The sequence below is a fragment of the Brienomyrus brachyistius genome, chromosome 4, assembly GCF_023856365.1.
Source record: "Brienomyrus brachyistius isolate T26 chromosome 4, BBRACH_0.4, whole genome shotgun sequence".
NCBI lineage: Eukaryota > Metazoa > Chordata > Actinopteri > Osteoglossiformes > Mormyridae > Brienomyrus > Brienomyrus brachyistius.
Window position 1 is genome coordinate 21,499,930 of NC_064536.1, and position 143,754 is coordinate 21,643,683.

A 143,754-nucleotide genomic window follows, 5' to 3' on the forward strand; every position below is an offset into this window, starting at 1 on the left:
GATGTCTTTGTTGGATGCCATGAATGCTGCATGTGAGGACATCACAGCTGACCATTGCAGGGGATGGGTGCGGCATTCAAGGAGATTTTTTCCACGGTGTGTGGCAATGGAAAACATCAGATGTGATGTTGATGAAAATCTTTGGCCTGACCAACGTGAGCGACAAGATGTCCACCAGGAATAATTTGTTTTTTTTTTCCCCATGAATGTTATTTGTTGTTTTTGTGTATTTGTGGTAATACACAAATATGAAATGTAAAGTGAAATCTTGTTACTCTTGTCAGTTACTTTACATGTACAGTAATACACTTGTATTGTGTATATACACGTGAAGTACAAAAATAAACACTGTACAAATACAAATGTTCATAGATTTTTTCTTTTCTTTTCTACATACTATTGACTTTTCTCAACAAATATGAGATTTTTGTTTAAACCCTTAATTTTCATGGTTGACTGTTGTGGTGAAAAAACAACTAAACATTTTGACCAGTGTGGCTCACACAATGACAAAAATACTTTAGATTTTGGTGGCCTTGGCCAAATTATTGACACAATAACTAGGTTTTGAAGCATGAATTAAATGTTTTGGGTGAGTAACTACATTTTGCAGACATGCTATAAAGTTTTGAAGTTCCTGCAAACAGTTCTGACATTTGCACTCACAGTTTAGAGAATGTTAAGACTGTTTCGAAAAATGTGCCAAAGCAATTGAGAAAAACTGTAATCAAGTTCTAATTTCACCTGACTGTCAATTACTGTCATGAATTTATCAAATGTTCCAAGAAATTCATATATGGTGTTCATGGTATTATGTTCTTGACTAATTTTGACAATTGAACAGACTATTGTGCATATGATGACGTACAGAATGAAGTCATGCTGACATGTTTTGGAGAGAACAACCATTAGATTGAGAATCAACTAATCAGTTTAGATCAACAAGATCTATTTATCTGGAAAATGTGCTAAATGTGAGCTCATTGTGCTAACTGTAGGCTACTTGTATATAACCGTTTGCAAAGATGCACTGAGACACTTGAGACATGTACTAAGACATTTGCAATTTGATGAAATCAATGAGAAATGCCATTCTGTTGTGAACAATTGCAAGGTGGTTTGGAGATTTGTCCATGTTATTTTGAGAATGTCATTTCTGTTTCAAGAAATGGGCCAAACCAATGGAGAAAAACTGTAATACTTTGAAAAGTATAGTTAATTTCTATTTAAATTTTCTATAGAGATTTTTCATCTTATGTAGTAGGATTTATCTCGTATGTTTTTGAAAAATTTATTTTAGAGGAATTTACGGAAGCCATGAAGGGTAAAACACACCAGCAAATATGAAAACACTACTAAATTAGTGGCACTGGTGTCACGATGCTGGTGAAGCACTGGGAAGCACACAGGCAGGCAAGCCGGCAAGGAACAGGCGAGCAGGCAAACTCGGGGAAAACGGGGATTTATTCAAAAGGGATTGGGACAACGGAAGGAACACAGGCACTGACATCTATGAACATCAATGACGGACCAGGAACCAACGCAAGACACGGACTGAAATACACAAGACTGGGCTAACATAATCAGACACAGCTGGGTACGATCAGGGAAGCACACGTAGATAATCAGGGGGCATGGCACACACGAGGATCGTACGAGCCAGGTATGACAGAACCCCCCCCCCAAAGGCATGCTCTCCGGGCGCGCATCAGGGGAGGCAACGGATGAGACGAGACCGGGGAACCAGGACCTGAAAAACAAGAAAAAAAAACCCATTAACGAGAGACAGGGAACAGGACGGACAGACAGAACTGGCACAAGGGCATAAGCTAAGACAGGACCTGACACAAGATAGGAAAGGCGGACAGACAGACCAGGAACGGGGACAGAGAGGGAACAGGTGGAACAAAAGGGCCAGGAGTGAACGGAGGAAATACAGGAGGATGAGGAGCAGGGATGGGAGGAACAAAGGGACGAGGAACGGAGACAGGAGGGACGAGATGGGAGGAGGAGCAAAAAGAGGGAGACTGGCAGGGGAGTAGGGAGAGAAGGAGGGGGAACTAAGGGGAGCCCGAGGGAGCCCCAGTGGGCGACGGGTGGCAGCCGGAGGGGCTGCAGGCGGCCAGGAGGCCGGAGCCGGAGGGGACCTCGGAGGGGCTAAGGAGGCAGGGCGAGGGACCGACGGAGGGGCCGAGGAGGGAGCAGGAGGGAGCACCAGGGAAGGGGACGAGGGAGTTGAAGGGGACACCGGCAAAGGCAAGGAGAGAGGGGGAGCTGCAGAGGACCCGCAGGCGACAGAGGAGCCGCTGCAGGGGAGCCCGCAGGCGACCGATCAGGCACCGGAGTGGGGAGCGAGGCAGGGTGACGAGGCCGTGGAGGGGGACCCGCAGGCGATAGCCGACTTGGAGGGCCAGGACCCACAGGCGCCGACCGAGCCCCAGCACAGGCGAGAGAGGGCGAGCCAGGGGGCCGGGTGGGAGGGACCCCAGCCCTGCGTCTGTGTCCTCTCCCCTTCTTGGACACTGACATTATGACCCTTGGCCGGGGTCGAGCTCGCTGGGGTGAGGATGGAGGAGACAGCAGGGAGGTCCCCAAGTGGTCCCACTCAAGCTCCTCTACCTCAACGGAGGGAGGAGCGGTGGTCAGACTCTCTGGGACCTCCTCAGGGACTGGGGCTGGAAGGACCGGAGCTGGGTCAGGGACAGGAGTGGGGCCAGAAAGAAGAGCCCCCACCTCACTTGAGGTGGAGGGAGCGCCTCGGGCGTGGGCGCGGGAGCTGCAGGCAGAGGGAGCATCTCGGGCGTGGGCGCGGGAGCTGCAGGCAGAGGGAGCGCCTCGGGCATGGGCGCGGGAGCTGCAGGCGGCAGAGGGAGCGCCTGCTCGGGAGCTGCAGGCAGCAGAGGGAGCGCCTGCTCGGGAGCTGCAGGCAGAGAGGGCGCCTGCTCGGGCGCTGGAGCCGCTGGCAGGGTGCTGTAGCTGCTGGCAGGGGCAGTTGCTTGGGCTGCGCAGGCGGCTGCTCGGGCTGCGCAGGTGGCAGTGGAGGCGGCTGCTCGGGCGCTGGAGCCGCAAGCAATGACGAAGGGGGTGCCTCCGGCATCGTTGCTGCAGGCGGCGGGACTGGCAAGTCCTGTGCGAGCAAGACGGGCGTGGCTCCTTTAAGTCTCCGGGGCACACGCGGGATGGCATCCCGCATTGCGCTGGCCCCCTAGTTGGTCAGCCGCTCGGGCCAGAAGCAATACCGCTCGAGGGGCGGTGGCAGCTCAGCGGCGGCCGGCCGCTCTCCCCGGATGGGGGAAGAAGCCTGCGCAAGCAGCTTAGCAGCACTGGTGATGTTAAGGTCGGCCGCGGAGTCCTCCAGTTCCCTGGCTGGGAGGGAAGCGGGGACGATCGCGCACGCCCCCAGAACGATCGTCGGGGCGATCGCGTGCTTCTTTCTTCTCCTCCTCTTAGTCATCATGGCAGTCATAGGGGGCTGCTCCACGTCCGCTGGGACGGACGGCTGGGGAACAACCTCTGCGACGTATGGTTTGCCCAGCTCCAACCTCCGCGTTGTCATTCGCCGAACCAGCTGGTAGAGGTTAGCGGTTAATACAAAGGTCCATGTACATAAAGTGATCATGATTTACAGTTTTGTTCGATTGCTTACGCAATAAAATTAAAAGTAGTACACTATTAGCAAAACCTCACACTCAACAAGCAAAATATCAGCCCATATTTGCACAACTATAAGCACATTGTCAACCTCACACTTGTTGCAAAACTCTCCACACAGTGATTTGCAAAACACTAAACACACTAAACAAACATACATCACACACAAATATCTATCATGAAGTCACTTCCTTGCAATACCAAAGCACTGACTGTCAAATTACCGCACCGTCCAACCAATTGGTTCAACACAGTCATCAGGTGTGCAACCACTTGTTTTCTTAATTGTAGACACACCAATCAGGTGTTTAAGCACTATAAAAAGCAGCAGGTGAGTTCATCGGTCGTCAAGCACAATGGAAAGAGTCAGAGAAAGAGTAAGACGACAAGGAGGACAACGAGGAGGAGGACGAGAAGGAGGAGGAGGAAGGGGAGGAAGAGGAATCAACAGAGGAAGAGGAAGAGATGGAGACCATGCTGGAGGTAGAAGAAGAGGAAGACGAAGACAAGAAGGTGCTCAAAGAGGACCGAATCTGACAAATGAGATCCGCGCAACACTGGTTGACCACGTTGTCAACCACGGCCTGATGCTGACGGAGGCTGGACTGCGAGTACAGCCAAATCTAAGCCGATACACAGTGGCAAGTGTGATAAGAACATTTCGGCTGGAAAATAGGTATTGTACAAATATCACCATATCAAGAACATCTGCACGGTTTCAGTAACTGCTTTTTCAGTACTGTATTCTATGCAGTATCAGCACTTCTGTTACCTTGTCCTCTGAATATACCGTACCATTGTTTACTGTTTTTTTTCTAGATAGGATTGAGGGTCAGGAACGACAAGGGGGAAGGTTCTATGTTCACAGAACAGCAAGAGAGGGAGATAGTAAACATGGTTTTGGCCAACAATGCTATAACACTCAAACAGCTCCAAGCTAACATTGCCAATAACCATGCCAGTTTCAACGATATCCATCAGGTCTCAATATCAACACTTGCACGCATCCTAAAAAAAACCATATTCAAATGAAGCAAATTTATCGAGTGCCTTTCGAGCGCAATTCTGAAAGGGTGAAACAACTGAGGCATGATTATGCAGAGGTATGTATTCACTTTAGCAGTGTGATCTTGCATACCGTCTCATAATCTTTTACTGTACTGTAATATGTATACTACATCGACACTGAACTACACAATTTTGCCTGACACTGTTCTTCATGTAGTTTTACGAATGGATGGAAAGGAGATCCAGCATGAGTTCATTTACGTAGATGAGGCTGGGTTCAACCTGACGAGAACACGAAGGAGGGGAAGAAACGTCATTGGCCACAGGGCTATAGTCAATGTCCCAGGGCAACGTGGGGGAAATATAACACTCTGTGCAGCCATTACACAGAATGGGCTCCTCCACCGCCATGCCCATATGGGCCCTTACAACACAGCACTCATACTTACATTCTTGGACCAGTTGCACAACATAACAGCAGCAAATCAAATCGATCATATGCAATACATTGTTGTCTGGGACAATGTGTCTTTCCACCGCTCTGCTCTGGTTCAGAACTGGTTTCAGCAACATCCACATTTCACCGTCCTATATCTTCCACCATACTCTCCATTCCTCAACCCTATAGAAGAGTTTTTCTCAGCATGGCGGTGGAAGGTATATGATCACCGTCTCCAGGCTGAGGTACCCCTCCTCCAAGCCATGGAGGAGGTCTGTGACCAGATGGAGGTAGCAGCAATACAAGGATGGATTCGTCATTCAAGACGTTTCTTCCCAAGGTGTCTAGCTAATGACAACATTGCCTGCGATGTTGATGAAATTCTCTGGCCAGATCCAGCTAGGCGAAGAGACAATGTCTAGTGTTTTTCTTTGTTACAGTAAACTGACAGTACAGTACGTAAAGTGACATGTTGTTATAGTTCTATGAATCTCCATGTCAACATTTTGGGCATGTTGAGAAATAAATGAGTTTCTTCAGTGTGCAACATTGGTCTTGTGTAGTGTTTGGTGGATTTACATATTTGTACTTTGTTGATGGTAGCCTACTCTAATCATAGGAAAGTAGAAGTGCTAAAAGTGTTTTAGGTTTATCACAGCAGAGTGTAACTCGTGCAAACAGAGTATGGTAAATGTGAAACGTGTGTTTCTTATGGTAAAAAAGTGTGGTTTTTAAACATAAGTGTATAGTTTTTACAAGAGTATTTAATTATGCAAAGGATCTGTAGTGTTTTGCTAATTGGGTGTGTGGTTGTGCTAATTGTGTGTACTGTTTTGAATACACGGGCCCTGTTTTGAAAATTGTGCGTAAGCAATCCAAAAAAACTGTAATAACTTGTTACCTTTACAGCTGATTCAGGATTAAAACAAGGTCACTGGCTTCATATGTCAACCTTAATCCAGTGAGTTTATATCTTTTGGTCCGAGCGAAGCCTGTTTATATTCCTTGAGCTTCACCATCACATTTATCGGAATGACTGTAAAGCACCTACAATAAATATCTGTCTAACTTTACCAATACAATTTTGCTTAACGTACTAGTGGTGTAAGCAGACCATAATTTATCCGTGATATCGTTGTAACGCTGCTGTTTCTGTTTATATGTATAAGTAGATATAAATTGGAAATCACTCTTGAATAATAACAGACTATAACTGCAGCCAAACACTGCATTTGCTTTACAAGTTACTGAATTACTGGAAAGAAACTGTTGCGTTAGCTGAGAACTGTTGTGAAAGCCAAGATCCTAAAGATAGCAACAGTTGTGTTTCCTCAGCAAATATACCTTGTGAACAGAAGCATTATAGCATTGATACTTTATTGATCCCTCTGTGGGGAAATTGTCTTTACGCCTCCCTCAGCTTGCTCCATGTAGAGTAAGCTGTCCACGAAGGGCTGCCACCCGCAATGGCGCCCAGGGAGCTGGGGGTTACAGGCCTTGCTCAAGGACCCACAGGCTGAGGCTGGGTTTGAACCTGTGACCTGCTGATTACAAGCACACAGGCTTAGCCCACTGCACCACACGCTGCCCCAGTGTGTTACGACTGGACTTCTTCACCACATACAGTACAAAACACTGATTGGGCCCCCTCTCCCCTCCCCCCTCCTGCACGCGTGTATGTTGACATAAAACATCCTGAAATATGTAGTCTAACAAAACGCAGTTTAAAGAAGGTAGCCTACCTGGGGAAATTGCAAACAAACAGATTAAAAGGTGTAAGTAATATATTCTAGCTGTCAAGAGCTTCGGAGAAATTATATCAGTGTAACTTTATGTGTATTTACTATAGGGGAGGGTCCTCTTTTTGCTGAGGGGAGGCCCCGGGCCCAGGGGCGGTGGCCCCGCCCACCCCACCTATAGCTCCTCCCCTGCAGTATATATACCAGCGCTCTCTCCTGCTGCTACAGCCTGCCTGGTTAAGCATAACAGGAGAAGAAACTATCTCAGCTTCTCAGATCTGACTCTGACGGCAAGCCCACCGGCCTCCATCATGGTAATGTAGTGTAGTGTAAATAAAAAAAGACTGTATTTGATATTCCCAAAATGTTTAATAATGCGCAAAATTTTATCAGCTGTTATGATCACTCGGCGGGCAGGAAGGCAGCGAAGCCTTGGAGTCAGGAATGGGGGTTTTATTCATCTAAAAGACAGGGCAGGGTACAGCATGATAGACAACATCAATGACAGACCTGGGGAAACTGACTTGAATGCAGACTGAAATACACAAGACAAGCCAAAAATAACAGGAAACAGATGAGCACAATCGGAGAAGCACACATGGATGATCAGGGGACGTGGCCACACGAGGACTGGACACACAGGTCATGACATCAGCCTTTAGGTCTAGGGGTCAATTTCTTTTTGGGAGCATCAGATAAAGTTTGTGTGGATTCTTCCTTTTTTACATTTACCTTTAGCTTTGTCCTGCACCTGATTCCAGCTTGGCTTGGATCTGCACACCTTCAATAGTTTTTATAAGTAACATAAGGTAATCTTTTCTTTTTTCCTTTCTCTCGGCTGCTGGTCTGTGATTGTGCTCATTCATGTTTTGTTACCTGTTTAGGTGCATACAGGTGTGCTGACTGGACTCCTCCTGCTCTCCCTGTTCTCCTCTGTACTATCAGTGCAAAAGGTGGATCTGAACACTCTCCATAGAATCATCCGAGTCTTTGAGACCAGGTAAGCGAGTGGGACTCCCATCGTAGTTTAAGTTATTTGTCAGAGTAAACAACTATAAATATTTGTAGCAAATCTTCTTAAATATTAGTAGTTATGCCTCAAGGTTGGTCAAAAGTATGATGAAGAAGCAGTTGTCATGACCATGACCAGCCTGTCATAATGATTGCATGTGAATTCAGCAGGAACAGGAAAATCCTGACTGGCACAAAGACACATGGTATTTGTGCACTTTGTCAAGCTTGGAATGAGCAGCATCAGTAACATCAGGGCTTCAGTTATCTTGTTTTCACTCTTTGTTTCTCCAAGATTTGTACAGACTCCAGGTCACCAGTATGCCGTGGCCATCAACGTCCCGGCAGGACAGTGTGGGGCCGGTTTCAATGAGAACAACTTCCTTAGCAGTGAGGAGGCAAACAAGGTCAAGAATGACCTCAATGACGATACAAAGAGACTTTACACGGGAAGACAGATGGTCGCTGCCAAACCAAAGGGCCGTGGCTCCAATGCCATCCACTCAGAGCGTATCTTGCTCATGTGTGAGGATAGCAGCCAAGCTGTCACTCCTATGCAAAACCTGCTGAACACAGGGGACAGAAATGGCTGTGTGGTGTTCTACACCTACAACTCTCCATGTCTGGACTACTGCCTGAACCAAGTAAATGATAACAACCTAAAGAACTGGGAGAAGGTCCAGAAAGAGAAAGGAAAAATGAATGTCCCCCCCGCTGTGGAGAAGTGCATCCTGAACTCTCTCAGTATACTGACCAACCACCCCGGTCCCAAGGCCTTTGTGTTCAGTCAGGTCTATGACAAAGACACAAAAAATACCGAGCTGTTGGCCCCTGCCCTGAAGGAGGTTGCAGAGAAGGTCCCCCTCTACAAATGTAACACCAACTCCTGTATCGAGTGCCTGGATAACAATAACAACTTCAACAGTCAATGCCTGTCCTAAGTGAGACACATTGCAGTCATGTCCAAATGGATATTCATATTTTTTCTTTCCATGAATACTAATGATTTCAGTCTTTGTAACTTGATTTACTGACATATTTTAATACTCTTTACTACTGTTAATTATGCACTTGTGATTTGAAATCATTTAATAAATATCACAGCAACAATTACAGAGGTCTGTCTGTGTTGGAAGAAAATAGCTGAATGTTTGGATATGTGTGTGTTTGTGTGTGGAGATAAAAATCTTTTGGACAGAAGAGAAAAAGTATAGAGAAAGCAAAAAACTGAAAAGGAATTTAGAAAACCAGGAGTGAGTAAAAACTTTACAATTGGGCCTCCCAATCAGCAGATGGCAGGACTGAGAGCCTGAGATCTTCCTCATCATGACTCCGCAGGGAGGAGCTCAGTCACACACACACACACACACACACACACACACACACACACGTAGGGTATACCTATCCTTATGGGGCCCGCTGATTCACTTCTATGGGAAAAATGCTAACGCTAACTATGACAACCTTAACCCCCACCCTGCCCTAACCATAACCATAAGTAACCAAGCAAAATACAAGAGTTTCTGCATTTTTCGTTTTTTCATAGCAGTCACCGCTCTCTCTCTCTCTCACACACACATACACACACAACCACTGTCCTCTTTAAAGACTCCATATAGGAACATGCTAACTGACAAAAACAGATACAGTCAGTAATATGAACAGAACAACAGCCTGGGCAGTTTGGATGCCATCATGTGTTCAAGCTGTTTTCTGTCAGGAGACTAAGGAGTGGCTGGCTTATCATTACTCTACAGTACAGCACACAGCCACCAAATACCCTGAAACCAAATACAAACTATTTATACCATCAACCTCATATTAAGTAGCAGAGGAGAATCAGGTCTGTCAGATTCAAAATTCAAGAACTTTATTGTCATCACACACATGTTCGCACATGCCGTGGAGCGAAATTAAGTGCTCAGGTCACGGATAAGACACAAAACTAGCCACACACACTTTTAAATTTAAAGATGAAAATGAAATATAAAGGCATAGAAGTATAAAGTATGGATTATAAATCAACAGTATGTACAGTGCGCAGAAGCAGACATAGATGCAACATAAATGGACCCAGGAAATTTACTATATAATAGTAATAACTTAGTTACTGTGTTATAATGAGAATTGCACACATGGGCTTATTACACGTGTTAAATATCACTACAGTAGGTGGTGATAATTAAAGTACTATGTAATGGGGAACACTGCACATATGAATGTATTGCACATGTTATATGTTATATGTCTCTTTGGAATACTGGAGGGTTATAGTCTATTTGTCCTTTTTCTGATGGAGATGGGGGAGGGGGATCTGTGCGGAGGCTGAAGGGGAGGGGGGCAGAGTTCAGCAGTTTTACAGTATCTGGAAAGTCTGGTGTCTACAAAGTCTGATGGTCCTAATTTTGATGCTTCTCAGCCTCCTGCCTGAAGGGAGAGGAAGAAACAAATTGTGCGCTGGGTGGGTGGGGGGTCCCTCATGATGCAGGAAGCCCTTCTCTTGCACCTGGGGGTGTAAATGTCAGTGGTGGTGGGTAAGCTGCTCCCCACCTCCCTCTGAGCTGTCTTCACCACCTTGTGCAGTCCTGCGTTTCTGCAGCCGTGCAGCCAGCATGCCATACTGTGATGCAGAAAGAGTGAATGCTCTCCACCGCACACCTGTAAAAAGAGTTCATGACTGAACGCCCAGCTCCCCTCAGCTTCCTGAGGAAACAGAGGCGTTTATGGGCTTTCCTGATAAGTGACGATGTATTTATAGTCCAAGTGAGGTCCCTGTTGAGGTGTATACCCAGGTACTTGAAGCTGGAGACCACCTCCACAGGTGCTCCTCCGCAATGCAGGGCGGGGGGGGGGGGGTGTCTGCTCTTCCTGAAATCCACATTACTTCCTTAGTTTTCTTTATGTAGCCAGTGCAATTAATCACACAGACAAACATAAATAATTCGTTGTTCTTTATTTGCTGGATGCTGGATGATGGATAAGTTTTACCGTGCGGTACAATGACTACATTACACGGGTGCAGATCAGCTTTCCCCAGCAGCAAATACTCGAAACAAAATAAATCGAACTTTTCTTTTTTTACCGTGTGTAAAATACGGCAGTGGACTAGAACTGCAAAAGGAAATACAAAAACACATACAACCGTTAGTCTTGAATACTAAGATATACACTCTTTTAACACAAAAATGAGCAATAGCGCTCTTTTTAACTTACATCTCAGTATCTCGCGTCTCTCCACTTACGGTCCGCTCCATTCAGAACGGCTTACATGAAAGCCCCAGGCTATTCATACCCCGTTCATGGATGACATACACGCAATGAAACAAAAAAACTACGCTTTAATATAAATTAATAAAACACATTTACATTGCATTCCGCTTTACTAATACACAGATACAAACCGGACTATCACTAATCCCCTCTAAGACACATAAAACATTATTTTTAACATTACATTTCAATATCGAGGGAAATGTACATTTACTCTGCGCGGATCACGCCGGCCCCGTTCCCCACGTGCTCCATGGCCACGCTTTCTCCAAAAAGGGCGGTGGTATAAAAAAAAAAAAAAAAAGACCTCCGGGGCGGTTCTCAACCCGGACAAGGCTACCACCTTAAAGGGAGAGAGTACACCTTTTCCGAAACGAAAACAAAGTCTGTCCCCTCCCTCCCCTCAAACCAATGACAACACACAAAACAAAAACTACTTTCCCACCCGGTTACATTTATGTTGATGCAGAGGTTATTTTTCCTGCACCAGCACTCCAAGTGCTCCACCTCCTGTCTGTTTGCGGATTCATCATCATTCCTGTTGCATCCCACCACTGCAGTATCATCCGCAAACTTCACGATCTGGCAGCTGTGATGTTTAGCTGAACAGTCGTATGTCAGTAAGGTGAACAGGAGGGGGCTCAGCACACAGCCCTGGGGGGAGCCGGTACTGAGGGTAATGGTGGAGGAGGAGAGGTCATGGATTTTAACATGCTGTGGTCAGTCCAAGTTTCCTCATCAGGGTCTGGGGGACTACTGTGTTAAATGCAGATGTGACGTCCACAAACAGAAGGCAGACATACGAGTCCTGGCTCTCTAGATGGGTGAGAGCCATGGGAACCAGTGCAGAGTTGGCGTCATCAGTGGATCCATTCCTGCGATAGGCGTACAGATGTAGGTCCGCAGTGATATCGATGGAGCTCTTAATGTGGGCCATAACCAGTCTCTCGAGGCACTTCATGACAATCGGGGTGAGAGCAATCAGCCGATAGTCACTGTGCGCTCTGTGTCAATCTGTGCACTTGAAGCAGTCTTGCAGCATGGGGTCAGCGCCACACGGCCACACAGTCACACAGTCACATTTCTCTGTAATGGTTTGCTGTGCTTAGCCAGGGGACGATAGGCTGGAACCATCATTACGGGAATATGGCCGGAAAGACCGAGATGGGGGCGGGGAATGGATCTGTATCCAGCTCGTTAGTTTGTTTAAATACCGTCCAAGATGTTATTTCCCCGTGTTGGTATGGTGACATGTTGGTAAAAGTTCGGCAGAGTAACTGTCAAATCTACATGGTTGAGGTTGCCCGCTACCACATAGAATGCCTCCGGATGCTTGTTTTGGAGTGAGCTGATGATGTCATTAAGCTCGCTCAAAGCCTCTAACGAGCATTAGCGTCCGGCAGCATGTAAACTGCTGTGATGAATACTGCAGCGAGCTCGCGAGGTAAATAATGTGGCCGGCATTTCACAGTGAGACGTCCAATCGCCTCGGAGCAGTGTTTGCTCACCATAGAACAGTTAATGCACCAAGCATTGTTTATGTCCACCCCCGTGAGTCTTCCTCGAGTGCGATCTGCTCAGAAGTTGCAGTCCGCCGATCTGGAAAGCTGAACCCGGCTTGTTGTCTTTCAGCCACGTTTCCGTAAGGCAGGGTACCGCACAGTTCCTCATCTCACGGGAAGCTCCCAGCCTCAGATGAATTAGATCCATCTTGTTTTCCAGAGAACGGACGTTGGCTAAGAAGAGTGACGGTATCGGTGGTCTGCTAGCCTTTAGCTTAGCTAGCAGGCCGCCCCATTTACCCCTCTTTTGTTTCCAAGCGCGTTGCTTCCGCTTAGCTTCTAGCCGCAGCACTCTACCTCGCCAGTCCAATGTTCTCAGAAGTCGCAATCTGCCCAACATAGACATGACTAAAGGGGGAACAGTCGTGGTATCTCCACCCCTGATATCCATGAGGTCGACTGAACTGTAAGTCAGGTGCTTGTTCGTTCAAGAAACAGAAATACTAGTTAAATCGGGCTTAATTCTGGGAGCTGGAGAAGCCGCTGCACCGTGATGCGTGATCTTGTATCTTTGATCAAGGCCAGACTCCTTACTAGCTCCCAACAGTGCCCTCCAGTGGGCAACAACAAGTTTGCTAAAGTTCACCCAGTTTCAGATGTGTTTTTTTTCCATATCAGTAGAGAGCTTTATTTGAGTCACATTGCTTAGTTCATCAGCTTTATCGATACCAAGACGAAAATTACAAAGACATCCGCTAAAGTTATATTACAGAGTGTGAGCAAGTGTCAGCATCCATCCATTTTCCAAACCGCTTATCCAACTGGGTCACAGGGGGTCCAGAGCCTATCCCAGAAGCAATGGGCACAACCCAGGATGGGGGGCCAGCCCATTGCAGGGCACACTCACACATCATTCACTCACACATGCACTCCTGCGGGGAATTTAGTAACTCCAATTAGCCTCAGCGTGTTTTTGGACTGAGGGAATGAAGTGATGAAGTTTGTGCTCACACACACTCAAAATAAATGTTGATTTAAACTAATCCACTTAATTCTCAGGTACATCTATGTGCTGGACACATCATTCTGCATTTATGTCTTACTGGGACACTGGGATCTTTGCATATACATACGTGACCCTTGATCAGATTAGTAACATGGCTTGAAAGATGCAGGAGGGAAATGAACAGAGTACTGTACCCGGATGAAACCCCACGACGACATGGCGAGAACATGCAAACATCGCACAGATGTGACCCAAGTGAAGACTCGAACCCGGGTCCCAGAAGTGTGAGGCAACAGTGCTAACCACTGTACCACCATGCCGCCCCAAGCGTTAGCATGTGAAGCACAAACAGTCACCCTATGTAAGTGTATAAAACAGCTGGGTGTTTGTTCATGTAGATACACAGCGAGAGTCAGATTAGTCTGCACTTATCCAAATTACATCTACACATGCTTAATATGGCCTTTGTGTTCATTTCCCTCCTGCATCTTTCAAGCCATGTTACTAATTTGATCAAGGGTCAAGTATGTATATGCAAAGATCCCAGTGTCCCATTAGCATCCCAGTGTGTAAGACATAAATGCAGAAGGATGTGTCCAGCACATAGATGTACCTGAGAATTAAGTGGATTAGTTTCAATCAACATTTATTTTGAGTGTGTGTGTGTGAGCACAAACTTCATCACTGCCTACAAATATTCGCCACCTAACCTGAGAAAGCATACTGAGGTACCTAAACATATGTGTAATTTCAGATAAACATTTTAAATGAAGTTGCTTATTGAGTTTCTTTGAATACTAAAGTGTTGGCTATAATAGGTGAATGCTTTGACAAATCGAAAAGCCAACAAAAAACTTGTGTGGGGCTTAGTCTGAAGGGCGCTAGTGCCAAAGTTCATGAAAATTGGACAAAATTTGTCACCTGTGAAGATTTTAAGAGACTTTTCGACAAAATCCAAAATGTTGGAAAACCCAATATGGTGGAAATTGAAGTCAAGGGATCTGTTTAGCTAATCTTGAGCCAAGGAATCCAAAGGTACCTCGTTTTTGAAAATCGGGCATGGTTGAAAAGTTACGTGTATAAACGCACCTCTACATTTCACATTCAAGGTGCAAACATGAAACTTGGTGAAAAGACTGTCCTCAATCAGTGTGCCAAGTTTCAAAACTTTGTACCATACAGATTTATGGGCTTCAGTAGACACCCTAGTCAGAAGAGGAAGCTTCTTGGGTCCCAGTAAAAATAAGAAAAGGTAGAAACACAATGGGGTGCCTGATTGGCTTCGCTGCTTGGCCCCTCATTGCTGATCTGTCACTTTGTGGATCTGCAGTTGATGGATGCAGTAAAAATGTATGAATGATGTTTACTATTCATTTTATTATAACGGCAACATTTTATATTCAGGTTCTGGATCTTGTAATTTCTTTTCCTTAACTCCCACTTGAAATGAAAACACACACAGTCAGTGTTTTATCGTCTAGGAGTCGTGATTGTTCTCTTGGTTTAAGACGGTACTCTGTGTGTGTGTGACCACATAAAGCATATGGACAAACGTATTGGGATAGCTGGCTGTTACAACTACGGGAACTATTATGACATCCATCCATCCATTTTCCAAACCGCTTATTCTACTGGGTCGTGGGGGGTCCGGAGCCTATCCCGGAAGTAATGGGTACGAGGCAGGGAACAATTCAGGATAGTGGGCCAGCCCATTGCAGGGAACACTCACACACCATTCACACACACATGCACTCCTACGGGCAATTTAGTAACTCCAATTAGCCTCAGCATGTCTTTGGACTGTGGTGGCAAACCGGAGTACCAAGAGGAAACCCCACGACGACATGGGGAGAACATGCAAACCCCAGACACATGTAACCCAGGCGGAGACTCGAACCCGGGTCCCAGAGGTGTGAGGCAACACTGCTAACCACTGCACCACTATGCCACCCCCTATTATGACATCCTATTGTAAATTCATAGGCATCAATATGGAGTTGGTTGCCCCTTTGCAGTCTTCTGGTGATGGCTTTCCACAAGATTTCCACAGTGTCTCTGCAAATTTTTGCCCATTCATCCAAAACAACATCTGTGAGGTACTGATGTTGGTCATGAAGGCCTGACTTGCAATCTCCATTCTATTTCTGTTCAAAGATAAACAAATCACTATTTTATCTAAACATAATTTAAAAACGGTAATAGGTGTCATGCCCTGCTCGTGCCCCTCCTAGAGCCGACACCTTATCGTGGTGGAGGGGTTTGCGTGTTCCAGTGATCTCAGGAGCTATGTTGTCTGGGGCTTTATGCCCCTGGTAGGGTCACCCAAGGCAAACAGGTCCTGGGTGAGGAACCAGACGAAGTGTGGCTCAGAAGATTCCTATGAAGGACAAGATTTTGGACACACGATTTCCCTTGCCCGGACACGGGTCACTGGGGTTCCCCCCTGGAGCCAGGCCTGGGGGTGGGGCTCGAGGGCGAGCGCCTGGTGGCCAGGCCTACACTCATGGGGCCTGGTCGGGCACAGCCCGAACAAGGCACGTGGGTCCCCCCTCCAATGGGCTCACCACCCATGGGAGGGGCCATAGGGGTCAGGTGCGATGCAAGCTGGGCGGCAGCCAAAGGCGGGGACCTTGGCGGTCCGATTCTCGGCTGCAGAAGCTAGCTCAAGGGACATGGAATGTCACCTCTCTGATGGGGAAGGAGCCTGAGCTGGTGCGCGAGGTTGCGAAGTTCCGGCTAGATATAGTCGGACTCACCTCGACGCACGGCTTGGGCTCTGGAACCAGTCTCCTTGAGGGGGGTTGGACCCTTTTCCACTCTGGAGTTGCCCACGGGGAGAGGCGCCGAGCGGGGGTGGGCATACTTATTGCCCCCTGGCTGGGTGCCTGTACGTTGGGGTTTACCGCAGTGGACGAGAGGGTAGCCTCCCTTCGCCTTCGGGTGGGGGGACGGGTCCTGACTGTTGTTTGCGCTTATGGTGCCTGTCGCGGCGGCAATCCTCGAACCCGCTGGTGGACACCAGTGGTGAGGGATGCCGTCAAGCTGAAGAATGAGTCCTACCGGGCCTTTTTGGCCTGTGGGACTCCAGACGCAGCTGACGGCTACCGGCAGGCCAAGCGGGATGCGGCTTTGGCGGTTGCTGAGGCAAAAACTCGGATGTGGGAGGAGTTTGGCGAGGCCATGGAAAAGGTTCTGGTCTACCATCCGGCGGCTCAGAGCGGGGAAGCGGAGCAACATCAACACTGTTTATGGTGGGGATGGTGCGCTGCTGACCTCGACTCGGGACGTTCTGGGTCGGTGGAGGGAATACTTCGAAGACCTTCTCAATCCCACCGACACGCCTTCCGTAATGGAAGCAGGGTGTGGGGACTTGGGGGTGGACTCGCCTATCTCTGGGGCGGAGGTCGCTGAGGTGGTTAAAAAGCTCCTCGGTGGCCGGGCCCCGGGGGTGGATGAGATCCGCCCGGAGTTCCTCAAGGCTCTGGATGTTGCGGGGCTGTCCTGGTTGACACGCATCTGCGGCATCGCGTGGACATCGGGGGCAGTGCCTCTGGACTGGCAGACCGGGGTGGTGGTCCCCCTCTTTAAGAAGGGGGACCGGAGGGTGTGCTCCAACTATAGGGGGATCACACTCATCAGCCTCCCTGGTAAGGTCTATTCGGGGGTCCTGGAGAGGAGGGTCCGCCGGATTGTTGAACCTCAGATTCAGGAGGAGCAGTGTGGTTTTCGCCCTGGCCATGGAACAGTGGACCAGCTCTATACTCTCAGCAGGGTTTTGGAGGGCTCATGGGAGTTTGCCCGACCAGTCTACATGTGTTTTGTGGACTTGGAGAAGGCATTCTACCGTGTCCCTCGGGGAGTCCTGTGTGGGGTGCTCCGGGAGTATGGGGTACCGGGCTTCCTTTTAAGGGCGTTTCGGTCCCTGTATGACCGGTGCCAGAGCCTGGTCCGCATGGGCGGCAATAAGTCGGACTCGTTTCCAGTGAGGGTTGGACTCCGTCAGGGCTGCCCTTTGTCACCGATTCTGTTCATAGTTTTTATGGACAGAATTTCTAGGCGCAGCCAGGGCGTTGAGGGTGTCCGGTTTGGTGGCCTCAGGATTAGGTCTCTGCTTTTTGCAGATGATGTGGTTCTGTTGGCCTCATCGGACCGTGACCTTCGACTCTGATTGGGACGGTTCGCAGCCGAGTGTGAAGTGGCTGGGATGAGGATCAGCACCTCCAAATCCGAGACCATGGTTCTCAGCCGGAAAAGGGTAGAATGCTCTCTCTGGGTTGGGGATGGGGTCCTCCCCCAAGTGGAGGAGTTTAAGTATCTCGGGGTCTTGTTCACGAGTGGGGGAACAATGGAGCGGGAGATCGACAGGCGGATCGGTGCAGCGTCAGCAGTGATGCGGGTGCTGCATCGGTCTGTCATGGTGAAGAGAGCTGAGCCAAAAGGCGAAGCTCTCGATTTACCAGTCGATCTACGTTCCTACCCTCACCTATGGTCATGAGCTATGGGTAGTGACCGAAAGAACGAGATCGCGGGTACAAGCGGCCGAAATGAGTTTCCTCCGCAGGGTGGCTGGGCTCTCCCTTAGAGATAGGGTGAGGAGCTCAGTCATTCGGGAGGGACTCAGAGTAGAGCCGCTGCTCCTCCGCATCGAGAGGAGCCAGATGAGGTGGCTCGGGCATCTGATTAGGATGCCTCCTGGACGCCTCCCTGGTGAGGTGTTCTGGGCATGTCCCACTGGGAGGAGGCCCCGGGGAAGACCCAGGACACGCTGGAGAGACTATGTCTCTCGGCTGGCCTGGGAACGCCTTGGGGTCCCCCCAGAGGAGCTGGATGAAGTGGCCGGGGAGAGGGAAGTCTGGGTCTCCCTGCTGAGACTGCTGCCCCCGCGACCCGACCCCGGATTCAGCGGTAGATGATGGATAGATGGATGGCCCTTCTCGTGCCGATCCTCCTGTGTGCCACGCCCCCCTCACTACCTCGTGTGGAATCCCGATGTCTTCAGCTGTCTCTAGTCTTGTTAATAGCTGTTGTGTATTTAAGTCCACGCAGGGACGGATTATGGGTTGTGTGGGTCCCTGGCCAAAACGTTCGCGAGGGTTGTGATGTTGTGTGGTGATCTTGTGGTCCTGCTTGTTTCCCTTATTTAAACCTGTATTTACCTGATTACTGGAGTCCTGTTCCTTCGAACTTGGTCCTTGCCCCGCTGACTCATGACAGAAGGTATGTCACGTTCCTTTACATTTTTTCTCATTTAGTTTTGGAACCAGTATTTATAGTTGTCTTTTAATTATAGTTTGCATGTCATTTTCGTATCTTATTTAATTTTAGTTAATAGAATTTTTTCACAAATATAACCCAGTCTTGTGTACTGCAAGTATGGTTAGTTTTATTTAAATGATTATTTATTCTTATGACATCCATGTCACACTTGGCTTTTAAGAACAGCTTTGCCTGGTGTGTTGGCAGATGGTCCTGCACTATGTTGTGTGTACCACAGTGCGCACATGAAGTATGAATCAGCCCTGAATGGTGCTTGTCATAATGAAAGCAGATAAGAGGGCATTCAAAACACAATTTTCCAATATTGAGGTCGGAAAAAAAAAATCTAAGTTATGTCCATATATTGTGTGATAAGTCCAACATAATTATCGTGACAAGCCTAATGGGTGGAGGGGGGGCTTCTCAGTGGCAGGGACAGGGAGACTGGTCAAAACTGAACGCATGAATGCAGCCAATTACAGGAACATCCTTGAAGAAAACCTCTTCCATAGTGCATGTAAGCTTAGACTGGGGCAGCATTTCACCTTTCTACATGACAATGACTGAAAACAAAACTGGCTTGCTGAGGAGTCCTGCATGTCCTTGGGTGACCCAGCCAGAGCCTGAACTGCTATCAAACAGCTGTGGAGAGACCTGAAGATGGCCGTTCACAGAAACTCACGATCCACTCTGATGGAGCTGGAGAGGATCTGCTATGAAGAACTGGATAAACTGCCAAAATCCAGAAATGCAAAGGGTGTACAGACATATCCAAGAAGATCTGCAGTGGTCATTGCTGCCAAAGGGGCTTCTATGAAGCATTAAATGAAAAGTCTGAATATTTTTGTGACTAAGGGATTTCAGGTTTTGATTTTTAATGAATTAACAAAATCTATATAAACATAATTTGACTTTATCATTATGTGTTAGTCAGTAAAGATTGATGGAAAAAAATGGTAATTACATCCATTCAAAATTAAATCCCACGAAATTAAACACAGTAAAAGTGTAAAAAGTAAAGAGGTCTAAAACTTTCTGAATCCACAATATATGAACATAGACATCTGTTTGAAAACTCTGATTCTCCTATTATCTCCTATTACCAGATGCTTCAACTGACACTGAATGCATCGTATGTTTCTGGGCGAATCGTGAAACGCTCTTCTGAATTACGATTTTCATACAGATGCTACATACTACATCCCTATTGAACCACCTGAACAAGACACTAACCTAATTGGACGTCACAGGGTGATGGAATTCAGACGGCGGTAGAGATTTGGCATGACCATTGTATACGGTTAATGGGGTAGATGTGTAACGTTTTAGTGACAGTGACTAGCTACAGCAGTGGTTTGAAATGACACATTACGACCTACACTGTAACATATAAGCTTGTTCGGTCTATGCAGTTGATTGCATTATTTTAAGAGCAATGCATTCTAAACACTCAGTCCATGCTACTAATAACACTAAGATTTACACCATATCTATTGTTTAGGCATATTTGCTCGTTTACAGAATTGTTCAGAATTGTTCTGAAATAGGCGAAAAAGCAGAAGTATATGTATTTCTTCTTAAACTCATTGGGTCATTCCTACGAACTCATTACCGCAACAATTCCCTCTATTTTTCAAAATTAGTTTGACGACAGACTCACATTATATTATCATTTGAAATGTCGATTTTGTTTCTGTTGTAGTTAATTTGTTGCAAAACAATAAAAGAGATCAAACTACATCACATTATACTAAATGACTGTGTTACAGGTACCGTACAGGGGCACCAAGATAAGTTCCTGAAATACAGGAGAGAAATGCTGAGGCAGGGCAAGAGCGTGTCGATGCTTCCGAGTTTTCTGCAGTTATGTTTATTAAACACTCTTTTCAGCAAATCCATATCATCTTTCATGGCAGGTTTACATACAATGCATGTTCAATGTTTTTTAGCATAAGGATAATTGTTACGAAAGCAAAGCATGGTGCAGGGAGAAAAAATGAGGTGACGATCCACTGGCCAGCTATAAGGGGGTTTATTACTCAAACTAAAACACTGGGTAAAACTAGGAAGGAAAAGAACCATGAGGTGTCAAAAAGCAAAATATGGAAAAGAAAGACTAACTAAAAGAAATGTCAAGGGAACACATGGAGCAAGAACTGGCAGGGAACAAAATACAAAAATTATACAATACAGGGTAACGTGTAATATTCTAACATCACCGAGGGGTTTACAGGTTGCCGCACGCTCAGCTCATTGAGCCATGCAGCAGTCAGGGGAGCTGGGGAAACACAAAAAGGGCTTGGACAACAGGGAGGACAGAATGGCCAGCGACACCTGCTGGCCAAACAGGGAGAAGACATTAACAAAATTGGGATAAACAGATGCTGACCCAATAGATAATATCCCTTTCCAAGGTTAATACAAATACACCTGGATCACACTGCATAACATACATATTCACATTTCCATATTATGGTCTATTCTATGCCATCTGTCATAAATCATATAAAAACTATGGCATAATTTACCAATTATTGTTTCGAATACATATATGAACTTCTGCCATTGGTACCGGACACTGACTGTCTGATGTTACAGGCAAACCTCACACACTGTAAGTTTATAAGTATTAATTCAACACTGTACTGCAAGGAATGCTCATAATTAATAACAATTCTACACTGTTGGAATTTCAAGTTTCTCATTAACATATCAAACACTGTCCGTTTCCATATAAACTCACAAGGTATAAATAGTTTTGCAATAGTTTTACTTTGGGCGCGAAAGTGTGTGTACTGAGCTAGTCAGTAAACATGAATAATAGCTCATACAACCAGGGGTGGGGGGGGGCATTGGGACAATTCCAGGGGGAACTGAGTGACAGCTCGTGCCCATAGCTTCCAGAATAGGCTCTGGACGCCCTGTGACCCAGAAGGATAAGTGGTTTGGAAAATGGTTGGAGGTTAAGGCAGAAAAAATAAAGCCCCCACACACATATTTCCTAACTGCACATTTTGCTGACTGAAAGAATCAAACCTAGACTTGGGTTTAGTTAAACGTTAAGTCAGGTTTAATTATAATTGAAATGTTTAGATGCATACAGGTATTTTCTGGTCAGTACAAAGCCAAACACAACACCACAGTCTCTGTGTGTGCGGAGTTTGCATGTTCTGCCCGTGTCTGTATGGCTGTTCTCCAGATAAACTGGTACCTGTAAATTTTGCACAGTGTGTGATGATGTGTAAGTGGCTGTTCTGTGATGCACTGGCTTCCCGTCCAGGGTGTCCGCAGCGCTGGAGGACACACCTTGGCTTTAACTGTGCACTGATTCTGGAATCACTGCCTGCTTCTGTCTTTATAACCCCAGATGGTGCAATTTTAGGGGTCACTGGGGTAAAATGAAGGTCCATTCTGTATATGACAGAGCCAAGATCCCTCAGCAAACAGTTCTCTGCCAATAGTTATGTTTTCTAGCATTAATTACTTAGTTAATTTTTGAGATACGTTTAACAGCCTGTTAACATACTCAGCACAGTTTGGCTGTACTGTTCCAAAGAAAATGCCCAGGATAGAGGGGCTCAGTGAACGTGGTCTGGACCCTGTGCAGGAGGGTCAATGTGTCAGAGATGCTGTAGAAGGACAGAATTCCTGCCCCGTGATCCAGGTACACTCCTATCCTGGAGGAGGGGGGGTCAGGTAGTGCAGTTTGCACAGTATTGTGTTGGAATGAGTAACTGCAGGCTGAGCAGTACAAACACCAGGACTTGTCATTGCTTCCAAGCCAACTGTCATCATACATTCCTGTCCTGCTGATGCCTTTATATGTGACGGCTATACCAATTGAACGCCCACTCCACTTAACCTCCCAGTAGCAGCGTCCAGTCAGACCTTCTGTACACAGCACTTGGGGGATTAAGTCAAACCTCTCCTGGTGATCAGGATATGACTGTGTCTCTCTCTTCCATGTCACTACTCTGTTCCCCTCAGACAGGTGGAGGTGTCTGTTTGCTGTGTTGGGCTCCAGAGTAAGATGACGGGAATCTGATGGAGGAAAAGATCAGAAAGTGATGGTTTGGTCTCATTCACTCCTTACATTGAACACCTCAAAAACTATATATAATGAAGTATATCCTTTTATGTTCATATGGTTCTGTTCACAAAATGGATGCCTCAGAGAATAACATGATAAGCAAAATAACATTAAACATCAGCAGTCACACTGTAAACAGATTCAAAGGCTCCTGACATAAATGTGAAAGACCAGGAGGCAGCAGGAGAGAGAAAGAGAAGCTTCACATGCAGAAGATGAAACACAATAAAACACAGTAAAACACAATAAAACACACTCCACCTCATACAGGGAGAGAGAAGTGTGTGTGTGAACAGACTCACATTGTAAGAATTCTGCTCTGGTCCTGGGCACTAATACTGGTAGGACGGTGTCTTTGGTAACTAGAAGGAGACAGAGAGAAACAGGGAAGTGAGTTAAAGGAATTTACTTGTGGGAGATGGACGTCACTCATTGTGGAGACACCAGCACTACAGTATTATCATTATGAGGGACAATAACAGGCATTTTAACAAACTGCAAATCATACTACATTAAACACAATACAAATTTTCGGATTCTATAATTTAAAAGAAACATGATTTGTGTGATCTGGGTTTTGCAGCCTGTAAAATGTAGATCTCTTTTAAAGGTTTGCACAAAGATTTTATTTTATTGAAACAGAAACTGACTTGGTCACACAAACATGAGGCTGACTGCACTGCATACTCTCTCTGCACCGTCTATATTAACATGAACAGACTGGAAAATGCACAGTATTTATTTATTAACCTGGGCGATGCAACTCTGCTGTCTTCTTTTCGCAAACATTTTCCAGTTGATCCTTCAGTTCAGAAACCACCTTCCTCACGTTCTCAAAAGAGCAGCGTGGATAGACAGAGATTCTTGGTCCAAATCCAGCTTCGGGGATAACAGGAAGACTCTGCCAACTCTACAGACACACGATAAACTGCTTCATCAACACCAATGTGTATTGTAATCAAATAAATAGAAATATTAACATCTGTCAAATGATAAAGCAAGCTGAATGTATATGACCTTGCATATCTGTTCTAAATTTCTGGTTCTCATATTGTTAAGGTAGCTGTTCTGTTACCTGGAGGAAATGGATGTGATCATCTGTGTGTGAAAGCTGCTTCAGCTCAGAGTGTCTCCTCTTCAGTTCATCGAACTCCTGCTTCAGTCTCTTCATGTCTCCTTTAGCCTGACTCACTGCAGCCTTCGCCTCATCTTTGATCCTCTGTATCACCTCAGAGCGTCTTCTCACAATGGAGTAGATCATCTCAATGAAGATCTTCCCGTTGTCTTCCACAGCTGACTGTGCTGATCTCTGTCGATAGATGACCAGATTAGCCAGAATTTATGACAATCTCCCACTTTTTTCAGCAACTCTTTTTGGAAAAAAGCTTTCAGAATACCGAATCTTATCTTGATAAAGAAAAACAATTTGACAAGAACATACAAGAAGTTAGGCTGATCACTGTTAAAAAGCAGCTGCAGGCAATTGCGTCACAATAAGTAACAAACATTACAATACGCTAATGTATTAGTTTTGGGGGGGGGGGGGGGGGGTAGATAGTCAGCACTAGAAATTCCGCAGCCTTAAATATTAGAGAATGCCAGGCCTGCTAATTGTTTGTCCAACCTCTCGTTCCAACCCTCGTGTGATTCACTCCAGCTGCCTCTTGATTGATCCCTTGTTAATCCTGCTTATAAGTGCTTCCCCGGTTTGTGTGCCTTAGCCTCCCATGTTTCGATCCGCATGAATCCTGTTTGTTTTCAGTTCTGTCAAGTTTCCCTTTCTGTTAATCCTGTAAACCCTGTTTGTTTGCCCTTAGTTTTGCCCCATTGTCCTAAGTTCTGTCTTGTACCGTGACAATAGCACATTAATGCAAATCCACCATTTCAAAGATCAATGAACTTTTAATTCTTCATAATATTGGAAAAAATGTGTTATTTATAATTATCGTTTAGTTGGCATTTATTGTCCTATCTTATTTTATTTCAGCTTATGGAAATGTTTTCATTAACAAATATAACCCTGTCTTATGTACACAGTACATGGTTAGTTTTAGTAAAAACTTTTATTCTTACAAAATCCAAACCATACTTCATAGACGAGATTCTCTTGGGGGTGCACTGGCGCTAGAAGTATGAAGAGTCCGAACCACGGCCAGTCGGCCATTGTGTTGTATGCACTGGGGTATCCATGCTTTCACATCAAGTATGAATCAGCCCTGAGTAGCGCTTGTAACACAGACAGCAGATGAGAGGGCAGAAGCAGGGCAACTGGCTAAAATGTTGGAGACATTCATTCTTATGTAAACACAATTTGTTAATATCAAGGTCAAATAAAGTTAGCAAGGCCATATTAACATCCAGCTGTTGATAAAATATCACCCCTTACCAGTGTGGGGTTTTGACACAACCAATACATCACAGTCATCTCTAGGCCTATCACAATAATTATGTTATTGACTTATCACACAATATATGGATCTATTGGATTTAGGTCAGGTGAGCGTGGGGGCCAGTCAATGGTATCAGATCCTTCATCCTCCAGGAACTGCCTACATGCTCTCGCCACATGAGGCTGGGCATTGTCATGCACCAGAAGGAACCCAGGACCCACTGCACAAGGCATATGGTCTGACAGTAGGTTGCCGTAGAGGTCTGTGCGTCCCTCCATGGATATGCCTTCCTAGACCATCACTGACCCATCACCAAACCGGTCATTCTGAACAATGTTACATGCAGCAAAACATTCTCCACAATTTCTCCAGACCTATTAATGCCTGTCACATGTGCTGAGGATGAACCTGCTCTCGTCTATGAAAAGCACAGGGAGCCAGTGGCAGACCAACCAATTCTGGTATTCTATGGTAAATTCCAATCAAGCTCCGCGGTGCCGGGAGCACAGGGCCAATTGGAGGACATCAGGTCCTCAAGCCACCCTCATGAAGTCTGTTTCTGATTGCCGGGTCAGAGATATTCACACCAGTGGCCTGCTGGAGGTCATTTTGTAGGCTCTGGCAGTGCTCATCCTGTTCCTCTTTGCACAAAGGAGCAGATACCAGTCCTGTTGATGGGTTAAGGACCTTCTATGGCCCTGTCCAGCTCTCCTTGAGTATCTGCGTGTCTCCTGGAATCTCCTCTATGCCCTTGAGACTGTGCTGGGAGACACAGCAAACCCTCTGGCAATGGCACGTATTAATGCGCCATCCTGGGGTTGGACTACCTCTGTAGGGTCCAGGTATCACCAGTGACATTGGCCGCAGCCAAATGCAAAACTTGTGAAAAACAGTCAGAAAAGATGAGGAGGGAAAAATGTCAGTGGCCTCCACCTGTTAAACCATTCTTGTTTTGGTTGTCATCACATTGTGGCCCCTCTAGTGCACCTGCTGTTCATTTTATTAACACAAATGCAGCTGAAACTGATTAACAATCCCCTCTACTACTGTATCGTCTGATGGCTGCCATACTCAGTGAGTAGCTGTTGTCTGATGTCACTCCTGATATCAGCATATTATGTGCGTTAGGCTAAGTCATTCTTTGGGGGCTTTTCTGTTGTCTCAGTTTATGCTCTGGCCGTGGTGAGTGACGTTTCGTTGAGGGAAACATTTTACTCGCAACTTCAATCGGTGGTTGAAGGTTGCCCACGAGGTGACACCTCCAAGTCATGGGTGACTTCAGTGCGACCACTGGCACTGACAGGGCTGATTATGAGGATTGTGTCGGTCCCCATGGGTCCAGAGACTGGGATGAAAGTGGCTCCATGTTTCTTGGCTCTGTGAAAGGTCAGAGGCTGCAGGTCACTGGATCCTGGTTCCTACGCCCAGAGCCGCATCATTGGACTTGGTACTCCAATACTGGTGATGGAGCGAAGGAGATCAATCACATCCTTGTGGGCAGACTCTGAAGACTCCTGCACAACTGCAGGGTCTACAGAAGTGCCCAGTATGTGAATTCTGACCACAGACTTGTTGTTGCTACTGTGATGATTCAGCTTAGATCCAGCAGGCTAGATCACCTACTAGGAGAATAAGACTGGACTTAGCCAGACTCCAAGATCAGGCTGTTTCTGATGAGATTGCACACAGTTTGTGCAAGGAACTTGCAGACTTGGGTGTGACTGCTGACTCTAATGTGATGTGGGAGACCTTCCATGATATGACCCTGAAGGTTGCAGAGGGTTGTTTTGCTGTTGACACTGTTCCCAGATGGAGGTGTTTCATCTCGCAGGGCATCCTGGATATTATCGAAAGGAGTCATAGCGTATGACTTAGTGGCAACTCCAGTCTGTACCAAGAACTGAGAAGGATGTGGTCTGTGGTCGAGTGACCCACATCCTGCTTACAGAGGAATCGAAGCATTATGCACATCTGAATCTGCTCCTTGGAGGCTTGCAGTCAGGGCAGGTGAAGGAAGAGTCCTTAGAGAAGACACTGCAGTTGTGACCCGCTGGCCCGGCTACTTTGAGCAGTTGTTTAAAGCTGAACCACCAGCTAGGATGTTGGACATCTCTGGGTCCACGGTTCTTGAAGCTGATCCTCCGATCAACTGTGAATCACCCAATCTCACTGAGATTGCATGGGTGGTGAATCATCTGGGGGGTAGGAAAGATCTGTGGTATCTACTATAGCGTGACCTTCTCCGGGCCGGTGCTAAGGCTGTCATCCTGGCATTACAGGCAATTTTTGCTACCATTTGGGAGTCAGATGTCATCCCAACTGACTGGAAAACAGGATTTGTAGTCCCTATCTATAAAGGGAAAGGTGATCACCTGGATTGAGGCAGCTACAGGGGGATAACATTGTTTTCAGTGCCGGGTAAGGTCCTTGCTAGGGTCATCGTTAACACAATCCATGATCACTTGCTTGCCTGTCAGTGACCGGAGCAGTCTGGTTTTACGCCTAAGAAGCCTACCATGAACTGTATCCATACACTGAGGGCTCTCATTGCACACAAGCCACATATCGGCAGAGGTTCTTTGCAGCCTTTGCTGATTTTCGTAAAGCGTTTGACTCAGTGGATTGACTTGCCCTGTGGGATATCCTGAGCCCTCGCAGGATCCCCCCCCCAATGTTGCTGGACGTCATGGCCGGCCTGTACACTGGTACTGTGAGTGCTGTGCAGAGTGGAGGGAACTAACTTGCATAATTTATCATAAACCACTCAAGTGACCCATCTGTGGAAGAATCTCAATTCAAGACTGAAATGACTCTTACGAGTTATTTTCTCTTCAGGTTCATACTCACTATTATTGAGTCCGCAGCCTCTCTCAGAACTTTCAGGTCCTTTTGTCTCATCTGAATTCTTTGCTGAAATTCCTTCTGCATTTCATCCATTTTTTTCTACCGAAAGGGAAAAATATAACAAAATTAGTTTGTTTCATTAGCTGAGATCATATTCTAAAGTATTTTAATAATCCTGTCCAGCATGGACCCCAGCCATGTGCCCTGGGTAGGCTCCAGGCGCTCCCCATGACCCTGACCTGGATTAACGGTTAGGCGATGGATGGATGGAAATTCTTAAATGATTTAATGACTGTATGTAGTATAAATTGGACAAAGATCTTCTGACTCATGATCCCAGTAATATCATCATTTAAAAACTGCATTTTGTATGTACTCTGGTTATCTTCATCTAATATTACAATTTCTTCAGTGATCTGAAACGTGTAAGTGTGAGAAATATGCATAAAAATAAGAAATCAAAAATACCTTTTCACAGCACTATAAGCAGTGGTCAGTTCCCATGTCTATTTTTTACTTACAGAAACCCATTTATTGGTTCATTTATTATCATAGTTACCAACATCTAGTTGGTGGATAATGATTATGTACAATAGAAAGTGATAGTTAACTAAAGGTTATGTTAACACTGAGCTCAGCAACTTCTTGCTTAGTTTGTGGCTAATTAATACATTAAGTAAGAGCTGGTTCATGGTTAATTAAGAGCTTATATTTGTGGGCCCTCAGGTAAAGTGTGACTGTAAATATTTAGTAATGCACATGTCTGTGTGTTTTCTTTTTAATTTTGCTTTACCTCATGAGTCTCAGTCTATGCCTTCAGAGCAGATATACTCACAAACATAAAGACAGAAAAACATTTTATGTGTCTTGTGTGGTAAATGTATTGCATTTATATAGTGCTTTTCTACTCCTAAAAGCACTCAAAGCTCTTTACAATTCATGCCTCACATTCACCCATCCACACGCACATTCATACACCAGTGGCGGAGGCTGCCATGCAAGGCGCCAACCTGCTCACCGGGAGCAATTTGAGGTTCAGTGTCATGCTTATGGACACTTCAAGGGGGTCAGGAGGAACCGGGGCTGAAACCTACAGTACAATCCTCCAGTTGCCAAAAGATAGCACTACCTCCTGTGCCACCATCGTCCCATAAACACTAAACACTTTCTTCCATTCTGTTGTGGAAATGATGTCTGTATTTTTGGAAGTATATAAATTAAGTAATCAGAAATATATATATATATCGCACAGAAGACAATGAATGATCATGATCAATGAGCCATTTGGAGTTGCGCAGGTGAATTGGTTCTCATCCACTATGACACTGGTTCCTGCCAGTTTACCATAACACTAATAGGTTTCGGTTTCGTTTTATCTCGCAGTCGTCTGTATGTAAGAGTGGGAGGAGCTTCCTGCTTCTCAGGCTGCAGTGTTTGTTTACCGTATGGACCCGACTAGCGCCTACAAGCTACTTTCTGTTGCATGTTTCTCTTTTCAGTTTTTCTATTTAATTTTCTATTCAACTTTAAATCGCATTTTAAGTGGGTACCAGTTATTCAGTTTTGCGTCTGTGCATGAATATTTATGGTACTGTACTAACAAAATAACTGCATTACCCACAACAAAAAGGTTTTTTTCAAGCATACTTTGCACAAACGTTTTTATAATTTTAATAAAGACTCTCACCTGTATCTCTGTCCTTTGTGCATCAGCTGATACTGTATCATGGCCATTGTGTTCATACATCGTACACAGATTACAGATACACTGCTGGTCGATACAGCAGTAGACCTCCAGGGGTTTGTCATGCTGGGAACAGAGCTTGTCCTGCAGATGTCCAGTGGCATCAGTCAGCTTGTGCTTCTTAAAAGCTGGAGACCCATAGTGAGGCTGGAGGTGAGTTTCACAGTAAGAGGCCTGACACACCAGGCAGGACTTGGCAGCTTTACGTTTTCTACCAGTACAGGAATCACACTCCACATCTCCAGGTCTAGTATAATGGGCAGTAGCAGTCATTTGTTGTCCAGTATTCTTCAGTTTCTCCACCACTTCAGCCAGTATTGTGTTTCTGGCCAGAACAGGTCTGGGTATGAAGGTCTGTCTGCACTGAGGGCATCTGTAAACTCCAGCATGATCCTCCTGATCCCAGCAGCTCTTAATGCAGTTCATACAGTAATTGTGTCCACAGGCTGTAGTCACTGGATCCTTCAGTAGATCCTGACAGATTGCGCAGGTGAATTGCTTCTGATACACTGTGACACTAGCTTCTGCCATTTTACAACAAACACTGATAGAATTCAGTTTCTTTTTCCCTCACAGTTATCTCTGTGTGAGAGTGGGAGGAGCTTCCTGCTTCTCAGGCTGCAGTAGGTGTGGTTTTGGACTGAGGCCAGACTGAGAAGATCAGACTGGGCAAACACTGCAGATGGAGTTTATGAAAAAAATTGTGCATTATACCAATTATATACCTAACAAACTCAATATTTATTTAGCTTTTTGATTATAACTGCTACTGACATTGCTTTTCTTCAGCAACCAGAGTTTGTTTTTGTACAAACCGGATTCCAAAAAAGTTGGGACACTAAACAAATTGTGAATAAAAACTGAATGCAATGATGTGGAGATGGCAAATGTCAATATCTTATTTGTAATAGAACGTAGATGACAGATCAAAAGTTTAATCCGAGTAAATGTATCATTTCAAAGGAAAAATATGTTGATTCAAAATTTCACGGTGTCAACAAATCCCAAAAAAGTTGGGACAAGTAGCAATAAGAGGCTGGAAAAAGTACATTTGAGCATAACGAGGAGCTGGAAGACCAATTAACACTAAATAGGTCAATTGGCAACATGATTGGGTATAAAAAGAGCTTCTCAGAGTGGCAGTGTCTCTCAGAAGCCAAGATGGGTAAAGGATCACCAATTCCCACAATGTTGCGCAGAAAGATAGTGGAGCAATATCAGAAAGGTGTTACCCAGCGAAAAATTGCAAAGACTTTGCAGTTATTATCATCAACTGTGCACAACATCATCCGAAGAGTCAGAGAATCTGGAACAATCTCTGTGCGTAAGGGTCAAGGGCGTAAAACCATACTGGATGCCCGTGATCTCCGGGCCCTTAAACGACACTGCACCATAAACAGGAATGCTACTGTAAAGGAAATCACAGAATGGGCTCAGGAATACTTCCAGAAACCATTGTCAGTGAACACAATCCACCGTGCCATCCGCCGTTGCCAGATGAAACTCTACAGTGCAAAGAAGAAGCCATTTCTAAGCAAGATCCACAAGCTCAGGCGTTTTCACTGGGCCAGGGATCATTTAAAATGGAGTGTGGCAAAATGGAAGACTGTTCTGTGGTCAGACGAGTCACGATTCGAAGTTCTTTTTGGAAATCTGGCACGCCATGTCATCCGGACCAAAGAGGACAAGGACAACCCAAGTTGTTATCAACGCTCAGTTCAGAAGCCTTCATCTCTGATGGTATGGGGTTGCATGAGTGCGTGTGGCATGGGCATCTTGCATGTCTGGAAAGGCACCATCAATGCAGGAAAATATATTCAGGTTCTAGAACAACTGTTTCAGGGAAGACCCTGCATTTTTCAACAAGATAATGCCAGACCACATTCTGCATCAATCACAACATCATGGCTGCGTAGGAGAAGGATCCGGGTACTGAAATGGCCAGTCTGCAGTCCAGATCTTTCACCTATAGAGAACATTTGGCGCATCATAAAGAGGAAGGTACAACAAAAAAGGCCAAAGATGATTGAACAGTTAGAGGCCTGTATTAGACAAGAATGGGAGAGCATTCCTATTTCTAAACGTGAGAAACTGGTCTCCTCGGTCCCCAGACGTCTGTTGAGTGTTGTAAGAAGAAGGGGAGATGCCACACAGTGGTGAAAATGGCCTTGTCCCAACTTTTTTGGGATTTGTTGACACCGTGAAATTTTGAATCAACATATTTTTCCCTTAAAATGATACATTTTCTCAGTTTGAACTTTTGTTCCGTAATTTATGTTCTATTCTGAATAAAATATTAGAACTTGGCACCTCCACATCACTGCATTCAGTTTTTATTCACGATTTGTATAGTGTCCCAACTTTTTTGGAATCCGGTTTGTACATACAAATTAGGTTGAAGACAGAAAGGTAGAATATTTACATTAAGAATGAATCTGTCCATTTATATAAATACATACATAACCAGATTTATTTATATTTCCATTTATGATATGACAAAACATCAACATCAATGACAGACCTGGGGAAACAGACTTGAACGCAGACTAAATACAGGACATGACATAAGACTAATGGAAAACAGCTGGGCACAATCGGGGAAGCGCACATGATCGATCGGGGGGCGTGGCACACACGAGGGCTGGACGATCGGGGCAGGACAAACGTATTCGCGTTTATGTTTCTCATACGCTATTAAATTCAACATAATTATAAGTGTTTTGCTCTTGATTTTCATTTGCATTCAATGTCAGGTACATCACGTTGCTGTGTTAAATGGTAGTCAGCAGAAATATTCGTACCTGGTGACATCAAGCGCCATTCCAACAGTCTCAAACCCAACAATTTGGCTTTTGTTTTTGACAGAACCAAATCTCTGACCAGATTGTTTAATTCTAACTGTGTTACTGTATGAGATGTGGATCACCGGATGAGCACGGTTCAAAATCCGGATCAATGTCCCTGCCAGTTCCCTGCATTGCAGTTCATCTGGCTCATCTAAGGTACATTCCTCTGGTGGTTTCGGAATTGAAAGACTGTGGTCATGTGGCATGGGTCTCATTGCTGAAGGCAGATTAGGGTATTCAATTGACTACTTACATTTACATTTACAGTATTTGGCAGATGCCCTTAGCCAGAGCGACTTACATAAGTGCTTTAAGACGCTGCGATGAATTTTTCCAATACTAGCTCAATAAGGACCCAAGCTATGAATACCATCTATCCGAACACTGTTGAGAAAGTGCAACAATTTTTTATTTTTTTTTTGTATACTTACACACACACACGGAAAAGAGCTGAGTAAGAATACAGAGTACTACTTCAGGTATTTCTGAAAAAGGAAAGTTTTGAGTTGTCGCTTGAAGTCCGCTGTTCTGACATCAAGGGGGAGTTCATTCTACCAACTAGGTGCCAGGACAGAGAAGAGCCGAGATGTGTGTCGTCCTTGTGCCTTGAGGGGTGGTGGGACCAGTCTAGCAGTGCTGGAGGATCGGAGAGATCGGGGCGCAGTACGGGGTGTGATGAGGTCTTTTAGATAGGATGATTCCAGACCATTTTTGGCTTTGTATGCGAGCATCAGTGTTTTGAATTTGATGCGGGCGGCTACAGGAAGCCAGTGGAGAGAGCGTAGCAAAGGAGTGGTGTGGGAGAACTTGGGAAGGTTGAAAACCAGTCGAGCAGCTGCATTCTGAATCAATTGGAGGGGACAGATGGCACGCTGTGGTAAACCCGCTAGAAGCGAGTTGCAGTAGTCCAGGCGTGAGATGACAAGGGACTGGACGAGTATCTGGGTAGCCTGAGTGGAAAGAAATGGACGTATCCTCCTGATGTTAAAGAGGAGAAACCAACAAGAGCGAGAAAGACTGGCGATATGTGAGGAAAAGGACAACCGATCATCCATGGTAACTCCAAGGTTGCGAGCAGAACCTGAAGGACGGATCAGGGAGTTGTCAAAGGAGATCACAAGGTCCTGGAAGGGGGATGAGTCAGCCGGGATGTAAAGCAGTTCGGTCTTACTAGTGTTGAGTTTTAGCTGGTGAGCGGTCATCCAAGATGATATGTCGGCCAAGCATGCAGAGATCTTAGTGGAGACATGAGTGTCTGAGGGAGGGAAGGAGAGGATGAGTTGAGTGTCATCGGCATAGCAGTGGTAGGAGAAGCCATGTGAGCATATAACCTCTCCAAGAGGTTTAGTATAGAGGGAGAATAAGAGAGGGCCAAGAACCGAGCCCTGAGGGACACCGGTGAAAAGACAACGTGGGGTAGATGTGGATCCATTCCATGTCACTTGCTATGTTCGGCCTTCTAGGTAGGAAGCAAGCCAGTGCCATGCCAAGCCACCAATGCCAAGACTCTTAAGGATGGACAGAAGAGTCTTGTGGTTGACCGTGTCAAATGCTGCTGATAGGTCAAGAAGGATGAGGACAGATGACAGTTTTGCTGATCTGGCAGCATGTAGCTTCTCAGTGACTGCTAAGAGGGCACTCTCTGTAGAGTGAGCTGCTTTGAAGCCAGACTGATTAGGATCCTGGAGGTTGCTCTGAGAGAGATAGAGAGAAAGCTGGTTGTAGACTGTACGTTCGAGGATTTTTGAAAGGAAGGAAAGAAGCGATACTGGTCGGTAGTTGCAAGTGTCTGAGGGATTTAGAGTGGGTTTTTTTAAGATGGGAATGACCCTGGCTATTTTGAATGCTGTTGGTACATGACCGGAAGTTATGGAGCCATTAATGATAGTGGCGATGAAGGGGAGAAGGTCTAGAGAGATTGTCTGAAGCAATGCGGAGGGGATTGGATCAAGTGGGCAGGTGGTAGGATTGGAAGATGAGATGACTTTCATGATCTCTTCTGCCGTAAGACCAGAAAACTGGGCCAGTGAGGGGGGAGGGAAATCCTTAGTGTGTAGTGTAATGGATGAGGAGGGAGAGAATGTCTGACAGATTCTGTCAATATTCTCAGCAAAGAAATTGGCAAAATCTTCAGCAGTCAGGGAGGAGGGAGCAGAAGGTGGTGGAGGGTTGAGTAGTGATGAAAAGATGTTATGGAGTTTGCGAGGATCTCGTGAGGATAATTCTAGTTTTTCTTTGTAAAAGGTAGTTTTAGCTGCAGTCACGTCTGAAGAGAAGTTGGATAGCAGAGTACGGTAGAAAGACAGATCTACAGTTTAGATTTCTTCCACGTCCTCTCTGCTACCCGCAATTCTCTTCGGTTGGTGTGTAATGCAGCTGAAAGCCAAGGAGCAGGGCGAGTTTTCCTGGGTTTGGAAGACAGCGGGCAGAGTTTGTCCAAGGATGTGGAAAGTGAGGAGATGAGAGTATCAGTTGCAGACTCCAGTGCCAGGGAGGAAAAGGAATCAAGGTCAGGAAGGTAAGACAGGGTGCAGGAAGCAACAGAAGAAGGGGAGACAGAGTGGAGGTTTGGTCGAGTGGGCAAGAAATGTTGAAAACCGGGATTGGGCAAGACGGGTAGGGCAATGGTAAAGGATACAAAGTGGTGATCAGAAATATGTAGAGGAGTAGAAGTGATGTCAGTAGCTGGAGAGGGATGGCTGAAAACCAGGTCGAGGACATTACCTCCTTTGTGTGTGGGAGAGCAGTTGTTGGATGTTAGAGAGAAGGAGTCGAGAAAAGGGAGACGACCAGAAGAGAGGAGCTTGTCATGGGGGAGGTTGAAGTCACCAAGGAGAATGAGAGAGGTGTCATCAGTGGGGAAGAGACAGGAGAGTATCGAGTTCCTCTAGAAAGTAGCCTAGGGGGCCAGGACGGCGGTAGACAACAATGATCAGAATATTGAATGGAGAGGAAATAGCAACTCCATGGAATTCAAAGGATAAAATGTTGAGATGAGGCAGAGAGAGGGGTGAGTAGCACCAGTTCCGAGATGGCAATAGACCTGTGCCACCACCCCTGCCAGTCTGGCGAGGAGAGTGAGAGAAAGCATAAGCAGAGGAGAGAGCTGCCGGGGTAGCCGAGTTGTCAGGGGATACCCAGGTCTCAGTCAAAGCCAGAAAGTCAAGAGAGTGGTGTGAAGCAAGGGCGGAAATGAAATCAGCCTTCTTTACAGAAGACTGGCAATTCCAGAGACCACCCAACACGCTTCGCTGGGACTGGGGTGTTATGGGAGGGTAGACAAGATTACTGGGTGTGCGGCGCCTGGATGTTGGGTGAGATCTTCTAGATCTAAAAGATAAGTGAACTGGGATAGGTCTAAGGCACATGTCTACAGTGACGGTGTGAGAGAAAGAGGATTGGATAGAGTAGGAAAGAAAGGAATAGAAGTAGTAGTAACAACTAGACTGTTTGCCTTTATCCGCCACAGACATGCGGGGAGACCGAAACTACACTTGATTGCCAGAAACTACACACAACAACAACAGTTTCAACCAAGTCCGAGACAGAAAGTAAACAGAGTCCTACCTTACTAGCAGAGAAGAAATCCAAAAACAGAGCTTGAAGCACACTTGTTTTTGGCAAACCAGTAACAGTCCGTCACATGGTCTGTTCTTACCATATCATGGGGACAGCAAACGACATTGTCTTTCGAGTGCCTCTGAGGCAGGGTCTCAGACAGACAGCACATGTCGCACAACAAATGTGAGGCGCCCATTACTTGTCTTGATCACTGATCTTACAGCTGTACAGATGGTATGCTTTCTTCACAAGAGCAGTCATTGTGAGGATGTGAGCATCTGTGAGGCGCAAGCGTATATTCGCAACAAATATAGCAGAATGACAATTCTGCTATAGACCTGTTGAGACCTATCGACTGACACCAATCGTCCTGCAAATGTCTATAGCATCTACCTAACTTGTTACATTGATACTGAAGCAATGCAATATTCTGAAACAATACATATACATTTTCAGTTCTATATTAACCCAATGAGCAGCATCTGTGTATGCAAGCCACTTTTATAGCCTGCTGAGGCAGTGTAAAGCTGGCTCCAGCCTGTGCAGACATGCCCAGGCCGCAATCTTCCACAGAACAGTTTCCAACCTGGCCTGATTCCATTCTCATCTAATTTTCATGATCAGCAGCCAAAAATCTATAAGGAATACCCAACATTTTTCAACAAGCAAAAACTTTGTTGTGCAGTGTGATTTGTTCATGATTTGTAGTTCAGTAGTAACTGAGTTACTACTAAATATCAGAGCATGTGAGCAGAGCGTGAGCGAGGAACAGGCGGAATTTGGTCAGAGCGTGGAGCGTTTTTTTATATAAGGATGGAGCGGTCGCTCTTTCTCGCTCCAATTTCACTCCGATACTGCTCACACTACGACTCTGAGGCGTGCCCAAACCCAGAATTCTTTTGTACAATTATCAAGGCTGTTACACAAATTGGCCGAGATGGAATTCACAAAGTATTTCACAAAGGAAACTGATAGGCCATACAAGTGTACTATTCTTATCAAATGTATAGCTGACAATAATGAAGAGCAAGAACAACAATGTGGTGAAACTGTTTCAATGAGTAAAGATTCACATTGGAATCTAAAAAGACACCTTTCTCAGAAACATGAGAGTGTGCAACGCGAACACGCAGAGGCCAGAGCAAAATGTGAGTAAGTTTTATATGGTTTTAGCATATCACATCTATAAAGTAAATAAAAGTATAAAGGCCTATAAAGTAAATATTGGTAATCAAATAAATTAGTTTTGTCATTCAAAGCAGGTTTAATTGTCACGCAGGGAGGAGACAGACCCCGAAATGCGGAGGTAAATTCCTTTATTTCTGTGATCGGGTAGTACAGAAATCAAGGGGAACGTGCTAAATCATGGTTGAGGGGCAGGCGAGAGTCAAGATCCGTGATGATCAGTCCGGAACAGGTGGACGAGACGGGGAACCGGGGAGGGAGGAGAAGAGCCAACAAAGGATCAGGAAAGGCAGGGAAGGACAGCAGGGTATACATATGGGTCCAACAAAGAGACGAGGCAGGCACAGAGGGTGGGGAAAGCGGGGAAGGCAGACGGGAAATCAGGCAGGACACAGTAGGCAAGACGAACCGGACGACAAGCAGGAAGACAATACACAGAAAGATTGCTTGGTATGGCGCATTACTAGAATGGCAACAATACTTCGCACTGCCTGCCAGGTGGAGTGTAGTTAAGTAGCTGGCTGATCATGTGGTGATTAACAGCTGGTGCTCTGCCTCGCCCGCGTGAGCGTGACAGTGCCCCCTCCCCCCTTAACGTCCACCTCTGTGGCGCCGGCTTGGAGGGGTGAGCAGCGTGAAAGTCCAAGACGAGAGAGGGGTCGAGGACGTCCGAAGCGGGCACCCAAGACCGTTCCTCTGGCCCGAATTCCTCCCAATCGACCAGGTATTGCAGGCACCTGGCCCGACGCCAGGAGTCGAGAAGGGCACAAACCGTGTATGCAGGAGAACCATCGGACAGCGTCGTCGAGAGAAGAGGTGTCATCGTCGACGAGGGATGGGAGGAGCTGTAACGGACAGGTTTCAAGAAGGAAACATGGAAAGTAGGACACATATGTTACAGGCTGGGGAGCAGAAGGCGGTAAGAAGAAGACCCGACTCTGCGAAGGATGCAGAAAGCCCCAATGTACCGAGCGGAGAGCTTACGACACAAGACTAATCTTAGGTTCTGAGTGGAAAGCTGGACACTCTGCCCTACCCTGTAGGTGGGACCCAGCTGCCGGCGCCGATCCGCTTGGGCTTTGACACGAGTTGAGTGCGTAAGAAGGGCCCGGCGAGCTAGGCGACAGACTCTCTGGACATCCTGAAACCAACCCTCAATCCGTGGGACGTTTCCGGGGGGGAGTCCCAGGCGAATAGGTGAGGTTGGTACACTAGCACACACTGGAAGGGAGAGAGGTCTGTTACTGGACTCACCCGAGTGTTGATTGTGTATTCTGCCCAGAGGAGGTGAGTAGCCCAGTCCGCCAGTTGACCACGGCACGGGAGTCAGAGGGCTCTGGAGACCTCTTAATTCGTCCATTCCGCCAAACCATTGGATTGCGGATGGTATGCTGAGGTCAGGCTGAGAGTGATATTGAGTTTACCACAGAAGGCATGGAAAACCTGGGATGTGAACTGAGGTTCTCAGTCAGGCATGATCTCCTCCGGGAGGCCATAGTACCAGAACACCCAGGTAAGGAGAAGGTCGGCCAGATCCATTGATGTTGGAAGCTTGGGGAGAGCTATTAACCCACACATTTTGGAAAAGCAGTCCACAACAGTGAGGATGACGGTGTTACCTTTGGAACATGGTAGATCCATGGCCAGGTGGGACCACGGACAAGTCGGGATCGAATGTAAAAGACCCACAGGAGCTTAATGGGAGGCCTTTAATTGGGTGCATTCTGGGCAGGAGGCAACATACTCCTCCATATCCTTCTGCCATCTTAGCCACCAGTAGCGTTGCGCCACCAGTGATAGGGTTGCGGAGGTCCCTGGGTGGCCAGAACTGCAAGATGTATGGATCCATTAGAGCAGAGCGGGACAATGTACCGGGGGTACGTATAATCGGCCTGGTGACCAATCATTCAGGAGAGTTTCCTCGAGGGACCAGGAAATGGTGGCGGCGAAACAGCATGGGGAAAGAACGGGTGCACCCGAGTTGTCGAATGTGGAGGGATCATGTTGGCAAGAGAGGGCATCGGTCTTTCCATTCTTGGAACCGGGGAGGTAGGTCACCGTGAAATGAAAGCGAGAGAAAAACATAGACCAACGTGCTTGTCGAGGGTTCAGGCGTTTAGCTGTCTATCTGGAGGTATTGCAGGTTCCGGTGGTCAGTAAAGACTTGAAAGGAGTGTTTGGCTCCCTCTAGTCAGTGATGCCACTCCCCAAAGGCCAACTTCATGACTAGGAGCTCCCGATCGCCAACGTCATAGTTCTGTTCTGTCGGGGAAAGTTTTTGAAAAATAGGCATACGGGTGACGATGGTCGGTTACCGGGTTGCGTTGTATTAGGATACCTTCTACTCTCGCCTCAGATGCATCCATCTCCAGCTCAAATGGGTCTTCGGGCCGAGGCTGTTGAAAGACGGGGGCAGAGCAGTAGGTCTCTTCCGTTCGGCCTGGGTAAGCGGAGATCTCCCGAGTTGCATGGGCTCTGGGGATTCGGCAGGGGTGATGTCAGTCAGTTCCAGGAGTCGGGTTCGTCGGTGTGAAAGGTTGCGGAGCGGACGCTGTTTAGTGGGAGTGGATTTGGCCAAAAAAATCAGGGTCAGCGTGAGAATAAGAAAAATAGTTTTAATTTTTAGGGGAAAAAAGAATCACACAATAAGGATCCATTGTCCCAATTCCTAAAGATTAAAAACAACGGTCAAAAACTTCCTAATTACAGCAAGGTTGGGTAATCTCTTAAATGCAGAGAACAAAATCACCCCATTCCCAGAGCCTCTGTGCTCATACACCATAAAAAAAAGACTCTCCCCCCACGACTAAACAGCAAACATATATCCGGCGGCCAGCACCATTTACAAACAACGGGGAACACATAACAATCAATTAACTCCTAAACAAACAAAGAGACTCTGAGACACCCGCCCAACTTCTCAACTCTGCAAGTAAACAGATTTCCTTAATGGATGAAAACCCAATCCATCCCTATGTCACCTGAGAAAGGACAATACAGAGGTGGCTTGATCAGGGCCTCCTCTGTCTCCCCCCCTGGCCATAACCCACACGGGCTAGGCCAATTAGGCCCGGAACCAAAGAAATATTCCCTCGTTTCTGCCCGGCACCCTTTAGCTGCTGGCCAGAGCAAACAACCCAAAGACCAAACAATCGACACGGATGGCACTCCCCTCGTGCACAAATACCCCCTTGCGCTCAGGTTTGCGCCCCTACCTAAGCACAATAAACAGGTATGTATATGCACGAAAGTCTGTGTGTGCCTCCTGTATCGGTCTCCTCAAAGGGCTTCCCTGTGCGGTCGCTCCATGACCGTCACACACCCCCCCACCTCTGGTCTCACGCTGGCAGGCGGGAGAGGAAGTCAGCCGTAGCATTGCTCCGCCCCGGGATGTAGTTGATGGTGAAGCGATACGGCTGCATGGACAGGTACCAGCGGGTAATCCGTGCATTGGAGTCCCGCATGCGGTCCATCCATTGCAGCGGCCGATGATCTGTCTCCAGGAGGAACTCGCGGCCCAGGAGGTAGTATCTGAAGGTGTCAAGGGCCCATTTCACCGCCAGGCACTCCTTCTCGACTGTTGAGTATCGCACCTCCCTCGGATACAGTTTACGGCTGATGTACGCCACTGGATGCCTCTGGTCTGGTTCACCCTGGAGAAGCACTGCACCTATACCTGTATCAGAAGCATCAGTCTGCAACACAAATTGTTCTTTAAAATTAGGACAATACAATACCGGCTCATCACACAGCGCATGCTGTATGTCCTCAAAAGCGTTCCTGGCATCTTCAGACCACTGCACCTGGACTGGACAATTCTTACGTGTCAACTCTGTAAGGGCAGCTGCCCTAACAGAAAAATTGGGCACAAATCTTCTATACCATCCAGCCATGCCCAGAAACGACCGCACTTGAGTCTTAGTCTGTGGAAAGGGGCACCTCTGAATAGCCTCAAGCTTCTGCACCTGTGGCTTGATGATCCCCCCACCAATCACATAGCCCAGGTACTCGGCCTCCCTCTTGGCAATGGCACACTTAGCAGGGTTGATGGTAAGACCTGCAGCTGCAATCCTGCCCAAAACATCCTTCACATGGTGGACATGATCTTCCCACGATGCACTGTACACGATGATGTCATCGAGATACGCCGCCGCGTAGCCATTTGTGCCGGCCAACACCTGGTCCATTAATCTCTGAAAGGTTGCGGGAGCTCCATGCAACCCAAATGGCATTTTAGAAAAATGGAAAAGACCCCAGGGGGTCCGAAAAGCAGTTAGTTTCTTGGAAGGGTCACTAAGGGGTACCTGCCAATAACCTTTCGCAAGGTCCAAGGTGGTTACCCAATTGGCATGTCCTAGAGAGTCAATGAGGTCATCAATTCTAGGAGTGGGATATGAATCAAATTTAGAAACCGAATTTAGATACCTGAAGTCAACGCAAAACCGGAGGGTCCCATCTTTCTTGGGTACCAACACTATCGGACTACACCACTCACTCTTCGATCTTTCAATGATGCCCATGGCCAGCATCTGGTCAACCTCCTTCCTCAATCCAGCAAGGAGCCGTTCAGGGATGCGGTAGCTCATGCGTCGAGGTACGGCGCTCTCACATAGGGTGATATGGTGAGTTACTAGCGTGGTATGCCCTGGCTGCTCCTTGAACAGGCCCAGGCCACAAAGACCGTTGATGTCACTTTGCTGAGCCGGGGAGAGATGGCTGAGGTCAAGGGTGCCCCCCGTTGGTAAAGGTAGGTACTGCTCCTCCACCTCATCCTCCTCTGGCACTCGTCGGATCAAAAGTACCTCAGCACCTGAACCTGGTCGTTCCCGCCACTCTTTCAGGAGGTTGATGTGCAAGACCCGTCTGGGGTGCTTTTGCCCTGGCTTAGCAACCTCATAGGTTGTAGACCCCAGCTTCCGAGTGACCTCAAAAGGGCCTTGCCATTTCGCCAACAATTTGCTGGAGTCACTTGGCAACATCACCAGCACTTTGTCACCTTCTACAAAACTCCGAACACGGGCTCTCTGGTCATAATAATACTTTTGACACAGCTGTGCCTGTTCGAGGTTCTGTTGTGCCAGCTCCGCCATACTCTTCAGCCTTTCCCTCATCTGCAACACATATGAGAGGATGTTCTTTGGCTGTGGCAGATCTTCCTCTTGCATCCAGATCTCTTTTAATAATGCCAGGGGTCCCCGCACATCCCGGCCATACAACAACTCAAAAGGTGAAAATCCCGTCGAAGCCTGCGGGACCTCCCGGTATGCAAAGAGAAGATAGGGGAGCCAGTTGTCCCAATCTGCTCCGGTTTCACTAACAAACTTCCGTAACATCTGCTTGAGGGTCTGGTTAAACCGTTCAGTCAGACCATCGGTCTGTGGATGATAGGGTGTAGTCCGTATACCCTTTATCCCTAACAATCCATAAGCCTGCTTAAGGAGCTTGGACATAAAGTTGGACCCTTGATCTGTAATTATAGCCCTAGGAAACCCCACCCTTGAAAACAATTGCACAAGACAAGTGGCTACTGTCCTAGCCTTCACTGTTTTCAAAGCAAAAACCTCAGGGTACCTAGTGGCATAATCTGTGATGACCAACATAAATCTGTTTCCAGCTCTACTGCGCTCAAGGGGGCCTACCACATCCATCCCCAACTGCTCAAAAGGTGTCCCTACTACCGGCAGAGGCTCTAAGGGGACCTTTGGGGCACACCTACTGGCAGTTTTCTGGCATTCGGGACATGTTTTACAGAACTCAGCAATATCTTTGGCCATATTTGGCCAATAAAAATAGCGGCTGACTCGGGAAACTGTCTTCTGTCTGCCTAAATGGCCTGCCCAGGGAATCGAATGGCCTAAGTCAAGGACTACCCCCCTAACTTCCTGAGGCACTACCATCCTTGCCTCTGCACCTCCCACTTTAAACAACACACCATTCTTAATGGCAAACCTCTGTCTGGAAGTCTCTCCTCCATTACCACTGAGTTGCTCTGCCTGAGCCTGCTGATATAATGGGCCAATATCTGCGTCTTGTTGCTGCATTAAGCTCATATCCGGAGGGATCTCTAAAGGAACCTCCAACATTTCGGGGCAAACCTCTCCTTGACCCTGAGCCGCCCCAAATTGAAACTTCTCCTGTCTCCTCTGTCTTTTTGTCTTCCTGGACTTCCCAGGCTGAGCTTCAATGTCTGCATTCTGAAAAGGCAATACAGGAAGCGGTACTTCTTCCTCCCTCTTTTTAGCCATAGCCCTCGTCACTGTCATGTTACACTCACCACTCCCAGGTACTAAATCAAGCAGCAATGGGAAGTCCTGTCCCAAAATCATCTGATATGGCAGGTTATCCACCACCCCAACCTCCAGTAAGTAAGTCTGTCTAAAAACCTGCACATACACCCTGGCAGTTGGATGCATTCTCTCTTCCCCATGAACACACTTCAATTGGGTCATCACAGAGTAGTTCCTTAACTGGATTGGGACCAAATCAGAAGACACTAAAGACTGCATACTACCAGTATCGACCAGTGCCTTAACCTCCCGCCCATTCAGGACTACAACATGACAATGGAGAGCTACAGGCTTCTTAGGGGAACTAAGCCCAGGCACGGTACATATACAAGATTGGTTGGCTGGATTATTTGGACATTTTGGTTTTATATGACCCTCCTGCCCACACTGATAACACACCAAAGGTTTAGAGCCACTAGTCCTCAATACAGGGCTCTGTTTGACCGGACCACCCCTATCAGCCACAGACTTACCCCCACTGCTGATCTTCATCAAAGGCGGAGACAGCCGGGTGGCCCTATTGGAGATGGACCTGTTGGAATCTCTGTCCCGTCTCCACCGAGCACATGACCAAGACTGGGCCTTCCGTCGGGCAGCCACAAAGACATCTGCCAGCGCAGCAGCCTCAGAAGCAGATGCAGGGTTACGCTCCCTAATCCACACCTGGAGTTCTGGAGAGACCAAACGCAGGAACTGTTCTAAAATGATAGTCTCTCCAATCTCCTCTTTGGTGTGGTGTTGTGGTTGGACCCATCTCTGGTACAGGTCCCGCAGCCGGACATACAGCTCCTTTGGGGTCTCTTCTTCGCCCACCTCTGCTCCACGGAACTGCAGTCGGTAAGTCTCCTGGTTGATATCATATTTTGCCAAGATAGCCTCCTTCAATAGTGCATAACTAAGGGCGTCATCCTGGTCCATACTGACATAAGCAGCCCTAGCCTTGCCCGTCAGGAGGGGCGCCAGTCTAACTGCCCAGTCAGTTGTTGGCCACTGACACGCCACCGCGATTCGCTCAAACGTCACTAAATAATGTTCTACATCATCAGTCTCACCCAATCGTTGCAGTCTAGGTTCCCTCTCTATCTGAGTTCTAATTTGGCTACTCGTCTGAGGTGCACTAACCAATGGTGCTGGATGACGTCCCATGGCTGACGTTCTCTCTGGTGGCTCACGTCCACCAGCAGCATTAGCAGCAACCCCAGGATCTGGTGCGGTTCTGACGTGTACCTCCCGCTGTAGGAGGCTAAACTGATGTTGCAACGTCTTCCACCGGGTCTCCTGACGTGCTGCTTCTTGTTCCCACTGAACATCTCGTGCCTGCTGCCATACCATATGGCTACGGAGCATGTCCTGCAGCTGCTGAAGAGAGGAATCTTCAGCCACGCTAGCCATCACAGGCTCAATACCATCCTCCTCTTCCCCTCCAATGGCCATGGTCTCCTGCGGGCCAGATTTCTTCTCTGTGGAGGCACCTTTCTTTGGCGCCATCGCCTCCACCCCAGAAGGCCAATCGATGACAGCGCAGGAAAGAAAAAAAAAAAAAAATACAGCAGAAAATACTGATGCAAAAAAAAAGAAAACTCACTCACTACTGCCTCCTCATGGCATCCCACTTCTGACACCAGTGTGAAAGGTTGCGGAGCGGACGCTGTTTAGTGGGAGTGGATTTGGCCAAAAAAATCAGGGTCAGCGTGAGAATAAGAAAAATAGTTTTAATTTTTAGGGGAAAAAAGAATCACACAATAAGGATCCATTGTCCCAATTCCTAAAGATTAAAAACAACGGTCAAAAACTTCCTAATTACAGCAAGGTTGGGTAATCTCTTAAATGCAGAGAACAAAATCACCCCATTCCCAGAGCCTCTGTGCTCATACACCATAAAAAAAAGACTCTCCCCCCACGACTAAACAGCAAACATATATCCGGCGGCCAGCACCATTTACAAACAACGGGGAACACATAACAATCAATTAACTCCTAAACAAACAAAGAGACTCTGAGACACCCGCCCAACTTCTCAACTCTGCAAGTAAACAGATTTCCTTAATGGATGAAAACCCAATCCATCCCTATGTCACCTGAGAAAGGACAATACAGAGGTGGCTTGATCAGGGCCTCCTCTGTCTCCCCCCCTGGCCATAACCCACACGGGCTAGGCCAATTAGGCCCGGAACCAAAGAAATATTCCCTCGTTTCTGCCCGGCACCCTTTAGCTGCTGGCCAGAGCAAACAACCCAAAGACCAAACAATCGACACGGATGGCACTCCCCTCGTGCACAAATACCCCCTTGCGCTCAGGTTTGCGCCCCTACCTAAGCACAATAAACAGGTATGTATATGCACGAAAGTCTGTGTGTGCCTCCTGTATCGGTCTCCTCAAAGGGCTTCCCTGTGCGGTCGCTCCATGACCGTCACAGTCGGCGACAATGTTCGTGCATGTTGTTATCCAGAGTGACGGACAATTATATATAGTCCTCAAAGGACAAACCTATTCCGTGAGAGAAGAGTTTGTCCGGCACTTCCAGGGTAAGCACTCGACGGTACAGGATATAGAGGCAGTCTTCCGGCCAGCGCAGTCCTGCGGCGAGAGTACGAAGAAGTCCGCAATGGTCCTTGTCCCTTGTTTACTAGCCGTTCAACCAGACTGCTCCCTACGGTGGGATGATCGAACAGCTCCTTAAATGCCTTTTAGAAATCTCGTGCTGATTTGAGCAAGGGGCTGTCATCTGTCCATAAGGCTGTCGCCCAATCGCGGGCTTGCCCATTTCAGCAGCGAGATACCAAACCTGATGCATGCAGTTTCCTCCTGGAATCGCTTAGGGAGTTCCTCTATATAGAGTCCACATTGCATTGGGAAAGCTTCACATTGGTCAGGATTACCATCATACTTGTCGGGAAATGCAACAGGAACCGGGAGAGCTGAGCGGGGCGGAGACTCAGGAAGCCGAGACTGACTTGCCTTCTGCTTGAGGAGTTGCGACACCAGGGAGGTAAGGTTATCCCCCTGTTGTTGAAGGTGTTGGTTCTCCGCAGGGTCAATCTTGTCGCGCCAAAGTATTCTGTCACCTCGGCCGAGCAGACCCCAAAATGCAGAGGTAAATTCCTTTATTCCTGTGATCAGGTAGTATATAAACCAAGGGGAACGTACTAAATCGTGGTCGAGGGGCAGACGAGAGTAGAGAACCATGATGATCAGTTCGGAACAGGTGGACAAGACAGGGAGAGAGGTGGAGAGCCGATGAGGGAGCAGGAAAGGCAGGGAAGGACAGCAGGGTATACACACAGGTCCAACAGGCAGACAAGGCAGGCACGGAGGGTGGGGCAAGCGGGGAAGGCAGACGGGCAATCAGGCAGGACACAGTAGGCAAGACGAACCGGACAACAAGCAGGAAGACAATACACAGAAAGATTACTTGGTATGGCGCATTACTAGAATGGCAACAATACTTCACACTGCCTATCAATTGGAGTGTTGTTAAGTAGCTGGCCGATCGTGTGGTGATTGACAGCTGGTGCTCCGCCCCGCCCGTGTTGAACAGAGCGGCTTAGCGCAAATTAGAACGGAGGAGCAGGTGTGAGGCAACAGTGCTAAGCACTGCACCACCATGCCTCCCCAGCATTTATCAAAAGATAATACTTTTTCTGAGCTCTCACCCTCATCTACAAAATGTGTAATTGAGAACTGGGTTTATTGAGGAAATATTGTGATTGTTAATGGAACACTATTGCATGGTAACTCGGCTGCTATTAATTAATCTCAGGTGTATGTCTATGATATTGAATTTCATATATTTAACAGAATTATATGTATATTATGAAGTGTTTCATTAGATATTAGTAAGTTGCTTGTTGTTATTGTGTGTATATTAATTGAGGTGACACTATGCATAAGTGGATTGTGGATTGTTTAATGGTGTCTCAATAAACAGTTACTTCCTCACCGTAGGGGTGTTTTTCGTACATGGATTACTCGTTTAGCTGGATGTAATTGTTGACGATTTGGCATGATCCTGGATCTGTCGGGTTTTTGAAACTCTTGCTGGATGTGTTGTCATAGCAGCACATCCAAATCCTCAAATCTGCTCGGAGCAGGTTAGTTCTGTGATTAAGTTCACACACTTAATCAGTGTCCGTGCATGGAAATCCGTTCAGTCATGATGGCCTCACCATTCATGGATGAGCGACCAATTGTAATCAGTGCACAAATAAAAAGAAGGGAATTTCACATTGAGAGGGCTTTGCACGATCGGCAAGATACTTTATTGTTGCCGGATGATATTCTTTTCGAAAGATAACGCTTGAGCCGATATGGAATATTATATCTTACAGATTTATTAGCTCCGTATAGTAAAAGTCCAAATGGGTGAAGTCGGGCTCTCACAGCCACACAGACAGTGTGCATTGCCATGAGGTATTTTTTGTATACTGTAGACGATGCAGAAAAAATGTCAAAGAGTACAGTTTGCCAGGCAATTCGCAAAGTCTGTTTGGGCCTGAAATATTTCCTTTGGGTTTTCATTTATTTATCCGGACACCTGCGAGTGCAGGCAATTAAAGAGGCGTTTTATGCCATTGCAGGTAATGTATACACGATAAAAGTACAGTTCTGTAAAAAATTTAAAAATCACACTAATATTCTCATTACTCAGAATTTCCAAAGGTTTTATCTGCCTTCTTCTTCTTCAGCTGGGCATGATTGGGGAAGAACACGTGGATAATCAGGGGGCGTGGCACTCACGAGGATCGGACGAGCTGGGCATGACAGAACCCCCCCCAAAGGCGCGCACTCCGGATGCGCCTCAGGGGAGGCGATGGACGATACAAGACAAGAACAAGACCATTACCGGGGCACAGGGAACAGACCTGACACACAAAACAGGCACAGGGGCAAAAGCCATGACAGGACCTGACACAAAACAGGGAATGCCGATAGACAGATAAGGAAAGGCGACACGGAGGGAACAGGTGGGACGAAAGGGCCAGGAGTGAATGGAGGGAACACAGGGGGATGAGGAGCAGAGACAGGAAGAACAAATGGACGAGGAACAAATATAGGAGGGACAAAGACGGGAGACCAAGGAGGAAAGTATGGGGGACTAAGGGGAGTCCGAGGGAGCCACGGCGGGCGACGGGCAGCAGCCGGAGGGGCCACAGGTGATCGGGAGGCCGGAGCAAGAAGGGACCTTGGAGGGGCAGAGGAGGCAGGGCGAGGGACAGGCGAAGGGGACGAGGACGAAATCAGAGGGGGCACCAGGGGAATTGATGAGGGAGCTGAAAGGGACACCGGTGAAGGCAAGGAGGGAGGGGGAGCCGCAGCAGGCGATGGCAAGGCCACTGCCGGCCAAGGCAACGTCCCCCAACGCGCTGGAGTGGGGGGACCCGCAGGCAATGGAGGAGCCACAGCGGGGAAACCCGCAGGCACTCGACGAGGCGTTGGAGGCCTCAGGACTAAGGCAGGACAATGAGGCTTCGAAGGGGGACCCGCAGGCGCCCCCCGAGCCCCAGCCAAGGTGAGCATAGGCGAACTGGGTGGGACCCCAGTGCTGCCTCTGTGTCCTCTCCCCTTACGGGACACAGACATGCGGGGTATGGGCCGAGGTCGACCTTGCCGGGGCGAGGGCAGAGGAGTCACTAGGGAGATCCCCGAGGGGTCCCATTCGAGCTCCTCCTCCTCCAAGGAGGAAGGAGCGGTGGTCGGGTTGTCCGGGACCTCCTTGGGGACTGGAGCTGGGGGTCAGGGACTGGGACAGGAGTCACAGGCGTGGATGGGGCTGCGAGCAGAGGCTGAGTAGCCTCGGGCGGAGCTGCGGGCGGAGGCAGAGGGGCCTTGGGCAGAGCTGTGGGCGGAGGCAGAGGGGCCTCGGGCAGAGCTGTGGGCGGAGGCAGAGGGGCCTCGGGCGGAGCTGGATTCGGCTGCTTGGGCGGTGCTGCAGGCGCAGCGGGTGTAGCTGGGACCTCCAGCTCAGGCGGTGCAGCAGGGGGCGCCGACTCGGGAGTAACAGGGGGAGGGGCTCCCCGTAACTGGAGAAGCCACCTCAGGCACTCTGCTAACCTCACCACGTCACTTTGAGGAGATGCGGGAGAGAACGCGGCGAAGTCTCGCTGCAGCTCTGTGGCAAGCTGGACCGGCTCTGGGGAGTTCTGTGTGGCTGGCTCTTCCATCATCCTCCAGTAAAGTCCCTGGTGGGTGAAGAACTGATTGGCAAGCCTCTGGGCAGAACTCACTGTAGTCCGTTCGGGCTCTACCCTCGCTAAATCGAATGGTTCCTCCCGATCTTCAACGGAGTCAGAAGCGACGGAGGTCTGCGGAGGACTGTCTGCGGAGGTCAGGCCGTTTCCGAAGCGATGGACGGCGGCTCTGCCACTCTCTCGCAGTGCAGTGCGACCAGCTGAGCTCTCCTCTCAGACACTCACTGCACCAGAAGCCAGAGGTTTTCGCGCACAACCTCCGCTAAATGCACGTCTTCAGTAAGGGACATTCCCTCCAGGATGTCCCTGCTGCGGCAGGCTGATATTCTAGCCTCCGGGTCCTCTCGGACCTCCAGCTGGGCCAGCCAGTAAAGGACGATATTCACTAGACCGACACAGACATCATCGGCCAGCGGGGGTACCTTCTCACGGAGACTTGTCATTCTGTCAGGTGCGGGTTTGGATGGGCAAGCAGAAAGCGGGTAAAGACGAGGCAAGCAGGCAGGATCTTCAGGATTTCAGGGTTTATTTGGGAAAGGGAGAGACAGGGCAGATGGTGACAAACTAAGATTAACTAACATTCACTAACATTAATGACAAATCTGGGGAAAACGGACTCAGACGCAGACTAAATACAATAGACAACCCGAAAACAACAGGAATCAGCTGGGCATGATTGGGGAAGCACACGTGGATAATCAGGGGGCGTGGCACACACGAGGATCGGACAAGCCGGGCATGACACACATATTCATATATATATATGAATGAAATGTCATGTTTACCAGTTTGAAGTATATTTTTGTACTTGACTTTAACTTGTTCCCATGTCCTGCATAATTGTGCATGTATTTGATCTGTAATTATGACAATAAAAGAATAATGAAACATTGGAAACAAACGAGAGTTTTAGAGATTGCTGTGCTGAGATCATTGTGTGGGGGGTTGTGGTGTTGCCTGGGCGCTCCACTTACTTATTGGGGTAGGGACACTGAACTGTGGAATCCTGGTAATAAATGCGTATTTGTATACGTCTGTTGTGAGCTGTTTCATATATCTGGTGCCCAGTTGAGCCGAGTCACGATCGTGCATAATTGTGAAAAGTTACCCCTCTTACACATTTCCTTTAGTACATATTGAATCTTTGAATTCATCATACCCCTGTAATAAAAGGTCCTGCTTGGACTGCGTGAAAAATTGCACCTTGTCTTTTGACATTTTGTGGAAGCCAATGAGAGACTTGCCGATAAAGTTTTCTAGACTCGATATATATGGCTTTTTCAAGCAGCGCGGGCGATGATCCAGCTAGACTGATCTACTACACAGCTGCGTTTGAAAAACGACTTTAACTCATGCAAGATGAGGCATCTGATCTCAGATAATTTATGCAACGTACAGAAAATACCCCCATGTCTGTATTTTCTCCCAGGTCAGTAGAGTGAATCTCTACTTTTGATTGGAAGTAATTAGAGTTTTTTTTTTTTTTAGATCTTTTAGGGAATGACTACTTCCATAAGGTTACGTTCACACTGCCAGCCACATCATTCAATTCCAATTTTTTGCTCAGATCAGATTTGTCTATCTTGATGGTTCACATTCATAACTACAAGTGACCTGTATCTGACTGCAATGTGAACGCATCGGTCCTCCGAAACGTCACGCATGCGCCCATTGATACGTTTTTACATGGGTCAACTGCGACACCAACAACAAAAAACGTCAAATCTGTTTGACGACTCATGGCATTAAAAATGGAGGCGTTAGTAGTTCACGCATGTATCGCACTTTGCTCTGGAGGACGACAAACAGTGAATCAGCAGTACATGAGCAGATCGAAAAGGATAAAAAAGTTTTTCTGTTTTCGCAGTTATTGCTGGAACTGCTGCACCAAGAGATGTGTGGGTATGAGCCTGCCGGTGCAGGCTGATGATGTCAGTGCATGCGTATAAGCAAAAGGCCACATGAATTCCGATCTGAGCATTCACATTCAGGTCGCATGGCTGCGATTCAGATACGTATCCGATTTAGTACCACATATGAAAGTGACACGAATCTGACTTGAAAAGATCAGATTTGCGTGTCCACACAGCCCTGAAAAGATCAGATCTGTGTCACATTAAGGCAAAAAATCCGATTTGAGTCACTTCAGCATGGCAGTGAGAATGTAGCCTAATAAGCTTTCCAACTAAGTTGGGGCAGTGTGTGGTTCAGTGGGCTAAACCTGTGTACTTGTAATCAAAAAGTCACCACTTCAAACCCAGCCTCAGCACACCTGTGGGTCCTGGAGCAAGGCTTTTAACCCCCAGCTGCCATATTGGATTTTAAACTAGTTAAAATTTTATGCCTCTCCTGGAGCCGACACCTTATCCTGGTGGAGGGGTTTGCGTGTTTCAGTGATCTCAGGAGCTATGTTGTCTGGGGCTTTATGCCCCTGGTAGGGTCACCCAAGGCAAACAGGTCCTGGGTGAGGAACCAGACGAAGTGCGGCTCAGAAGATTCCTATGAAGGACAAGATTTTGGACACACGATTTCCCTTGCCCGGACGTGGGTCACCGGGGTCCCCCCCTGGAGCCAGGCCTGGGGGTGGGGCTCAAGGGCGAGCACCTGGTGACCAGGCCTACACTCATGGGGCCTGGTCGGGCACAGCCCGAACAAGGCACGTGGGTCCCCCCTCCAATGGGCTCACCACCCATGGGAGGGGCCATAGGGGTCGGGTGCGATGCAAGCTGGGCGGCAGCCAAAGGCGGGGACCTTGGCGGTCCAAACCTCGGCTGCAGAAGCTAGCTCTAGGGACATGGAATGTCACCTCTCTGATGGGGAAGGAGCCTGAGCTGGTGCGCGAGGTTGCGAAGTTCCGGCTAGATATAATCAGACTCACCTCGACGCACGGCTTGGGCTCTGGAACCAGTCTCCTTGAGGGGGGTTGGACCCTTTTCCACTCTGGAGTTGCCCACGGGGAGAGACGCCGAGCGGGAGTGGGCATACTTATTGCCCCCTGGCTGGTTACCTGTATGTTGGGGTTTACCGCAGTGGACGAGAGGGTAGCCTCCCTTCACCTTCGGGTGGGGGGACGGGTCCTGACTGTTGTTTGCGCTTATGCGCCAAACGGCAGTTCAGAATACTCACCCTTTGTGGAGTCCTTGGAAGGGGTGTTGGAAAGCGCTCCTCCTGGGGACTCTCTTGTTCTGCTGGGGGACTTCAATGCTCACGTGGGCAATGACAGTGAGACCTGGAGGGGCGTGATTGGGAGGAACGGCCCCCCCGACCTGAACCCGAGCGGTGCTTTGTTGTTGGACTTCTGTGCTCGTCATGGATTGTCCATAATGAACACCATGTTCAAACATAAGGGTGTCCACATGTGCACTTGGCACCAGGACACCCTAGGCCGCAGTTCGATGATCGACTTTGTAGTCGTGTCGTCGGACTTGCGGCCGCATGTCTTGGACACTCGGGTGAAGAGAGGGGCGGAGCTGTCAACTGATCACTACCTGGTGGTGGGTTGGCTCCGCTGGTGGGGGAGGAAGCCGGCCAGGCCTGGCAGGCCCAAGCATATAGTGAGGGTCTGCTGGGAACGTCTGGCGGAACCCCCTGTCAGGAGGAGTTTCAACTCCTACCTCCGGCAGAACTTCTCCCATATCCCGGGGGAGGCGGGGCACATTGAGTTCGAATGGGCCATGTTCCGTGCCTCCATTGTGGAGGCGGCTGACCGGAGCTGCGGCCGTAAGGTGGTCAGTGCCTGTCGCGGCGGCAATCCTCGAACCCACTGGTGGACACCAGTGGTGAGGGATGCCGTCAAGCTGAGGAAGGAGTCCTACTGGGCCTTTTTGGCCTGTGGGACTCCAGACGCAGCTGACGGCTACCAGCAGGCCAAGCGGGATGCGGCTTTGGCGGTTGCCGAGGCAAAAACTCAGGTGTGGGAGGAGTTTGGCGAGGCCATGGAAAACGATTTCCGGACGGCTTCGAGGAAGTTCTGGTCCACCATCCGGTGGCTCAGGGCGGGGAAGTGGTGCAACATCAACACTGTTTATGGTGGGGATGGTGCGCTGCTGACCTCGACTCGGGACGTTCTGGGTCGGTGGAGGGAATACTTCGAAGACCTTCTCAATCCCACCGGCACGCCTTCCGTAATGGAAGCAGGGTGTAGGGACTTGGGGGTGGACTCGCCTATTTCTGGGGCGGAGGTCGCTGAGGTGGTTAAAAAGCTCCTCGGTGGCCGGGCCCCGGGGGTGGATGAGATCCGCCTGGAGTTCCTCAAGGCTCTGGATGTTGCGGGGCTGTCCTGGTTGACACGCATCTGCGGCATCGCGTGGACATCGGGGGCAGTGCCTCAGGACTGGCAGACCGGGGTGGTGGTCCCCCTCTTTAAGAAGGGGGACCGGAGGGTGTGCTCCAACTATAGGGGGATCACACTCCTCAGCCTCCCTGGTAAGGTCTATTCGGGGGTCCTGGAGAGGAGGATCCGCCGGATTGTGGAACCTCGGATTCAGGAGGAGCAGTGTGGTTTTCGCCCTGGCCGTGGAACAGTGGACCAGCTCTATACTCTCAGCAGGGTTTTGGAGGGTTCATGGGAGTTTGCCCAACCAGTCTACATGTGCTTTGTGGACTTGGAGAGGGCATTCGACCGTGTCCCTCGGGGAGTCCTTTGGGGAGTGCTCCGGGATTATGGGGTACCGGGCTTCCTTTTAAGGGCGGTTCGGTCCCTGTATGACCGGTGCCAGAGCCTGGTCCGCATGGGCGGCAATATGTCGGACTCGTTTCCAGTGAGGGTTGGACTCCGTCAGGGCTGCCCTTTGTCACCGATTCTGTTCATAGTTTTTATGGACAGAATTTCTAGGCGCAGCCAGGGCGTTTAGGGTGTCCGGTTTGGTGGCCTCAGGATTAGGTTTCTGCTTTTTGCAGATGATGTGGTTCTGTTGGCCTCATCGGACCGTGACCGTCGACTCTCATTGGGACGGTTCGCAGCCGAGTGTGAAGCGGCTGGGATGAGGATCAGCACCTCCAAATCCGAGACCATGGTTCTCAGCTGGAAAAGGGTAGAATGCTCTCTCCGGGTTGGGGATGGGGTCCTTCCCCAAGTGGAGGAGTTTAAGTTTCTCGGGGTCATGTTCACGAGTGGGGGAACAATGGAGCGGGAGATCGACAGGCGGATCGGTGCAGCGTCAGCAGTGATGTGGGCTCTGCATCGGTCTGTCATGGTGAAGAGAGAGCTGAGCCAAAAGGCGAACCTCTCGATTTACCAGTCGATCTACGTTCCTACCCTCACCTATGGTCATGAACTATGGGTAGTGACCGAAAGAACGAGATCGCGGGTACAAGTGGCCGAAATGAGTTTCCTCCGCAGGGTGGCTGGGCTCTCCCTTAAAGATAGGGTGAGGAGCTCAGTCATTCGGGAGGGACTCAGAGTAGAGCCGCCGCTGCTCCTCCGCATCGAGAGGAGCCAGATGAGGTGGCTCGGGCATCTGATTAGGATGCCTCCTGGACGCCTCCCTGGTGAAGTGTTCCGGGCATGTCCCACTGGGAGGAGGCCCCGGGGAAGACCCAGGACACGCTGGAGAGACTATGTCTCACGGCTGGCCTGGGAACGCCTCGGGGTCCCCCCAGAGGAGCTGGATGAAGTGGCCGGGGAGAGGGAAGTCTGGGTCTCCCTGCTGAGGACTGCTGCCCCCGCGACCCGACCCCAGATTCAGCGGTAGATGATGGATGGATGGATGGATGGATGGATGGATAAAATTTTATGCCTGATATCAACAGTTGGTATTTTGACTAGTTAAAAGTGAATTCCTGATATCAGAAATAGGCACTTTAGTTCAAACTCCCATTGAAGCTAAAATAAAATTTCTGATGTCAAGAACTGGCATTAACTACTGTAGTTAACACTCAATTTTCGATATCAGTGGCATGCATTTTATCTAAATTCAAATTTCTGACATCAGAAATACACATTATAACTAGTTGCATTCTGAGTATTAATGTGGAAATTGGAAATAAATGTGTGATATCTTCCGGAAATTAAACCTAAAACAGCTTACCATGTTTCAACTGACACTGAATCCATCGTGTTTCTAGGCGATTCATAAAAACGCTGTTTTGAATTCCGATTTTCATACAGATGCTACATACCTGTACTACATCCCCAGTGGAACTGCCTGAACAGGACGCTTACCTGATTGGACATCAGAGAGTGAAGGGATCCGGCAAAAAAGCAGAAGTATATGTATTTGTTCTTAAACTCATTGGGTCATTCCTACGAACTCATTACCGCAACAATTCCCTCTATTTTTCAAAATTAGTTTGACGACAGACTCACATTATATTATCATTTGAAATGTCGATTTTGTTTCTGTTGTAGTTAATTTGTTGCAAAACAATAAAAGAGATCAAACTACATCACATTATACTAAATGACTGTGTTACAGGTACCGTACAGGGGCACCAAGATAAGTTCCTGAAATACAGGAGAGAAATGCTGAGGCAGGGCAAGAGCGTGTCGATGCTTCCGAGTTTTCTGCAGTTATGTTTATTAAACACTCTTTTCAGCAAATCCATATCATCTTTCATGGCAGGTTTACATACAATGCATGTTCAATGTCTTTTAGCATAAGGATAATTGTTACGAAAGCAAAGCATGGTGCAGGGAGAAAAAATGAGGTGACGATCCACTGGCCAGCTATAAGGGGGTTTATTACTCAAACTAAAACACTGGGTAAAACTACGAAGGAAAAGAACCACGAGGTGTCAAAAAGCAAAATATGGAAAAGAAAGACTAACTAAAAGAAATGTCAAGGGAACACATGGAGCAAGAACTGGCAGGGAACAAAATACAAAAATTATACAATACAGGGTAACGTGTAATATTCTAACATCACCGAGGGGTTTACAGGTTGCCGCACGCTCAGCTCATTGAGCCATGCAGCAGTCAGGGGAGCTGGGGAAACACACAAAGGGCTTGGACAACAGGGAGGACAGAATGGCCAGCGACACCTGCTGGCCAAACAGGGAGAAGACATTAACAAAATTGGGATAAACAGATGCTGACCCAATAGATAATATCCCTTTCCAAGGTAAATACAAATACACCTGGATCACACTGCATAACATACATATTCACATTTCCATATTATGGTATATTCTATGCCATCTGTCATAAATCATATAAAAACTATGGCATAATTTACCAATTATTGTTTAGAATACATATATGAACTTCTGCCATTGGTACCGGACACTGACTGTCTGATGTTACAGGCAAAACTCACACACTGTAAGTTTATAAGTATTAATTCAACACTGTACTGCAAGGAATGCTCATAATTAATAACAATTCTACACTGTTGGAATTTCAAGTTTCTCATTAACATATCAAACACTGTCCGTTTCCATATAAACTCACAAGGTATAAATAGTTTTGCAATAGTTTTACTTGGGGCACGAAAGTGTGTGTACTGAGCTAGTCAGTAAACATGAATAATAGCTCATACAACCAGGGGTGGGGGGGGGGGGGCATTGGGACAATTCCAGGGGGAACTGAGTGACAGCTCGTGCCCATAGCTTCCAGAATAGGCTCTGGACGCCCTGTGACCCAGAAGGATAAGTGGTTTGGAAAATGGTTGGAGGTTAAGGCAGAAAAAATAAAGCCCCCACACACATATTTCCTAACTGCACATTTTGCTGACTGAAAGAATCAAACCTAGACTTGGGTTTAGTTAAACGTTAAGTCAGGTTTAATTATAATTGAAATGTTTAGATGCATACAGGTATTTTCTGGTCAGTACAAAGCCAAACACAACACCACAGTCTCTGTGTGTTTGCATGTTCTGCCCGTGTCTGTATGGCTGTTCTCCAGGTAAACTGGTACCTGTAAATTGTCCACAGTGTGTGATGATGTGTGAGTGGCTGCTCTGTGATGGACTGGCTTCCCGTCCAGGGTGTCCCCAGCGCTGGAGGACACACCTTGGCTTTAACTGTGCACTGATTCTGGAATCCCTGCCTGCTTCTGCCTTTATAACCCCAGATGGTGCAATTTTAGGGGTCATTGGGGTAAAATGAAGGTCCATTCTGTATATGACAGAGCCAAGAGCCCTCAGCAAACAGTTCTCTGCCAATAGTTATGTTTTCTAGCATTAATTACTAGTTAATTTTTGAGATACGTTTAACAGCCTGTTAACATACTCAGCACAGTTTGGCTGTACTGTTCCAAAGAAAAAGCCCAGGATAGAGGGGCTCAGTGAATGTGGTATGGACCCTGTGCAGGAGGGTCAAAGTGTCAGAGATGCTGTAGAAGGACAGAGTTCCTGCCCAGTGATCCAGGTACACTCCTATCCTGGAGGAATGGGAGCCATATACTGCAGTTTGCACATTATTGTGCCAGAATGAGTAACTGGAGGCTGAGCAGGACAAACACCAGGACTTGTCATTGTTTCCAAGCCAGCTGTCATCATACATTCCTTTCCTGCTGATTCCTTTGTATGTGACGGCTATACCAATCGAACTCCCGCTCCACTCAACCTCCCAGTAGCAGCGTCCAGTCAGACCCTCTGTACACAGCACTTGGGGGATTGAGTCAAACCTCTGCTGGTGACCAGGATATGACTGTGTCTCTCTCTTCCATGTCACCACTCTGTTCCCCTCAGACAGATGAAGGTTTCTGTTTGCTGTGTTGGGGTCCAGAGTGAGATGACGGGAATCTGATGGAGGAAAAGATCAGAAAGTGATGGTTTGGTCTCATTCACTCCTTATATTGAACTCCTCAAAAACTATATATAATGAAGTATATCCTTTTATGTTCATATGGTTCTAGTCACAAAATGGATGCCTCAGAGAATAACATGATAAGCAAAATAACATTAAACATCAGCAGTCACACTGTAAACAGATTCAAAGGCTCCTGACATAAATGTGAAAGACCAGGAGGCAGCAGGAGAGAGAAAGAGAAGCTTCACATGCAGAAGATGAAACACAATAAAACACAATAAAACACACTCCACCTCATACAGGGAGAGAGAAGCGAGTGTGTGAACAGACTCACAGTGTAAGAATTCTGCTCTGGTCCTGGGCACTAATACTGGTAGGACGGTGTCTTTGGTAACTAGAAGGAGACAGAGAGAAACAGGGATGTGAGTTAAAGGAATTTACTTGTGGGAGATGGACTTCACTCACTGTGGAGACACCAGCAGTAGGGTATTATCATTATGAGGGACAATAACAGGCATTTTCACAAACTGCAAATCATACTACATTAAACACAATAAAATTTTTGGATTCTATAATTTAAAAGAAACATGATTTGTGTGATCTGGGTTTTGCAGCCTATAAAATGTAAATCTCTTTTAAAGGTTTGCACGAAGATTTTATTTTATTGAAACAGAAACTGACTTGGTCACACAAACATGAGGCTGACTGCACTGCATACTCTCTCTGCATGGTCTATATTAACATGAGCAGACTGGAAGATGCACAGTATTTATTTATCAACCTGGGCGATGCAACTCTGCTGTCTTCTTTTCGCAAACATTTTCCAGTTGATCCTTCAGTTCAGAAACCACCTTCCTCACGTTCTCAAAAGAGCAGCGTGGATAGACAGAGATTCTGGGTCCAAATCCAACTTCTGGGACAACAGGAAGACTCTGCCAACTCTACAGACACACAGTAAACTGCTTCATCAACACCAATGTGTATTGTAATCAAATTAATAGAAATATTTACTTCTGTCAAATGATAAAGTAAGCTGAATGTATATGACCTTGCATATCTATTCTAAATTTCTGGTTCCCATATTGTTAAGGTAGCTGTTCTGTTACCTGGAGGAATTGGATGTGATCCTCTGTGTGTGAAAGCTGCTCCAGCTCAGAGTGTCTCCTCTTCAGTTCATCAATCTCCTGCTTCAGTCTCTTCATGTCTCCTTTAGCCTGACTCACTGCAGCCATCGCCTCATCTTTGATCCTCTCTATCACCTCAGAGCGTCTTCTCACAATGGAGTAGATCATCTCAATGAAGATATTCCTGTTGTCTTCCACAGCTGACTGTGCCGATCTCTGTCGATAAATGACCAGATTAGCCAGAATTTATGACAATCTCCCACTTTTTTCAGCAACTCTTTTTGGAAAAAAGCTTTCAGAATACCAAATCTTATCTTTATAAAGAAAAACAACTTGACAAGAACATACAAGAAGTTAGGCTGGTCACTGTTAAAAAGCAGCTGCAGGCAATTGCATCACAATAAGTAACAAACATTACAATACGCTAAAGTATTAGTTTGGGGGGGGGGGGGGGGTAGATAGTCAGCACTAGAAATTCCGCAGCCTTAAATATTAGAGAATGCCAGGCCTGCTAATTGTTTGTCCAACCTCTCGTTCCAGCCCTTGTGTGATTCACTCCAGCTGCCTCTTGATTGATCCCTTGTTAATCCTGCTTATAAGTGCTTCCCCGGTTTGTGTGCCTTAGCCTCCCATGTTTCGATCCGCATTAATCCTGTTTGTTTTCAGTTCTGTCAAGTTTCCCTTTCTGTTAATCCTGTAAACCTTGTTTGTTTGCCCTTAGTTTTGCCCCATTGTCCTTAGTTCTGTCTTGTACCGTGACAATAGCACATTAATGCAAATCCACCATTTCAAAGATCAATGAACTTTTAATTCTTCATAATATTGGAAAAAATGTGTTATTTATAATTATCGTTTAGTTGGCATTTATTGTCCTATCTTATTTTATTTCAGCTTATGGAAATGTTTTCATTAACAAGTATAACCCTGTCTTATGTACACAGTACATGGTTAGTTTTAGTAAAAACTTTTATTCTTACAAAATCCAAACCATACTTCATAAACGAGATTCTCTTGGGGGTGCACTGGCGCTAGAAGTATGAAGAGTCCGAACCACGGCCAGTCGGCCATTGTGTTGTATGCACTGGGGTATCCATGCTTTCACATCAAGTATGAATCAGCCCTGAGTAGCGCTTGTAACACAGACAACAGATGAGAAGGCAGAAGCAGGGCAACTGGCTAAAATGTTGGAGACATTCATTCCTATGTAAACACAATTTGTTAATATCAAGGTCAAATAAAGTTATCAAGGCCATATTAACATCCAGCTGTTGATAAAATATCACCCCTTACCATTGTGGGGTTTTGACACAACCAATACATCACAGTCATCTCTAGGCCTATCACAATAATTATGTTATTGACTTATCACACAATATATGTATCTATTGGATTTAGGTCAGGTGAGTGTAGGGGCCAGTCAATGGCATCAGTTCCTTCATCCTCCAGGAACTGCCTACATGCTCTCGCCACATGAGGCTGGGCATTGTCATGCACCAGAAGGAACCCAGGACCCACTGCACAAGGCATATGGTCTGACAATAGGTTGCCGTAGAGGTCTGTGCGTCCCTCCATGGATATACCTTCCTAGACCATCACTGACCCATCACCAAACCAGTCATTCTGAACAATGTTACATGCAGCAAAACATTCTCCACAATTTCTCCAGACCTATTAATGCCTGTCACATGTGCTGAGGATGAACCTGCTCTCGTCTATGAAAAGCACAGGGAGCCAGTGGCAGACCAACCAATTCTGGTATTCTATGGTAAATTCCAATCAAGCTCCGCGGTGCCGGGAGCACAGGGCCAATTGGAGGACATAAGGTCCTCAAGCCACCCTCATGAAGTCTGTTTCTGATTGCCGGGTCAGAGACATTCACACCAGTGGCCTGCTGGAGGTCATTTTGTAGGCTCTGGCAGTGCTCATCCTGTTCCTCTTTACACAAAGGGGCAGATACCAGTCCTGTTGATGGGTTAAGGACCTTCTATGGCCCTGTCCAGCTCTCCTTGAGTATCTGCGTGTCTCCTGGAATCTCCTCCATGCCCTTGAGACTGTGCTGGGAGACACAGCAAACCCTCTGGCAATGGCACGTATTGATGCGCCATCCTGGGGTTGGACTACCTCTGTAGGGTCCAGGTATCACCAGTGACACTGGCCGCAGCCAAATGCAAAACTAGTGAAAAATAGTCAGAAAAGATGAGGAGGGAAAAATGTCAGTGGCCTCCACCTGTTAAACCATTCTTGTTTTGGTTGTCATCACATTGTGGCCCCTCTAGTGCACCTGCTGTTCATTTTATTAACACAAATGCAGCTGAAACTGATTAACAATCCCCTCTACTACTGTATCGTCTGATGGCTGCCATACTCAGTGAGTAGCTGTTGTCTGATCTCACTCCTGATGTCAGCATATTATGTGCGTTAGGCTAAGGCATTCTTTGGGGGCTTTTCTGTTGTCTCAGTTTATGCTCTGGCCGTGGTGAGTGACGTTTCGTTGAGGGAAACATTTTACTCGCAACTTCAATCGGTGGTTGAAGGTTGCCCACGAGGTGACACCTCCAAGTCATGGGTGACTTCAGTGCGACCACTGGCACTGACAGGGCTGATTATGAGGATTGTGTCGGTCCCCATGGGTCCAGAGACTGGGATGAAAGTGGCTCCATGTTTCTTGGCTCTGTGAAAGGTCAGAGGCTGCAGGTCACTGGATCCTGGTTCCTACGCCCAGAGCCGCATCATTGGACTTGGAACTCCAATACTGGTGATGGAGCGAAGGAGATCAATCACATCCTTGTGGGCAGACTCTGAAGACTCCTGCACAACTGCAGGGTCTACAGAAGTGCCCAGTATGTGAATTCTGACCACAGACTTGTTGTTGCTACTGTGATGATTCAGCTTAGATCCAGCAGGCTAGATCACCTACTAGGAGAATAAGACTGGACTTAGCCAGACTCCAAGATCAGGCTGTTTCTGATGAGTTCGCACACAGTTTGTGCAAGGAACTTGCAGACTTGGGTGTGACTGCTGACTCTAATGTGATGTGGGAGACCTTCCATATGACCCTGAAGGTTGCAGAGGGTTGTTTTGCTGTTGACACTGTTCCCAGATGGAGGTGTTTCATCTCGCAGGGCACCCTGGATATTATCGAAAGGAGTCATAGCATATGACTTAGTCGCAACTCCAGTCTGTACCAAGAACTGAGAAGGATGTGGTCTGTGGTCGAGTGACCCACATCCTGCTTACAGAGGAATTGAAGCATTACGCACATCTGAATCTGTTCCTTGGAGGCTTGCAGTCAGGGCAGGTGAAGGAAGAGTCCTTAGAGAAGACACTTCAGTTGTGACCCGCTGGCCCGGCCACTTTGAGCAGTTGTTTAAAGCTGAACCACCAGCTAGGATGCTGGACATCTCTGGGTCCACGGTTCTTGAAGCTGATCCTCCGATCAGCTGTGAATCACCCAATATCACTGAGATTACATGGGTGGTGAATCAGCTGGGGGGTAGGAAAGATCTGTGGTATCTACTATAGCGTGACCTTCTCCAGGCCGATGCTAAGGCTGTCATCCTGGTATTACAGGAAATTTTTGCTACCATTTGGGAGTCAGATGTCATCCCAACTGACTGGAAAACAGGATTTGTATTCCCTATCTATAAAGGGAAAGGTGATCACCTGGATTGTGGCAACTACAGGGAGATAGCATTGTTTCCAGTGCCGGGTAAGGTCCTTGCTAGGGTCATCGTTAACAGGATCCATGATCACTTGCTTGCCTGTCAGTGACTGGAGCAGTCTGGTTTTACGCCTAAGAAGCCTACCATGAACTGTATCCATACACTGAGGGTTCTCATTGCACACAAGCCACATATCGGCAGTGGTTCTTTGCAGCCTTTGTCGATATTCGTAAAGCGTTTGACTCAGTGGATTGACTTGCCCTGTGGGATATCCTGAGCCTTCGCGGGATCCCCCCCCCCCAGTTTTGCTGGACGTCATGGCCGGCCTGTACACTGGTACTGTGAGTGCTGTGCAGAGTGGAGGGAACTAACTTGTATAATTTACCATAAACCACTCAAGTCACCCATCTGCGGAAGAATTTCAGTTCAAGCCTGAAATGACTTTTACGAGCCAGCTGTTATCTTCTCTTCAGGTTCATACTCACTGTTATTGAGTCCACAGCCTCTATCAGAACTTTCAGGTCCTTTTGTCTCATCTGAATTCTTTGCTGAAATTCCTTCTGCATTTCATCCATTTTTTTCTACCGAAAGAGAAAAAAATTACAAAATTAGTTTTTCATTAGCTGAGATCATACTCTAATGTATTTTAATAATCCTGTCCAGCGTGGACCCCAGCCATGTGCCCTGGGGAGGCTCCAGGCGCTCCCCATGACTCTGACCTGGATTAACGGTTAGGCGATGGATGGATGGAAATTCTTAAATGATTTAATGACTGTATGTAGTATAAATTGGAAAAAGATCTTCTGACTCATCATGCCAGTAATATCATCATTTAAAAACTGCATTTTGTATGTGCTCTGGTTATCTTCATCTAATATTACAATTTCTTCAGTGATCTGAAACATGTAAGTGTGAGAAATATGCATAAAAATAAGAAATCAAAAATACCTTTTCACGGCACTATAAGCAGTGGTAAGTTCTCATGTCTCTTTTTTACTTACATAAAACCCATTTATTGGTTCATTTATTTTCATAGTTACCAATATCTAGTTGGTGGATAATAATTATGTACAATAGAAAGTGATGGTTAACTAAATGTTACGTTAACACTGAGCTCAGAAACTTCTTGCTTAGTTTGTGGCTAATTAATACATTAAGTAAGAGTTGGTTCATGGTTAATTAAGAGCTTATATTTGCAATTTGTAACATTTTATATAAATGGCACAGAAGACAATGAATGGTCATGATCAATGAGCCATTTGGAGTTACGCAGGTGAATTGATTCTCATCCACTATGACACTGGTTCCTGCCAGTTTACCACAACACTGATAAGATTCAGTTTCGTTTTCTCTCGCAGTCGTCTGTGTGTGAGAGTGGGAGGAGCTTCCTGCTTCTCAGGCTGCAGTGTTTATTTACCGTATGGACCCGACTAGCGCCTACAAGCTACTTTCTGTTGCATGTTTCTCTTTTCAGTTTTTCTATTTAATTTTCCAACTTTAAATCGTATTTTAAGTGGCTGCCAGTTATTCAGTTTTGCGTCTGTGCATGAATATTTATGGTACTGTGCTAACAAAATAACTGCATTACCCACAACAAAAAGATTTTTTTAAGCATAGTTTGCATAAAGGTTTTTATAATTTTAATAAACAGTCTCACCTGTATCTCTGTCCTTTGTGCATCAGCTGAGACTGTTTCATGGTCTCTGTGTTCATACATCGTACAGAGATCACAGATACACTGCTGGTCGGTACGGCAGTAGAACTCCAGGGGTTTGTCATGCTGGAAACAGAAATTGTCCTGCAGATGTCCAGTGGCATCAGTCAGCTTGTGCTTCTTAAGAGCTGGAGACCCATAGTGAGGCTGGAGGTGAGATTCACAGTAAGAGACCAGACACACCAGGCAGGACTTGGCAGCTTTGCGTTTTCTCTCAGTACAGACGTCACACTCCACATCTCCAGGTCCAGCATAATGGTCAGTAGGAGTTGCTTGTTGTCCTGTCTTCTTCAGTTTCTCCACCACTTCAGCCAGCATGGTGTTTCTGGCCAGAATAGGTCTGGGTGTGAAGGTCTCTCTGCACTGGGGGCATCTGTAAACTCCATCATGATCCTCCTGATCCCAGCAGCTCTTAATGCAGTTCATACAGTAACTCTGTCCACAGGGAATAGCCACTGGATCCTTCAGCAGGTCCAGACAGATTGCGCAGGTGAATTGGTTCTGATCCACTGTGACACTGGCTTCTGCCATTTTACAACAAACAATGATAGAATTCAGTTTCTTTTTCCCGCACAGACGTCTGTGTGTGAGAGTGGGAGGAGCTTCCTGCTTCTCAGGCTGCAGTAGGTGTGGTTTTGACTGAGTTCAGACTGAGAAGAGCAGACTGGGCAAACACTGCAGAAGGAGTTTATGAAAAAAATTGTGCAATATACCAGTTATATACCTAACAAACTCAATATTTATTTAGCTTTTTGATTCTAACTGCTACTGACATTGCTTTTCTTCAGCAACCAGGGTTTGTTTTTGTACATACAAAATGGGTAGCAGACAGAAAGGTAGAATAGGTACATTAAGAATGAATCTGTCCATTTATATAAATACATCCATAACGAGATTTATTTATATTTCCATTTATGTTATGACAAAACATCAACATTAATTTATCTCAGAAACAATGAAACGCAGGTTGAAATTGTATATAGTGTGTGGATTTTTGTGTGTCTGACTTGTGTATGATCTGGGTGTCACATTGCAGTGGGAGAAGGACGACCCAAATGCAGACTGTCAGCAAGTATAATCCCTTGCGGGGAAGTTCATTGTGGTAAAAACACACCGGCTAGTACACGCAGACAGACAACAATGACTGAACAGGTAACACAGGCCTAAGAGAGGCTAATATACATGACTAACAAAAGAGTAAACGCAAGGCAGCTGTGGCTGGTTAGCGAGAGGGCAAGAACAAGAGGTAAGGCTAACAAGCTCCAGGTGCGGCTCATTAGTACAGTAGCTACATCCAAGGGAAACACAGGGAGCAGACAAGCAAGACAGGGTTGGACGTGACATTTGCAACTTGTATAATGTCAGACAAACATTCTAAATTTGTGGATGTGTGTTTGGCAATTTATATTATTAATGAAGTTTGAGGCCCATGCAAATTATGGAAGCTTCCCAGGAGATAGTAACAGGATCAGTCATACAGGATACAGTAAAAGATTATCGGTGACAAATGATGGGAGACAAAAATGTATTATTATGCTTTTAATTATTTTTGCTGCATCACATAGGGACTCTGAGAAATAGACAGTTAACTCTTTACCAGCAATAATGTTGTCACGACGTCCGTCGTGGTGAAGAGCGGGGAAGCAAGCACGGGGAACAGGACCCGGGTAAATGGAAGGGGTTTTAATGAGGGAAGCACTAAAAAGGCATGCAGACTCTTAGCAACATCAATGACCAGATTGAGGAAACAGACTTGAACGCAGACTAAATACAGGACATGACATAAGACTAATGGAAAACAGCTGGGCACAATCGGGGAAGCACACATGTTCGATCGGGGGGGGCGTGGCACACACGAGGGCTGGACGATCGGGGCAGGACAAACGTATTCGCGTTTATGTTTCTCATATGCTATAAAATTCAACATAATTATGAGTGTTTTGCTCTTGATTTTCATTTGCATTCAATGTCAGGTACATCACGTTGCTGTGTTAAACGGTAGTCAGCAGAAATATTCGTACCTGGTGACATCAAACGCCATTCCAACAGTCTCAAACCTAACAATTTGGCTTTTGTTATTGACAGAACCAAATCGCTGACCAGATTGTTTAATTCTAACTATGTTACTGTATGAGATGTGGATCACCGGGTGAGCACGGTTCAAAATCCGCATTAATGTCCCTGCCAGTTCCCTGCATTGCAGTTTCATCTGGCTTATCTAAGGTACGTTCCTCTGGTGGTTTCGGAATTGGAAGACTGTGGTCATGTGGCACGAGTCTCATTGCTGAAGGCAGATTAGGGTATTCAACTGACTACTTGTTTTTGGCAGAGAAACCAGACACATTAGTCAAACAGAAGTAACAGTCCGTCACATGGTCTGTTCTTACCATATCATCAGGACAGCAAACGACATTGTCTTTCGAGTGCCTCTGAGTCAGGGTCTCAGACACACTTTCAGTTGTATATTCACCCAATGAGCAGCATCTGTGTATGCAAGCCACTTTCATAGTCTGCTGAGGCAGTGTGAAGCTGGCTCCAGCCTGTCTAGGCAAGCCCAGGCCGCAAGCTTCCACAGAACAGTTTCCAACCTGGCCTGATTCCATTCTCATCTAATTTTCATGATCAGCAGCCAAAAATCTATACCCAACAGTGTTCAACAAGCAAAAACTTTGTTGTGCAGTGTGATTTGTTCATGATTTGTAGTTCAGTAGTAACTGAGTTACTACTAAGTATCAGAGCATGTGAGCAGAGCATGAGCGAGGAACAGGCGGAATTTGGTCAGAGCGTGGAGCGGTTTTTTATATAAGGATGGAGCGGTCGCTCTTTTTCGCTCCAATTTCACTCCGATACTGCTCACACTACGACTCTGAGGCGTGCCCAAATTCTTTTGTAAAATTATCAAGGCTGTTACACAAATTGGCCGAGATGGAATTCACAAAGTATTTCACAAAGGAAACTGATAGGTCATACAAGTGTACTATTCTTATCAAATGTATAGATGAGAATAATGAAGAGCAAGAACAACAATGTGGTGAAACTGTTTCAATGAGTAAAGATTCACTTTGGAATCTAAAAAGACACCTTTCTCGTAAACATGAGAGTGTGCTGCGCGAACACGCAGAGGTCAGAGCAAAATGTGAGTAAGTTTTATATGGTGTACCCGAGTTGTCGGATGTGGAGGGATCATGTTGGCAAGAGAGGGCATCGGTCTTTCCATTCTTGGAACCGGGGAGGTATGTCACCGTGAAATGAAAGCGAGAGAAAAACATAGACCAACGTGCTTGTCGAGGGTTCAGACGTTTAGCTGTCTGTCTGGAGGTATTGCAGGTTCCGGTGGTCAGTAAAGACTTGAAAGGGGTGTTTGGCTCCCTCTAGTCAGTGACGCCACTCCCCAAAGGCCAACTTCATGGCCAGGAGCTCCTAATCGCCAACGTCATAGTTCTGTTCTGCCGGGGAGAGTTTTTTTGAAAAACAGGCATGGGGTGACGATGGTCAGTTACCGGGATTCGTTGTATTAGGATACCTTCTACTCTCGCCTCAGACGCATCCATCTCCAGCTCGAATGGGTCTTCGGGCCGAGGCTGTTGAAAGACGGGGGCGGAGCAGAAGGTCTCTTTCAGTTTATGGAAGGCTAGGTCAGCTTCTAGGGTTCACCTAAATTAGCTGGGGGCGTAGATCAAGATGTCATTTATGTAGACCACCACAAACCTGTTAATCATGTCTTGCAAAGACCGTGTACACGAAAATCTGGAAGACGGAGAGGCTAACCCATATGGTATAACAAGATACAAAATTTACCAGTATGTGTGATGAAGGATATCTTACACTCATCCCCCTCTCGGATGTGGATGAGGTTGTAGGTGCTATGAAGGTCCAACTTGGTAAAGATGGTTGCTCTTCACAGATGTTCTAGGGTGGAAGGAATGAGTGGGAGTGGTTCTCGTCGTTTGATGGTGACCGCATCAAGCGATCTATAATCTATACAGGGACGTAACCCTCCATCCTCCATCCTTCTTCTTAATGAAGAAGAAACCAGCTGTAATTGGTGAGGTAGAAGGGTGGATGATACCTTGCGCTACGGAGTCCTGAATATACTCCTCCAGGGCGGCTTCTTCAGCCTGGGATAGGGGGTACAATCGACCTTTTGGAAAGGGGGCACCTTCAATAAGGTCGATGGAACAGTCGCAGTCTCTGTGAGGGGGTAGTCAGAAGGCCAGGGTCTTTCTGAAGACATCATGATAGTCTCGGTAGGCATCAAGGATGGTGGAGAGGTCCTCTGGTTGGGGGCTCTCCACTTGTGAGGCCCGACAGGAGATGGAGCAGCACCTAGAAAGACACCTGGGAGACCAGGATATGAGTTCTCCTGTAGCCCAGCTAATACGAGGGTCGTGATCCCTGAGCCAGGGGAGCCCCAGGATTTAGAGGATCTTGTGAGCTGGGGAGGATCAGAAAGGTTAGCACCTCTGAGTGTAAGACCCCAACCAGGAGGGACACAGGTCCGGAATGGTAAGTGATTTGGTTTTCCACTGATCCCAAGGACAGCTATGGGTTGGCAAAGAGGGTTTATGTGGAATATCCAGCTATCCAGCGATATTATGTGTTTGTGAAATATATGGAGAAGCATGTGAGCCTACCTTGGGTGTTGACTCCAGGCGGGGAGGATGGACTGAGCAGGAGTGTAGAACATTTCCGGAGTCTAGACAACAGATCTTGTTCTGTGCGGCGTTTCCGTTCGGCCTGGGTAAGCGGAGATTTCCCGAGTTGCATGGGCTCTGGGGACTCGGCAGGGGTGATGTCAGTCAGTTCCAGGAGTCGGGTTTGTCGGTGATGATGTTCGCGCATGTTGTTATTCAGAGTGACGGACAATTGAATATAGTCCGTGAGAGAAGAGTTTGTCCTGCACTTCCAGGGTAAGCACTCGACGGTACAGGATACAGAGGCAGTCTTCCGGCCAGCGCAGTCCTGCGGCGAGAGTACGAAACTCCAGGGAGAAGTCCACAATGGTCCTTGTCCCTTGTCTGAGGTCTACTAGCCGTTCAACCAGACTGCTCTCTACAGTGGGATGATCGAACAGCTCCTTAAATGCCTTTTAGAAATCTCGTGCTGATTTGAGCAAGGGGCTGTCATCTGTCCATAAGGCTGTCGCCCAATCGCAGGCTTGCCCAGTCAGCAGCGAGATACCAAACCTGATGCATGCAGTTTCCTCCTGGAATTGCTTAAGGTGTTCCTCTATATAGAGTCCACATTGCATCGGGAAAGCTTCACATTAGTCAGGATTACCATCATACTTGTCGGGCAATGCAACAGGAACCGGGAGAGCTGAGCGGGGCGGAGACTCAGGAAGCCGAGACTGACTTGCCTTCTGCTTGAGGAGTTGCGACACTAGGGAGGTAAGGTTTTCCCCCTGTTGTTGAAGGTGTTGGTTCTCCGCGGGGTCCATCTTCTTGCGGCAAAGTATTTTGTCACCTCGGCCGAGCAGGAAGGAGCCAGACCCCAGCATTTATGAAAAGATAATACTTTTTCTGAGCTCTCACCCTCATCTACAAAATGTGTAATTGAGAACTGGGTTTATTGAAGAAATATTGTGATTGTTAATGGAACACTATTGCATGGTAACTCGGCTGCTATTAATTAATCTCAGGTGTATGTCTATGATATTGCATTTCATATATTTAACAGAATTATATGTTTATTATTACGTGTTTTATTAGATATTAGTTAGTTGCTTGTTATTATTGTGTGTATATTAATTGAGGTGACACTATGCATAACTGGATTGTGGATTGTTTATTGGTGTCTCAATAAACAGTTACTTCCTCACCTTGGGGGTGTTTTTCGTACATGGATTACATGTTTAGCCGGATGCAATTGTTGACGATTTGGCATGATCCTGGATCTGTCGGTTTTTTTAAAACTCTTGCTGGATGTGTTGTCATAGCAGCACATCCAAATCCTCAAACCTGCTCGGAGCAGGTTAGTTCCGTGTCCGTGCATGGAAATCCGTTCAGTCATGATGGCCTCACCATTCATGGATGAGCGACCAATTGTAATCAGTGCACAAATAAAAAGCAGGGAATTTCACATTGAGAGGGCTTTGCACGATCGGCAAGATACTTTATCGTTGCCGGATGATATTCTTTTAGAAAGATACAGCTTCAGCCGAGATGGAATATTATATCTTACAGATTTATTATGACTGAACGGATTTCCATGCACGGACACTGATTAAGTGTGTGAACTTAATCAAATAACCCCTATGAAGAAGCAAAGCATGGACACACGATTTCCCTTGCCCGGACGCGGGTCACCGGGGCCCCCCCCTGGAGCCAGGCCTGGGGGTGGGGCTCGAGGGCGAGCGCCTGGTGGCCAGGCCTACACTCATGGGGCCTGGTCGGGCACAGCCCGAACAAGGCACGTGGGTCCCCCCTCCAATGGGCTCACCACCCATGGGAGGGGCCATAGGGGTCAGGTGCGATGCAAGCTGGGCGGCAGCCAAAGGCGTGGACCTTGGCGGTCCGATCCTCGGCTGCAGAAGCTAGCTCTAGGGACATGGAATGTCACCTCTCTGATGGGGAAGGAGCCTGAGCTGGTGCGCGAGGTTACGAAGTTCCGGCTAGATATAGTCGGGCTCACCACGACGCACGGCTTGGGCTCTGGAACCAGTCTCCTTGAGGGGGGTTGGACCCTTTTCCACTCTGGAGTTGCCCACGGGGAGAAGCGCCGAGCGGGGGTGGGCATACTTATTGCCCCCTGGCTGGGTGCCTGTACGTTGGGGTTTACCGCAGAGGACAAGAGGGTAGCCTCCCTTCGCCTTTGGGTGGGGGGACGGGTCCTGACTGTTGTTTGCGCTTATGCGCCAAACGGCAGTTCAGAATACCCACTCTTTTTGGAGTCCTTGGAAGGGGTGTTGGAAAGCGCTCCTCCTGGGGACTCTATTGTTCTGCTGGGGGACTTCAATGCTCATGTGGGCAATGACAGTAAGACCTAGAGGGGCGTGATTGGGAGGAACCTGAACCCGACCTGAACCCGAGCGGTGCTTTGTTGTTGGACTTCTGTGCTCGTCATGGATTGTCCATAATGAACACCATGTTCAAACATAAGGGTGTCCACGTGTACGCTTGGCACCAGGACACCCTAGGCCGCAGTTGGATGATTGAATTTGTAGTCGTGTCGTCGGACTTGCGGCCGCATGTCTTGGACACTCGGGTGAAGAGAGGGGCGGAGCTGTCAACTGATCACTACCTGGTGGTGGGTTGGCTCCGCTGGTGGTGGAGGAAGCCGGCCAGGCCTGGCAGGCCCAAGCATATAGTGAGGGTCTGCTGGGAACGTCTGGCGGAACCCCCTGTCAGGAGGAGTTTCAACTCCTACCTCCGGCAGAACTTCTCCCATATCACGGGGGAGGCGGGGGACATTGAGTCCGAATGGGCCATGTTCCGCGCCTCCACTGTGAAGGTGGCTGACCGGAGCTGCGGCCGTAAGGTGGTCGGTTCCTGTCGCGGCGGCAATCCTCGAACCCGCTGGTGGACACCAGTGGTGAGGGATGCCGTCAAGCTGAAGAAGGAGTCCTACCGGGCCTTTTTGGCCTGTGGGACTCCAGACGCAGCTGACGGCTACCGGCAGGCCAAGCGGGATGCGGCTTTGGAGGTTGCTGAGGCAAAAACACGGGTGTGGGAGGAGTTTGGCGAGGCCATGGAAAACGACTTCCGGACGGCTTCGAGGAGGTTCTGGTCCACCATCCAGCGGCTCAGGGCGGGTAAGCGGTGCAACATCAACACTGTTTATGGTGGGGATGGTGCGCTGCTGACCTCAACTCGGGACGTTCTGGGTCGGTGGAGAGAATACTTCGAAGACCTTCTCAATCCCACCGACACGCCTTCCGTAATGGAAGCAGGGTGTGGGGACTTGGGGGTGGACTCGCCTATCTCTGGGGCGGAGGTCGCTGAGGTGGTTAAAAAGCTCCTCGGTGGCCGGGCCCCGGGGGTGGATGAGATCCGCCTGGAGTTCCTCAAAGCTCTGGATGTTGCGGAGCTGTCCTGGTTGACATGCATCTGCGGTATCGCGTGGACATCGGGGGCAGTGCCTCTGGACTGGCAGACCAGGGTGGTGGTCCCCCTCTTTAAGAAGGGGGACCGGAGGGTGTGCTCCAACTATAGGGGGATCACAGTCCTCAGCCGCCCTGGTAAGGTCTATTCGGGGGTCCTGGAGAGGAGGGTCCGCCGGATTGTTGAACCTCAGATTCAGGAGGAGCAGTGTGGTTTTCGCCCTGGCCGTGGAACAGTGGACCAGCTCTATACTCTCAGCAGGGTTTTGGAGGGCTCATGGGAGTTTGCCCGACCAGTCTACATGTGCTTTGTGGACTTGGAGAAGGCATTCGACCGTGTCCCTCGGGGAGTCCTGTGGGGGGTGCTCCGGGAGTATGGGGTACCGGGCTTCCTTTTAAGGACGGTTCAGTCCCTGTATGACTGGTGCCAGAGCCTGGTCCGCATGGGCGGCAATAAGTCGGACTCGTTTCCAGTGAGGGTTGGACTCCGTTAGGGCTGCCCTTTGTCACCGATTCTGTTCATAGTTTTTATGGACAGAATTTCTAGGCGCAGCCAGGGCGTTGAGGGTGTCCGGTTTGGTGGCCTTAGGATTAGGTCTCTGCTTTTTGCAGATGATGTGGTTCTGTTGGTCTCATCGGACCGTGACCTTAGACTCTCATTGGGACGGTTCGCAGCCGAGTGTGAAGCGGCTGGGATGAGGATCAGCACCTCCAAATCCGAGACCATGGTTCTCAGCTGGAAAAGGGTAGAATGCTCTCTCCGGGTTGGGGATGGGGTCCTTCCCCAAGTGGAGGAGTTTAAGTTTCTCGGGGTCTTGTTCACGAGTGGGGGAACAATGGAGCGGGAGATCGACAGGCGGATCGATGCGGCGTCAGCAGTGATGTGGGCTCTGCATCGGTCTGTCATGGTGAAGAGAGAGCTGAGCCAAAAGGCGAAGCTCTCGATTTACCAGTCGATCTACGTTCCTACCCTCACCTATGGTCATGAGCTCTGGGTAGTGACCGAAAGAACGAGATCGCGGGTACAAGTGGCCGAAATGAGTTTCCCCCGCAGGGTGGCTGGGCTCTCCCTTAAAGATAGGGTGAGGAGCTCAGTCATTCGGGAGGGACTCAGAGTAGAGCCGCTGCTCCTCCGCATCGAGAGGAGCCAGATGAGGTGGCTCGGGCATCTGATTAGGATGCCTCCTGGACGCCTCCCTGGTGAAGTGTTCTGGGCATGTCCCACTGGGAGGAGGCCCCGGGGAAGACCCAGGACACGCTGGAGAGACTATGTCTCTCGGCTGGCCTGGGAACGCCTCGGGGTCCCCCCAGAGGAGCTGGATGAAGTGGCCGGGGAGAGGGAAGTCTGGGTCTCCCTGCTGAGGACTGCTGCCCCCGCGACCCGACCCCAGATTCAGCGGTAGATGATGGATGGATAGATGGATGGATGGATAAAATTTTATGCCTGATATCAACAATTGGTATTTTGACTAGTTAAAAGTGAATTCCTGATATCAGAAATAGGCACTTTAGTTCAAACTCCCTTTGAAATACATGAGAGAAATGTTTTGAATCTCACTAGCTAAAATAAAATTTCTGATGTCAAGAACTGGCATTAACTACTGTAGTTAACACTGAATTTTCGATATCAGTGGCATGCATTTTATCCAAATTCAAATTTCTGACATCAGAAATACACATTATAACTAGTTGCATTCTGAATATTAATGTGGAAATTGGAAATAAATGTGTGATATCTTCCGGAAATTAAACCTAAAACAGCTTACCATGTTTCAACTGACACTGAATCCATCGTGTTTCTAGGTGAATCATAAAAACACTGTTTTGAATTCCGATTTTCATACAGATGCTACATACCTGTACTACATCCCCAGTGGAACTGCCTGAACAGGACGCTTACCTAATTGGACATCAGAGAGTGAAGGAATCCGGCAAAAAAGCAGAAGAATATGTATTTGTTCTTAAACTCATTGGGTCATTCCTACGAACTCATTACCGCAACAATTCCCTCTATTTTTCAAAATTAGTTTGACGACAGACTCACATTATATTATCATTTGAAATGTCGATTTTGTTTCTGTTGTAGTTAATTGGTTGCAAAACAATCAAAGAGATCAAACTACATCACATTATACTAAATGACTGTGTTACAGGTACCGTACAGGGGCACCAAGATAAGTTCCTGAAAAAAGAAGAGAAATGCTGATGCAAGGCAAGAGCGTGTCGATGCTTCCGAGTTTTCTGCAGTTATGTTTATTAAACACTCTTTTCAGCAAATCCATGTCATCTTTCATGTCAGGTTTACATACAATGCATGTTCAATGTCTTTTAGCATAAGGATAATTGTTACGAAAGCAAAGCATGGTGCAGGGAGAAAAAATGAGGTGACGATCCACTGGCAGCTCAGATATAAGGGGGTTTATTACTCAAACTAAAACACTGGGAAAAAACTACGAAGGAAAAGATCCACGAGGTGTCAAAAAGCAAAATATGGAAAAGAAATACTAACTACAAGAAATGTCAAGGGAACACATGGAACGAGAACTGGCAGGGAACAAAATACAAAAATTATACAATACAGGGTAACGTGTAATATTCTAACATCACCGAGGGGTTTACAGGTTGCCGCACGCTCAGCTCATTGAGCCATGCAGCAGTCAGGGGAGCTGGGGAAACACACAAAGGGCTTGGACAACAGGGAGGACAGAATGGCCAGCGACACCTGCTGGCCAAACAGGGAGAAGACATTAACAAAATTGGGAAAAACAGATGCTGACCCAAGAGTTAATATCCCTTTCCAAGGTTAATACAAATACACCTGGATCACACTGCATAACATATATATTCAAATTTCCATACTATGGTCTATTCTATGCCATCTGTCATAAATCATATAAAAACTATGGTATAATTTACCAATTATTGTTTAGAATACATATATGAACTTCTGCCATTGGTCCGGTACACTGTCTGTCGGATGTTACAGGCAAAACTCACAAACTGTAAGTTTATAAGTATTAATTCAACACTGTACTGCAAGGAATGCTCATAATTAATAACAATTCTACACTGTTGGAATTTCAGGTTTCTCATTAACATATCAAACACTGTCCGTTTCCATATAAACTCACAAGGTATAAATAGTTTTGCAATAGTTTTACTTGGGGCGAGAAAGTGTGTGTACTGAGCTAGTCAGTAAACATGAATAATAGCTCATACAACCAGGGGTGGGGGGGACACTGGGACAATTCCAGGGGGAACTGAGTGACAGGGACCCTGAAAAATTTGGAAAATACCTGGATTAGTCTAGACTGGGAGGCCCAATATGATATATGTGTAAATGCTGCAATTGGGAGAACACTTGTGCGCCGAGCTAACTAACTTAATTAAGCTCGTGCCCATAGCTTCCAGAAAAGGCTCTGGACGCCCTGCGACCCAGAAGGATAAGCGGTTTGGAAAATGGATGGAGGTTAAGGCAGAAAAAATTAAGCCCCCACACACATATTTCCTAACTGCACATTTTGCTGACTGAAAGAATCAAACTTGGGTTCAGTTAAACGTTAAGTCAGGTTTAATTATAATTGAAATGTTTAGATGCATACAGGTATTTTCTGGTCAGTACAAAGACAAACACAACATCACAGTCTCTGTGTGTTTGCATGTTCTGCCCGTGTCTGTATGGCTGTTCTCTAGATAAACTGGTACCTGTAAATTGTCCACAGTGTGTGATGATGTGTGAGTGGCTGCTCTGTGATGGACTGGCTTCCCGTCCATGGTGTCCGCAGCGCTGGAGGACACACCTTGGCTTTAACTGTGCACTGATTCTGGAATCACTGCCTGCTTCTATCTTTATAATCTCAGATGGTGCAGTTTTAGGGCTCACTGGGGTAAAATGAAGGTCCATTCTATATATGACAGAGCCAAGAGCCCTCAGCAAACAGTTCTCTGCCAATAGTTATGTTTTCTAGTATTAATTACTTAGTTAATTTTTGAGATACCTTTAACAGCCTGTTAACATACTCAGCACAATTTGGCTGTACTGCTGCAAAGATAAAATGCAGGATAGAGGGGCTCAGTGAACGTGGTCTGGACCCTGTGCAGGAGGGTCACTGTGTCAGAGATGCTGTAGAAAGACACAGTTCCTGCCCTGTGATCCAGGTACACTCCTATCCTGGAGGAGGGGGGGTCAGGTAGTGCAGTTTGCACAGTATTATGCCAGAATGAGTAACTGGAGTCTAAGCAGTACAAACACCAGGACTTGTCATTGCATCCAAGCCTGCTGTTGTCAGCCCATCCTTTCCTGCTGATCCCTTTATATGTGACAGCTATACCAATCGAACGCCCGCTCCACTCAACCTCCCAGTAGCAGCGTCCAGTCAGACCCTCTGTACACGGCACTTGGGAGTCACATCTCTCCTGGTGATCAGGATATGACTGTGTCTCTCTCTTCCATGTCACCACTCTGTTCCCCTCAGACAGATGAAGGTTTCTGTTTGCTGTGTTGGGGTCCAGAGTGAGCCGACATGAATCTGATGGAGGAAAAGATCAGAAAGTGATGGTTTGGTATCATTCACTCCTTATATTGAACACCTAGAAAACTATATATAATGAAGTATATCCTTTTATGTTCATATGGTTCTAGTCACAAAATGGATGCCTCAGAGAACAACATGATAAGCAAAATAATATTAAACATCAGCAGTCACACTGTAAACAGATTCAAAGGCTCCTGACATAAATATGAAAGACCAGGAGGGAGCAGGAGAGAGAAAGAGAAGCTTCACATACAGAAGAAAATGAAACACAATAAAACACAGTAAAACAGACTCCACTTCATACAGGGAGAGAGAAGCGAGTGTGTGAACAGACTCACAGTGTAAGAATTCTGCTCTGGTCCTGGGCACTAATACTGGTAGGACGGTGTCTTTGGTAACTAGAAGGAGACAGAGAGAAACAGGGATGTGAGTAAAAGGAATTTACTTGTGGGAGATGGACGTCACTCACTGTGGAGACACCAGCAGTAGGGTATTATCATTATGAGGGACAATAACAGGCATTTTCACAAACTGCAAATCATACTACATTAAACACAATACAAATTTTCGGATTCTATAATTTAAAAGAAACATGATTTGTGTGATCTGGGTTTTGCAGCCTGTAAAATGTAGATCTCTTTTAAAGGTTTGCACAAAGATTTTATTTTATTGAAACAGAAACTGACTTGGTCACACAAACATGAGGCTGACTGCACTGCATACTCTCTCTGCATGGTCTATATTAACATAAACAGACTGGAAGATGCAGAGTATTTATTTCTTAACCTGGGCGATGCAACTCTGCTGTCTTCTTTTCGCAAACATTTTCCAGTTGATCCTTCAGTTCAGAAACCACCTTCCTCACGTTCTCAAAAGAGCAGCGTGGATAGACAGAGATTCTGGGTCCAAATCCAACTTCAGGGACAACAGGAAGACTCTGCCAACTCTACAGACACACAGTAAACTGCTTCATCAACACCAATATGTATTGTAATCAAATTAATAGAAATATTTACTTCTGTCAAATGATAAAGTAAGCTGAATGTATATGACCTTGCATATCTATTCTAAATTTCTGGTTCTCATATTGTTAAGGTACCTCTTCTGTTACCTGGAGGAAATGGATGTGATCCTCTGTGTGTGAAAGCTGCTCCAGCTCAGAGTGTCTCCTCTTCAGTTCATCAATCTCCTGCTTCAGTCTCTCCATGTCTCTCTCAGCCTGACTCACTGCAGCCTTCGCCTCATCTTTGATCATCTGTGTCACCTTAGAGCGTCTTCTCTGGATGGAGCGGATCATCTCATTGAAGATTCTCTCGTTGTCTTCCACAACTGACTGTGCCGATCTCTGTTGATAAATGACCAGATTAGCCAGAATTTATGACAATCTCCCACTTTTTTCAGCAACTCTTTTTGGAAAAAAGCTTTCAGAATACCAAATCTTATCTTGATAAAGAAAAACAATTTGACGAGAACATACAAGAAGTTAGGCTGATCACTGTTTAAAAGCAGCTGCAGGCAATTGCATCACGATAAGTAACAAACATTACAATACGCTAATGTATTAGTTTGCGGGGGGTAGATAGTCAGCACTAGAAATTCCAAAGCCTTAAATATTAGAGAATGTCAGGCCTGCTAATTGTTTGTCCAACCTCTCGTTCCAACCCTCGTGTGATTCACTCCCGCTGCCTCCTGATTGATCCTTTGTTAATCCTGCTTATAAGTGCTTCCTTGGTTTGTGTGCCTTAGCCTCCCATGTTTCGATCCGCATGAATCCTGTTTGTTTACAGTTCTATCAAGTTTCCCTTTCTGTTAATCCTGTAAACCCTGTTTGTTTGCCCTTAGTTTTGCCCCATTGTCCTAAGTTCTGTCTTGTACCGTGACAATAGCACATTAATGCAAATCCACCATTTCAAAGATCAATGAACTTTTAATTCTTCATAATATTCAGACATTGGAATGGGAATGGGAAAAAATGTGTTATTTATAATTATCGTTTAGTTGAAATTTATTGTCCTATCTTATTTTATTTCAGCTTATGGAAATGTTTTCATTAACAAACATAACCCTGTCTTATGTACACAGTACATGGTTAGTTTTAGTAAAAACTTTATTTATTCTTACAAAATCCAAACCATACTTCATAGACGAGATTCTCTTGGGGGTGCACTGGCGGTAGAAGTACGAAGATTCCGAACCACGGCCAGTCGGCCATTGTGTTGTACGCACTGGGGTATCCATGCTTTCACATCAAGTATGAATCAGCCCTGAGTAGCGCTTGTAACACAGACAGCAGATGAGAGGGCAGAAGCAGGGCAACTGGCTAAAATGTTGAAGACATTCATTCTTATGTAAACACAATTTGTTAATATCAAGGTCAAATAAAGTTAGCAAGACCATATTAACATCCAGCTGTTGATAAAATATCACCCCTTACCAGTGTGGGGTTTTGACACAACCAATACATCACAGTCATCACTAGGCCTATCACAATAATTATGTTATTGACTTATCACACAATATATGGATCTATTGGATTTAGGTCATGTGAGCGTAGGTGCCAGTCAATGGTATCAGTTCCTTCATCCTCCAGGAACTGCCTACATGCTCTCGCCACATGAGGCCGTGCATTGTCATGCACCAGAAGGAACCCAGGACCCACTGCACAAGGCATATGGTCTGACAATAGGTTGCCGTAGAGGTCTGTGCGTCCCTCCATGAATATGCCTTCCTAGACCATCACTGACCCATCACCAAACCAGTCATTCTAAACAATGTTACATGCAACAAAACATTTTCCACAATTTCTCCAGACCTATTAATGCCTGTCACATGTGCTGACGGTGAACCTGCTCTCGTCTATGAAAAGCACAGGGAGCCAGTGGCAGACCAACCAATTCTGGTATTCTATGGTAAATTCCAATCAAGCTCCGCGGTGCCGGGAACACAGGGCCAATTGCGGACATCAGGTCCTCAAGCCACCCTCATGAAGTCTGTTTCTGATTGCTGGGTCATAGACATTCACACCAGTGGCCTGCTGGAGGTCATTTTGTAGGCTCTGGCAGTGCTCATCCTGTTCCTCTTTGCACAAAGGAGCAGATACCAATCCTATTGATGGGTAAGGTCCTTGCTAGGGTCATCGTTAACAGGATCCATGATCATTTGCTTGCCTGTCAGTGACCGGAGCAGTCTGGTTTTACGCCTAAGAAGCCTACCATGAACTGTATCCATACACTGAGGGTTCTCATTGCACACAAGCCACATATCGGCAGTGGTTCTTTGCAGCCTTTGCCGATTTTCGTAAAGCGTTTGACTCAGTGGATTGACTTGCCCTGTGGGACATTCTGAGCCTTCGCGGGATCCCCCCCCAATGTTGCTGGACGTCATGGCCGGCCTGTACACTGGTACTGTGAGTGCTGTGCAGAGTGGAGGGAACTAACTTGCATAATTTATCATAAACCACTCAAGTCACCCATCTGTGGAAGAATCTCAATTCAAGACTGAAATGACTCTTACGAGCCAGCTGTTATCTTCTCTTCAGGTTCATACTCACTGTTATTGAGTCCACAGCCTCTATCAGAACTTTCAGGTCCTTTTGTCTCATCTGAATTCTTTGCTGAAATTCCTTCTGTGTTTCACCTATTTTTTCCTACCGAAAGGGAAAAATTTTACAAAATTAGTTTGTTTCATTAACTGAGATCATATTCTAAAGTATTTTAATCATCCTGTCCAGCATGGACCCCAGCCATGTGCCCTGGAGAGGCTCCAGGCGCTCCCCAAGACCCTGACCTGGATTAACGGTTAGGCGATGGATGGATGGAAATTCGTGTAATGACTGTATGTAGTATAAATTGGACAAAGATCTTTTGACTCATGATCCCAGAAATATCATCATTTAAAAACTGCATTTTGTATGTACTCTGGTTATCTTCATCTAATATTACAATTTCGTCAGTGATCTGAAACATGTAACTGTGAGAAATATGCATAAAAATAAGAAATCAAAAATACCTTTTCATGACACTATAAGCAGTGGTAAGTTCTCATGTCTCTTTTTTACTTGCATAAAACCCATTTATTGGTTCATTTATTATCATAGTTACCAACATCTAGTTGGTGGATAATGATTATGTTCAATAGAAAGTGATAGTTAACTAAAGGTTATGTTAACACTGAGCTCAGAAACTTCTTGCTTAGTTTGTGGCTAATTAATACATTACGTAAGAGTTGGTTCATGGTTAATTAAGAGCTTATATTTGTAATTTGTAACATTTTATATAAATGGCACAGAAGACAATGAATGGTCATGATCAATGAGCCATTTGGAGTTGCGCAGGTGAATTGGTTCTCATCCACTATGACACTGGTTCCTGCCAGTTTACTACAACACTGATAAGATTCAGTTTCATTTTCTCTCGCAGTCGTCTGTGTGTGAGAGTGGGAGGAGCTTCCTGCTTCTCAGGCTGCAGTGTTTGTTTACCGTACGGACCCGACTAGCGCCTACAAGCTACTTTCTGTTGCATGTTTCTCTTTTCAGTTTTTCTATTTAATTTTCTAACTTTAAATCGTATTTTAAGTGGGTGCCAGTTATTCAGTTTTGCGTCTGTGCATGAATATTTATGGTACTGTGCTAACAAAATAACTGCATTACCCACAACAAAAAGATTTTTTTAAGCATAGTTTGCATAAAGGTTTTTATAATTTTAATAAACAGTCTCACCTGTATCTCTGTCCTTTGTGCATCAGCTGAGACTGTTTCATGGTCTCTGTGTTCATACATCGTACAGAGATCACAGATACACTGCTGGTCGGTACGGCAGTAGAACTCCAGGGGTTTGTGATGCTGGAAACAGACATTGTCCTGCAGATGTCCAGTGGCATCGGTCAGCTTGTGCTTCTTAAAAGCTGGAGACCCATAGTGAGGCTGGAGGTGAGATTCACAGTAAGAGACCAGACACACCAGGCAGGACTTGGCAGCTTTGCGTTTTCTCTCAGTACAGACGTCACACTCCACATCTCCAGGTCCAGCATAATGGTCAGTAGCAGTTGCTTGTTGTCCTGTCTTCTTCAGTTTCTCCACCACTTCAGCCAGCATGGTGTTTCTGGCCAGAATAGGTCTGGGTGTGAAGGTCTCTCTGCACTGGGGGCATCTGTAAACTCCATCATGATCCTCCTGATCCCAGCAGCTCCTAATGCAGTTCATACAGTAACTGTGTCCACAGGGAATAGCCACTGGATCCTTCAGCAGGTCCAGACAGATTGCGCAGGTGAATTGGTTCTGATCCACTGTGACACTGGCTTCTGCCATTTTACAACAAACACTGATAGAATTCAGTTTCTTTTTCCCTCACAGTTATCTGTGTGGGAGGAACTTCCTGCTTCTCAGGCTGCAGTAGGTGTGGTTTTGGACTGAGGCCAGACTGAGAAGAGCAGACTGGGCAAACACTGCAGTGGGAGTTTATGAAAAAAATTGTGCAATATACCAGTTATATACCTAACAAACTCAATATTTATTTAGCTTTTTGATTCTAACTGCTACTGACATTGCTTTTCTTCAGCAACCAGGGTTTGTTTTTGTACATACAAAATAGGTAGAAGACAGAAAGGTAGAATAGTTACATTAAGAATGAATCTGTCCATTTATATGAATACATCCATAACCAGATTTATTTATATTTCCATTTATGTTATGACAAAACATCAACATTAATTTATCTCAGAAACAATGAAACGCAGGTTGAAATTGTATATATTGTGTGGATTTTTGTGTGTCTGACTTGTGTATGGGTGTCACATTGCAGTGGGAGAAGGACGACCCAAATGCAGACTGTCAGCAAGTATAATCCCTTGCGGGGGAGTTCATTGTGGTAAAAACACACCGGCTAGTACACGCAGACAGACAACAATGACTGAACAGGTAACACAGGCCTAAGAGAGGCTAATATACATGACTAACAAAAGAGTCAACGCAAGGCAGCTGTGGCTGGTTAGCGAGAGGGCAAGAACAAGAGGTAAGCTCCAGGTGCGGCTCATTAGTACAGTAGCTACATCCAAGGGAAACACAGGGGGCAGACAAGCAGGACAGGGTTGGACGTGACATTTGCAACTTGTATAATGTCAGACAAACATTCTAAATTTGTGGATGTGTGTTTGGCAATTTATATTATTAATAAAGTTTGAGGCCCATGCAAATTATGGAAGTTTCCCAGGAGATAGTAACAGGATCAGTCATACAGGATACAATAAAGATTATCGGTGACAAATGATGGGAGACAAAAATGTATTATTATGCTTTTAATTATTTTTGCTGCATCACATAGGGACTCTGAGAAATAGACAGTTAACTCTTTACCAGCAATAATGTTGTCACGACGTCCGTCGTGGTGAAGAGCGGGGAAGCAAGCACGGGGAACAGGACCCGGGTAAATGGAAGGGGTTTTAATGAGGGAAGCACGAAAGGCATACAGACTCTTAGCAACATCAATGACCAGACTGGGGAAACAGACTTGAACACAGACTAAATACAGGACATGACATAAGACTAATGGAAAACATCTGGGCACAATCGGGGAAGCACACATGTTCGATCGGGGGGGGCGTGGCACACACGAGGGCTGGACGATCGGGGCAGGACAAACGTATTCGCGTTTATGTTTCTCATATGCTATAAAATTCAACATAATTATGAGTGTTTTGCTCTTGATTTTCATTTGCATTCAATGTCAGGTACATCACGTTGCTGTGTTAAACGGTAGTCAGCAGAAATATTCGTACCTGGTGACATGAAACGCCATTCCAACAGTCTCAAACCTAACAATTTGGCTTTTGTTATTGACAGAACCAAATCGCTGACCAGATTGTTTAATTCTAACTGTGTTACTGTATGAGATGTGGATCACCGGATGAGCACGGTTCAAAATCCGCATTAATGTCCCTGCCAGTTCCCTGCATTGCAGTTTCATCTGGCTTATCTAAGGTACATTCCTCTGGTGGTTTCGGAATTGGAAGACTGTGGTCATGTGGCACGGGTCTCATTGCTGAAGGCAGATTAGGGTATTCAACTGACTACTTGTTTTTGGCAGAGAAACCAGACACATTAGTCAAACAGAAGTAACAGTCCGTCACATGGTCTGTTCTTACCATATCATCGGGACAGCAAACGACATTGTCTTTCGAGTGCCTCTGAGTCAGGGTCTCAGACACTTTCAGTTCTATATTCACCCAATGAGCAGCATCTGTGTATGCAAGCCACTTTCATAGTCTGCTGAGGCAGTGTGAAGCTGGCTCCAGCCTGTCTAGGCAAGCCCAGGCCGCAAGCTTCCACAGAACAGTTTCCAACCTGGCCTGATTCCATTCTCATCTAATTTTCATGGTCAGCAGCCAAAAATCTATACCCAACAGTGTTCAACAAGCAAAAACTTTGTTGTGCAGTGTGATTTGTTCATGATTTGTAGTTCAGTAGTAACTGAGTTACTACTAAGTATCAGAGCATGTGAGCAGAGCATGAGCGAGGAACAGGCGGAATTTGGTCAGAGCGTGGAGCGGTTTTTTATATAAGGATGGAGCGGTCGCTCTTTTTCGCTCCAATTTCACTCTGATACTGCTCACACTACGACTCTGAGGCGTGCCCAAATTCTTTTGTACAATTATCAAGGCTGTTACACAAATAGGCCGAGATGGAATTCACAAAGTATTTCACAAAGGAAACTGATAGGTCATACAAGTGTACTATTCTTATCAAATGTATAGATGAGAATAATAAAGAGCAAGAACAACAATGTGGTGAAACTGTTTCAATGAGTAAAGATTCACTTTGGAATCTAAAAAGACACCTTTCTCGGAAACATGTGCATTGAGTGTGCAACGCGAACACGCAGAGGTCAGAGCAAAACGTGAGTAAGTTTTATATGGTGCACCCGAGTTGTCGGATGTGGAGGGATCATGTTGGCAAGAGAGGCCATCGGTCTTTCCATTCTTGGAACCGGGGAGGTATGTCACCGTGAAATGAAAGCAAGAGAAAAACATAGACCAACGTGCTTGTCGAGGGTTCAGGCGTTTAGCTGTCTGTCTGGAGGTATTGCAGGTTCCGGTGGTCAGTAAAGACTTGAAAGGGGTGTTTGGCTCCCTCTAGTCAGTGACGCCACTCCCCAAAGGCCAACTTCATGGCCAGGAGCTCCTAATCGCCAACGTCATAGTTCTGTTCTGCCGGGGAGAGTTTTTTTGAAAAACAGGCATGGGGTGACGATGGTCGGTTACCGGGTTGCGTTGTATTAAGATACCTTCTACTCTCGCCTCAGACGCATCCATCTCCAGCTCGAATGGGTCTTCGGGCCGAGGCTGTTGAAAGATGGGGGCGGAGCAGAAGGTCTCTTTCAGTTTATGGAAGGCTAGGTCAGCTTCTAGGGTTCACCTAAATTAGCTGGGGGCGTAGATCAAGATGTCATCTATGTAGACCACCACAAACCTGTTAATCATGTCTTGGAAGACCATGTACACGAACATCTGGAAGACAGAGAGGCTAACTCATATGGTACAACAAGATACAAGATTAACCAGTATGTGTGATGAAGGATATCTTACACTCATCCCCCTCTCGGATGTGGACGAGGTTGTAGGTGCTATGAAGGTCCAACTTGGTAAAGATGGTTGCTCTTCACAGATTTTCTAGGGTGGAAGGAATGAGTGGGAGTGGTTCTCTTCGTTTTATGGTGACCGCATCAAGCGATCTATAATCTATACAGGGACGTAACCCTCCATCCTCCATCCTTCTTCTTAATGAAGAAGAAACCAGCTGTAATTGGTGAGGTAGAAGGGCGGATGATACCTTGCGCTAGGGAGTCCTGAATATACTCCTCCAGGGCGGCTTCTTCAGCCTGGGATAGGGGGTACAATCGACCTTTTGAAAAGGGGGCACCTTCAATAAGGTCGATGGAACAGTCGCAGTCTCTGTGAGGGGGTAGTCAGAAGGCCAGGGTCTTTCTGAAGACATCATGATAGTCTCGGTAGGCATCAAGGATGGTGGAGAGGTCCTCTGGTTGGGGGCTCTCCACTTGTGAGGCCCGACAGGAGATGGAGCAGCACCTAGAAAGACACCTGGGAGACCAGGATATGAGTTCTCCTGTAGCCCAGCTAATACGAGGGTCGTGATCCCTGAGCCAGGGGAGCCCCAGGATAATAGGATCTTGTGAGCTGGGGAGGATCAGAAAGGTTAGCACCTCTGAGTGTAAGACCCCAACCAGGAGGGACACAGGTCCGGAATGGTAAGTGATTTGGTTTTCCACTGATCCCAAGGACAGCTATGGGTTGGCTAAGAGGGTTTAGTGGAATATCCAGCTCTTGGGCTAGGGACATGTCCATGAAATTACCGGCTGCACCATAATCGATCAATGCTGGGATATTATGTCTTTCTGAAATATATGGAGAAGCATGTGAGCCTACCTTGGGTGTTGACTCCAGGCGGGGAGGACGGACTGAGCAGGAGTGTAGAACATTTCCGGAGTCTAGACAACAGACCTTGTTATGTGCGGCGTTTCCATTCGGCCTGGGTAAGCGGAGATCTCCCGAGTTGCATGGGCTCTGGGGACTCGGCAGGGGTGATGTCAGTCAGTTCCAGGAGTGAGGTTTGTCGGTGATGATGTTCGTGCATGTTGTTATTCAGAGTGACGGACAATTGAATATAGTCCTCAAAGGAACCTATTCCGTGAGAGAAGAGTTTGTCCTGCACTTCCAGGGTAAGCACTCGACGGTACAGGATACAGAGGCAGTCTTCCGGCCAGCGTCCTGCGGCGAGAGTACGAAACTCCAGGGAGAAGTCCGCAATGGTCCTTGTCCCTTGTCTGAGGTCTACTAGCCGTTCAACCAGACTGCTCTCTGCGGTGGGATGATCGAACAGCTCCTTAAATGCCTTTTAGAAATCTCGTGCTGATTTGAGCAAGGGGCTGTCATCTGTCCATAAGGCTGTTGCCCAATCGCAGGCTTGCCCAGTCAGCAGCGAGATACCAAACCTGATGCATGCAGTTTCCTCCTGGAATTGCTTAGGGTGTTCCTCTATATAGAGTCCACATTGCATCGGGAAAGCTTCACATTAGTCAGGATTACCATCATACTTGTCGGGCAATGCAACAGGAACCGGGAGAGCTGAGCGGGGCGGAGACTCAGGAAGCCGAGACTGACTTGCCTTCTGCTTGAGGAGTTGCGACACCAGGGAGGTAAGGTTATCCCCCTGTTGTTGAAGGTGTTGGTTCTCCGCGGGGTCCATCTTCTCGCGGCAAAGTATTTTGTCACCTCGGCCGAGCAGGAAGGAGCCAGACCCCAGCATTTATGAAAAGATAATACTTTTTCTGAGGTCTCACCCTCATCTACAAAATGTGTAATTGAGAACTGGGTTTATTGAAGAAATATTGTGATTGTTAATGGAACACTATTGCATGGTAACTCGGCTGCTATTAATTAATCTCAGGTGTATGTCTATGATATTGCATTTCATATATTTAACAGAATTATATGTTTATTATTACGTGTTTTATTAGATATTAGTTAGTTGCTTGTTATTATTGTGTGTATATTAATTGAGGTGACACTATGCATAAGTGGATTGTGGATTGTTTATTGGTGTCTCAGTAAACAGTTACTTCCTGACCTTGGGGGTATTTTTCGTACATGGATTACATGTTTAGCCGGATGTAATTGTTGACGATTTGGCATGATCCTGGATCTGTCGGTTTTTCGGTTTTTTGAAACTCTTGCTGGATGTGTTGTCATAGCAGCACATCCAAATCCTCAAACCTGCTCGGAGGAGGTTAGTTCTGTGATTAAGTTCACACACTTAATCAGTGTCCGTGCATTGAAATCTGTTCAGTCATGATGGCCTCACCATTCATGGATGAGCGACCAATTGTAATCAGTGCACAAATAAAAAGCAGGGAATTTCACATTGAGAGGGCTTTGCACGATCGGCAAGATACTTTATCGTTGCCGGATGATATTCTTTTAGAAAGATACAGCTTCAGCCGAGATGGAATATTATATCTTACAGATTTATTATGACTGAACGGATTTCCATGCACGGACACTGATTAAGTGTGTGAACTTAATCAAATAACCCCTATGAAGAAGCAAAGCATGGACACACGATTTCCCTTGCCCGGACACGGGTCACCGGGGCCCCCCCCTGGAGCCAGGCCTGGGGGTGGGGCTCGATGGCGAGTGCCTGGTGGCCAGGCCCACACCCATGGGGCCTGGTCGGGCACAGCCCAAACAAGGCAAGTGGGTCCCCCTTCCAATGGGCTCACCACCCATGGGAGGGGCCATAGGGGTCGGGTGCAATGGGATCTGGGCGGCAGCCAAAGGCGGGGACCTTGGCGGTCCGATCCTCGGCTACAGAAGCTAGCTCTAGGGACATGGAATATCACCTCTCTGATGGGGAAGGAGCCTGAGCTGGTGCGCGAGGTTGTGAAATTCCGACTAGATATAGTCGGGCTCACCTTGACGCACGGCTTGGGCTCTGGAACCAGTCTCCTCGAGGGGGGTTGGACCCTTTTCCACTCTGGAGTTGCCCGCGGGGAGAGGTGCCAAGCAGGCGTGGGCATACTTATTGCCCCCAGGCTGGGTGCCTGTACATTGGGGTTTACCGCAGTAGACGAGAGAGTAGCCTCCCTTCCCCTTCGGGTGGGGGGATGGGTTCTGACTGTTGTTTGTGCTTATGCGCCAAACGGCAGTTCAGAATACCCACCCTTTTTGGAGTCCTTGGAAGGGGTGTTGGAGAGCGCTCCTCCTGGGGACTCTCTTGTTCTGCTGTTGGACTTCAATGCTCCTCAATCCCACCAACACGCCTTCCGATATGGAAGCAGAGTGTGGGGACTTGGGGGTGGACTCGCCTATTTCTGGAGCGGAGGTCACAACAACAACAACAACAACAAATTTATTTTTATATAGCGCATTATCACAACATTACATTGTCTCAAAGCGCTTTACAGTATCCTCACCCAAAGCCCCCAGTGAGTAAGCCATAGGCGACAGTGGCAAGGAAAAACTCCCTAGAAGGAAGAAACCTTGAGAGGGACCAGACTCAAAGGGGAAGCCCATCCTCCAGGGGCCGGCAGGGATAGTCAAATAGAGAGAGGAGAGCAAGGAAGATAAGCCAATGCCGAAGCCGAGTCTTCTTCCAATTGCCAGGCAACCAGAGGTAAGGCAGCGGGTCATACATGGAAGATCAGAACGGCGAGCTGGATGCAGGGACGTCACTGGTGGTGGTCGGGTGTGCTGGATATCTTGATAGATTGAGGTCTCCAGGCATCACCCCCCAGGAGGAGTAGGGGAAATAAAATGTACAATTAGGCATAGTAGAGGAGGCTATTGGCAGTGCTAAAAGCTAGGTGAGTACAATATGAAGTGCAATCTGCAAGCTCCGGCAGATATGGCTATGTCAGCATCAGTAGGAGGGAGAGGCAAGTGGGAATGCCGGCATGGGGAGTCCCTGAAATGTCAGCACTCCAGTTCCACAAGAGATTGCAAAGCTAGAGTGACAGCACTGACAATCCAGTTCATCCAAAGCCAATGGCACCGATCCCCACCCAGCTCTACACCTCACACTACAGGTCTGACTGGGAGTGAAGAGTTAGCTAGGGCTAGAACTAGTGTCCCTATACGCTAAACTAAACAGGTGTGTTTTTAGTCTGGACTTGAATATTGAGAGTGAACCTGAAACCCGCACATCCGGTGGAAGACCATTCCACAGCAGAGGAGCTTTGTAGGAGAAAGCTCTGCAGCCTGCCGTAGCTCTTTCTACCCTAGGCACTAACAGATATCCCATGGCTTGAGAGCGAAGCAAGCGTGGAGGGTTGTATGTGGTCAGCAGTTCACTAAGGTATTCTGGTGCAAGGCCATTTAGTGCTTTATAAGTTAATAGCAGTATTTTATAGTCAATTCGAGACTTAACTGGCAGCCAATGAAGAGAGGATAAGACCGGTGTAATATGATCAAATTTTTTAGTGTTTGTTAGAACTCTGGCTGCAGCATTCTGTACCATCTGAAGTTTATGCAAGGATCCAGACGGGCAACCCAATAGGAGGGCATTACAGTAATCCAGTCTGGAACTTACGAAGGCATGTATTAGTTTTTCTGCATCATTAAGTGAGAGCATCTTACGAAGCTTGGCTATGTTCCGTACATGATAAAATGCAGTTCTAGTAATACTTCTTATGTGAGCATCAAAGCATAGATCTGAATCGACAAGAACGCCAAGATTTCTAACTACCATGTTAGGTTGTGTAGGAAGGTTACCAACGTTGAGGTGGTGGAACTTATTTCTAGCAGCCTTGGGACCAATTACCAATCACTGAGGTGGTCAAACAGCTCCTTGGTGGCCGGGCCCCGGGGGTGGATGAGATTCGCCCGGAGTTCCTTAAGGCTCTGGATGCTGTGGGGCTGTCCTGGCTGACACGCATCTGCGGCATCGTGTGGACATCGGGGGCAGTGCCTCAGGACTGGCAGACCGGGGTGGTGGTCCCCCTCTTTAAGAAGGGGGACCGGAGGGTGTGCTCCAACTATAGGGGGATCACACTCCTCAGCCTCCCTGGTAAGGTCTATTCGGGGGTCCTGGAGAGGAGGGTCCACCGGATTGTCGAGCCTCGGATTCAGGAGGAGCAGTGTGGTTTTCGCTCTGACCGTGGAACAGTGGACCAGCTCTATACTCTCAGCAGGGTTTTGGAGGGTTCATGGGAGTTTGCCCAACCAGTCTACATGTGTTTTGTGGACTTGGAGAGGGCATTCGACCGTGTCCCTCGGGGAGTACTGTGTGGTGTGCTCCGGGAGTATGGGGTTCCGGACCCCCTTTTAAGGGCGGTTCGGTCCCTGTATGACCGGTGCCAGAGCCTGGTCCGCATGGGCGGCAATAAGTCGGACTTGTTTCCGGTGAGGGTTGGACTCCGTCAGGGCTGCCCTTTGTCACCGATTCTGTTCATAGCTTTAATGGACAGAATTTCTAGGCGCAGCCAGGGCGTTGAGGGTGTCCGGTTCGGTGACCTCAGGATTAGGTCTCTGCTTTTTGCGGATGATGTGGTTCTGTTGGCCTCATCGGACCATGACCTTCGACTCTCATTGGGACGGTTCGCAGCTGAGTGTGAAGCGGCTGGGATGAGGATCAGCACCTCCTAATCCGAGACCATGGTTCTCAGCTGGAAAAGGGTATAATTCTCTCTCCGGGTTGGGGATGGGGTCCTTCCCCAAGTGGAGGAGTTTAAGTTTCTCGGGGTCTTGTTCACGAGTGGGGGAACAATGGAGCGGGAGATCGACAGGCGGATCGGTGCGGCGTCAGCAGTGATGTGGGCTCTGCATCGGTCTGTCATGGTGAAGAGAGAGCTGAGCCAAAAGGCGAAGCTCTCAATTTACCAGTCGATCTACGTTCCTACCCTCACCTATGGTCATGAGCTATGGGTAGTGACCGAAAGAACGAGATCGCGGGTACAAGTGGCCGAAATGAGTTTCCTTCGCAGGGTGGCTGGGCTCTCCCCTAGAGATAGGGTGAGGAGCTCAGTCATTTGGGAGGGACTCAGAGTAGAGCCGCTGCTCCTCCTCATCGAGAGGAGCCAGATGAGGTGGCTCGGGCATCTGATTAGGATGCCTCCTGGACGCCTCCCTGGTGAAGTGTTCCGGGCATGTCCCACTGGGAGGAGGCCCCGGGGAAGACCCAGGACACGCTGGAGAGACTATGTCTCACGGCTGGCCTGGGAACGCCTCGGGGTCCCCCCAGAGGAGCTGGATGAAGTGGCCGGGGAGAGGGAAGTCTGGGTCTCCCTGCTGAGGACTGCTGCCCCCGCGACCCGACCCCAGATTCAGCGGTAGATGATGGATGGATGGATGGATGGATAAAATTTTATGCCTGATATCAACAATTGGTATTTTGACTAGTTAAAAGTGAATTCCTGTTATCAGAAATAGGCACTTTAGTTCAAACTCCCATTGAAATACATGATAGAAATGTTTTGAATCTCACTAGCTAAAATAAAATTTCTGATGTCAAGAACTGGCATTAACTACTGTAGTTAACACGGAATTTTCGATATCAGTGGCATGCATTTTATCCAAATTCAAATTTCTGACATCAGAAATACACATTATAAATAGTTGCATTCTGAGTATTAATGTGGAAATTGGAAATAAATGTGTGATATCGTCCGGAAATTAAACCTAAAACAGCTTACCATGTTTCAACTGACACTGAATCCATCGTGTTTCTAGGCGATTCATAAAAACGCTGTTTTGAATTCCGATTTTCATACAGATGCTACATACCTGTACTACATCCCCAGTGGAACTGCCTGAACAGGACGCTTACCTAATTGGACATCAGAGAGTGAAGGAATCCGGCAAAAAAGCAGAAGTATATGTTTTTGTTCTTAAACTCATTGGGTCATTCCTACGAACTCATTACCGCAACAATTCCCTCTATTTTTCAAAATTAGTTTGACGACAGACTCACATTATGTTATCATTTGAAATGTCGATTTTGTTTCTGTTGTAGTTAATTGGTTGCAAAACAATCAAAGAGATCAAACTACATCAAATTATACTAAATGACTGTGTTACAGGTACCGTACAGGGGCACCAAGATAAGTTCCTGAAAAAAGAAGAGAAATGCTGAGGCAGGGCAAGAGCGTGTCGATGCTTCCGAGTTTTCTGCAGTTATGTTTATCAAACACTCTTTTCAGCAAATCCATGTCATCCTTCATGTCAGGTTTACATACAATGCATGTTCAATGTCTTTTAGCATAAGGATAATTGTTACAAAAGCAAAGCATGGTGCAGGGAGAAAAAATTAGGTGACGATCCACTGGCAGCTCAGATATAAGGGGGTTTATTACTCAAACTAAAACACTGGGTAAAACTAGGAAGGAAAAGAACCACGAGGTGTCAAAAAGCAAAATATGGAAAAGAAATACTAACTACAAGAAATGTCAAGGGAACACATGGAACAAGAACTGGCAGGGAACAAAATACAAAAATTATACAATACAGGGTAACGTGTAATATTGTAACATCACCGAGGGGATTACAGGTTGCCGCACGCTCAGCTCATTGAGCCATGCAGCAGTCAGGGGAGCTGGGGAAACACACAAAGGGCTTGGACAACAGGGAGGACAGAATGGCCAGCGACACCTGCTGGCCAAACAGGGAGAAGACATTAACAAAATTGTGAAAAACAAATGCTGACCCAAGAGTTAATATCCCTTTCCAAGGTTAATACAAATACACCTGGATCACACCGCATAACATATATATTCACATTTCCATATTATGGTCTATTCTATACCATCTGTCATAAATCATATAAAAACTATGGTATAATTTACCAATTATTGTTTAGAATACATATATGAACTTCTGCCATTGGTACGGGACACTGACTGTCGGATGTTACAGGCAAAACTCACAAACTGTAAGTTTATAAGTATTAATTCAACACTGTACTGCAAGGAATGCTCATAATTAATAACAATTCTACACTGTTGGAATTTCAGGTTTCTCATTAACATATCAAACACTGTCCGTTTCCATATGAACTCACAAGGTATAAATAGTTTTGCAATAGTTTTACTTGGGGCGCGAAAGTGTGTGTACTGAGCTAGTCAGTAAACATGAATAATAGCTCATACAACCAGGGGTGGGGGGGACATTGGGACAATTCCAGGGAGAACTGAGTGACAGGGACCCTGAAAAATTTTGAAAATACCTGGATTAGTCTAGACTGGGAGGCCCAATATGATATATGTGTAAATGCTGCAATTGGGAGAACACTTGTGCGCCGAGCTAACTAACTTAATTAAGCTCGTGCCCATAGCTTCCAGAAAAGGCTCTGGACGCCCTGCGACCCAGAAGGATAAGTGGTTTGGAAAATGGATAGAGGTTAAGGCAGAAAAAATTAAGCCCCCACACACATATTTCCTAACTGCACATTTTGCTGACTGAAAGAATCAAACCTAGACTTGGGTTTAGTTAAACGTCAAGTCAGGTTTAATTATAATTGAAATGTTTAGATGCATACAGGTATTTTCTGGTCAGTACAAAGCCAAACACAACATCACAGTCTCTGTGTGTTTTCATGTTCTGCCCGTGTCTGTATGGCTGTTCTCTAGATAAACTGGTACCTGTAAATTGTCCACAGTGTGTGATGATGTGTGAGTGGCTGCTCTGTGATGGACTGGCTTCCCGTCCAGGGTGTCCCCAGCGCTGGAGGACACACCTTGGCTTTAACTGTGCACTGATTCTGGAATCACTGCCTGCTTCTATCTTTATAATCTCAGATGGTGCAGTTTTAGGGCTCACTGGGGTAAAATGAAGGTCCATTCTATATATGACAGAGCCAAGAGCCCTCAGCAAACAGTTCTCTGCCAATAGTTATGTTTTCTAGTATTAATTACTTAGTTAATTTTTGAGATACTTTTAACAGCCTGTTAACATACTCAGCACAATTTGGCTGTACTGCTGCAAAGATAAAATGCAGGATAGAGGGGCTCAGTGAACGTGGTCTGGACCCTGTGCAGGAGGGTCACTGTGTCAGAGATGCTGTAGAAAGACACAGTTCCTGCCCTGTGATCCAGGTACACTCCTATCCTGGAGGAGGGGGGGTCAGGTAGTGCAGTTTGCACAGTATTATGCCAGAATGAGTAACTGGAGTCTAAGCAGTACAAACACCAGGACTTGTCATTGCATCCAAGCCTGCTGTTGTCAGCCCATCCTTTCCTGCTGATCCCTTTATATGTGACAGCTATACCAATCGAACGCCCGCTCCACTCAACCTCCCAGTAGCAGCGTCCAGTCAGACCCTCTGTACACGGCACTTGGGAGTCAAATCTCTCCTGGTGATCAGGATATGACTGTGTCTCTCTCTTCCATGTCACCACTCTGTTCCCCTCAGACAGATGAAGGTTTCTGTTTGCTGTGTTGGGGTCCAGAGTGAGCCGACAGGAATCTGATGGAGGAGAATATCAGAAGGTGATGGTTTGGTCTCATTCACTCCTTATATTGAACACCTAGAAAACTATATATAATGAAGTATATCCTTTTATGTTCATATGGTTCTAGTCACAAAATGGATGCCTCAGAGAATAACATGATAAGCAAAATAATATTAAACATCAGCAGTCACACTGTAAACAGATTCAAAGGCTCCTGACATAAATGTGAAAGACCAGGAGGCAGCAGGAGAGAGAAAGAGAAGCTTCACATACAGAAGAAAATGAAACACAATAAAACACAGTAAAACAGACTCCACTTCATACAGGGAGAGAGAAGCGAGTGTGTGAACAGACTCACAGTGTAAGAATTCTGCTCTGGTCCTGGGCACTAATACTGGTAGGACGGTGTCTTTGGTAACTAGAAGGAGACAGAGAGAAACAGGGATGTGAGTAAAAGGAATTTACTTGTGGGAGATGGACGTCACTCACTGTGGAGACACCAGCAGTAGGGTATTATCATTATGAGGGACAATAACAGGCATTTTCACAAACTGCAAATCATACTACATTAAACACAATACAAATTTTCGGATTCTATAATTTAAAAGAAACATGATTTGTGTGATCTGGGTTTTGCAGCCTGTAAAATGTAGATCTCTTTTAAAGGTTTGCACAAAGATTTTATTTTATTGAAACAGAAACTGACTTGGTCACACAAACATGAGGCTGACTGCACTGCATACTCTCTCTGCATGGTCTATATTAACATAAACAGACTGGAAGATGCAGAGTATTTATTTCTTAACCTGGGCGATGCAACTCTGCTGTCTTCTTTTCGCAAACATTTTCCAGTTGATCCTTCAGTTCAGAAACCACCTTCCTCACGTTCTCAAAAGAGCAGCGTGGATAGACAGAGATTCTGGGTCCAAATCCAACTTCAGGGACAACAGGAAGACTCTGCCAACTCTACAGACACACAGTAAACTGCTTCATCAACACCAATATGTATTGTAATCAAATTAATAGAAATATTTACTTCTGTCAAATGATAAAGTAAGCTGAATGTATATGACCTTGCATATCTATTCTAAATTTCTGGTTCTCATATTGTAAAGGTAGCTCTTCTGTTACCTGGAGGAAATGGATGTGATCATCTGTGTGTGAAAGCTGCTCCAGCTCAGAGTGTCTCCTCTTCAGTTCATCAATCTCCTGCTTCAGTCTCTCCATGTCTCTCTCAGCCTGACTCACTGCAGCCTTCGCCTCATCTTTGATCATCTGTGTCACCTCAGAGCGTCTTCTCTGGATGGAGCGGATCATCTCATTGAAGATTCTCTCGTTGTCTTCCACAACTGACTGTGCCGATCTCTGTTGATAAACGACCAGATTAGCCAGAATTTATGACAATCTCCCACTTTTTTCAGCAACTCTTTTTGGAAAAAAGCTTTCAGAATACCGAATCTTATCTTGATAAAGAAAAACAATTTGACAAGAACATACAAGAAGTTAGGCTGATCACTGTTAAAAAGCAGCTGCAGGCAATTGCATCACAATAAGTAACAAACATTACAATACGCTAATGTATTAGTTTGGGGGGGGGGGGGGGGGGGGTAGATAGTCAGCACTAGAAATTCCGCAGCCTTAAATATTAGAGAATGCCAGGCCTGCTAATTGTTTGTCCAACCTCTCGTTCCAGCCCTCGTGTGATTCACTCCCGCTGCCTCCTGATTGATCCCTTGTTAATCCTGCTTATAAGTGCTTCCCCGGTTTGTGTGCCTTAGCCTCCCATGTTTCGATCCGCATTAATCCTGTTTGTTTTCAGTTCTGTCAAGTTTCCCTTTCTGTTAATCCTGTAAACCCTGTTTGTTTGCCCTTAGTTTTGCCCCATTGTCCTAAGTTCTGTCTTGTACGGTGACAATAGCACATTAATGCAAATCCACCATTTCAAAGATCAATGAACTTTTAATTCTTCATAATATTCAGACATTGGAATGGGAAAAAATGTGTTATTTATAATTATCGTTTAGTTGAAATTTATTGTCCTATCTTATTTTATTTCAGCTTATGGAAATGTTTTCATTAACAAATATAACCCTGTCTTATGTACACAGTACATGGTTAGTTTTAGTAAAAACTTCATTTATTCTTACAAAATCCAAACCATACTTCATAGACGAGATTCTCTTGGGGGTACACTGGCGCTAGAAGTACGAAGATTCCGAACCACGGCCTGTCGGCCATTGTGTTGTATGCACTGGGGTATCCATGCTTTCACATCAAGTATGAATCAGCCCTGAGTAGCGCTTGTAACACAGACAGCAGATGAGAGGGCAGAAGCAGGGCAACTGGCTAAAATGTTAGAGACATTCATTCTTATGTAAACACAATTTGTTAATATCAAGGTCAAATAAAGTTAGCAAGGCCATATTAACATCCAGCTGTTGATAAAATATCACCCCTTACCAGTGTGGGGTTTTGACACAACCAATACATCACAGTCATCACTAGGCCTATCACAATAATTATGTTATTGACTTATCACACAATATATGGATCTATTGGATTTAGGTCAGGTGAGCGTAGGTGCCAGTCAATGGTATCAGTTCCTTCATCCTCCAGGAACTGCCTACATGCTCTCGCCACATGAGGCCGTGCATTGTCATGCACCAGAAGGAACCCAGGACCCACTGCACAAGGCATATGGTCTGACAATAGGTTGTCGTAGAGGTCTGTGCGTCCCTCCATGAATATGCCTTCCTAGACCATCACTGACCAATCACCAAACCAGTCATTCTGAACAATGTTACATGCAGCAAAACATTCTCCACAATTTCTCCAGACCTATTAATGCCTGTCACATGTGCTGAGGGTGAACCTGCTCTCGTCTATGAAAAGCACAGGGAGCCAGTGGCAGACCAACCAATTCTGGGTTTCTATGGTAAATTCCAATCAAGCTCCACGGTGCCGGGAACACAGGGCCAATTGCAGGACATCCGGTCCTCAAGCCACCCTCATGAAGTCTGTTTCTGATTGCCGGGTCAGAGACATTCACACCAGTGGCCTGCTGGAGGTCATTTTGTAGGCTCTGGCAGTGCTCATCCTGTTCCTCTTTGCACAAAGGAGCAGATACCAATCCTATTGATGGGTTAAGGACCTTCTACGGCCCTGTCCAGCTCTCCTTCAGTATCTGCCTGTCTCCTGGAATCTCCTCCATGCCCTTGAGACTGTGCTGGGAGACACAGCAAACCTTCTGGCAATGGCACTTATTGATGCGCCATCCTGGAGTTGGACAACCTGTGCAACCTCTGTAGGGTCCAGGTATCACCAGTGACACTGGCCGCAGCCAAATGCAAAACTAGTGAAAAAACAGTCAGAAAAGATGAGGAGGGAAAAATGTCAGTTGCCTCCACCTGTTAAACCATTCCTGTTTTGGTTGTCATCGCATTGTGGTCCCTCTAGTGCACCTGCTGTTCATTTCATTAACACAAATGCAGCTGAAACTGATTAACAATCCCCTCTACTACTGTATCGTCTGATGGCTGCCATACTCAGTGAGTAGCTGTTGTCTGATGTCACTCCTGATGTCAGCATATTATGTGCGTTAGGCTAAGGCATTCTTTGGGTGGCTTTTCTGTTGTCTCAGTTTATGCTCTGGCCGTGGTGAGTGACGTTTCGTTGAGGGAAACATTTTACTTGCAACTTCAATCGGTGGTTAAAGGTTGCCCATGAGGTGACACCTCCAAGTCATGGGTGACTTCAGTGCGACCACTGGCACTGACAGGGCTGACTATGAGGATTGTGTCGGTCCCCATGGGTCCAGAGACTGGGGTGAAAGTGGCTCCATGTTCCTTGACTTTGCGAAAGGTCAGAGGCTGCGGGTCACTGGATCCTGGTTCCTACGCCCTGTTTCTGATGAATTTGTACACAGTTTGTATGAGGAACTTGCAGACTTGGGTGTGACTGCTGACTCTAATGTGATGTGGGAGACCTTCCATGATATGACCCTGAAGGTTGCAGAGGGTTGTTTTGCTGTTGACACTGTTCCCAGATGGAGGTGTTTCATCTCGCAGGGCACCCTGGATATTATCGAAAGGAGTCATAGCATATGACTTAGTGGCAACTCCAGTCTGTACCAAGAACTGAGAAGGATGTGGTCTGTGGTCGAGTGACCCACATCCTGCTTACAGAGGAATCGAAGCATTACGCACATCTGAATCTGTTCCTTGGAGGCTTGCAGTCAGGGCAGGTGAAGGAAGAGTCCTTAGAGAAGACACTTCAGTTGTGACCCGCTGGCCTGGCTACTTTGAGCAGTTGTTTAAAGCTGAACTACAAGCTAGGATGTTGGACATCTCTGGGTCCATGGTTCTTGAAGCTGATCCTCCGATCAACTGTGAATCACCCAATCTCACTGAGATTACATGGGTGGTGAATCAGCTGGGGGTAGGGAAGGCCGCAGGGATCTGTGATATCTACTACAGGGTGAACTTCTCCAGGCCAGTGCTAAGGCTGTCATCCTGGCATTGCAGGCAACTTTTGCTACCATTTTGGAGTCAGATGTCATCCCAACTGACTGGAAAACAGGATTTGTACTCCCTATCTATAAAGGGAAAGGTGATCACCTGGATTGTGGCAACTACAGGGGGATAACATTGTTTTCAGTGCCGGGTAAGGTCCTTGCTAGGGTCGTTAACAGGATCCATGATCACTTGCTTGCCTGTCAGTGACCGGAGCAGTCTGGTTTTACGCCTAAGAAGCCTACCACGAACTGTATCCATACACTGAGGGTTCTCATTGCACACAAGCCACATATCGGCAGAGGTTCTTTGCAGCCTTTGTCGATATTCGTAAAGCGTTTGACTCAGTGGATTGACTTGCCCTGTGGGACATTCTGAGCCTTCGCAGGATCCCCCCCCCCCCCCCCCCCCAATGTTGCTGGACGTCATGGCCGGCCTGTACACTGGTACTGTGAGTGCTGTGCAGAGTGGAGGGAACTAACTTGCATAATTTATCATAAACCACTCAAGTCACCCATCTGTGGAAGAATCTCAATTCAAGACTGAAATGACTCTTACGAGTTATCTTCTCCTCAGGTTCATACTCACTGTTATTGAGTCCACAGCCTCTATCAGAACTTTCAGGTCCTTTTGTCTCATCTGAATTCTTTGCTGAAATTCCTTCTGTGTTTCACCTATTTTTTCCTACCGAAAGGGAAAAATTTTACAAAATTAGTTTGTTTCATTAACTGAGATCATATTCTAAAGTATTTTAATCATCCTGTCCAGCATGGACCCCAGCCATGTGCCCTGGAGAGGCTCCAGGCGCTCCCCAAGACCCTGACCTGGATTAACGGTTAGGCGATGGATGGATGGAAATTCGTTAATGATTTAATGACTGTATGTAGTATAAATTGGACAAAGATCTTTTGACTCATGATCCCAGTAATATCATCATTTAAAAACTGCATTTTGTATGTACTCTGGTTATCTTCATCTAATATTACAATTTCTTCAGTGATCTGAAACATGTAACTGAGAAATATGCATAAAAATAAGAAATCAAAAATACCTTTTCACAGCACTATAAGCAGTGGTCATTTCCCATGTCTTTTTTTTTACTTACAGAAACCCATTTATTGGTTCATTTAGTATCATAGTTACCAACATCTAGTTGGTGGATAATGATTATGTACAATAGAAAGTGATAGTTAACTAAAGGTTATGTTAACACTGAGCTCAGAAACTTCTTGCTTAGTTTGTGGCTAATTAATACATTACGTAAGAGTTGGTTCATGGTTAATTAAGAGCTTATATTTGTAATTTGTAACATTTTATATAAATGGCACAGAAGACAATGAATGATCATGATCAATGAGCCATTTGGAGTTGCGCTAGTGAATTGATTCTCATCCACTATGACACTGGTTCCTGCCAGTTTACTACAACACTGATAGGATTCAGTTTCGTTTTCTCTCGCAGTCGTCTGTGTGTGAGAGTGGGAGGAGCTTCCTGCTTCTCAGGCTGCAGTGTTTGTTTACCGTATGGACCCGACTAGCGCCTACAAGCTACTTTCTGTTGCATGTTTCTCTTTTCAGTTTTTCTATTTAATTTTCCAACTTTAAATCGCATTTAAAGTGGATGCCAGTTATTCAGTCTTGCGTCTGTGCATGAATATTTATGGTACTGTACTAACAAAATAACTGCATTACCCACAACAAAAAGATTTTTTTCAAGCATAGTTTACACAAACGTTTTTATAATTTTAATAAAGACTCTCACCTGTATCTCTGTCCTTTGTGCATCAGCTGATACTGTATCATGGCCATTGTGTTCATACATTGTACACAGATTACAGATACACTGCTGGTCAGTACAGCAGTAGACCTCCAGGGGTTTGTCATGCTGGGAACAGACCTTGTCCTGCAAACGTCCAGTGGCATCAGTCAACTTGTGCTTCTTAAAAGCTGGAGACTCATAGTGAGGCTGGAGGTGAGATTCACAGTAAGAGGCCTGACACATCAGGCAGGACTTGGCAGCTTTGCGTTTTCTCCCAGTACAGAAATCACACTCCACATCTCCCGGTCTAGTATAATGGTCAGTAGCAGTCACTTGTTGTCCAGTATTCTTCAGTTTCTCCACCACTTCAGCCAGCATGGTGTTTCTGGCCAGAACAGGTCTTGGTATGAAGGTCTGTCTGCACTGGGGGCATCTGTAAACTCCATCATGATCCTCCTGATCCCAGCAGCTCTTAATGCAGTTCATACAGTAATTGTGTCCACAGGCTGTAGTCACTGGATCCTTCAGTAGATCCTGACAGATTGCGCAGGTGAATTGCTTCTGATACACTGTGACACTAGCTTCTGCCATTTTACAACAAACACTGATAGAATTCAGTTTCTTTTTCCCTTACAGTTATCTGTGTGGGAGGAACTTCCTGCTTCTCAGGCTGCAGTAGGTGTGGTTTTGGACTGAGGCCAGACTGAGAAGATCAGACTGGGCAAACACTGCAGATGGAGTTTATGGAAAAAAAATGTGCATTATACCAATTATATACCTAACAAACTCAATATTTATTTAGCTTTTTGATTCTAACTACTACTGACATTGCTTTTCTTCAGCAACCAGAGTTTGTTTTTGTACATACAAATTAGGTTGAAGACAGAAAGGTAAAATATTTACATTAAGAATGAATCTGTCCATTTATATAAATAGATTCATAACCAGATTTATATTTCCATTCATGATATGACAAAACATCAACATTAATTTATCACAGAAACAATAAAACACAGGTTGAAATTGTATATAGTGTGTGGATTTTTGTGTGTCTGACTTGTGTATGATCTGGGTGTCACATTGCAGTGGGAGAAGGACGACCCAAATGCAGACTGTCAGCAAGTATAATCCCTTGCGGGGGAGTTCATTGTGGTAAAAACACACCAGCTAGTACACGCAGATACGCAGATAGGGAACAACGACTGAACAGGGAACACAGGCCTAAGAGAAGCTAATATACATGACTAACAAAAGAGTAAACGCAAGGCAGCTGTGGCTGGTTAGCGAGAGGGCAAGAACAAGAGGTAAGGCTAACAAGCTCCAGGTGCGGCTCATTAGTACAGTAGCTACATCCAAGGGAAACACAGGGAGCAAACAAGCAGGACAGGGCTGGACGTGACACTTATAACTTGTATAATGTCAGACAAACATTCTAATTTTGTGGATCTGTGCTTGGCAATTTATATTATTAATAAAGTTTGAGGGCCATGCAAATTATGGAAATTTCGCAGGAGATAGTAACAGGATCAGTCATACAGGATACAATAAAAGATTATCAGTGACAAATGATGGGAGACAAAAATGTATTATTATGCTTTTAATTATTTTTGCTGTATCACATAGGGACTCTGAGAAATAGACAGTTAACTCTTTACCAGCAATAATGTTGTCATGACGGCTGTCGTGGTGCAGAGCGGGGAAGCAAGCACGGGGAACAGGACCCGGGTAAATGGAAGGGGTTTTAATGAGGGAAGCATGAAAGGCATACAGACTCTTACTCTAGCAATATCAATGACAGACCTCGGGAAACAGACTTGAATGCAGACTAAATACAGGACATGACATAAGACTAATGGAAAATAGCTGGGCACAATTGGGGAAGCGCACATGATCGATCGGGGGGGGCGTGGCACACACGAGGGCTGGACGATCGGGGCAGGACAAACGTATTCGCGTTTATGTTTCTCATACGCTATTAAATTCAACATAATTATAAGTGTTTTGCTCTTGATTTTCATTTGCATTCAATGTCAGGTACATCACGTTGCTGTGTTAAATGGTAGTCAGCACAAATATTCATACCTGGTGATATCAAACGCCATTCCAACAGTCTCGAACTCAACAATTTGGCTTTTGTTTTTGACAGAACCAAATCTCTGACCAGATTGTTTAATTCTGACTGTGTTATGAGATGTGGATCACTGGATGAGCACGGTTCAAAATCCGGATCAATGTCCCTGCCAGTTCCCTGCATTGCAGTTTCATCTGGCTCATCTAAGGTACATTCCTCTAGTGGTTTCGGAATTGGAAGACTGTGGTCATGTGGCACGGGTCTCATCGCTGATGGCAGATTAGGGTATTCAAATGACTACTTGTTTTTGCAGAGAAACCAGACACATTAGTCAAACAGAAGTAACAGTCCATCACATGGTCTTTCTGTTCTCGTCATATAGGGACAGCAAATGACATTGACTTTTGAGTGCCACTGAGCCAGGGTTTCAGACAGACAGCAGGCAAGACGAACCGGGAACACAATACACAGAAAGATTACTGGGAATGGCGCATTACTAGAACAGCAACAATATTTCGCACTGCCTGCCAGGTGGAGTGTGGTGAAGTAGACAGCCGATCATGTGGTGATCGACAGCTAGTGCTCTGCTTCGCCCGCATGGGCGTGACAGTGCCCCCCCCTTAACGGCCGCCTCCTGGAAGCCAAAGGCGGCGAGGACAGCCTTGCGGTCACGGCGCCGGCTTGGGGGGTGAGCAGCATGAAAGTCCAAGACGAGAGAGGGGTCGAGGACGTCCGAAGCGGGCACCCAAGACCGTTCCTCCGGCCCGAATCCCTCCCAATTGACCAGGTATTGCAGGCACCCGGCCTGACACCGGGAGTCGAGAAGGGCACAAACCGTGTATGCAGGAGAACCATCGGACAGCGTCGTCGAGAGAGGAGCTGTAACGGACAGGTTTCAAGGAGGAAACATGGAAGGTAGGTACAGGCTGGGGAACTGTAGGCGGTAAGAAGAAGACTTGATTCTGTGAAGGATGCAGAAAAGCCCAATGTACCGAGGGGAGAGCTTACGGCACGAGAGTAGCCTTATGTTCTGAATGGAAAACCAGACTCTCTGCCCTACCCTGTAAGTGGGACCTGCCTGCTGGCGCCGATCTGCTTGGGTTTTGACACGAGTTGAGTGCGTAAGAAGGGCCCAGCGAGCCAGGCGCCAGACTCTCTGGACGTCCTGAAACCAACCCTCAATCCGTGGGACGTTTCCGGGGGGGGGGGGGGGGGTCTCAGGGGAAAAGGTGAGGTTGGTACCCTTGCACACGCTGGAATGCAGAGGTCCGTTACTGGACTCACCCAAGTGTTGATGGTGTATTCCGCCCAGAGGAGGTGAGTAGCCCAGTCCCCCGGTTGACCACAGTACAGGAGTCAGAGGGCTTTGGAGACCTCTTAATTTGTCCGTTCCGCCAAACCATTGGATTGTGGGTGGTATGCTGAGGTCAGTCTGAGAGCGATATTTACCACAGAAGGCACGGAAAACCTGGGATGCAAATTGAGGTCCTCGGTCAGACATGATCTCCTCCGGGAGGCCATAGTACCAGGACACCCAGGTAAGGAGAAGGTCGGCCAAATCCATTGATGTCGGGAGCTTGGGGAGAGCTATTAACGGACACATTTTGGAAAAGTGGTCCACGACAGTGAGGATGACGGTGTTACCTTTAGAACATGGCAGATGTGTTATGAAATCCATGGCCAGGTGGGACCACGGACAAGTCAGGATCAGATGTAAAAGACCCACAGGAGCTTAATGATAGGCCTTTATCTGGATGCATTCTAGGCAGGAGGCAACATCCTGCTCCATATCTTTCTGCCATCGTAGCCACCAGTAGCGTCGCGCCACCAGTCATAGGGTTGTGGAGGTCCCTGGGTGGCCAGAACTGCAAGATGTATGGATCCATTAGAGCAGAGTGGGTTAATGTACCGGGGGTACGTATAATCGGCCCAGTGGACCTCCCATGGGAGGCGGTGACCGATTATTCAGGAGAGTTTCATCGAGGAACTAGGAGATGGTGGCGGTGAAACAGGATGGGGAAAGAATGAGCGCACCTGAGTTGTCGGATGTGGAAGGATCGTGCTGGCAAGAGCTAGAGGGCATCGGTCTTTCCATTCTTGGAACCGAGGGAGGTAGGTTACCATGAAATGAAAGCAAGAGAAAAACATAGACTAACATGCTTGTTGAGGGTTCAGGCGTTTAGCTGTCTGTCTGAAGGTATTGCAGGTTTCGGTGGTCAGTAAAGACCTGAAAGGGGTGTTTGGCTCCCTCTAGCCAGTGATGCCACTCTTTCCAACTTCATGGCCAGGAGCTCCTGATCGCCAACATCATAGTTCTGTTCTGCTGGGGAGAGTTTTTTGAAAAATAGGTATAGGGGTGACAACGGCCGGTTACCGGGTCGCATTGTAATAGGATACCTCCTACTCTCGCCTCAAACGCATCCATCTCCACCTCGAACGGGCTGTTGAAGGATGGGGTCGGAGCAGAAGGCCTCTTTCAGTTTACGGAAGGCTAGGTCAGCTTCAGGGGTCCACCTAAATTGGCTTTGATGGTTGCGGGTGAGCGATGTCTGCGGTGCTGCGATCAGGCAAAACTTTCGGATGAATCTCTGATAGAAGTTGGCGAACCCTAGGAACCGTTGGAGCTCCTTCACCGTCTGGGGAGGCAACCACTCTTGGATCGCGGTGACCTTGCGCTCCTCCATAGACACTGCACCTGGTCAGAGGACATAACCTGGAAACTGGATCTGGGATTGGTAGAACTCACATTTCTCCCCTTTGACGAATAGCTGATACTCCCGTAGGCGCTGGAGAACCTGGCGAATGTGATCAAGATGTTGGGGGAGAGAGGGAGAGTAGATCAAGATGTTGGATGTAGACCACCACAAACCTGTTAATCATGCCTTGGAAGACCGTGTACATGAACGCCTGGGAGACAGAGGGGCTAACCCATACAGCATTACAAGATACTCGTATTAACCAGTATGTGTGATGAAGGATATCTTCCACTCATCTCCCTCTCGGATGTGGACGAGGTTGTAGGTGCTACGAAGGTCCAACTTGGTAAAGATGGTTGCTCTTCACAGATTTTCTAGGGTGGAAGGAATGAGTGGGAGTGGTTCTCTTCGTTTTATGGTGACCGCATCAAGCGATCTATAATCTATACAGGGACGTAACCCTCCATCCTCCATCCTTCTTCTTAATGAAGAAGAAACCAGCTGTAATTGGTGAGGTAGAAGGGCGGATGATACCTTGCGCTAGGGAGTCCTGAATATACTTCTCCAGGGCGGCTTCTTCAGCCTGGGATAGGGGGTACAATCAACCTTTCGGAAAGGGGGCACCTTCAATAAGGTCGATGGAACAGTCGCAGTCTCTGTGAGGGGGTAGTCAGAAGGCCAGGGTCTTGCTGAAGACATCACGATAGTCTCAGTAGGCATCAGGGATGGTGGAGAGGTCCTCTGGTTGGGGGCTCTCCACTTGTGAGGTCCGACAGGAGATGGAGCAGCACCTAGAAAGACACCTGGGAGACCAGGATATGAGTTCTCCTGTAGCCCAGCTAATATGGGGGTCGTGATCCCAGAGCCAGGGGAGCCCCAGGATAATAGGATCTTGTGAGCTGGGGAGGATCAGAAAGGTTAGCACCTCTGAGTGTAAAACCCGAACCAGGAGGGACACAGGCCCAGAATGGTAAGTAATTCGGCCTTTAGGAACAGGTTTTCCATTGATCCCTAGGACAGCTATGGATTGGCTGAGAGGGTGGAGTGGAATATCCAGCTCTTGGGCTAGGGACATGTCTATAAGGCTGTCGCCCAATCGCGGGCTCGCCCGGTCAGCAGCGAGATACCAAACCTGATGCGTGCAGGTTCCTCCTGGAATCGCTCAGGGTGTTTCTCTATATAGAGTCCACATTGCATCAGGAAAGCTTTACATTGGTCAGAATTACCATCATACTTGTCGGGCAATGCAACAAGAACCAGGAGAGCTGAGCGGGCCGGAGACATAGGAAGCTGAGACTGACTTGCCTTTTGCTTGAGGAGTTGCGACACCAGGGAGGTAAGGTTATCCCCCTGTTGTTGAAGGTGTTGGTTCTCCGCGGGGTCCATCTTGTCGCGGTGAAGTATTCTGTCACCACAGCCAAACAGGGAGGAGCCAGACCCCAAAATGCAGAGGTAAATTCCTTTATTTCTGTCATCAGGTAGTATAGATACCAAAGGGTGCTAAATTGTGGTCGAGGGTCAGGCGAGAGCTGAGAACCGTGATGATCAGTCCGGAACAGGTGGACAAGATGGGAATCCGGGGAGAGAGGAGGAGAGCCGACGAGGGAGCAGGAAAGGCAGGGAAGGACAACAGGGTATACACGCAGGTCCAACAGGTGGGGCAAGCAGGGAAGGCAGACGGGCAATCAGGCAGGACACAGCAGGCAAGATGAACCGGGAAGACAATACACAGAAAGATTACTTGGTATGGCGCATTACTAGAACAGCAACAATACTTCGCACTGTCTGTCAGGTGGAGTGTAGTTAAGTATCTGGCCGATCATGTGGTGATTGACAGCTGGTGCTCCGCCCCGCCCGTGTTGAGCAGAGCGGCTTAGTGCAAATTAGAACGGAGGAGCAGGTGGAGCCAATAGCCTCGTGAGCGAGGAGCGGAAATTCTCACCGCTCCACTCCGCTCACATGCTAAGTATATGCGTCCCTCAAGCATTTGGCTCATCCAAAATCCTCAAACCTGCTCGGAGCAGGTTTGTTCTATGTAACATATTCATTGTCTTTTAACATAAGGATAATACCCTGTTCGCAAGTATGTATGGGTATGTTCGTATGTGTACAAATACATAACATCTGGATCACACTGCATAACATATATATTCACATTTCCTTACTATGGTCTTTTCTATGCCATAAATACAAATAAATAACGTCATAAATCGTACAAATACTATGGTATAATTTACCAATTATTGTTTTGAATACATTTATGAACTTCTGCCATTGGTACCGGACACAGACTGTCTGATTTTACAGGCAAAACTCTCACACTGTTTATCAGTATTAATTCAATAGTGTACTGCAAGGAATGCTCAGAATTAATAACAATTCTACACTGTTGGTGTCATGCCCGGCTCGTCCGATCCTCATGTGTGCCACACCCCCTGATTATCCATGTGTGCTTCCTTGCCCAGCGGTGTCTGATTATTTTCGCCCAGTCCTGTCTATTTCAGTCCATGTCTTGCCTTGGTTTTCGTCCGTCATTGATGTTAGTCATTGTCTGACGTTTCCTGGTCTCCGTTACCCTGGTTTCCCGATTAAATCCCCGTTTTCCCCGACTTTTGCCTCCTTGCCTGCTTCCTGCCCGCTTGTCTGCCCGTTCGCCTTACCCGCTTTTACCAGCGAACTCTGACAGTTGGAATTTCAAGTTTTCATTAACAGCAAACACTGACTGTTTCTATATAAACTCACATGGTATAAATAGTTTTGCAACAGTTTTACTGGTGGGCAAAATCTTGTGTACTGAGCTAGTCATACAACCATGGGCGCCGTATGGGGGGGGGGGGGGGAGTTAGGACAATTCCAAGGGCCCCTGAGTGACAGGGGCTCCAAAAAAATTGGAAAATAACTGGATTGGTCTGGACTGGGGGGTCCAATATGATATGCTTTCATGAGGCCCAAAATCTTTATGTACATGCTGCAGGTAGGAGAACTTAATTAAGAACGGGTCCACATTCTGAATTAAAACTGCTTCAGCAAAATAGTTAACTAGTGTCTTGTCATGTCTTTGTCCTGTTTCATAGGTGTTTTGCACATTACTAACCTGTGAGAAATGATGAGGCAGGGCAACAGTGTGTCGATGCTTCTGAGTTCTGCAGTTATGAGAAAAAGCAGAGAAAATCGCTTACGTGACTCTGTGTTCTGTGTATTTAGTCTGCGTCGGAGTCCATTTTCCCCAGATCTGTCATTGATGTAAGTTCGTCGCCGTCTGCCCCGTATCCTGCTTCCTTACAGAATGACAGATCTCCCAGAACAAGCATTCTCGGCCTGTTGCACGAGGTGATATACTGGCTGAACCAGCCCGAGGTCCAGGAGGACCCGGTAGCGCTGGACTTGGCCAGTCAGAGCGGCGACCTCCTGACAGAGATGTCCCCGTCCAAGAACATGCACTGCATGGCAGAGGTGCATGCAAACCTCTGGCTGCTGGTGCAGTGCATGATGGAGAGGTTTCAGCTGGTTGTGCCGCACACAGCAGAGGTTTTGAACCCGCTGTCCATCCTCTCGGAAGCGGTGAAACCTCCACCGACAACCGCGAGCCAGAGGAAGAAGAGGAGGAAGCAAAAGGAGAATCCAAAGGAAGCACCGACGATCTTTCTGGGAGTCGCCGCTCTCTCCCCAGAATCCCCGATCACCCTGGACATCACCTCCGCACAGCCCCTACAAGTATTAAACGCCCATCACCATCGCAGAGCTACCGCCTCTAGCAGCATGCCATTACTGGGAGGCACGGCTGGCTAAAAGAGGGGCCAGGGCTGTGTGGTATGCGGTCCTGTGGGCTTTTAAAGGGGCAACGCCCACTCTAACGGCGCCAACCATAGCGGCTGTCATAGATGTCCCTGACCTCCTAGGCACCTGATCTGTCTGTCCTGCCCATGCCTGATCTGCCTGTCCCGGTGGCTGCCGCGCCACCCAGCAAGGCTCCGGCCTCCACAGCGCCCCCTGCTGGCCCAGAGTCGGTGGTTCCTGCGGCGCCCCCTGCTGGCCCAGAGTCGCCGGTTCCTGCGGCGCCCCCCTGCTGGCCCAGAGTCGCCTCGGCACCTGCCACAACCCCACCTCCTGCTCTGCCCGAGGCGCCTGCCATAGCACCGCCTCCAGCTACTGCTCGGCTCCCTGTAAGAGTATATATATATATAGAAAAGAAGCAAATAATACATATGAAATGCGAATTATTCTCACCAGCGGTGATAATCAATCCCAATAATCAATGAAATGCAAAGGTATTCACACTCGGACATGCCATCATCACCCACCTTCACACTCGGACTGGGGAGCCCTTTCGGTCCTGGCAGGAGACCAACACGTGAGTTCCAAGAAAGTGCAGGGGACTCCTCTAGCAAACGCTCATTTGACCGGCAGTACCCGAGGATTCTCCGAAGAGACACAGTACCAAAGGAGTCCAGTCTTCATCAGGGATAGCGTCCCTGTCTCACAGCCATACAGCAGGACAGGGAACACCAGGAGTTTAAAGACTTAGACCTTCGTCTTCTTGCAAAGATATTGGGAATGCTAAACGCCCCTTTCCAGTGACCTCATGACCCCCCATGCTCTTCCAATCCGTCTGCTGACTTCATAGGAAGAGACACCAGAGACATGAATGTCACTGCCGAGGTAAGTGAATATCTCGACAAGTTCGACATTGCCCCCACAGACAGACACGCTATTGATAGCTGTGCCTAAGAAGTATTTAAAATTGTCAATTATTCTAATTGAGTTAAATAAAAAGCGTAAATGGCTCTGGGTATTTATCATGCATTGTATCATTATTGTGCACCACATTAATGTCATATGTAGTGTTCATGCTAACTGTTGAAATTAGTGGTGTGTGCACCCATCATGTGTAGTGTGTGTGTATTTGGGGCAGCCAGCACAGTGGGCAATGTGCTTTCGTGAGGACTAATGCCGTGCGTGCAGTGAACGCATTTTGTCTTTTCCCGCACTTTGATTCCAGGTATTTCATTCATCTGTCCTGTGAGCCAGATGCCTGATACCAGAGCCACAATATGCATCTGCATTTTGCAAATGTTTGATGTTAATAAAACTTTTATTCAATAATATTTGACATTAGATCTCTATGACAGGCTATACAGAAATACGAAATTTTGTTGTTTTCCGATATGCATTAAAAAAAACCTAAATTGTTTAAATTAACAATTGTTATATACAAACTTAATGATAAGCTTTGAATGAGGTCATTTATGCTTGGTAGTTATTCACAAAATAGTTGACAAAATATGTTATCAAATACTAAAGACATAAATGGGCACTTTTCTCATGGACTGACCCATAAGCAACTTTGTTGATAATAAATATTCTCACTCCTGGAATGTTTTGTTTCCTATGGAAGCCCGTTTCTGCCACCCAGAGGAGAAAAAAAAACACATTTATCTTTTTTATCTCTGACTCTGGATGGTATGAGAAGCAAAAAAACAGTAAAAAGTCAGAATTCCAACTTAATAAGTTAGAATTTTGAGATAAAAAGTCAAAGTTCTGAAATAAAAAGTCAGTTCTGAGATAAATGGGTGGCAGAAACTGGCCTCCATAGTTTCCACAAGTATAGTACTTGCTAATATCACCAATAAAAAGGTTGTTGAGCTTGTGCTGAGCAATTGCTTAGCTTTCATATTCTGCGGTGGAGCCAGGCTCAAAAGGAAGATATTAATTCATATGGCAACAATTCACCACGGTATCACTTAATAAGGTGAAATGTAACTGGTTATAGTAGCCCTCATTAATACAGCTGTATGATAATATGATGGTCCAAGTTCATATAGTTCGTATCTTCGCCCATCATTTGAGAGACTGAGGTTTGATTCCTCAATGCGGAGGGGCTGCATTACAAATGTAAAATATTTGCGCCATTTATATGACAAATGCATGATGCAAAATTGCTATTTTTACCTTTGACCTCATCACAGAAGTTTAAGTATCAAACATTCATATATCTTTCCTTTCAAGCACATTGCTGCATACTATTCAGTAGCACTAATTGACATACAAGTAGTAGGCTTAATAGCATCATCATCAGATTCTTTACCTATTTTCCTAACTGAAGACAAGACATTTGGAGTCCTGACTCACCACTAAAATATTATGATTGTATTATGAAACTCTAAGTAGTTTGATTTAAAACAAAAAAAGTCTTTACTTCACCCGGTTAAGAAAACCAACTAAACTAAAGAGAATAAGTCCACCTCAATAGAACTAAACACAAACTAAACAGATTGAAGATTTCAAATGGCACAAAAATAATGAATTGTCAAAAAACTATCAGCTGCAATAACACTGGTTTGAGGAATTGATGTGCACTAACCTATGCGTTGTTCCATGTCCTGTTCTAAGCCCTTCTGACCAGCAGGTGACTCTAGTGAGCTTCGAAAGCCTCAGGAAATGAAGAACTTTTCAACAGAATTGGCTGGGAAGCTTAGAAGTTTCAGGATTCATTTGGCCATCACAAGAGATAAATACAAGTCAAGTCAAGTTAGTTTATTTATAAAGCACATTTAAAACGGCAAAAGTTGACCAAAGTATAAACTTGTAATGGAACTGTAATGAAACACAATAAATACTCCTAGATAAATAAAATAAATGAAATAAATAACAAATTAAAATTACAACCACGATTAAAACCAATCGTGCTCAGGCCTACTTAAAAGCTAACGAATATGGATATTTAGAAATGTCAGCAGACGGGGCAGATCTGATGGCGAGTGGAAGACTATTCCATAGCAAGGTGCAGCGCATGAGACAGCCTGATCACGCTTTTCCCTTTAGGCGTGACCAAGGGACAGGCAACAGCATTTGATCAGATGATGACAGAGCCCTTGAAATGGAATAGGGACATAGGAGATCTGCAATGTATTCTGGGGCCTGACTGTGTAATGCTTTGTAAGCAAATAATAAAACCTTAAAATCAATTAGTAACCAATTTGGTAAATCAATGTTTAAAGATTAATCAAAAATGACAAAGAGGGTGTCACGCTCGGAAGGACGGGTGCGCTGAGCGAGCGTGGTTGGGGTGGCTCGAAGAGCAGTAAAAGCAAGTTGCAGGCAAGATGCGGAACGAACAGGGTTTAATGGAGCGATCAGGACAGGAAACAAGGTACAGGTATCACGCAACACTTTCAATGACAGACAAGGGGTTAATGCAAAACAGGGACTTGAATACACGGAACAAGGCAGAAAACAAGACACGACTGGGCACGATCAGGAAATCACACGTGGGTAATTAGGGGGCGTGGCACACACGAGGAACGGACGGGCCGGGCATCACAGAGGGTCTAGCATTCCTTCTATTGATCCAGTTGAATTAGGTGGACCAAATAAAATAATTTCAGTTTTATCATTATTTTGTTGTAGAAAGTTGTTTGCCATCCAAATCTTGATATCATCAAGGCCACTAAAAAGTTCAGTTTGGGAGCAGGCTTTGTCAGGTTTCAGGGGCAGATAAAGCTGTGTATCATCAGCATAAAAATGGTAACAGATATCGTGGGTTTGTAGAATATTTCCCAAGTGGAGCATATACAAGGAAAAGAGAAGGGGACCTAAAACAGAGCCTTGCGGCACATCACAGGAAATGCTTGCAGTAAAGAAGGAAAATGTGCCTATATTCATTGAGAAGGTTCTATCTTAAAGATAGAAGACAAATCAATTTAATGCAGAGCCCTGAATGTCCACGCAATGTTCCAAATGGTCCAAAAGAATACAATGGTCTGCTTGGTTAAACGGTTACATTCTGTTCTAGCAGAATTAATTCTGCACCATTTCAGAATCAGAGTCCACAGACAATAATAGGCTATTAGTGACTTTGAGGAGAGAAGACTCTGTGTTGTGAAGTGCTGTGTTGCGTTTTAAAACCAGATTGGTACACACACGGCTAATATCCCACACTGACATAATGCTCTGTGAGACGGTTAATGAATGACGAGCCCGGTGATTTTTGACCAGGGCTGGGCTTCCCAATAATGGTAACTCTTAGCGTCTTATGAAGACTCTAGAGTTATATCTTACGAAAGGTATTTGTTTTCCTATGTATGTTTCCCGAACAATTTTTTAAGAGATTGCTCAAGGGAGAGCTTCTTAAGAGTGACCTTAAATGGTGGTGATCATGTATGATTGGCTGACATTGATACTTCAAAAATCGATTATTCCCTCAATGGCCCCACTACTTGACTGCATTATGAAAGAAAGCAGTCTCTAAATAAATCTCTACAGGAATGCTTCAAAATATTGAGTTGATCAGAACTGGTAGCAACCTGTCATAGACCACTCCTAGGAATCCCCTATGACATCACACGGTGCTTCCCATCCACGCCCTTGGGGATTCCCAAGAAGGGAGACTGGCATCAACAGGGATGTTCCTTCCCCACCTAGTTCATGAACCGGTAGAAGTGCTTAGTTGCACGCCTCACTCTTTAAGCTGTGTTCTTTTCCTATCTACTATCCTGCCTGCCTGTGTCTTGACCCTATTTTTACTTTTTAACTTTGTGCCTTTTAACCAAGTGCTTATGCCGATCGCCCAAACTCCTGCTTGTCTCCAGATTCCGAATTCACCCAACCCCTGCCCACTCCTCAATCACGTTCTTGGACTAGGTTTTTGGATTCTGCTGCCTGGAATAAAGATTATAATTAAAGACCTTTCACCTGCATAATTCGCAACAGTGTCCTCTTTATTTTCCACGGTGCCCCCCATGACAGAAGATCTCACCATCAGGATGGACCCCGCAGATAAAATCAGCATCTCACCTAAGCCCTGGGTAAGCAAGCTACTCTGCTGGGGTGTCACCAATTATGATTCACGGCAGTCAGTGAGTTCTTCGAATCTTTTAAAGCCGGGTTAACGGAGTTAGCAGCTCAGGTGCAGTGTATCCGTTGCAGTCGTTAGACTGCTTTTTCACAGTGAACCCCACTTCCCTCCGCCCCTGCATTATAGTGGCGATCCGGGAACCTGTCGCACATTTTTATCCAAATGTTCACTAATTTTCGGCTTGCAGCCACCCACGTTTCCATCAGGTTGCTCTAGGGTTATTATTGACTTATTGACTAGTCCCACCCAAGAATGGGTTACTGCTGCGTGGGAGGTTGGGGCGTCTTTTTGTGTTAACCTCTCCAGTTTTACCGCAGAAATGAAGCAAGTGTTTGACCGTTCCACGCATGGCAGAGAGGCAGCACACAAGTTGCTTCAGTTCCATCAGGGCAACCGATTGGTGTCTGATTTTGCCATAGTGTTTCTAACCCTAGCACTCTCTACTAGTTGGGATCGGCAGGCTCAGTTCCATGCCTTTTACAATGGATTGTCCAAGGACATCAAAGATGAATTATCTACCTGCAAGCAGCCAAGTACTTTTGAAGATCTGGTAAACCTCACTATCTGGGTTGACAATGACAAGAAATGTCACAGCGGGACTGAGGTCCCGGGTGCCGCTGACTCGGCTGGGATTAACTCTTTGATGCCTCCCACTAAACCAATGCAGGTGGACCAGACCTGTTTATCTCTCAATGAATGGCAACAGCGACAGTCCTCCAACGCATGTCTGTACTATTGGCAGGTGGAGCATTATATTGTAAACTGTCCAATAAAAGGATACACCCACCAGTAAGGAGGAGGGCCATTTTTCCTTGCTGACACGATAGACTTTTTTACCAGTGTTGTTGATGGTGATATCCGGCTTCCCCTAGCAGCCCTTATCGACTCAGGGGCAGATGACAGTTTTAGTGACTTGTCCACTTGTCCACCAATGGGGGCTGCCGACTACTTCTGTATAGATGCAGCTAGTGGCCCATGCTTTCAATGGGCATCGGATGGCCACCATCACTGGGGCTACTATCCCGGTGAGTCTCGCCATCAGGGGTAATCATGTGGGTGAGGTGTCCTTTGTATGTTATTGACTCACCTCAAGCGCCTTTACTGTGAGGTCACCCTGGCTTGTCAAAATAATCCCCACCTAGTATGGAGTTATTTTAGGCTGGACTCCTTTTTGCCATTCCCAGTGTCTCTGTACAGTTCTCCCTTCCATGGTCCCCGAAGGAGAAGGAGGACAGTTTGGACCTGTCTTTGGTCCCCGCGGTCTATCTAGACCCGGAAGAGGTATTCAGTCATTCCCGGGCCTTTTTCCTGCCTCCACATCAACCCTCTAATTGTGAAATTGATTTCTTGCCTGGCATCTCACCCCCTAGAGTCCATCTTTATCCTCTGTCCGTCCCTGAGAGGAAGGCGATGGCTGAATATGTCCGTAGTGCTCTAGTGCTGGGTATTATTCAGCCATCTTCGTCCCTAAAAACCACTGGATTCTTCTTCCTGGAGAAGAAGTATGGGTCCCTCTGGCCTTGTTTGTATTTAATGGTAAAATAAATGATGAACCCATAGAAGCGCTTAAGTAAAGTGAAAACGTAAAGGCCTGACAATATTATTCCCAATGGAGCAGGTTAAGACTGTGTGACTTTGGGCCTGTATCACAAAGCTGGATTTTCAGTATAGCTGGATAACATTGTTTCGGTACCCATTTCCCATTTAGTGAACTGTAGTCTTGCTACTTGTATTGTCCCGCCTGAATTGAAAATTGCCACTATTACAACTGTTCTCAAAAAGCCTGGTTAAGACCAATCTGAACTAATGTTTTACAGACCGATCTCTAATCTTCCCTTCCTGGCTAAGGTATTAGAAAAGGTTGTTGCTAAACAACTTATTGATCACGTAAACTCCTGAAATTAGTATGAATCATTTCAGTCAGACTTCAGAACCCTACACAGTACAGAAACCGCTTTACTTCAGGTGATAAATGATGACTGCAGACTCCGGTAAGGCCAGCATTTTCCTCCTCCTTGACCTAAGCTCTGTATTTGACTCTGTCAATCATAAAATCCTTCTCTCCCGTCTTTCAGATATTGGTATTACTGGTACTGGTCTTACCTGGTTTACATCATACCTCAGTGCCATGGATCCTGCCTGGCCAGTGCAGGATCTTGAAGTCGTACCCCTAGAGGGCCTCCAGCCAGTGCTCTAACTGTCTCTAAGAGTTGTGAAAGCGGTATAGGTGAAAGTGGCAACAGATTTGTTTGACTGCAAGAAGCTCACGCCAGGTCATGCAGTAATTCCGTCCAGGGTGTTTGAGTGTAGGCCACCCTTTCACTCAGAAGCTCTACCTAAGCCCTTCGGCAAGATGGCAGCGCAGACACATGCAGCGGCCCAGAGCTCCCCATGTACAGGGTGGGCCATTTATATGGATACACCTTAATAAAATGGGAATGGTTGGTGATATTAACTTCCTGTTTGTGGCACATTAGTATATGTGAGGGGGAAAACTTTTCAAGGTGGTGATCATGGTGGCCATTTTGAAGTCGGCCATTTTGGATCCAACTTTTGTTTTTTCAATAGGAAGAGGGTTATGTGACACATCAAACTTATTGGGAATTTCACAAGAAAAACAATGGTGTGCTCCTATAAAGATAAAATGGAGGCGCACATGAACAGGATGAAGGGGCTGAAGGCACAGGTGTTTGACAAGACCTGCAAGTGACTGGGCATTGTGAGATCCCACACCACCTTAGGCATACCGAGCAGCGGTGTAGGAGAGCACTCAGTGCACACTGGCTACATTGATGTTCAGGCATGAGCTGTGCACACCAGTGGATTTGGCATTTGGGCCACAGCCAAAGGTGGTACAAGATGTAGGCATGGCGTACCTATTTTTAACTTTTGGCTTTCACTTAGAGTGCACCAACAACACCAAATAGGCCCAGCCATGTTAGACATGTGACTTCATCTTGACTGATGGCTGAATTCACATTTTGAATGGTTAAACATGATTAATCACTGTCTTTTTCATATGTAAATATATTTCATATGTAAATATATCAAAAAGGGGCTTGATTAACTATATATATACACACACACACACACACACACACATACACACACACACATACAGAGCAAAGCTTGGGGTCCACGCTAAGCCGTTCATCCACACCCTGCAGCTGGCTACCGCATTGCTATGGATAGAATTTTCTGAATAGGCAGGCTAGCAACCAAAAATCTGAATATTCAGAAAATGATCTTGTGTCCCACAGTTTTAAAATAACTCACCTGTACAAAGATCCATGGAATATTTGATTTTAAAAGATCCCCGGAAGACCTGTGTATGCAAGATGGCGGCTGCAGGCTTCCCTTTTCACTCTCGGCCACCTTCTGCTGGTTACTGTAGCTCCAATTTTGCTGCCCTCTGTCATTGCAATTGCAATTTTAGATCTGATTTTTAAGTGTACATTTTCATCCATAAATGTTTGTGTGAAGTGGTATAAGATCTATCAAAGATCATATATGGTAAAAAAGAGTAAAGAATGACAAATTGATTGATCCTGTTCAGAATGATAAGCCACTAATCATCTAATTCTTCTCTTTGATGTCACTAAGTGCCATTGCTTCAGTTACGTTGCGATTTGTCTCAAAGTTTGATCTAGTCCAGATCTTCAATCTCGCAACATGTCTGTAAAGGTTGAAAAACATCCATCAAATACTTTTTGAGTTCTCATGCTAAAGGGAACAAATGTCTGAAATTACACTTTTTTGCTATGCAGGGCTGCTTCAGTTTTGAGGTGATCTACCTCAAAATGTCATCACTTCCAGTCTGTAAACCCTACAATATTCCAGCAAAGTTTGAAAAAAATTCATACAAAACATTCAGAGTTACTGTGTTTACAAGACCAAGAGTCCTCTATAACTGCCATTTCCTTCATTTTCTGACGTGCGGTGCTGCTGCTGCTTCATAATGGCAGTTTGTCTGAATATGAAACCAGATATAGATCTACATCCATATAATGATTTGTGAAGCCATAATAAGATTCATGAAATACTTTTTGACTTATCACATTCACAAGGTCAAATGTTGTCTGCTTTCACCCTTCCCTGTACTGCCCCTGAGTCACTTCAGTTTTTGGACAATCTGTTTCAGTGCCTCTGCAAAGTTTGAAAAAGGATCCATCAAATTGCTATTTAGTGATCGTCTTAATGGGTTCATTTATCAATACTACACTTGTTTTGCTATCACCATGCTGCGCTGCTTCAAAACTGGGACGAACTCTCTCGATATAATGAGCTCCATTCCAGCCCCCCTACATTGCCTACAGTACTGCCTTTGAAAAAAATCCATAAAATGCTATTTAGTTATTGTCTTAATGAGAATGTCAAAACTGCCTATGATGCGCTGTCTCGGTTTGAGGCAATCTGTCAAAAATGTAAATAATTTGAGTTCCTCATCCATACAGCAATGCCTGTCCAAAGTTTGAAAGAGATCTGTCAAACGGTTTTTGCATTATCGGCTCGCATAGCAAAGTGTCTGCAGTGGAAGTTGACTTGTGCTAAAACTATATGTATATCCCAAAGGCGGGGGAATACTGTTACAAAGCCATTCACAGGAGAAGAGAAAGTGATGGAATAAGGCCTGTACCTGTGGGTGGGGGGGTGTCATTTTGGGTAGTGCGAGTATCAGTATTGGACATGATGCTTTTTAAGCTGGTCAGATGCAGAGCTTTAGGTTACAGGGGAGATCATGCATATTCCACACATACGATCACACACATGCAGACACACACAGACATAGAGTGAGAGCAGGATTTGAACTTCCGACATTGTAAGCAGGAGGCAACACAGTTGAAATTTTGATCATCTCAAAAGGTTTTAAGCATTGTTCCTCAGGTGGAATTCATCCAGCAAAGTAGTCGGTGATGTAATGGGTAAGACGCTTACCCTTTCATTTCCTTTAATCTGCTGTTCCTCTGCTTTTAGAACTTCGGCAAGATACAAACTAGCACATTGTGTCTTTTTGTCCTAATCTTGTTTATAGGAGCCTCTTATTCCCAGTGATGTTCTCTTAGTAGACAGTTTTCTATTTATATATTGGGTATATGGGTTAAATATAAATTTACCTGATCGTGGAGACATTTATTTCTTTAGACTTTATCCTGCAGTCTTTCCTTGTCCAGTGTACCTGCAGCTCCAGCAGAATCAATCTTTGTATGCTGTGTGGTCTCCTTGAAGAAGTAAACCAAAGGAGGGGGTAGGTATGTCCCTCCTTCTTCCCATTGGTTTTCCACTCTGCAGCATTGATATTACAGCATGGGTACCCCAAAAATCACCCGTAATCCGTGTCTGCGGGTCAGGCGTTACCATAGGCGTGACCGAAAGATGGCGCTCCTACACTCTTTTTGCTAAGTATGACGGCGTACTGATTTCCAGTATTGTCAATCGAGGCTCATTCACTTGAGTTCTAAACTTCTTGTTATTGATTCAAAGCCCATAGCCAGACAGGCATTTCGATACCGATTAAGTCTTTGCCATTGTAAAAACACGATGGGGCCGGTTTTGCTGAAACACTTCACACTAGCGCGTTGCGCATTTACAAAGAGGTTGCGGCTCTTGAGATAAGTACAATTTAAGGTAAAAAAAAATAACTTTAATTAAAAGCACAGTAATTAAACGGAATACAGCAGAGGGTTAAGCCGTTTCATGATAATTATCTGTGACATACCAAGTAACTCAGCTTAATTCCGATGCTTGTTTATTCCCGAATGAATCAATGAGAACCTGTACTGTAACGGTGCGCCGCGATTTTTCACGGGAATATACGAAGCAGTTCAAAGCTCCATACTATGGCCCACGATTCCGAAGGCTGCGAATGTACACCTCAAATAAATGTCCAGTGTCTGTTGTTAAATACAAAAGAGTAATAAAAAATCTTCCGAAGAAGTGGTGGAGAGAGACTGTTTGCGTTAGTTTATATACTTGATTAATGAATATGTGCCTTAGTTACATTGTTCGTTGCGTATCAACCAAAGCGAATTTATTTTTGCCTAAAATGACCAAAGTAACAATAAATTTGAAGGTTAGAAATTGACAAAAGTTTGACTGAGAAGACCATCCAATTTAGTCGGCGTTGACGCAACTAAAGTTTAAGTCGACGCAATTTGTTTTGTGGTGGATTTATTCTCTGAGCGTTATATAAGTGTCTAATTAACGAAGGAGCAATCTTATTTGTACTAACCGCAATGCCTATCGAGGTCCACATTATAAATAAAAATGAAAGTTTAGAAGTTTAGTGAAATATCCACAAGGACGTTCATATTCTGTAGGCTACTACCGATGTACGAGTATTCACAAAATAATTTCTACATAACAGTTATAAACGGAGCGTTAATCAGAAACAAGAACATATAACAGATGAAAGTTTGAATATTCCTTTATCTCATTTTGTAGTAAACATATAAATAATAAACTCTAAACATTTGTTTATGACATCGCCCGGTTATGAAAGTTAATGGTACGGTCACCGTATGTATTATATACTATTCAAACTCTGCATCTGGCGCTGTTTAATTCTATAAAACTATTTCCCTATTACAAAATATGAAAAAAATACATTTTAGTACATTTACAGTAGTAGTTAATTTATTAAAACAAACATCTTGCTCTGTACTACTATATCATATAACGAAATTGTGAGAATGTGCACTTGAAATGTTGGGGAAAACAAAGGAAAAAAAGGAAAATGAGATGATTACAGTCGACACGTGGCAGATGACGGAAACTGTCCCGCTTTTATAACCTGGCCATAACCAATGAAGACAATAATAGTAAAAAAAAAATGAAAGACAATACAGCACACGATTGGCCAAGACTTTTCGCAACTATTTAAATTAAAATATATTTTTGTATCTTACACTATTTCAAATAACGAAACGTGATTCAGTAAGTAACGATCTGTCAAAATCTAATTTACAATTCTGTGTATAAAAATATAATTTATGGACCCACACGAAGTATGACCCCCAAAATATAACAGTCTGATGCACATATGGACAGAATATCACAAACTCTCTGCTTTTCTCTCTTTACATTTTCTTCGCTTTCTTTGCGTTTTGCCAGAGACGTACAAAAATAGATTCTGAGCAAATAGCTGGCAGCGCGGCGTCAGGATCCATACCGGTGTACCGGCGTACAGTTCACGTGAGAATAAATTATTCAAAGAAAAGTTTTAAGGCTCTTGAAGGTCCATTTATTCTTTGAAAAGGACACATGTAAATGTCAATTAAATAAATACTCCAAGTCCTCCGGGGATTCTTGTCTCCTTACGGCTATTTTCGTTTATCCTACATTAGTCACATCTTACTTTGCGGTTAGACGTTTCAGCTTGAGTTTACTAACATGCCAAGGGGGTGAAGTAAGCGGCTATCCAGGACCCAGTTTCCTATTTGATACAGGATCATGGGGTACCAGTGGACACCGTCATCCGACGAGGAGCTGCTTGAGTCTGAATGGTTTTCTGGGTACAATAAGGAGGACAATCGGTGAATAAAGCGAACCGGTGCGAAGGCCCAGTGCGCCAGCTGATGGTCTTCTATCACGGCATAGCACGACGCCAACACCTGATCCACCACCAGGGTTCCTTCAGCGGTTACCGGAGCAAATGAGCCTTGGTGCTCCTCAAGGTAAATCCTCTGAACGGTGACAGCTCTCAGCTGGCGGTTCGTTTCATCCATCACGAACACCTCCTGGCCGGGCTTGACTTCACTGGCAAAAGTCGCCACCATCGCCTCGTGAGGATGGGTAGAGTTCTCCGTGATGAAGATGAGATGGGCGGCAGTGAGGCGTAGCTTTCTGCGCGGCTCCTTGGTTTCTATCACGTAAAACGTTCTTCTGGTTGCGACGTCTTGGTCCATGAACATGATGAAGTCGGTATACAAGAGCTTCCCCTCGCCGTCAGCGGCCAGCACCTTGTCGCCGACTCGAAGGTCTTTCAGCAGCTTCTTCCTTCCATCTTGGAGAGATACGGATGCAGAGCCCGGGAAACAGCCTCCGGATTTTGCTGCAACCGAATTTTCTGTTGATGGAAGAATGACAAGCATGGGGTTAAAATTTCTACAAATGTCAAACCTGAAAGCAAAAGACAGTGCAGTATCTATTTGCCGATAATTTCACCAGGACTAAAACCCCAATATCAGTTTTCACTTAAACCCAGACAGGGATTCATTTTCGACAAAATCATTCATAAAATGTTAGCTAATAGTGTTAAATGCTTACGTTCAATGAGTATTCATAATGCTTTTTTTTTGTTATTTCTTTTTCGGGAGGGGGGATAGAGCGGTGGTGTTTATGAATGCAGTTTACGTCTTAAAAAATTAGACCGTTGTATTGCTTCAAATGTGGGGAAAAAAACGTCTTGAATATCCACGGCCTGGTTAGTCTAATTAAATAGCAATAAAGGCCCGACATTGTCATTCTAATCCAGCTTGTAGTGTGGGCCCACTCTTGGAAAAGGACACTTACGCTTTTCCCAGCCTCCCACCCATATTTGCTCAGGTGCAGAAACCCCTATGTGCCAATTCACGCACATACTCTCCAAAACTAGTGGCATTGCAAACACTATTTGCACAGCGGAGCCACTCTTCCAAGGCACTCAAGATGAGTATTTGAATTTTAAATGAAGGCAGAGGCAACGAATGTTCACAGCCAACCGCCATCAATGTGCCCCTTCTTTAAGCAGCACCGGGCCGCCCTGTTGTCTGTCTGGATGACAATAATTCAGGCCTTGGGAGAAGCCTTCGTTACATTCCTGTCGCTAGGATCACACTTCAGGCAAACAGATCGGGGGAATGGGATCGCCTCGCTCGGAATCTTTGCATTTAATCTTCTCATGAGATTCCGCGGCATGAAATACGGCGGGGAACCGCTGAAAAAACAGATTTAGCCGCCCCAGTCCAGCATTGCGCTGTCCAAATTGCACGCTACTGTCACACGACCCTGAATGACACGGGCTAAATATCATCCCAGAGTGTGTGTGTTGAATTTTAAATAGAAGATTTGTCACTCGGATCTAGACGCGCTTGAGAATTATAACATTTATTTGGTTTGATAAAAATGCAAATATACGAATGATACCAAAGCATTTTTGTGTGATAGCAAGGAAACCGTAGTTATGTAGCAGTTTTAGCATTGGTATTTGTCTGCTTCTTTGTAACAGCGTCTATAATTTACGAGGTTACCTCGGTTCTTTGGTTAAATTACTTGACAGTATATATAAGCAGGGTATTTCACAATAACTGGTTACTTGCGGTAGATGTTAAGTATACTATGGTGATTAAAATTCACATATAGGCCTAATTAAATCCAAATATAACATGCTCGCAAAGGAGACCCTTTTCTTACAATTTCTATATAATAATAAAATTCATTATTAATGATTGCGGGCATCTTAGTGGAGAAAAGGCCTATTTACACACTGATATGCTATTCACACAGGAACATCAGTTACATTTTAAGGACAGTGTGGGGCGATATTAGATCGCGAAATATTTTTTACGGATCACCTATGGTATTCTAGTTACTCATACCTTAAAGAGTAATTTTACTAATGTTTTATACTTCACGTTTACGTCAAATTGCGCATACATTTATGTCCATAGAAACCAGTTAATAACGTGAGGCGGCTTCGTCGATAGACGTAGCGACTAGATTTGAACGATTTTGTAACATCTTGAAAGGCATGATTTGAATTTTATTTTCTGCATACCCAGAGTAATGCTGATTCTACCTGAAAGCTGCAGGATTATTCTGTATGTAAAATATATTCATATTTATATGATTATTTATTGCTATGTTAATAACGTATCCTTAAACTGAGACTTTTAAACCGAATGCTTAAATATGCAAGATATTTATAACAACTGGACAAAGAACAGCAAATTGATTTCTCTATTTGTTATGATATGTGAACTTTAGATAAAAAAAAACAGCTGCTACTTTGTTGTCATATAATTATTTGTTAATTTATAGCTTTCTTCCATAAATCTTTTACTTGATTATGGGTTTCAAATGAATATTCCCGACGTCCAGGAATTCCAAGAAACCTCAAAGAAAAGCAGTTTCGGACAAACCTAACGCTTTCGCTCCTTGCGGAACCTCACCTGCTTTTACAGAGCAGTGAATGTGGGCTTTAGATTCATAATAGACCCAATCGAACCCAGCCTCCACGGCGAGCCGGGACAGCGTGCCGTATTTGCTTTTGTCGCGGTCGGAGGTCGTGATGTCCACCGCCCGTCCTTCGTAGTGCAAAGACTCTTCGAAATGGTGTCCGTCTTCGTCCCAGCCTTCCGTCACCCGGAGTTTCACTCCAGGCCACTGATTCATAACTGAAATGGCCAGAGAGTTCAGCTTATCTTTGCATCTCTGTGGAAAAAAACAACAAAAACAATTTAAGTTAGATCATACCTTAGAGAATCCAGTCTTCTATAGCTTGTTACTCTGCTTCAGTTTATACACCGGCGCATCCACAGTTTACCAACAACTTAACTTAATAAAACATGGTTATTTGGCCACTGTTTCTTCACTATTTCTTCACTATTATTGCACTGTTTTTACATGTTATTAATTTATGTATTTCAGCACTTGTGGTTAGAATTGCTTGTATGCACCTCTTAGAAATGAATACGATTTTTAAAAGAAAACTTAAATGCAAGACATTTTATGAGTTTTTCTACACTAGCACTTATTAGGCGTTACAGCAGCTAGAACAGAAGTCTGAACTGAACCAATGAACTTAAATAATGAAAACACAACAACAACAATAATAATAAAAACAATAGGGTAGGTCAGTTTCGCTGCTTGGACCCGTAATAACAGGAATGGGGAAAAACAGAAGGGCTTTGCGCTCTCCAGAACCAGCAGATATAGCAAAATCGGAATAGCAGGTAATGCTTCAAAGAGTAATGTGGTTAAAAGCATAAAAGTTTCTGAGTTTGAGGGGAAAAAATCCATCTTAACTAACTGTATCTGTTGAAAATCAAACACTATGAAACCCAAAGGATTTCGCAGACATCACGTGGCAGCGAGACTTTTTTCCACAAATGGATTTATCAGCTCTTAGAAGCTTTGGTTGTACAAATGACGCAGTAAAGTGCTTAACGTCTGAGCTATATTTGTAGTAAACCTGTTGGGGCTTCAAGATTGCTTTTGGAATTACTCGTAAATAAAAAGCGCAATGTCTTATAGCCTATCCATTTTATAGCCTTCCGTTATAAATGTCTTTTCCTAAATGCAATATTCCTGTGTGTCGTTATTTCTTTTGATAAGTTTTCAGGTTTTCGTGAAATGCCCTCGGCTATAGTGTCAAATCCTTAGTATTGGAGGGCTGGGAAAAACGCGCTGAACAAAGAGAAGTTCTAAACTTTTAATGTATAGATAAATATATAGATTTTGACGCCTAACGGAAAAAATGGGTGCATTTACAATAATTCAAATATAGCCGCAAGACTTGGAATATCGGGTGCATTTGGGTAATTGTTAGCGTCCAGTTGGTGTTTGAATACAAGAAAACCAAGTTTAAGAACAACGATCTACAATGAAACTGTTCGTCCATCATTAAAGTATTGCACTTGTTAACCGTTCCCTAGACCCCAAGTGAGGATGCCTGACCTTCTCCAGGACAACTCTTCCTTGCACTTTACCAATATGTCAAATACAACATCACAAAGCGTCCATTCAGGGCTCCCTGGAGGGGAAGGGGACTTTCATTATGTGAGCAGTGCTATTTTTGTGAACGTGACCGGATTGCTTAACGCGTGCTGTTTCACTGCTATCTCAGATCCATAAAATAACCGTTCTTGCATGTTGTACCAATTAACAAAATACACATACCCAGACAGAGGGAGAGAAAGAAACAGGGAGAGAGAGATTTCATACTGTAATAGGTAACACGCATAATACTACTGAGTACAATAATTATCCCTGGAAAAAACTTGTCCCTACTATACCTCTACTCTACATTTAGTGCAAAATAAACAGGTTTACTTTTGCAACGTATTTAAGACAATATGCTAATCCTCCGAGACACTGTGATGAACTGAACCAGCAAAATAATTATGAACCGGTGACATAAATGCGCTTAACAGTCATACTGAGCACTTGTGGCGCACAGATTGGGACATAAAAGCTGTGCCAAACCCATCCCTCTCCACTCTGAGCGGGGCTGTCAGAGTCAAAAGCCGTGGAGCCCAAACTATTTATTAATTCATTGGTCGTGTGCCGCGAATCAGCCAAATTCTGCTCAGTCACCGTGAAGCGCAGCGGGGCTGCCCAGGCTGCCGCTTTGTGCGGTGGACAAAGTTGTTCAACAAGCCTGCGCCGGCGGCTCTTAATCTCCTCACAAACGAATTGGTTAATGGGAACACTTATCGGGTACCTGTCAGTGTAAACAACTGGCTACTTCTTCAAAATTTTGCCTCGTTTACCATATTTTCGGAAAAAAAATCATGGAGCCGGGTCGTCGTTCCTGCATCTTACAGGGGGGCGGTATTCACTGAAATGTCCTTACGTGAACAATTTAAATCTTTATAGCCGAAAGCTTTCCTTGGTTTGACGTTGCGTTTACACAGACTGCGCCCTCAGGATGTTTTGCTTTCACAGTCATAATAACCTGAACTGCTCTGCGATTTACATTTCAGGAAACCGCAGCAAACCAAAATTGCAACTGCTAGGAAAAAAGCTTGTCGGGCATCATTTTGTATCAAACTACACCAAAATCTTTTGATCAGTCAGCTTGTTGCACTGCACCTGTGCTCGAACACAGCAGCGATATCATTCCCAACTATGCAAAATCTATACGAAACGGTCGGGGAACGAAAAATATTATATTAAATAGCTTTTCTGTATAACAAGTAATTCAGTGTTACTGGCGTGCAAGAATAGGTTGGTTATTTATAATCACAGTCTTTAAATAGTGCTATCGGTTCGTTTCATACTCCACGCCCTTGGCCTTTAAGTCGGCCAAATGCATTATTTATCTATTTCAACAAAACTTTGAACATATATCTTACAGTCAGCTATCAGTAAATGTACTAATGATGATAAATCCGTATGGGCAGCACGAATAATTCCTAGTTAACTGCTCTGATCTCTCTGAAGCAGGGCAAGATGAGCGTCGCTTTAGATAATCCCAAGTACCAACGAAAAGGCACGGCGTTTTAAAACGAGGATTTTTGTCTGTTCCCATTTTGTGAACGAGTTTAGCTAAAGGTTGGGATAACGGCTATAAAAAGATCCTCCCTGGAGCTGGCGCAGTCGGGTTGTCATTGGTTATATAAAATACAAACTGAAAGCCTAGCCTTTCCGATCGATAAGGTGGGAGTAAGTGGATCTGAAAATAACAGACGCGTCTGACTCGCTGCGGATCGCGCCGTCTTGCAGCTCCCAGTTGCGATGACCGTGGACTACAGGGACCGATCTGACTCTTACAATTACGGAGCCTATGGGTTACGTTTCTCGTAAGCCTGCAAGGTGAAAAGCATGCACTGTATATGCATCGTTAGAGAGGAGCTTATAGCGCCGTAACACGCTTTCTCAACGCGCCGGCTTAATACATAATTGGAGCTCGTTTCGTTAATCTGGTTCAGCGAAGCAGGCGCACTTCGGGTCGCGTATAAGGAGGCTGGACACGAAAAAAAAATCCTAAAATATTTCCATGTAATAAATAATCCAGTTTAATCCTCTCACAAAGATTACAGTTTTTATTCACAGCATTTTTTTTACAAATAAGCCACCGCAGAACTGTATATCTATAGCCCAGACATGTGCAGGAAAAATTATCTGGAATGTTCATTTATGACCCATATATAACCCAAACTCGTCGCTCCAAGCAGGCCATGAAAACCAAGTATATTTAATCACAGAGATCGCTCTAATTGTTCACCATGCTGTTCATCTGAACGCACCGCGTACATGCAAAACGGATCTTCATTGTGCAATTAGCTTTATCGCTTTACAACTGCCCAACGCTGATTGAAAAAAAAATGCGAGTTTCCTGCGTACGCCAATAATTGCCAAAGTCCCGCCCCGTTATTAAGTAGCAATTGTCAACTGAACATTCTTAAAGAAATGACAATATTTTCATGCAAAGACAAAAGCCGTTTTAAACAAGCTTTTTATATGACCGGACTGATTAATCTAAGGCAGAGACGCAGGGAGACTGAGTGGTCCTGCGATTTCATTCCGTAATTAGGTACCACATAATTAACATAGGTGGTACTGTAACAGTTACGTTTTTCTATAGTTAGTTATATCTTGCCATGTAAAACTTGATTGTATTTTATCAATTCTGTACATATTTGCCTTGCTTATAACATGACACAAATACAAATATAGATGCATTGAGTGGATAATGAACTACATCAATATTTCCAGAAAAATGCAATGACAAGAGCAAAGAAGTGCCTTGTCTATCGGCATCTACTTGAAGCTGCATCTCCTATACACTTTAATCGTTAATTGTTGCCTAGTGAACCTGCACACACAAAAATAACACACCAAGACGAGATAAATCACCCCGGGCATATTTCATTTCGATCAGCCCTGACTTCTGAGAGTTTAAAGGCGGCTGGTTGAATGATGTGGCCCGTAATTTCGGTGCACAGTCAGCGTCCGAAACGACAGATGCGTCGGCTGTGACAGTGTCTAAGAATAAACAGTTTCCCCCCTTTTTTACTGTACCTGTGTCATCAGCCTGTCAGCGCCAGTGTTTTCTTCGTCCTTAAAAATAATGTCAGGATTGTAATTGGGAGTCAGCTCCTTAAATCTCTCAGAGTTTCTCGTTATCTTGCCTTCATATCGGCCACTGGCCCCAAGGGTCTTCTCGGCAACGTTGGGAATGAACTGCTTGTACGCTAAAGGTGTCAGCTTCTTTGGGTGCCTTCTCCTTCCGTAGCCCCTGCCCGGTCCACAAGCCAACCCAGAGGAAATAACAGATACGAAGATAAAGAAAATGAGCACAAAGCGCGTTAACGGTGGCATTTCGTCCATCGATACCTAATTAATTAACAGCGGCTGTGAATCTATGGCTCCCTCGCCCTCACACCCCCCGGCTTCCGATGCCTTGTCTCCCTGACTATCCACCGATCACTACCGTGGCAGGTGCGGAAATGTCAGCTTCTGGTCGTTAATAACGGAACACATCGGAGTTGGGTCGCTGCAGCGCGGATGAAAAAGGGCAAACGGGCTGTGGATCTAATGGCAGGCTGCAGACGTTTGTGAGAAGTCTGCCTTTACTGCTATGTATTATACGTGCGATCTATGGCAAGGGAGCGAGCTGATTGGCTCGACTAGACCGCTGTTATACCACATAAGACAAAAAATCTTTAAAGAATTTTTTTTCACCTGAAGGGTGGGTTTGAGGGGAGGGGCTGGCCTCTGTGGGAAAACATCAATTACAAGTTTCTCCCATCTTTTTATTTCTTAGAGCTTGTTTTAAACCCACACATGTCAGCCAGGAAACGACTGTATCTCAGCAGAAGTAATTCTGTCTGGACCATTTAATTTTATTATTCTGTGTCCAGTAAATCAATAAATTATCAAGCTGGGATATGCCCCATAACCTACTTATTATTAAAATCTATTACAGTGCATGGGTGATTAAGCGATTTAATTGCGAGTTTTAAAGATGATGCACGGAGTATGTATATGACAAAATTAACACAGTCATAAAATGCTTCTAACTTAATGGCATTGCTACTGACCGTCGATGCTCTGTACTTTGTACTTTTTTATGACTGTTGCAGTTCCTCTAGTGTTAAGTCCCCGGTAATCGTTAAAATATCACGACCTCAATAAAGTACCCCGTACGTTTTAAAAGGTGAGACAACTACAACGAACCTCTATGAGAGTTATAAGGGGGTTTGCTTAACATGCAAAAAAAGTCGTTTTTAAGTATTTTCTTCCCGGTGCAGAATTTGATAGTTCTATTGGCTATAGCCAAAGAACGATTAACGTAAAGAGAAAGTAAAATAATTAAGCATTATCTTTTATAAAGTTTTATACAGTTTGCATCTGTAAGTAAACTTCTTAAGAAAGTTGTATTAGGTAGAACTTTTACCATAGACAGTGTATGGTTGTAATGTGCTTTGAATCATAACTTGTAGATTGAACGTGACAGTGCAATTTCACACCAATATAGCGTACAGAAGACAACATTTAAATCCTTTTCTTATTGTATTTAAACAATTCTTTGTAAATACACACTGCTCCTGGTCCCTCCCTGCGCGTTGCCATGGCGCAGCCAATAAATGTTAACAAACGTATTGATTCAGAAACAACAGTCTTTTCAGTTTCTGCTGAAGATCCCACAGGCGTGAGTCCATGTAGAGTCGGATGTATTACCAGCTTTCAAATGAGTGCCACCTAGTGCGCCATTGCGCATTCTTGCTGATATTGCCATCATTCATTCATTTATTTATTTATTCTCGGTAGACACATTTATTTATCTAACATTTCTTTACAATTAAAAGAGGTAACATTTAATACAAGAAATCTATCTATCTATCTATCTATCTATCTATCTATCTATCTATCTATCTATCTATCTATCTATCTATCTATCTATCTATCTATCTATCTATCTATCTATCTATCTATCTATCTATCTATCTATCTATCGGTCCTTTCCGCACTCCCTGTCCATTGGTCCTCATTCATATATTTTACTGAATCAGCCTGCTTCAGAATTGTTCTCAATTAAGGCTGAGGGATGAGACCTGTTGTACAACACACCCCTGGGCAGTGAATATTGGGAGGGGCTTGTTCTGTGTACATAAGCCCACTTGTCTTGAATCACAGACCAGGGTTCTTTTTGGGAGGGGTGGGGGGGGGGGGGGAGATAAGACCCCAAGACCTGGCCTCCAGGGTCCATCTCATTGTCTGATTTAGCCATGGCAACGGGGGAATTTGCTGCCCCATAGCAGCAGCACTGGCTATGCCCACAGCTGTCTTACATTCCCTTTGTTCCCTGCCTCTATTTGCCCTCTGTCTTTAGATGTGGAAAATGCCATTTCCCTCATTCACAGCAACACCCAGGTGCCATTTCGGTGGGGTGGGGGCTCATCCATCAGAGGTGTGCGGACGTTTTTTTTTTTTTTTTTCTTTTTTCGCACTGTGACTGGCCACCAAGGTGGTCATGAGGTAGAATTAAGGACCTAAGAATAATGGGTTAATGTCCCGGGGTAAATGTTTGTCCGAGTGTTCGGGCGTGGTATTGTACCATACATAAACAGCTCCACTGAAATTTGCAGTCATACAGATTGATAAGGTACGAGCCTGAAAGTCACGTGATTAATCCCAGCTGAAGGTGTCCAGCAAGCAAACGCTCACTTTGTTGACACTGCTGATGGGATTGCAGTCATGGAACTTGAGATCCGGACATTCATTGGCACCTTGAGTAATTCCAGCAAAGTCCTGTCACACACATGGGAAACGTGGTACATTCTGTAGCAGGAAGTCCCTCTGATGAAGAAAGCCTCAAAAACAGAGAAACAATGATGAAGGAATTCACATGCAGGGACTTTTATGTCAGGTGATGGCTCTATAGAAAGGAAAGGGAACTATATCCAGAGGGGGAAAGGAGCCAGAGGAAGAGAACGTGAGCAAAGTAAAGCCATTGAAAGTGTAGAACAGGGTCATCACTGCATGGCCAGTGATACTGACGTGAAGCAGCTGCATATAACTTCTTTTTAAGAAGAATGAGTAAGAAATGGAATACAGTGCTGTGGTAAAGGCTAGGCGAGGCCAGCTCTGCTTTACCTGCTGCTTAGTCGTGTGATGGCAGGTAATTTCAAAGTCTTATTGAAAAGCAGAATAACAAGCAGAGTGGTCAAGGTCCCAGTCTGGGGGGGGGGGCAGTGTGTAGCTGAGAGGTTTTGGCAGAATAATCATATCTCCACTGACTTCTGAAGCAAGGCCGGTACCCCCCCCGAAACGCGCTGGGGTGCTGAGCCTGTGCTTCAGAAGCGTCGCTCTCATGTGTATGTGTCTTATAGGAGACCAAGACTGCATATGCAAAAAGACGCTTCCCATTCTGCTTGTGCAAATGGCAAATAATGATCATCTAACTTCACCCTGAAAGACTTTTGGTCTGGGTCTTGTAAATGGACTAATGCATAAGGGCACGCTACTAGAAGGTATCCTTTAAAGGTCAGTTTAATATTAATGCTAATAAAGGCCACTAGGAACCGGAGTGACTGTTTTGGTTCTTACTGATTTAACATTTAGCAGTCGACCCTTCAGAGGTGGGTCTCTGTTCGGACTCAACCAACCAACATGTCCTTCCAACCTGTCCCACAGACAGGCCTGCAACGCAGTGCAGCTCGCTACCGAAATGTCATCACAACTCGTGATAATATGCTGGCCTGACTATGATTGGGCCTAGAAAATATGGCAATAAACCCACGTTCATTGTTGTGTTATGAAAGCGGCACAGAGAAAGACCCATCAGCCGCGTGACCTTCCTGGGAGCAGAAGCGCCCATCTGATGTTCCTCAAGGGCTGGCTGGACCCACAGATGCTGGGTGAAATGCCATTTTCTTCCTTCTAAGCAATGTGAGGTTGACATCAGAGTCATCATAAGGGGGGGGGGGGAGTTAGGAAGATTCCACAGACCCCTGAGTGACCGGGAATCTAAAAAATTAGGAACATAACTGAATTGGCCTGGCTTGGGGGTGCCAATATGATATATTTTCATGGAGCCCAAAGTCTCTAGCAGCACCCTTGGTGGACATAGAGAAGATGCCCCTAACCCCCAGCTCCATGGGTGCTGCTGCAGGTGGCTGCCCTTCGCTGCCAAGCTTGCTCTCCCCTACTATGTGTCTCTGTGTCATGGAGAGCAAGATGGGGTAGGCGATAAAGTATCATGATCACCCACATGCCCTAAATCTTCACATTAGGCCCTGCCCTTCACATTAGGCCCCGCCCTTCACATTAGGCCCTGCCCTTCACATTAGGCCCCGCCTTTCACATTAGGCCCCGCCCTTCACATTAGGCCCCGCCTCCTCCACTCCCGCAGCTGAATCTGCAGACCTTGACAAGCCACCACACTGATCACGATGGGTGTTTTCCTAGGAAAGGTGGTCACCCTTATTCAGTAGGTGTGTCTTTTTTATGATTATTATTATCGGTCTCAGTGTGAGGTGCCAATATTGACTTGTGGTTATATATTTTGCTTACTGCCCAGTCTCATGACCACATGCATATCTGCATATCAGTGTCTCTCATACATCTGTGGGCTATTGTGTAGCTTCAGCCCACTGACCGTGAGACAGTTGAGACAGTGAGTGCTATCAGGGATAGCAGGAACTGGCTATTTGAAAGATATTAAACAGCAATTCTCTTTAAGTAACCTTGTGTTTATATTCCTGCATTATTTAGTGTTCAATAGATAGTGAGACATCCCTTTGCCTCTAAAGCTCACATTGCATCTCTGATAACCTTCAGATGTGTCTCTATTGCAGCAGATAGCCAAGTTACACAGTTACAACTTTTGCTTTTGGTGTAATGAAGATGACAGAGTCTCTTAAAATGCTTAAAATGAATAGTTTGGTATGCACTTTGTACGTCTGTCATTAATACATTAGTGAAAGTTCCACTAAAGCGAGGTGGATCTAGCCAGTCCAGGACATTTGAAACATTTCAATTTTTTGGTTAAACTAAATGGGGTGGCATGGTGGTGCGATGGTTAGCACTGTTGCCTCACACGTCTGGGACCAGGGTTTGAGTTTCCACCAGGATTCCATGTGTGTACAGTTTGCATGTTCTCCCCATGTAGTGGTGGGGTTTCCTCCGGGTACTCCGGTTTTCCCCCTCAGTTCAAAGACATGCTGAGGCTAATTGGAGTTACTAAATTGCCCATAGGTGTGTGCACATGTGTGAGCTACTGGTATGTCAGCGTGCCCTGTGATGGGCTGGCCCCCCGTCCTGGGTTGTTCCCTGCCTCGTGCCCATAGCTTCCGGGATAGGCTCCGGACCCCCCATGACCCAGAAGGATTGGAAAATGGATGGATGGTTTAATTAACAAGAGTCAAAAAAAATTTGTAATGTAGTCAAATTATTCTGAGTGGCTTAAAGTTGGTCCTTTTGGTCAACGTTTGGTCAGTTTTTCCTATGAGTAATAGCTAAGTAAGAGCTAAATGTAAGAGCTAAATGTAGCTATTTACCTGATTTTCTGGCATGATTTATGGGGTCACTGCAGACTGTCAGCATCCTCTGTAGGGAGCCATACGTCCCAATAGATGAGAGCAACTTCTGCAACTTCGCCATGTGTCATCATTTGGGTGTCTTGTTATTACGGCCAATGAGATGAACCTTAAACCCCAGGAGGAGCTGATCTGCCCAAAAAGGTCTGAGGATTTGGATTTATGATATTCCGACTGTGTCACTAGAGAGCAGAATAGCTTGTAGGTGTGGTCTTCACAGATTCCCTCTTGGGTTGACAGCTCACAGGAGACTGTACGCACACTGAAAGGCAGTGAGTTCTCCAGTACACTTCCTCACTGGCCATGGAAGCAAGGGTCAGCTTTGCACTTCTCCCTGACATTCCTCACCCGCAGTCTATTTGAGAAGAGCTACCTTTGAACAGCCTTGGGCAAAGAAGAGCCACCACGGGCTTGGAGGAACGGAGGGACCTGAGGTGGGACGACGGGAATGAGGCCCAGCCCTCCTCAGTCCACAGAAAACTATGAATATCATTGATAGCCAGAAACTATGAAGCTGGTTCCTCCCAATTCATCAGCCCCCATCAAATCACATTATTATAACGTTACCATAACATTATTCCGGGCTAATTCCGTCCATGCATCTTGGTCGTTCCCCACAAAAGATATGGCATCTTTCCAGAGGTTGTTTTTCTGTAGGATCAGTGTTTCTTTTGCATTTTATTGTAACCTCCTCAGTTGTGATGACTGAGGAACTAAAACAGTGAGGTAATATGTCCCTGTTTCTATGCCCCTGGACACTCAAAAACCAAAGCATCGGTTTATTCACTTTTCACCAGTAGCAGCAAACGCAGTAAGCTTGTGGCCTCTTAATCCCCTTCTTCCTGGCAGCTGTCCACATGAATGCGTCATTAGCATGTAGACATGTAGACCCCCCCAGTACTGTTAGCGTGCCGCTGCACCACAGCCATGTAAATGCCCCATGCTGAACACTTTCACCCTGCTGGGTGGGTTTTCCTCTGCATTTGGCCCATTCCGCATGCAGCTCCAGCACGGTCTTATCATTCTCAGGGGCTGACCTACGCTGTACCTGGCTTCCACACTTGGTGTTAGCCACCTCGAATAAAGACACCTGCAAAGATAAACAGATAAATACTAAATTAATAATAGTGGCGAATGGATATATCTTAATTGTCAGGGCGGATGTCAGGATTGCTAATACTGCAGACTTTGATCCATGACTAAAATATAACTTCAGCAGCAGATCTGTGGCAGCAGCAATCTTGTGGAGGGCGTTGGACCCATAATGGCTGTGTGTAAATACTAACATTGCAACCAACGTTGATCCAACACATCTGATACTACCCATCCCAGTTCCAGGTGAAGGCTGACTGGGATTGTTCTAAGAACCTTGACGGTCCTGTCTACCAGCATTACCATGTGGCAACTGCGAATAAATGTGTTTCTGCCTCTCTTGGATCACGTCTTCAGCCTTAGTATTACCAGAAAAAGTGGCTAAATGTTTCGGTGATGATGGCATCGCCACTCTGCTGCACGGCTCATCGCTGGGAAACCCAGCACTGGTGGAGACGGACATACATGTCTGATTACCCGCACTGACATGAAACACCCACTGTCTTCTTCAGAGATGAGATGTGAGAAGTTTGTGGGGACACCTGCATCTCAACTTAGGAGCTAGAAAAAATGCTTCAAATATAATAGCAATATGAATCATAATTAGGATCACTATGATCCAGAAAAAAATATATACAACACTGGGATAAAGTACATCCCCTGTATTTTTACCCTATTTTTATTTATTCATAACACTTGTAATCTGATCTCCAAACAAATTTAGTATAATACAAAGAACAACTACAGTAAACACAACACACAGTTTTAAACGGTCATTTGATTCACATAAGGAAAATAATTCACCGTAATACTTTTTCATGGCACTGCTTGTGTGCGTCTGTGTGTGTAGCACGCATCTAACCTCAATTTTATAAAAATCTGTGAATGCAATTAATGCAATAATAATAAACAACTGAGATCCAGCACAGTGCTTAGACCCCTAATTATGTGGTTTTCTTGACATATATCCATATATATCTGCTTCGTTGAGCAGTAACCTGCCTTTTGTCCATCCAAGGAAGTCAAAAGGATGGAAGGACTCAGCTGTATTGTGGCTGATTTTAAATTCATAAGATGTAGCCACTGAGTGCAATGACCGGGAAACATCTGAAGGTGAACTGGGAATCCGACTCCCAGAACATCTGAACACAGGCCACTCGGCGTCCAAACTAATAGCGGGCCAAAAATAACTGCACGGGGTTGTGTGTCAGGGCAGGAAACTGCGCTGAGTGAGTCTGTGGGCATGTAGGAGCGACCCAGTGGATTGAGAGAGAGATGGGGGGGATGGATGGGGGTGCGTGGAATGGCCATGACCGTGACACAGAGGGTAAACAACACACAGGTGGTGGGAGGTGTGCCAGGCCTTAGCGAGCAACGTGCCACTGGGGGTGACCAGGTGAGGGCACGGGGCCGGCCTGGGGGGGGGCGCCGACGACGGAGGATGCGGGGGAGGATGAGGCTGCGCACATGGGCCAGGATTCCCAAAAAAAAATGTGGAGTGAGAACCAGCAAGCGTGAGGTAAGTGTTTTTCGAGGCTAATTATAACCATCGATGGGGAGGCGGGCTCCCTGCCTTCACCTGAAGCTGCTCCATCTCAGCCCAGGCGCCACCTGCGGACGGGCAGCCGCGGGGTGGGTGGAGCTTGCTGAAAGGTGTCTGAGCAGCCCCACCTGCTGGAGTGCTCGGCGTGCCAGGGGGCGGGGCTTCGGAAAAGAAAAAACATCAGTGAGTAGGAGCCTGTTGCCCAGCCCTCGTCTCTCCTGGCAGCTGCGTATTGCTGAGATCTTCCCTTTCGTCGGCTGTTAGAGGTCTGTGACGGACCGTTCGAACGCAGCTGGCTCGTCTCGCCAACACGGCTGCTGAGCATCGCCGACAGCCTGTGGCTCAAGAGGTTGTGCCACATGTTGATGATGTCAGAGCCTGTGCAAATTGCACCGCTGTCTGGACGGGGCTCTTAGCGTGAGTGAGTGCCCTGCTTTCATCCTCCTCATCCTCACTCCTCCGAGAGTGGAACCATTTCATAGCTTGATGTCTCAGTTGGGTGCGGGGGGTGGATGGCCAACGTGTGGAGGTCTTTCTGCATCTTAAAGGTCATAGTGTAAGAGCTTTCCTGTTGGTCCTGTGGAGAGGCTAATGAAGTCACAGCCCTTCCGTTAGGTCATGCACTTGTTGGTCACACAGTACCTCTGGCTCTCCGGCAATTTGTGGTGCATTTTATGTGCATTATGATGCTGTTAATGGTATAATACTTGTTTACTTTCCATATACATAGATTGGGTGTCCTGTCCAGGGTGTCCCCTGTCTTGTGCCCTGTGCATTCTAAGGATACCACCAGGTTCAGCGCCGGAAAAGCGGATACAGAGACAAAAGAATCTGAGGAAAATCCTCTCAGGTGTCATGAGTAATGTCGACGGACAAGGATTAATTTCTCTGGCTCGTACATGCACAAACACACGTGGCTTGTTTTTGTTTGTTTTGAAAAAGGGGGGGGCCTTCCTTTGTCTAGCCACCTGAAAGGCACCATCGAAGACAAGTCTGATCATTCCAGCTGCTTTAATCTGGGCATAAATCTCTGACGGCCTTAAGGCTGCCCTTTTATCATTAGCAGCCACGAATAACCGCGAGAGGTGGACAAGCGTGTTTACCAGGGATTTCAGGACTGGGTCCGATCCCCAGTCCTGTCTCTTTAGACTTCTGTACGTATTTTGACTAAATTTAATTCAGTTGCACAAGCGCTTTCTTTTGTCTCCCGGGGATATGGAATGGAAATGGAATTTCAGGAAACAATGTGGTGGGTAACAACTCCCTGTGTCACAGGACATCACAAAGGACTCCGTATTTACTTATCAGGACCTTTCCCATTGCTTAAACACTCTTGGGCCTTATAATATTCAGGCAAGATTCAGGCATGGCCTCTTCGAACTGGGGGGTGAACTGACCCTGAAGGGGAGAGAGGGATCCTTAGAGGGAATCAGGGACTCTCCCCGCTCATTCTTGGTGGGCACTGTGTTGTTTGCCCCCCTCCATACACACACACACACACACACACACACATTGCCCAGTTTCCAGCAGTTACCTGGCCTCACCCAAAAGCAGGAATGTCTTGAAACATCAAACTTTGAACCTTCTGTCCTCTGCCTGCTTCCAGGAACATGTGTCAGCTTCTTATGCACTTCCATTCACTTGGGAGAGGCTTAAATAAAAGATATTGGCTCAGATAAAAACAAAAGCTGAGATTTTTTTTGACATTTTGTAATCAAATGAGCATAAAATAATATGCATTGCTGTTTCTAATGTCTGCGTGCCCCACTGGATATCGTCTAGTGCTGGGCCATGGGAAAGCAAGCCCCGGCAGATCACTTTGAAGTCTTTGAAAATGGACGGACTCTTACCCACAGAATTTTCTTTGACTTAACAATAAATAAATAATAAAATCTAATAAGTTTATTGCTGTCCTTCATAGCACATGGGGATAGTTATTAAACAATCATCGTCACCAGGCTCCAGTAGTTCACCAAGTAGATCATTGTGCTAACAAGACAGAGCTCATAGGTTCAGATCCCAGAATGTGCACAGAAGGTGTATTGTAACCCTTCCCTCTCCGGTAAGTCGTTGTAGGTAAAGCTGTCTCGTAAATCTCTAAAATGACTTCAGTTGACGTGGTGAAGCTTGGATTTGGCTCTCCACTGAAAATTATTCCCCGGATCTGCTGTGGTATGTTCCAGAACCATCCTTAAACAGTCCATCATCCAAAACCTCTGTGTGTGTTCTGAGATTCGGACCTGCTCTGTGCTCAGAATGCTATGTTACATGCATGAATGGGGCAGATTTGAGCCAGCAATGCCCCCCCCCCCCCCCCCCCCAGCAGGACCCCAGTCAAATGCCCACCGAGGGGCTTCGGGAAGTGGCTAGGGCGTGACCCCCGTTCAGGTGGATTAGGCTGGCCCATTTGCCCTTGCCAAGGCCCAAAAATCAATTGGCAGCTTTTATGGGGGGGGGGGGTTCCTTCTGGCAGGCTCCATCCTTTTGGGGTCTGTTTGCCAGATAAGAGGATGGCAGCTTGGCTTGGGTTTGTGACTCCAATGCACCAGTTACCTCATCGGTCAATCCAATTGGGCGATCTGTCTGTGGAGGGGTCGCTAATGCCACAGGGGTGGGCCGGCTGCCACGGGAGCATCGGGAGATGCCAATCAATTAACGAGGCAGGCAAAGTAATGACTCAGGATATTCAGAAAGGCCCCAGGAAACACAGCCCTTCAAGAGTGAAATCATACAGCGTTTTTCAGAGGAAAATACCTCAAGTACATCAGTGTTGTAGGTAGAACTGCACTCTCACACCTCCAGGGGCCTGTATCACAAAGATGGATTTCTTGCTTAGCCAGGTAACTTGTTGGATTTAAGGTACCACACTTTAAATGGATTTTATCTTTCTTCACTTACATTTAGCCCAGACTACCTTAAATCTAAGTTATCTGTTATCTGGATTAGCAAGAAATTATTTTTGTGATACAGGGCCCCGGGCTGTGGGTTCCATTCCTTCCCCAGCTCATTGTGGATGGGGTCTGCATGTTCACCCCGAGTTGGCCCAGGTTTCCTCCCCAGTCCAAAAAAACAAGCAGCAAAGCAAACTGGCATGTCTGAGCTGAACTTAGCGTATGAGTGTGCGCCCTGCCGCCGAAGTGAAGGCACTGGGCTCAAGTGCTATGTAGGGAGCATGCAGTTGTACCTTTAATCATAACTGACATTGTGTCGGGTAGACTGGCATGCCGTCCTGGCTGTCTACTGCCCCGTGTCCTGGGATTTATGAGATAGTGAATAACACTTGTGAAAGGGTGGGGGTGGAAATATATTATATACTGTATGTTTGTAATATAATGCTTGGATGTTCATGCATGGATGGATGGAACAATCAGACAAAGCTCGAAACATTAATGGGCACAATAAAATTCCAGGGTCGCCACAATATCACATGGCTATCGGCGTCGTCCGTTGATGATATCTTGAGGGAGATATTACCACTTTAATGACATGAAAGACGTTTCACTGGTCTGTGCGCCATTCGACCTTGAGGTAAACTGGTGGTTTGACCCCAGATTCCCTAGGAAGGAATCAGCCATGAAAGTGTCTTTGAAGCCTGAGTCTTTTCCCAGACCATAGATACATGTTCATTTCCTACCTGCAGCAATCAGACATGGCCATCATAACTTAACCCTAACCCCCCACTCCCAGGCACCAGAACACCAGGATGCGTCCCATCCTGTAACAGTAAAAGTCTGGTGCTGTCTGTTCCACGTATACCATCCGCTATTATATTCTTATTCAGTTATTTCTGTAATATTTGAATTTTCTGTTTTTCGTCATAATTGTGTACTCTGTACCTTTTCAAATTTGTTGGCACTGCATTTGTTGGCACTGCATTTGTTGGTACTGTCTTTGCACCTTGTCTATTTGGCACTATATGTATGTGCTGTATGTTCCTGCCACTGTATGCCCCCGCTGTAGTCAATAATGTCCATCTTAATCCTAATCTTAATCCTAATCTTAATCCTAATCTTAATCCTAATCTTAATTCTAATTTCCTCCCCTCTTGATTAAGCTGTAGCAGTTGTCTTATTGTTGCGACTTGTTGACATACACCTTTCATCCTCTATCATGACCAGATTTCCCTTCAATATGTGCATGCAGTCTGTACGTTTCCCCAAGCGCCTTTTCAGCCAATCGGTGTTGGAACTGCGCTGGGGCTTGCTGCCCCACTTCCTGTTCCTGCTGCACTGACAGAGATTGCCGGTCGCCATGGTATTGATGCTGTTGTCCTGTTCGTCTTCATAGCCCATTGGACCCGTCGACCGGAAAGTGCTGAGTTCAGAAGCCAGCAGTGACTATGCAGTTGTACCATCAATCACAAAAGACTTAATGTAAGTTAGTCTGGCATCCCATCCAGGGTGTCCCCTGCATCATCCTCTGTGTCTTCTTGGATGGGCTCCAGGCTCGCTGTAATCCTCTAGCGGATAGGCACTTATGAAGATGGATGGATGGATAATGTAACTTAAAGGATATATTCAGCAGCAAATATGAATAACATTTATATCGCCTTTCCTTGGATTAAGGTCTGAAGGTTAATAAAAACGTGTAATACAATGATATCTGGCTTTTGTGGGCTAGCTGAAAGTCTGAAGGTCAGAATCTCCTTCCAGTGGACTTTTATTACATCACCTGTCCATTGAAGAGATATTGGTTCACTATTCATGCTGTACTATACAGCACAGATAATGAGGGGAATCATAATAATCTCAGTTCTCCTTCCCATTATTCCTGTCATCGCTGATATTGGACCGAACCATGGTGACCGACTCCAGCGGCTGTCTGGGTTCGATGTCACACAGTGTCACAGCCACAGCCAGATAAGGCAGATAGGCACAGATAAGGCAGATAGGCACAGATAAGGCAGCACAGCCACGGTGAAAACAGCCTCGTCGTTAAAGTAGGAACGGAGTTGGTCGTGACAAACCTTGACCACGCCGCCTTCAGGCAATCAGCAGTAACACACTTAGGCAAACAGCTGAACCTATATAACGTACCTGGCAAGCACAAGTAAGCCCATATTACAGAGCCCTGTCATTAGCATTTGTGAGTCTTACCTTCATCCATGCTTGTGTTTCCCTCCATCGTCTTTATGTACGTGATGTATATATCTGTGACGTATATATATATGTATATGATCAGTGTTGGGGAAGTTACAGACGGGGGGGGGGGAGAGTTCAGGTTCAGAAAGTACAAATCCAGACCAAG

At 46.0% G+C, this 143,754-nt stretch overlaps 6 protein-coding genes across 10 annotated transcripts; 1 reads left to right on the forward strand and 5 right to left on the reverse strand.

Moving 5' to 3' along the window:
• The first annotated feature begins 7,061 nt into the window (after positions 1 to 7,061).
• Positions 7,062 to 8,949, forward strand: LOC125740059 (uncharacterized). Its single transcript, XM_049010763.1, has 3 exons — positions 7,062 to 7,151; positions 7,722 to 7,837; positions 8,144 to 8,949. Exons 1-3 carry the CDS (start codon positions 7,149 to 7,151, stop codon positions 8,787 to 8,789), a joined length of 765 nt encoding a protein of 254 aa, XP_048866720.1. The 5' UTR covers positions 7,062 to 7,148; the 3' UTR covers positions 8,790 to 8,949.
• An 11,949-nt stretch (positions 8,950 to 20,898) lies between these two features.
• Positions 20,899 to 102,626, reverse strand: LOC125740057 (tripartite motif-containing protein 16-like). 3 transcript variants are annotated; one of them, XR_007397432.1, is made up of 7 exons: positions 102,009 to 102,626; positions 100,836 to 100,931; positions 96,868 to 97,101; positions 96,543 to 96,702; positions 96,095 to 96,154; positions 94,927 to 95,750; positions 20,899 to 22,093 (listed from the first exon to the last, which is right to left on the reverse strand). XR_007397432.1 is itself a non-coding variant. In XM_049010760.1 (6 exons), exons 1-6 carry the CDS (start codon positions 102,594 to 102,596, stop codon positions 95,242 to 95,244), a joined length of 1,647 nt encoding a protein of 548 aa, XP_048866717.1. In that variant the 5' UTR covers positions 102,597 to 102,626; the 3' UTR covers positions 93,440 to 95,241. The 3 variants fall into 3 exon arrangements, 1 of the variants encoding a protein (XP_048866717.1); XR_007397431.1 differs by lacking the exon at positions 20,899 to 22,093 and adding an exon at positions 75,485 to 76,955; XM_049010760.1 differs by lacking the exon at positions 20,899 to 22,093 and having other exon boundaries at positions 93,440 to 95,750.
• On the reverse strand, positions 22,124 to 83,131 carry LOC125740056 (tripartite motif-containing protein 16-like). Of its 3 annotated transcripts, none has more exons than XR_007397430.1 (7): positions 82,503 to 83,131; positions 81,336 to 81,431; positions 78,897 to 79,130; positions 78,572 to 78,731; positions 78,124 to 78,183; positions 77,051 to 77,779; positions 22,124 to 22,188 (listed from the first exon to the last, which is right to left on the reverse strand). XR_007397430.1 is itself a non-coding variant. In XM_049010759.1 (6 exons), exons 1-6 carry the CDS (start codon positions 83,088 to 83,090, stop codon positions 77,271 to 77,273), a joined length of 1,647 nt encoding a protein of 548 aa, XP_048866716.1. In that variant the 5' UTR covers positions 83,091 to 83,131; the 3' UTR covers positions 75,485 to 77,270. The 3 variants fall into 3 exon arrangements, 1 of the variants encoding a protein (XP_048866716.1); XR_007397429.1 differs by lacking the exon at positions 22,124 to 22,188 and adding an exon at positions 56,504 to 57,968; XM_049010759.1 differs by lacking the exon at positions 22,124 to 22,188 and having other exon boundaries at positions 75,485 to 77,779.
• LOC125740055 (tripartite motif-containing protein 16-like) lies at positions 22,293 to 30,540 on the reverse strand. Its single transcript, XM_049010758.1, has 6 exons — positions 29,894 to 30,540; positions 28,210 to 28,305; positions 24,048 to 24,281; positions 23,723 to 23,882; positions 23,275 to 23,334; positions 22,293 to 22,923 (listed from the first exon to the last, which is right to left on the reverse strand). Exons 1-6 carry the CDS (start codon positions 30,479 to 30,481, stop codon positions 22,409 to 22,411), a joined length of 1,653 nt encoding a protein of 550 aa, XP_048866715.1. The 5' UTR covers positions 30,482 to 30,540; the 3' UTR covers positions 22,293 to 22,408.
• Positions 56,683 to 65,761, reverse strand: LOC125740054 (tripartite motif-containing protein 16-like). Its single transcript, XM_049010757.1, has 6 exons — positions 65,153 to 65,761; positions 63,981 to 64,076; positions 59,816 to 60,049; positions 59,491 to 59,650; positions 59,044 to 59,103; positions 56,683 to 58,702 (listed from the first exon to the last, which is right to left on the reverse strand). Exons 1-6 carry the CDS (start codon positions 65,738 to 65,740, stop codon positions 58,188 to 58,190), a joined length of 1,653 nt encoding a protein of 550 aa, XP_048866714.1. The 5' UTR covers positions 65,741 to 65,761; the 3' UTR covers positions 56,683 to 58,187.
• A 19,408-nt stretch (positions 102,627 to 122,034) lies between the features above and the next one.
• On the reverse strand, positions 122,035 to 130,916 carry shha (sonic hedgehog signaling molecule a). The gene is made up of 3 exons (XM_049012452.1): positions 130,351 to 130,916; positions 125,775 to 126,036; positions 122,035 to 123,691 (listed from the first exon to the last, which is right to left on the reverse strand). The coding sequence occupies exons 1-3, from the start codon at positions 130,657 to 130,659 to the stop codon at positions 122,997 to 122,999; spliced, it is 1,266 nt and encodes a 421-aa protein (XP_048868409.1). The 5' UTR covers positions 130,660 to 130,916; the 3' UTR covers positions 122,035 to 122,996.
• Positions 130,917 to 143,754: the final 12,838 nt, after the last annotated feature.

Excerpts from the sequence above, each read along its gene's own strand:
- LOC125740059 (XM_049010763.1), top strand. Across the intron at positions 7,838-8,143 it reads ATCCGAGTCTTTGAGACCAG|ATTTGTACAGACTCCAGGTC; the intron begins GTAAGCGAGTGG and ends TGTTTCTCCAAG.
- shha (XM_049012452.1), bottom strand. The coding sequence starts at position 130,659 with ATGGACGAAATGCCACCGTTAACGCGCTTTGTGCTCATTTTCTTTATC. Across the intron at positions 126,037-130,350 it reads CTGACAGGCTGATGACACAG|AGATGCAAAGATAAGCTGAA; the intron begins GTACAGTAAAAA and ends TTTTTTCCACAG. Across the intron at positions 123,692-125,774 it reads TCACTGCTCTGTAAAAGCAG|AAAATTCGGTTGCAGCAAAA; the intron begins GTGAGGTTCCGC and ends TTCCATCAACAG.
- LOC125740057 (XM_049010760.1), bottom strand. The coding sequence starts at position 102,596 with ATGGCAGAAGCTAGTGTCACAGTGTATCAGAAGCAATTCACCTGCGCA. Across the intron at positions 97,102-100,835 it reads AGGCTGTGGACTCAATAACA|AGATCGGCACAGTCAGTTGT; the intron begins GTGAGTATGAAC and ends GTTTATCAACAG. Across the intron at positions 95,751-96,094 it reads CAGAGCAGAATTCTTACACT|ATTCCTGTCGGCTCACTCTG; the intron begins GTGAGTCTGTTC and ends CTCCTCCATCAG.
- LOC125740056 (XM_049010759.1), bottom strand. The coding sequence starts at position 83,090 with ATGGCAGAAGCCAGTGTCACAGTGGATCAGAACCAATTCACCTGCGCA. Across the intron at positions 81,432-82,502 it reads CACAAAGGACAGAGATACAG|GAAAAAATAGGTGAAACACA; the intron begins GTGAGACTGTTT and ends CCCTTTCGGTAG. Across the intron at positions 79,131-81,335 it reads AGGCTGTGGACTCAATAACA|AGATCGGCACAGTCAGTTGT; the intron begins GTGAGTATGAAC and ends ATTTATCAACAG.
- LOC125740054 (XM_049010757.1), bottom strand. The coding sequence starts at position 65,740 with ATGGCAGAAGCCAGTGTCACAGTGGATCAGAACCAATTCACCTGCGCA. Across the intron at positions 60,050-63,980 it reads AGGCTGTGGACTCAATAACA|AGATCGGCACAGTCAGCTGT; the intron begins GTGAGTATGAAC and ends ATTTATCGACAG. Across the intron at positions 58,703-59,043 it reads CAGAGCAGAATTCTTACACT|ATTCCCGTCATCTCACTCTG; the intron begins GTGAGTCTGTTC and ends TTCCTCCATCAG.
- LOC125740055 (XM_049010758.1), bottom strand. The coding sequence starts at position 30,481 with ATGGCAGAAGCTAGTGTCACAGTGTATCAGAAGCAATTCACCTGCGCA. Across the intron at positions 23,883-24,047 it reads ATCACATCCATTTCCTCCAG|AGTTGGCAGAGTCTTCCTGT; the intron begins GTAACAGAACAG and ends GTGTGTCTGTAG. Across the intron at positions 23,335-23,722 it reads AGCAGAGTTGCATCGCCCAG|TTACCAAAGACACCGTCCTA; the intron begins GTTAATAAATAA and ends GTCTCCTTCTAG.